Here is a 137,904-nt window from a genome sequence, read left to right on the forward strand (position 1 = left end):
CAGCTCAACTGGGTTGAGGTCGGGTGATTTTGGAGGCCAGGTCATCTGATGCAGCACTCCATCACTCTACTTCTTGGTTAAATAGCCCTTACACAGACTGGAAGTGTGTTGGGTCATTGTCCTGTTGAGAAACAAATGATAGTCCCAAAACAGATGGGATGGGGTATCGCTGCAGAATGCTTTGGTAGCCATGCGGATTAAGTGTGCCTTGAATTCTAAATAAATTACTGACAGTGTCATCAACAAAGGACCCCCACACCATCACTCCTCCTCCTCCATGCTTCACGGTGGGAACCACACAACGATGTTTCTAGAGACAATATCTCTCTCTTCATCACTCAATACCTAGGTTTACCTCCACTGTATTCACATCCTGCCATACATTTGTCTGTACATTATACCTTGATGCTATTTTATCGCCCCCAGAAACCTCCTTTTACTCTATGTTCCAGACGTTCTAGACGACCAATTCTCATAGCTTTTAGCCGTACCCTTATTCTACTCCTCCTATGTTCCTCTGGCGATGTAGAGGTGAATCCAGGCCCTGCAGTGCCTAGCTCCACTCCTATTCCCCAGGCGCTCTCTTTTGACGACTTCTGTAACCGTAATAGCCTTGGTTTCATGCATGTTAACATTAGAAGCCTCCTCCCTAAGTTTGTTCTATTCACTGCTTTAGCACACTCTGCCAACCCGGATGTTCTAGCTGTGTCTGAATCCTGGCTTAGGAAGACCACCAAAAATTCTGAAGTTTTAATTCCAAACTACAACATTTTCAGACAAGATAGAACTGCCAAAGGGGGCGGTGTTGCAATCTACTGCAAAGATAGCCTGCAGAGTTCTGTCCTACTATCCAGGTCTGTACCCAAACAATTTGAACTTCTACTTTTAAAAATCCACCTCTCTAAAAACAAGTCTCTCACCGTTGCCGCCTGCTATAGACCACCCTCTGCCCCCAGCTGTGCTCTGGACACCATATGTGAACTGATTGCCCCCCATCTATCTTCAGAGTTCGTGCTGCTAGGCGACCTAAACTGGAACATGCTTAACACCCCAGCCATCCTACAATCTAAACTTGATGCCCTCAATCTCACACAAATAATCAATGAACCTACCAGGTACCTCCCCAAAACCTTAAACACGGGCACCCTCATAGATATCATCCTAACCAACTTCCCCTCTAAATACACCTCTGCTGTCTTCAACCAAGATCTCAGCGATCACTGCCTCATTGCCTGCATCCGTAATGGGTCAGCGGTCAAACGACCTCCACTCATCACTGTAAAACGCTCCCTGAAACACTTCTGCGAGCAGGCCTTTCTAATCGACCTGGCCGGGGTATCCTGGAAGGATATTGATCTCATCCCGTCAGTAGAGGATGCCTGGATATTTTTTAAAAATGCCTTCCTAACCATCTTAAATAAACATGCCCCATTCAAGAAATTTAGAACCAGGAACAGATATAGCCCTTGGTTCTCCCCAGACCTGACTGCCCTTAACCAACACAAAAACATCCTATGGCGTTCTGCATTAGCATCGAACAGCCCCCGTGATATGCAGCTGTTCAGGGAAGCTAGAAATCATTATACACAGGCAGTTAGAAAAGCCAAGGCTAGCTTTTTCAAGCAGAAATTTGCTTCCTGCAACACTAACTCAAAAAAGTTCTGGGACACTGTAAAGTCCATGGAGAATAAGAACACCTCCTCCCAGCTGCCCACTGCACTGAAGATAGGAAACACTGTCACCACTGATAAATCCACCATAATTGAGAATTTCAATAAGCATTTTTCTACGGCTGGCCATGCTTTCCACCTGGCTACTCCTACCCCGGACAACAGCACTGCACCCCCAACAGCAACTCGCCCAAGCCTTCCCCATTTCTCCTTCTCCCAAATCCATTCAGCTGATGTTCTGAAAGAGCTGCAAAATCTGGACCCCTACAAATCAGCCGGGCTAGACAATCTGGACCCTTTCTTTCTAAAATTATCTGCCGAAATTGTTGCCACCCCTATTACTAGCCTGTTCAACCTCTCTTTCGTGTCGTCTGAGATTCCCAAAGATTGGAAAGCAGCTGCGGTCATCCCCCTCTTCAAAGGGGGGGACACTCTTGACCCAAACTGCTACAGACCTATATCTATCCTACCGTGCCTTTCTAAGGTCTTCGAAAGCCAAGTCAACAAACAGATTACCGACCATTTCGAATCTCACCATACCTTCTCTGCTATGCAATCTGGTTTCAGAGCTGGTCATGGGTGCACCTCAGCCACGCTCAAGGTCCTAAACGATATCTTAACCGCCATCGATAAGAAACATTACTGTGCAGCCGTATTCATTGATCTGGCCAAGGCTTTCGACTCTGTCAATCACCACATCCTCATCGGCAGACTCGACAGCCTTGGTTTCTCAAATGATTGCCTCGCCTGGTTCACCAACTACTTCTCTGATAGAGTTCAGTGTGTCAAGTCGGAGGGTCTGCTGTCCGGACCTCTGGCAGTCTCTATGGGGGTGCCACAGGGTTCAATTCTTGGACCGACTCTCTTCTCTGTATACATCAATGAGGTCGCTCTTGCTGCTGGTGAGTCCCTGATCCACCTCTACGCAGACGACACCATTCTGTATACTTCCGGCCCTTCTTTGGACACTGTGTTAACAACCCTCCAGGCAAGCTTCAATGCCATACAACTCTCCTTCCGTGGCCTCCAATTGCTCTTAAATACAAGTAAAACTAAATGCATGCTCTTCAACCGATCGCTACCTGCACCTACCCGCCTGTCCAACATCACTACTCTGGACGGCTCTGACTTAGAATACGTGGACAACTACAAATACTTAGGTGTCTGGTTAGACTGTAAACTCTCCTTCCAGACCCATATCAAACATCTCCAATCCAAAGTTAAATCTAGAATTGGCTTCCTATTTCGCAACAAAGCATCCTTCACTCATGCTGCCAAACATACCCTTGTAAAACTGACCATCCTACCAATCCTCGACTTTGGCGATGTCATTTACAAAATAGCCTCCAATACCCTACTCAACAAATTGGATGCAGTCTATCACAGTGCAATCCGTTTTATCACCAAAGCCCCATATACTACCCACCATTGCGACCTGTACGCTCTCGTTGGCTGGCCCTCGCTTCATACTCGTCGCCAAACCCACTGGCTCCATGTCATCTACAAGACCCTGCTAGGTAAAGTCCCCCCTTATCTCAGCTCGCTGGTCACCATAGCATCTCCCACCTGTAGCACACGCTCCAGCAGGTATATCTCTCTAGTCACCCCCAAGACCAATTCTTTCTTTGGCCGCCTCTCCTTCCAGTTCTCTGCTGCCAATGACTGGAACGAACTACAAAAATCTCTGAAACTGGAAACACTTATCTCCCTCACTAGCTTTAAGCACCAACTGTCAGAGCAGCTCACAGATTACTGCACCTGTACATAGCCCACCTAAAATTTAGCCCAAACAACTACCTCTTTCCCAACTGTATTTAATTTTTATTTATTTATTTATTTTGCTCCTTTGCACCCCATTATTTTTTTATTTCTACTTTGCACATTCTTCCATTGCAAAACTACCATTCCAGTATTTTACTTGCTATATTGTATTTACTTTGCCATCATGGCCTTTTTTTGCCTTTACCTCCCTTCTCACCTCATTTGCTCACATTGTATATAGACTTGTTTATACTGCATTATTGACTGTATGTTTGTTTTTACTCCATGTGTAACTCTGTGTCGTTTTATCTGTCGAACTGCTTTGCTTTATCTTGGCCAGGTCGCAATTGTAAATGAGAACTTGTTCTCAACTTGCCTACCTGGTTAAATAAAGGTAAAATAAAAATAAATAAATAAACACATGCAGAGATCATCCATTCACCTACTCTGCGTCTCACAAAGACACGGCAGTTGGAACCAAACATCTCAAATTCAAACTCATCAGACCAAAGGACAGATTTCCACTGGTCTATTGTCCATTGCTCATGTTTCTTGGCCTAAGCATGTCTCTTCTTCTTATTGGTGTCCTTTAGTAGTGGTTTCTTTGCAGCAATTAGACCGTGAAGGCCTGATTCATGCAGGCTCCTCTGAACAGTTCATGTTGAGATGTATCTGTTACTTGAACTCTATGAAGCATTTATTTGGGCTGGAATTTCTGAGACTGGTAACTCTAATGAACTTATCCCCTGCAGCAGAAGTAACTCTGGGTCTTCCTTTCCTGTGGCGGTCCTCATGAGAGCTAGTTTCATCATAGCGCTTGATGGTTTTTGTGACTGCACTCAAAATTCTTGAAATTTTCCAGAATGACTAACCCACGTCTTAAATTAATGATGGACTGTCTTTTTTTCTTTGGTTATTTGAGCTGTTCTTGACATAATATTGATTTGGTCTTTTACCTATACCAAACCTACCTACTGATTGGCTCAAACGCATGAAGAAGGAAAGAAATTACACAAACTAACTTTTAACAAGGCACACCTGTTAATTGAAATGCATTCCAGGTGACTACCTCATGAAACTGGTTGAGAGAATGCCAAATGTTTGCAAAGCTGTCATCAAGGCAAAAGGTGGCTACCTTGAAGGATCTCAAATATAAAATATATTTTGATTATTAGTAGGTGTCCAAACTTTTGACTGGTACTGTATACAACAACCCAACTCTTGTTTCAAAACCTAGAACTTTGACGCTGATTCAGTCAATTGAACAGTCAGGATAAGTGAGGATTACCTTCACACCTGCCAATGTGACTCTCTCTGCCACATACAGTGACTTCAAACACTTACCTGTTGCTAATGTCAGGAAATGAGCTAAAATTCATGAGGAAATTAGCACGTTTGGCTCAGATTATCTGACACTCAATACTTATTAATCCATACTCCGGCATACCATAAAACAGATACCCTTGTATGTGTGCGTGCATGCTCTTGCATATATACGAACATGTATGAATGCAATAGTGCACATAACTGAACCTTAGGGCTCCTGAGTGGCGCAGCTGTCCAAGGCACTTCATCTCAGTGCTAGCGGCATCACTACAGAAACCCTGGTTCGAATCCAGGCTGTATCACAACCAGCCGTGATTGGGCGGAACACAATTGGCCCGGGTTTGGCCGGTGTAGACGGGTCATTGTAAATAAGAATTTGTTCTTAATTGACTTGTTAAATAAAGGTTAAATGATATATAAAAAAGACAATAAAATAACCGACCAATCATTCACTCAAACGTGTAATAACTATGGCTAGGGGTTTCTGCGGACCTTGTGACCAGACCGGGAAAAACTTTGGGCCCTAACAAGAAGTAATGCAGACCCGCCAAAGACTCCATATGTTTCCTCGTAACGCAAACCACCCGACTCTTATTTAAAGCTACCAATTTTTCCAGGAGGTAGTCATTTCCAACCCTGACGTGCAACCAGACACCCTGAAAGGCTCACGGTAAAAGTCCAGAAACAACACACTCACAGCCACAGCCTCTTACCTTCCCAAAACCCATTTTTCTCCTGTGACTTCTCAGAGGAAGGTAAACACCCTTTCACAGTGTCAGAAATGCGATTTCATTCTGCTGCGATGGCAAGTACTGGCGTCTGGCTCTTTTTTTCACCCCCCTTCTTCTTCTTCTTCTTCTTCTTCTTCTCCCCCTCCCTCTGTTCCCACATCTTCTTCTTCTTCTCCCCCTCCCTCTGTTCCCACATCTGGATCCCAGTTCCTCATTTATTTATGTGGTCTCCCTTGTTTTTGTGGGACTTTAAAAGTCCTCTACCTTGTTCACTTGGCAGTTTCTCCACAAATCTGATGAGGTCTACAATTACATTTCGCCATAACTGGTCAACTCAGCAATTACATGCTTGACCACAAATTCTCTCCAAAATACAGTGCTGCGGCTCATATGGCAGACAGAAATAGAATAGTTTTCATGTCTGTTTGGACGGCCGCCCAGCTGAAACTATGCTCCGCTGCTTGACTGACAGAGGGATGTGGGCTTTTTCTCCCCAAGAAAAACCTTAAGGTCACAAATCCTTACGAAAGACCGAGGGAGCTCCTTCCAGTTGAGCTACCAGTACCTCAGTTAAGCTGCGAGGAGAGAGGAGCTCGCAGGGCACTGGTAGAGGCTTGCTCCTCGACAATGAAAACTCCTGGGGACACTTAACCTTTACGACGCTGACCTGAGGCTGGGGTAAGTCTGGCAAACACTCCCCTCGTGTGGGGGGGGGGGGGGAGAGAGAGATAAATGACATCACAATGGGATAAACTTGAGAATTGTCTATTACTACCTGGTGTCTGACTAAGTCCTGGGTGGCATAATTTGCCTCTTTCTCACTCACCTCGAAGCTCATAGAGAGCTCAGGGCATCTTTGAGACCGTTTCTCACTGTTTATCGCTGTTACTGTGTTAGTTGATTCATTGACTCTGTAAGCCACATTACAATAGTGTCTCCCATGGCAATGCTATCTTCATCTGCAGGTCAGGATATTTAACTGGAGATGAAGTTAGTGTCCGTCAGGGGCGCACGGTGGTAGCGCCAAAACTGATATTTTAATGGAGTAACTTTTTGCCTAAATCACAGACAGGCATCGCAGTTGTAAATACTACATAACAGCATTGTAACATAGTGTACCGACGTTGATTAGGTTGCAAGAACAAAAGTAATAACATTGTTATTACAAGGGTAAAAGGTTGTGCATTACAAAGCAGAACAGATTATTGTTGAAAGTGGGACTATCACTTAAATGTTGTTCTGCCATTATTACCAGGCAACCCATCCCATCGCTACAATATCTATAATGGTGTTGTCATTCAAATGTACCGTACCACTCAAAAGTTTGGACACACCCACTCATTCAAGGGTTTTTCTTTATTTTGACTATTTTCTACACTGTAGAATAAATCAAAACTATGAAATAACACATTTGGAATAATTTAGTAACGAAAAAAGTGTTAAATAATTCAAAATACATTTTATATTTGAGTTCTTTAAAGTAGCCACCCTATGCCTTGATGACAGCTTTGCAAACTCTTGGAATTCTCTCAACCAGCTTCACGAGGTATTCACCTGGAATGCATTTCAGTTTACAGGTGTGCCTTGTTAACAGTTCATCTGTGGAATTTCTTTCCTTCTTAATGCGTTTGAGCCAATCAATTGTGTTGTGACAAGGTAGGGGTCATATACAGAAGATAGCCCTATTTTGTAAAATACCAAGTCCATATTATGGCACGAACAGGCTCAAATAAGCAAAGAGAAACGACAGTCTATTATTACTTTAAGACATGAAGGTCAGTCAATCTGGAAAATGTCAAGAACTTTTAATGTTTCTACAAATGCAGTTACAAAAACCATCAAGCGCTATGATGAAACTGGCCCTCATGAGGACCACCACAGGAAAGGAAGATCCAAAGGATGGCAAAGGATAAGTTACCAGCTTCAGAAATTGCAGCCAAAATATATGCTTCACAGAGTTCAAGTAACAGACTCATCTCAACTTGAACTTTTCAGAGGAGACTATGTGAATCAGGCCTTCATGGTTGAATTGCTCCAAAGAAACCACTACTAAAGGACACCAATTGCTTGGGCCAAGAAACACAAGCAATGGACATTAGACCAGTGGAATTCTGTCCTTTGGTCTGATGAGTCGAAATTTTAGATTTTTGGTTCCAAATTCCGTGTCTTTGTGAGACGCAGAGTGGGTGAACGGATTATCTCCGCATGTGTGGTTCCCACCGTGAAGCATGGAGGAGGAGGTGTGTTGGTGTCACTGTCAGTAATTTATTTAGAATTCAAGGCACACTTAACCAACATGTCTATAACAGCATTCTGCAGCGATACACCATCCCATCTGGTTTGCTCTTAGTGGGACTGTCATTTGTTTTTCAACAGGACAGTGACCCAACACACTTCCAGGCTGTGTAAGGGCTATTTCACCAAGAAGGAGAGTGATGGAGTGCTGCATCAGATCACCTGGCCTCCACAATCGCCTAACCTCACAACCCAATTGAGATGGTTTGGGATGAGTTGGACCGCAGAGTGAAGGAAAAGCAGCCAACAAGTGCTCAGCATATGTGGGAACTCCTTCAAGACTGTAGGAAAAGCATTCCAGGTGAAGCTGGTTGAGAGAATGCCAATAGTGTGCAAAGCTGTCATCAAGGCAAAGGGTGGCTACTTTGAAGAATCTCAAATAGAAAATATATTTTGATTTGTTTAAGACTTTTTTGGTTACTACTTGATTCCATATGTGTCATTTCTTAGTTTTGGTGTCGTCACTATTACTCTACAAAAAAATTCGTCGGTGTGTCCAAACTTTTGACTGGTACTGTATTTGAGAAGTGTTTGGGTATAGTAAGTGCTATTCTCTGCACAGTCAAACTGAGAGACAAAGATTCACACCACTCGTAACAGTACAGGGAATCATGTGCCCTAACAGAGATACTGCCAACTGCGCCCCCACCTCGCCCATACATCCCCCAACTTGCCAAATGCTGCCAACAAGACAACATCATGGCCTACCCTTCCTCTCATAGAGCAATATGTGCCAGGCCAAACCACTCAGTGGATCCAGTTCTCTCTCTCTGTTTCCCTCCATAGAAAATATGCTTTGTGTGTGCTTTTCCAGAGTCATGCCCGGGCTGTAAACCACTGAGAGGCCACGGCTGGCTGGAGTCTGTAAATCTGTGGAGTGGGTGTGGGTGGATGTGGACGCCAGCTTTGTTTGCTGTGGAAGATGACAGTGATTATAGTGATGCTAATGATACTGATGAGTAGGCAACAATGATAGGTCTGTGTGTGTGTGTGTGTGTATGTGTGTGTGTGTGTGTGTGTGTGTATGTGTGTGTGTGTGTGTGTGTGTGTGTGTGTGTATGCCACGTGCATGCATACGTTCATGGCTGTGTGTTATTTGGATCCACTGGCTGCTTGCCTGCCACATTAGAAGAGAGTCTCTCTCATTCTTCTCAGGCCTGTTGAACAGCTGGGAAGGGGAGTGGCCTGCCTAACTAACTAACGTGACCCAACCGTGTAGGTGTGGCCCCTAGGTCTGGCTCCTGACTCTACTACCATACTGTTTAATTAGCTTCTCTCTATGGGTGGGGTAATTGGTAGCTTCAACGTTTTGAAGAAAACTCCTCTCTCCTCTATCATGACCCTAGTAACTACTCATCATTAGAGAGCTATGATGGGATAATGTGTTGTCGTCGCCTTTGTCAGATCATGGGTATAGCACGATTGTTGTGGGTGTGGCTGAGTCCAGTGACGAATACTATAATTGGAACCCATTATGTTTCAGTTTACTTAAATGTGTTTCATTACAGTGGTGGAAAAAGTACCCAAGTGTCCTACTTGAGTAAAAGTAAAGATACCTTAATAGAAAATGACTCAAGTAAAAGTGAAAGTCACCCAGTAAAATACTACTTGAGTAAAATTCTAAAAGTATTTGGTTTCAAAATATACTTAAGTATCAAAAGTAAATGGAATTGCTAAAATATACTTATGTATTGAAAGTAAAAGTTAAAGTATAAATCATTTCGAAGCATTAAACAAACGGCAACATTTGATTTGTATTATTTTGTATTTATTTATTTATTTATTTTATTCACACCAACACTCAGACATCATTTACAAACTAAGCATTTGTGTTTAGTGAGTCCACGAGATCAGAGGCAGGGAAAGGGATGACCAGGGATGTTCTCTTGATAAGTGCGTGAATTAGACCCTTTTCCTGTCCTGCTAAGCATTCAAAATGTAACGAGTACTTTTGGGTGTCAGGGAAAATGTATGGAGTAAAAAGTACATTATTTTCTTTAGGAATGCAGTGTAAAAGTAAAAGTAGTTCAAAATGTGAATAGTGAAGTAAAGATACTCCAAAACACTACTTAAGTAAAAATACTTTAAAGTACTACTTGAGTACTTTACTTTACTTTAATTGTACTGTTTAATATAGCTGGAAACGTGGTGCTTCTTGTAGCTAAGCTACCAGAGTAGGTTCCTCCAGGTAATAAATGGAGTTTGAAGCTTTACAGAAACATTTCAAATAATAAAAGCGTTCAAATATCCTTGTCAAAAAAAGTATACTAAATATACCATGAAAGGGCGGGATTAAAAGGACACAGATTTAACCTAATCCAGGACAAAAAAAGATTTCTCAATGGAGAATTATTATTTTTTGACCAGGGAAAAGGCTTCATCTGTGACTGGGAAACTGGCCCATAGAGTTAATGTTCTATGGTTATCTTCTTAGATTGGCGAGCTGTTGCTTTCTATCACCATGAATTCAATGATAAGAGATTGGCCTCCAGTTAGCATTTTGCCATGCCCATGACTCACGTTTTTAGCTGTGTCTGGACGTGGCAAGTATCTTTTTCCACAAGTGGCTACTTTCCATCCTTCCCGGTTGTTATTCTCTGTCTCTCCTCTTCTGTCTTGCATCTGTGTGGCCGAAGCGTGAGTCAAGGCGAGGTCAGTTCGGGTTTCGCTCCGTGCTGTCTGGCGTCCCTTGGCTTTATCCATCGCTCACATGGTGTCGGCCTGCTCTCGTCTTCACATTTCCAACCCAAGCTAATACTGTGTTTTTTCTCAGGGCCCGTATTCATAAAGCATCTCAGTCTCAGAGGATCTAGGATCAGTTTTTCCTTTTAGGTCATGATAAATAAGATTATATGGACAGGAAGGGACCTGATCCTAGATCAGCACTCCTACTCTGAGGTTTCACAGATTTCTCCTTCAAGCCTGACTCAAAGTCAGAATACGCTCTGAAACTTTGTCAGACCTCTTTTCTCTTCTTTTGACATGTTTTTATGGAATCGTCCACTGCCAAAAGAGTAAGTTAGTGCAATCCCTGATGAATTGCAAATGTTTCAAAAGTTGGCAACAACTGAAGCGGTTAGCTGTGTTTAAAGACACAGTCATGCTGCTATTAGTCATGACAATACTTTGCCAGGTTAGCAGAACGTCCCTACATGAAACTCCATACGCAAAATACAAACTTGGTCTTCTGTTCGGTTTCATCAAGCTTCTCGACGGACCAATTGAAAGCAGAGACGAGAGCCGGAAACATTCCAGACAGGCATTGCCATGACAACAAGCCGGTTTACTCCCAGCTGTTGACTTTTAACCCCGGGAAGGAGTTCAATGTATTGCCCTCCACATGGAGCCAGATGCCTGTGTCTGTCACTAATAATAAACGAGTAGGCTAGCATTACACGAGCTAGCCTCCGCTTACATGCTAACTGCTAACCAGCTAAAGACAAGACACCTAATCAATTGCAGACAAACGTTACCTAATGGGCCTGCCAAGGTTAAGCATGAGATTCTGCTGTCATTTTTGTTTGGAAGACAGGCATTAACCGTTGGACATCTCTGGTTTCTTTATTGTGGACAGTTGGGCTGTTGATGCATCGGTGAGAGAAAGGGAGCTTGTGACTCAGTGGAGGCTCTCCCCATTGTGGGGCTCAATTAAGAGAGTGCACGTCTACTTTTCCGCGTAGTGGTGCGCACACTGGTTGAATCAGCATTGTTTCAATGTAATTTGTCAACGTATTGTGACGTGGAATCAACGTGGAAAATACATTGGATTACATTTTTTTATTTAAAATGAATTTTCTACCAGCATTGTAAACATTGAAATTCATTGGGTGGTTGAAATCATGTAGAATGTTATATTTTATTAGACATATTTTATTTGACCTTCAATGTCGATAGCAAGATGGTATGTTTGAATCAATGTCATGCTGTCTACTGAAATAAAGAGGTATATTGAAATACAGTATATTGTGAAGCTACAGTAAAGCAATTTCTGCCTGAATAGGGATTCCTACTGGTATATGAGGGGTATTGCACTTCAGTGAGAACAAGTCTAGCATCCAGATGACTACCTCTGTCCCCTGCTTAGCTTTGGAAGCAAACTGTGTTACTTTCTGCTGAGCTGTCACGTGGACCAGTGGAGACTGCTGAGAGGAGGACGGCTCATAATAATGTCTGGAACGGACTCAACGGAACGGGATCGAACACATCAAACACATGGGGTTTCATGTGGTTGACACCATTCCATTGACGCCATTCCAACCATTATTATGAGACGTCCTCCCCTCAGCAGTCTCCACTGATGTCAACCCATTTAGACAGTGATCATCTTCCACACTCATTTGAGTAGACTACTTAAATGACATTGAATATATAGTTCAATGTAACTCCTATCCGTTTTCTCACACAAGCTGTATGTGAATGTAAATTTGGAGTGATGTTGGGTTAATGTAGGCTACTTTGACATCTGATTTTCCCAACAAAGGACACCATCATTTCAACGCGGAGCTAGGTATACTATCATTCATCCATGGTTGATTGGATTGGATGTTTAGAAGTTTAGAAGTAGTTACCATTAGCCCTATAAATAGGATGCCAAATGCATGATATTAATAATACACCCTAACCTTTGCATATTGTCTTGTGTATATGAAGGACGGCTGGTTGTTATTAACATGTTGGTTTCATGTCTCCATCTCAACCCCAAAAAATCTAAGTTGAAAAAAAGGACTAAATCAAATCAAACATTATTTGAAGTGCATTTAAAGTTTGATAGATTTTTGGTCGAGATGGAGACGTGAATCCTACATATCAATAACTAATTTATATACAAACAGGATATTGTGAACGCAACCAAATATCAACACTTGGAGGAGATGTATCTTCTGCTTGGACAGTACAGTGCCTTCAGAAAGTATTCATACCCCTTGACTTATTCCATATTTTGTTGTGTTACAGCCGAAATTCATAATGGATTAAATCTTTTTTATTTTCTTACCCATCTATACACAATACCCCATAATGACATCACAATACCCCATAATGACATCACAATACCCCATAATGACATCACAATACCCCATAATGACATCACAATACCCCATAATGACATCACAATACCCCATAATGACAACACAATACCCCATAATGACAGCACAATACCCCATAATGACATCACAATACCCCATAATGACATCATCAAATTTATTGGAAATGAAATACAGAAATATCTAATTGACATAAGTATTCACACCAATTTGCTATGACACTCCAAATGGAGCTCAGGTGCATCTAATTTCCTTTGATCATCCTTAAGATGATTAGAGTCCACCTGTGGTCAAGTAATGATTTAGAAAGAAACACAGCTGTCTATATAAGGTCCAACAGTTGACGGTGCATGTCAGAGCAGAAACTAAACCATGAAGTCCAAGGAGGTAGAAATGTGATGAGGCATATATCTGGGAAGGATATAAAATCATTTCAAGAGTGTTGAAAGTTTCCAAGAGCACAGTGGTCTCCAAAAATATGGAATAAACCAAACTCTGCCTAGAGCTGGAGTTTGCAGAAAGACAGAGCATTAGGCAAAAGACAAAAATGTAACTATTTCACCTGAATACGAAGGGCTATTTCTGTAGAAAACCAGGCACAGCTCATCACCCGTCTAACACCATCCCTACCATGAAGCATGGTGGTGGCAGCATCATACTATGGGGATGCTTTTCAGCGGCAGCGAGTGGGAGACTGGTAGGAATAGAGGGAACAATAAATGGAGCCAAACGCAGGCATATCCTTGATGAGAACCTGCTTCAGAGTACCACCAGCTGTGGCGAAGATTTATGTTCCAACAGGACAACGAGCCCATGCATACAGTCCTTGAGTAGCCCAGCCAAAGCCCAGACTTGAATCCCATTGAAAATCCACAGCTAACAGAGCTTGAGAAATCCCCCCCCCCCCCTCTCTGTAACTATTCCCCAGGTTGTTGCTGTAAATGATAATGTGTTCTCAGTCAACTTACCTGGTAAAATAAGCGTTAAATAAAATAAAGAATGGTATAAAATCCCCAAATCCAGATGTGCAAACGTAGCATTTTTCTATTAACATTGAAACAAGGAATACACAACGAGGTCCTTGTTTTTGAAAGAAAACCACATTTTTTGTCCATTAAAATAACACCAAATTGATCAGAAATAGTGTAGACATTGTTAATGTTGTAAATGACTATTGTTGCTGGAAACGGCAGATTTTGTTATGGAATATCTATATAGGCGCACAGAAGCCCATTATCAGCAACCATCACTTCTGTGTTCCAATGGCACATTGTGTTAGCTAATCCAAGGCTAATTGATCATTAGAAAACCCTTTTGCAATTATGTTAGCACAGCTGAAAACTGTCCTTCTGATTAAAGAAGCAATAAAACTGTTATTCTTTAGACCAGTTGTGTATCTGGAGCATCAGCATTTGTGGGTTCAATTACAGGCTCAAAATGGCCAGAAACAAAGACCTTTCTTCTGAAACTTGTGTCTATTCTTGTTCAAAGAATTGAAGGCTATTCCATGCGAGAAATTGCCAAGAAACTGAAGATCTGATACAACGCTGTGTACTACTCCCTTCACAGAACAGCGCAAACTGGTTCTAACCAGAATATAAAGAGGATTGGGAGGCCCAGGTGCACAACTGAGCAAGAGGAAAAGTATATTAGAGTGTCTAGTTTCAGAAACAGACACCTCACAAGTCCTCAACTGGCAGCTTCAATAAATAGTACCCGCAAATCACCGGTCTCAACGCCAACAGTGAAGAGGCGTCTCCGGGATGCTGGCCTTCTAGGCAGAGTTGCAAAGAAAAAGCCACATCTCAGACTGGCCAATAAAAATAAAAGATTAAGATGAGCAAAAGAACACAGACACTGGACAGAGGAACTCTGTCTAGAAGGCCAGCATCCCGGAGTCGCCTCTTCACTGTTGATGATGAGACTGGTGTGGGTCTGGCCATAGCACCTCATCAACGTCACAAGCAATGTTCTCTCTGGCTAAACAGCGGGGGAAGTAGCGTCTGGAGTGGCGTATCCAGCCCTGGCACGCCCCCTTGTCTATGTCACCACAGGCCTCCTCCATCGCCTGGAGAAGGGGTATGCGTTGGTGGGGTTGGCGATCGTATACCTTCCAACGCCACGACTAAAATAACTCTTCTATTGGGTTTAGAAATGGAGAATATGGTGGCAGGTTGAGCATCAAAACTTGCGTATGGTCAATGAACCAGTTACAGACCAGAGTGGCCCGGTGGAAACTTACACTGTCCCAGATGACACCAAACCAGGACTGCTCTGGCCCATTCCTCTGATCATTGGGAATGAGGATATTATGCAGGGTGTCAAGGAAGGTGATAATGTGGGCAGTATTGTAAGGACCAAGACTGGCATGATGATGAAGGACACCGTTCCGACTAATGGCTGCACACAATGTGATGTTGCCACCACGGGACATTGACGATGGCGCGGTGTCCAATGAGGTTTCTTCCCCTGCGTCTTGTTTTGGCTAGGTTAAAACTGACCTCATCAACCTAAACTAAATCATAATGCGCTGCAGCAGCATCTAGTTCCATAGCTCTCTGAAACAGATAAAACATTATTGTATGACAGTATGAATAGACAGAGCAGTCAATATGTAGCACAATACACTGGAATACAATACCAATGACAGGATAGTATAGCTTTCTTGTACGTATTTATAGCGCAGTTGTTTCACTCTGTCAGAATTCCGCTCAAATGGTACTCTGTAGAGCTGTTTCATACGAATCTGATGGCGTTTCAGGATACTCACCCTATTTATGTTACTGAATGTTGTGTTGTCAGTGATGTGGTGTTGCGGTTGTCGTAAACGTGTGCTGTTGTTTGAAATGACCATATTCCCGTAAGTTTACTTACGTGCTCTCATTTCGAAATGTCCGGATGACACTTTCTGCAGTGTAACGGCTCAAGTTAGGCTGGACCCTCTGCCCAACCTCCCTGAAACTCAAACCACGGTTGACCACATGGTCTAACCCTCTCTCCAAAATTGGCCTCCATTGTTGTCCAAACCAAGAAAGCCATCTTGAAGCCTATTTATAGTGCTCAAGCTCTGATTTCTAAGTGAAGAAATTGGCTATAAGTGTTTTCACACGTGAGCGAGCACTGGGTGTAGGTAATCGATAAAAGAGTGTGGCATTTTGAATGGAAGTGTTTCCCAAACAAAACACAAGACCTGTTAGTTTTGAATGCTATGTCTAATGAACTGTGTTTAGTGTTTTGCAAAAAGTGTGTTTTACAATTGCAAACTGAGTGTAAAGCCGATAATGTGCTTGCAGTTTTGCGGACTTGGTCTGAAGATTAGATAATTAGTTAATGGTTTCACTGAGTGTGCCTCAAGTACCACTTTTAGTGTCTGAGCGATTGTAATTTTTTTTATTATTTAGTTAATAAATAAATAAATAAATTGGTGTAGTACTGAATATTCAAAAGGGCTTCTTGTGGATCCAGGGATATTGCAACAATCAGAATGAGACTGATGAGGTAATAATAAATAATTGACTGTCACTGATGTAAGAGATATTTATGAATCTTTAGAGTTTAAGTCAGGAGATAGTAACTCTGGAAATATCTTTTCCCATGGTGCCCCAAATTCCAAATGAGTTAATTGTTACATGACCAATTGAATCGAGTAATAATTACATGTAGTAGTTCATTATTCGATAAAAACAGTACTACTGTAGTTGGTGACTTTAAAAACAGTACTACTGTAGCTGGTGACTTTAAAAACAGTACTACTGTAGTTGGTGACTTTAAAAACAGTACTACTGTAGTTTGTGACTTTAAAAACAGTACTACTGTAGTTGGTGACTTTAAAAACAGTACTACTGTAGTTTGTGACTTTAAAAACAGTACTACTGTAGTTGGTGACTTTAAAAACAGTACTACTGTAGTTGGTGACTTAAAAAAAAAAAAAAAATGTATTTTCCATGTTGATTCCATGTCACAATACTTTGTCAAATTAAGTTGAAACAACATTGATTCAACCAGTGTTTGCCGTGTGGGGAGTTTCCTCCTACAGTATGTTACTCCTCTGCCCACCTCCCTCTCTAGCTACCTCGCCTGCCTCTTTCTGTACCTCTTGTCTTTCCCCCTCTGTCTCCCCTTCTCTCTCTACCTCCTCTGTCTCCCCTTCTCTCCCTACCTCCTTTGTTTCCCCCTCTCTCCCTTTCTACCTCCACTGCCTGTCTCTAAACCCCCCCTCTCTCTGGAAGCTGGAAGGTCTTTTGTATTGGACTATTGGGAGATGGAGTAGGGGAACTTTTCAGTTGAGTGAGTGGGTGAACATAGAAATCCATTGTGTGTGTGCAGTACATATAAGGGTCATGTCTATCTATCTCCTCCTTACAGCGAGTGTTGATGCAGTGGAGGGTTCCTCAGGGAGTCTTGAGAAGAGACTTCTCACCTGCATCGCAAATGGAACACTATTCCCTATATAGTGCACTACTTTGGAACAGGGACCATAGGGCTCTATTCAAAAGTAGTTCACCATAACGGGAATAGGGTGACATATGGGATGCAGCCCTCCTCATTCTCTCCTCTAGTTTCAATGGTAGTGAATGAAGAAGTGTGTTTCCCATGATCTCCACCCGTACCTTACCTTCTGGGAATGTGCCTGTTCACATCAAACGAGACAAGACTGAGTGTGTGACCTCTACACACACACGCACACGTTTCATTTGAAACACCAGAGGTGTTTTTGAAGTGGCGTGTGTGCTTAGCGGTTATGTGCCAAGGGTTTTGTACATGCCCAGACAAAATTTAGTTATCTCATTGACCCAATGCGTGTCCCATTTACCGTGGACTTTTGATTGTGTGGTGGAATAACCCCCCCCCCCCTCCGAAAAAAAACCTGAATTCTACCTTGGCTCTGAAGTGATGCCTGTGTTTATTGGCACGAGTAGGGACTGGGCATAGGACTTACCCCCCTCTCCACCTACACACACACAATTCACCTCTACACACACAATTCTCCTCTAATGTCAACCAGCTGGGCCCCGGAGAATCATTTCCGAGTTGCAAAGGATCGTACTGCCCCGCCCCTTTCCCCTCCCTCTCCTCCTCCCCTTCTTTCACTTTCATGCCCTCAAGCTTTCTGTGTGTCCCTTTAATGTAGGATTGATTCCATACCCAATGAGGAACCCAACACAGTATCCACACAGTACAAACGTGTGGTTTGGGCATGGGATATGAGGGGCATTATCTACATGGCAGGTGTCAGTGGGTGGGGATGGATGGATGGACAGCGGGTTGTACAGTAAATCTGGCCCATGGATTGATTGCTCTTGACTCCTGTGTTTTGTAGGTCTGCCGTTCTCACAGGCAGCAAACTGTGGCAAAGCTATTGCAAAGGCACTCAATCTACCCGGGGAGCGGTGTCGCGGCAAGAGATTTACAGTAGAAGATTGAACCAAAATTGTGTTCTCTGCGATGGATGACAATTTACTTCAAAGGACCTTTTGGTTTGATCTCTTTCTTGCCATGGGAGACGAACACACCAATCTCATAAAACCTTACCAGAAATATTACGCTGTGGCGTATTAGTGGCAGATTTTTTTTCTTTCGTGATGTGGCCATTGTTTCATCAATGCCTGTGAATTCAGGCGGTCTCAAATGGTGTCGGTACCGTTACCTGGCTAAATGTTCAGTACAAATGTGTCAATGCTGTTACCTGGCCACATTTTCAGTTCAAAGCCATCTTATCTTATTCATCAGGTGATGTCTTCATGCCCAAAGGCCTTAATACCAGCATGTGTCAAGTTGACTATACACTCTTAGTAAAAAAAGGTGCCATCTACAACCTAAAAGGGTTCTTTGGCTGTCCCTATAGGAGAAACTTTTGGAGGACCATTTTTGGTTCCAGGTAGAATTTTTGTGTGTTCCATGTCGAATCCTTTCCACAGAGGGTTTTCCTCAAAACCCAAAAAGGTTTCTCCTAATGGGGACAACCCAAAAACTATTTTGGAACCAGTGGAGGCTGCAGAAGGGAGGATGGCTCATAATAATTGCTTAAACCCTTTTTTCTAATAGTGCACTACCCCACTACCTGACCATGTGATAACTGGTCTGCAATAATGACCGTATAACAGGACTCTGTCACCTATGTGCCATGTGTTATGTGGTCTCGTTCGATCTCTCTCATTATTAATAAGAAGCTCCTTGTGTTTTTCCTCCTCTCCGTTACTCGGTGTCAGGTACAGCAACAATCTCCTCCATTGGATCGAGGCTCAGGATTCATTTGCAGCTTAAGAGTGTGTCTCAAACGGCACACTATTGCCAACAATAGTGCTCTACTTTTGGACAGAGCCCAATGGGCCCTGGTCAAAAGTAGTGCACCATATAGCGAATAGGGTGCCATTTGGGAAGCAGATTTCGACTTTCGTAGTCTCCCTGCTGCTTAGAGCCATTCAGGGCCTCTGTTAGCTGTGTGTTAGGCTGTGGCGCGGCTGCTCTCTCACGTTATATGTATTTAGCTATATATATATATATATTTAACTATTTTTGATGGACGGGGGATCTTAGAATGCACTCGGATATTTCTCTTGGCTTGCCGGTCATCTTTCAGAAGGTATGGCAATTACATCATCCACTATTTTTTAAAGTCAACGATTTATCTATTCATTATTGACCGTTAGGTATTAAAATGACAGTGTGTTTGTTTGAGCAGCCTTGTGGTAAAGCTATTGGGATATTTACAGGCCCGAGTTGTATTTGGAAAAAAGGGTGAATCGTTGGCTCTTGGTGTCCAAGCAGATGAGATGGTTGGGAAACACTTTGCGCTGACACTCACTTTGAAGCAGAGGTTCCATCATCATATCTGTCTATGCTTGTTAGTGTGACGTTTAACAGAGCAGCTGACCTCAGAGCACACTTGTGTTTATGTGCCTTTGTATGGTTGGCTGTATGTGTGTGTGTGTGTGTGTGTGTGTGTGTGTGTGTGTGTGTGTGTGTGTGTGTGTGTGTGTGTGTGTGTGTGTGTGTGTGTGTGTGTGTGTGTGTGTGTGTGTGTGTGTGTGTATGCATTTGTGTCTGTGTCTATGTCTGTGTGTGTGTGTACAAGCGTGTCTATGTAACCTGACCCAGGCTGATCTCATTCTCCGAGTTACATAAGGAGAGCAGGTTGCTATGAGATCTTAGGGAGACCACTATAGGCAGCAGACCACTGGTCCTCTGATACGATGCCTTCGGAAATGATTCTCCGGGGGCCAAATACTTCACATGGTTTTTGGTAGACCACTGTCGGCCTGACTTGGCCATACAAGGATGTCCTCTTATTTAGTCAAATCAATCTCTGACTGGAGCGTTGAGTTGTCCTCTCCCAAACTGGTGACTAACAAGGCTCCAGAGGGCAATTAGGAATTATTGTGGCATACAAGAGAAAACCAAATCTGCAGGACTCTCTCCAAAGCCTCATTACGGTGTGTTTTTACAGATCTTTTGTGTGTAGCCAGAAGTGGAACTAGAACGGTGTGCGAAGGTTGTGTTTTCTATGTGTGTGTGTGACAGTTACAAAATTGTCACAATCGAAAAGAAAACCCTGATTTCCCTTTGTTGCAAAAGAGAAAGCTATTCAGGGCGAAAGGAAAGTGACCTGGCTGGTCTAGCAGTATGCTGCAGCCTCTGTCACGTCTACAGTGTCGGCATAGGTTCAAATCCGGCCTATTGCCGTTTGACACAACTTCTCGCTATCTGTCAACCTCTCTACCTGTTCAATACAATCTGAAAATTCCATAAAATACATATATATATATTTTTTAAATATGGAGAGACAGGATTATGCAGGTAAAGAGAGACTGTTCCAGAGTGAGACAAACATGGGACATCAGATGCATCCATGTCAAGTCAGACAAGGAATGCATGTATTCACTAGGAAACAATAAATGTAGCTAACTCGGATACCTCCTGCGCCTCAACCTGTTTTTCCTACGTTTTATTTTGTTTTATTTCCATTTTGTTCATAAGTGTTTGTCAACACCTGCTACCAACTAGCCAGCTAGCTAGGTTTCAATGGAGCCCCCTTCGCCTGGAATAGCTAACAAACATTTCCAACGCTGTAGAAGTTGTGTTTATTACGCTCTTGTCTGGGACAATATTGACAATCCGGAGTTCCAATGTGGAAATTGTCTGCTAGCGGAGAATTACAGGAATGAGGTGGCTATGCTCAGCAAGCAAATCTCAGTTTTGTGCGAACTTATGGGGGAAACACAAACTTTCCCGTTCTCAACTCCTGTGGCTGGACGCCGCTCGGGCCTGATGGATGTTTCCCCGCCTCGCCATCTGTCCCTCCCCGAACGGCCTCCCTGGAACTTGCCTACCAAGGAAGTCACCTCCATCTGCTTCTCCTCCTCCATCTTGTAGAGGAGTAGATGGAGAACAGCAAGAAGACTGTTCCAATCAGCACTGGTCCCATGTCACAAGTCGTGGAGACCGAAGGCAGCGTAATGCTGCTAAGCGGACTGGATTGGCTGCAAGAGGTTCGGATCAGATTGACATAAGGAATAGCTTCGCTGCCCTGGTGCCTGATCTACCTGTGCCTGCTGGGACTGCCTGTGTCTGCGACAGCTGTGATGACTCCTACTACACTGACTCCAGCAGTGGCTTCGTCATCGAGTTTGGCTCCTCTTCCTCTTTCTGGATCTGGCGGGGCACTGTTTGCTGTGGGAGGTCTGGACCTATTGCCAGAAGCAGCGGTTGTATGCTATCCTACTTCTCATGGGCCCGTGAAAGGTTCAACGAATTGTGTGAGGGGTAGGAATGGGCGGATTTCTTCATCCCCTTCTTGTTGTTATTGGACAGTTCTATGGTGAGAAATGTCTCAGTCCCTGGAGCAAAAACCTTGTGATATCCAGGAGCACGAGTATAAGCCATCAATAAGCTGCACCCAAACATTTTAAACCTGCATCGGGAAATTGAGTCTGTCATATTGCATGTGGGATTCAATGACATTATAAAGAGCAGCTCAGAACAGCTGAAGATGGATTTGTAAGAACTGATTGGGTCTCTGCTTGACACCAACAAATGGCGCATAATATCTGGCCCTCTGCCCTCCCTAAATCATGGCATTGAAGGTTTCAGCAGACTTTTATCCCTCCTACCAGACTGTTGCAGCTCTGTGGGTATAAAATATATTGACAATTTTGATACATTCTGGAACCAAAGCGATTCACCCAAAACACCAGATAATGACTGTTACTTTTGAATTGGACACATTATTTGGTTCAGGGACACATTATTCAATTTCTGGAACTTGTTCAGTTTATGTCTCAGTTGTTGAATCTGGTTATGTTCATACAAATATTTACACATTTTAAGTATGCTGAAAATAAACTCAGTTGACAGTGAGAGGACAATTCTTTTTATATTCTTAGACTTCAGTGGGGCTTTTGACATTATTGATCATAGTCTGCTGATGGAAAGAAGGATATGTTATGGGCTTACACCCTCTGCTATATTGTGGATAAAGAGTTACTTGTCTAACAGAACATAAAGGGTGTTATTTAATGGAAGCCACTCCAACATAATCCAGGTAGAATCAGAAATTTCCCAGGGAAGCTGTCTGGGCCCCTTACATTTTTCAATCTTTACTAATGACATGCCATTGGCCTTGAGTAGAGCCAGTGTGGCTACGTATGCGGATGACTCAACACTATAGGCGTCAGTGTCACGGTCGTCCTCCTCTTCATCTGAAGAGGAGAGGCGAGAAGGATCGGACCAAAATGCGGCGTCGTAAGTGTCCATGGTAAATCTTTAATACCGAAAGTACTGACACTGTATACAAAACAATAAACAAATGACGACCGTGAAGCTACAACATAGACAATCACCCACAAACAAACAGTGCAACCCAGGCTACCTAAGTATGATTCTCAATCAGAGACAACTAATGACACCTGCCTCTGATTGAGAACCATACTAGGCCGAAACATAGAAATACCCAAATCATAGAAAAACAAACATAGACTGCCCACCCAACTCATGCCCTGACCATACTAAATAAATACAAAACAAAGGAAATAAAGGTCAGAACGTGACAGTCAGCTACTTCAGAAAGTAAAATCACTGCAAGACTTAACAAAGAGCTACAGTTAGTTTTAGAATGGGTGGCAAGGAATATTTTAGTCCTAAATATATAAAAATAAAAAATAAAAGCATTGTATTTGGGACAAATAATTCACTGAACCCTAATCCTCAACTACATCTTATAATAAATAATGTGTCAATTTAGCAAGTTGAGGTGACTACTACTTGGATTATTTCTGGATTGTATAAACTGTCATGGTCAGAACATGTTGATACAACAGTAACAAAGATGGGGAGATGTCTGTCATAATAAAGTGCTAATATGCCTTTTTAACAACACTATCAACAAGACAGGTCCTACAGGCCCTAGTTTCTACCTTCTTAACAACACTATCAACAAGGCAGGTCCTACAGGCCCTAGTTTCTACCTTCTTAACAACACTATCAACAAGACAGGTCCTAGTTTCTACCTTCTTAACAACACTATCAACAAGACAGGTCCTACAGGCCCTAGTTTCTACCTTCTTAACAGCACTATCAACAAGACAGGTCCTACAGGCCCTAGTTTCTACCTTCTTAACAACACTATCAACAAGACAGGTCCTACAGGCCCTAGTTTCTACCTTCTTAACAGCACTATCAACAAGACAGGTCCTACAGGCTTTATTTTCTGCCTTTTTAACAGCACTATCAACAAGACAGGTCCTACAGGCCCTAGTTTCTACCTTTTTAACAGCACTATCAACAAGGCAGGTCCTACAGGCCCTAGTTTCTACCTTTTTAACAGCACTATCAACAAGGCAGGTCCTACAGGCCCTAGTTTCTACCTTTTTAACAGCACTATCAACAAGGCAGGTCCTACAGGCCCTAGTTTCTACCTTTTTAACAGCACTATCAACAAGGCAGGTCCTATAGGCCTTAGTTTCTACCTTCTTAACAGCACTATCAACAAGGCAGGTCCTACAGGCCCTAGTTTCTACCTTCTTAACAACACTATCAACAAGACAGGTCCTACAGGCTTTATTTTCTGTTCACTTGTGTGGTCAGGTTCCACAAAGAGGGACCTTGGAAAATTACAATTGGCTCAGAATAAGTCAGCACGGCTGTCCCTTAAATGTACACGGAGAGCTAACATTAATAATATGCATGTCAACCTCTCATGGCCCAAAGTGGAGGAGAGAATGAATTCACCACTACTTGTTTTTGTAAGAAGTATTGACATGCTGAAAGCACAGAGCTGTCTGTTTAAACTGCTAGCACACAGCTCAGACACCCATGCATACCCCACAAGACATGTCACCGGAGGTCTCTTCACAATCTCCAAGTCAAGAACAGACTGTGGGAGGCGCACAGTACTACATAGAGCCATTACTACATGGATCTCTATTCCATATCAAGTAACTGCAGCAGTAGAATTAGATTTTTTAAAAACAGATGAAGATACACCTTATGGAACAGCGGGTACTGTGAAGAGAAACACAGGCACAGACACATTCACATAAGACACGCTCTCTACACACATGTACAGATGGATGTTGTATTGTAAATATGTGATAGTGGATTAGTGACCTGAGGGAATACACTAAATGTATTGGGTAAAGTGTTAGGAAATGTAATATCATGTAATAGTTTAAACTCTATATACTGTAACTGTCTTAATGTTTGTTGCTGGACCCCAGGGGGAATGGGGATCCTTAATAAATACAAATGAGACCAAGTTGATGAAACAATCGTGATACGTACAATACATGTGAGTTGAGCGATGCGTGAGAGAGGAGAGGGATATGAAAAGAGTGATAGGAGTCAAGTTCATACTTAGTGCCACCTGTCAGCTGGGGATAACACGCACACTTAATATGTCAGACATCCATCTTTCTCTTCTCTGATAGCAGGCTCCTTTTCTCTCTTTCATTCCGTAATGGGCCACTTAAGTTAGGCAGAAAGGGGCTCATATACCTCATAAAATACATCCCAATATGCTTCATCTCTCTCTCCCCTGTTTCCCTCACTTTGCATCCCTTATTCCCCTTATTCACACACTTGTGTTCTTGCAGTCTCACCAATGAAACTTGGTTTCCCTATATAGATGATTCTATAGAAGTGATGCAAATTGCCCAATAAAATAACAATTAAAAAGAATATGTCTCCAAACTTAGGAAATCTATTTACATCATGATATGTTTTAATTCATTAGTCAAGTTTGATCAAACACACATCATCTCGTGCGGTGATGAAAAAAGTAGTAGAGCCTAATGAGCTCCACCGCGTACCTTTATCTAATAAACAAACAGAGATTCGATCCTACAAGGATCTTTGTCAGGTTATTTCACCGGAAGTGTACCACACCCATGTTTATAGACCTAAAACAAGCACCAATTCGGCCGAGAGGCCGGTGTTTTGAGGATATATTGGCACGGGTGTTAGGCCCGAGACGAAGTCGTTCGGCCGGCAAACCCTGCCAATGTATCCTCAAAACGTCAGCTTTGAGGGCATTATCACTTTTAAATGGGTTACCAACATATTCAAATAATGATTGACAGATTTTCACTAAAAACGTTACTTTGATGAATTTATTCATACTAGTTCATCTTTCCACAATACATAGTCCCGGCACAAATCTAGGGTTGCTACCCAAGCCGGCTGGTCGTTCATCCTATCGGTTCGGTTGCCAGAGACCCGACCCAATCGTTCAGTCTTTTTGTTCTCTATCTATTGACGCGATCCTGTCGTTCGTTCTTTATTGTTCTGTATCTATGGACCCGACCCAGTCGTTCAGTCTTTGTTCTGTATCTATGGACACGACCCAGTCGTTCTTTCTAAATGTTCCATTGCCATACTGGCTGGCAACGTTCTTATCCCTTGCTTGCTAGCTAGCCAACTACGGCTAACTTACAGTCAGCCAGAATAACAGCAAAGTAGCTGCATTTGCATTTGTTTGCGCTGTTTTCTAGTGACATTTATTTGGATGCATCCATAACAATGAACTAATGAGGTGTGATTTCGCCTGGCATAGAAAATGTGCTCACTTGTCAGGACACTGTTGTTCAGAGGAGCTAGCCAACAAGACAGCTAACACAATCACTTCTAACAGAAGATGGAAAGACTGCAAACTAGCTGTACTTAGTTTTGTTTGACCTTTCTTCAATTAATTTTTTTGTTGTGTATATCCATAAAATTGCCAGCTGATTCATGATTTGGCTGGCTGAGAAACGCTGCCTGTCTGTCTGTCTGTCTCGTCCCGACTCGTTCATTACTATGGGACAGCTGGAGACCGAATTTGAATATTGAAACAATGTTGCAAATGTCGGTGAGAAAAACAAGGTTTATGCAAATCTCCTTTGTTGAAAACTGAATGTTAGTCTAAAAGAATTGTGAAATAATGTCTAGATGCTTTTTATAGTGGAGATCTAGTTTATAAATTGCTTGGCTGGGCTAATGAAACAGTGGATTGTGCAGTCAGATGGAACAGAATAAATAGTAATTTTAACATCATAGATATAGGTGGTGGTAACTTGTGGAATAGACACGGGCTGGAATTCAGTTTTAATTAATCAACATTTAGGATTAGACACACCCGTTGTATAAACATATTTAAGTTAAAAGGGGCAGCACAAAAACAATAATTTATACAGTGCCTTCGGAAAGTATTCAGAAAACCTTGACTTTTTCCACATTTTGTTACGTTACAGCCTTATTCTAAAATATATATTTTTAAATGATCCTCAGCAATCTACACACAATACCCCATAATGACAAAGCGAAAAACAGTTTATTTTTTTTTAGCAAATGTATAAAAAATAATAAACAGAAATACCTTATTTAGATAAGTATTCAGACCCTTTGCTATTAGACTCGCAATTGAGCTCAGGTGCATCCTATTTCCATTGATCATCCTTTAGATGTTTCTACAACTTGATTGGAGTCCATTAAATTGATTGAACCCGATGGAACATCGAAAATAGCTGTGCAGCAACGCTCCCCATCCAACCTGACAGCACTTGAGAGGATCTGCAGAGAAGAAAGGTAGAAACTTCCCAAATACAGGTGTGCCAAGCTTGTAGCATCATACCCAAGAAGACTCGATGCTGTAATCGCTGCCAAAGGTGCTTCAACATAGTACTGAGTAAAGGGTCAGAATACCTATGTATATGTAATATTTCAGTTTTTATTTGTAATAAATTAGCAAAAATGTGCTTTGTCATTATGGGGTATTATGTGTAGATTGCTGAGGAGAATAATTTATTTAATCAATTTTAGAATAAGTCCTCATTTTGTCCTTTTGGCGACATGGTTTCCAATCGGAATATCTATTGATGTCCCCCTCCTCGCCTCGGGACTTTGATATGCTCGATACCCATGTACTTTAATGAGGCAACATTATGTCTGGCAGTCATTTAAAAAAAACAAAAAGTGATTTAACCTTTATTTAACTAGGCAAGTCAGTTAAGAACAAATACAAGAACAATGACGGCCTAGTAACAGTGCTTTGTACAGGTGCAGAACAACAGATTTTTACCTTGTCAGCTCGGGGATTCAATCTAGCAACCTTTCGGTTACTGGCTCAACACTCTAACCACTAGGCTATCTGCCACCTCATAAAGTGCATAGTGACTAGACTTTTGGGATCTTGGTTTCTGATACTACTCCTATGTTCGGATATGCGTGTCTTGAGTGCCCGGCACATTTTGCCCACATAGGCCAGGCCTCAAGGGTGTTTAAAAAGGTAGACTGTGTTCTTTGTAGCACCTGTTATGATAACCTTTTCAAATGTATCAAAGGTTTCCTGTCATAGGATGGTTGAATGTGTGGATGGTTGAATGTGTGGATGGTTGAATGTGTGGATGGTTGAATGTGTGGATGGTTGAATGTGTGGATGGTTGAATGTGTGGATGGTTGAATGTGTGGATAAGCGGTGACATGGGAGAACTCATGAAGGTTGAACATCAGGCGGGCTGCCGCATTCTCGGTAAATTGCAGGGATTTGATGGCATAAGCGGGGAGCCCAGCCAACAGAGAGTTGCAGTAGTCTAGATGGGGGATGACAAGAGCCTGGATTAGGACCTGCGCTGCTTCCTGTTTATTATAGTAGACTCCAGACACCCAAGTCATGGACTGTTCTCTCTGGTACTGCACGGCAAGCGGTACCCGAAGCACCACTTCTGGAACCAACAGGATCCTGGACAGCTTTTATCCCCAAGCCATAAGATTGCTAAATAGTTAGCCCGGGTAGCTATCTGTTAACTACTTAACTATCTGCATTGACTGTTTTTGCAACAACAACAAAAATGACTCATCACATAATCTGCTACTACCGTTTATTATCTATCCTGTTGCCTAGTCACTTTATCCATACCTATATGTACAGTGCATTCGGAAAGTATTCAGACACCTTGACCTCCCACATTTTGTTACGTTACAGCTTTACTCTAAAATGGATCAAATGACCTACTGGATATTCCAATTACCATACCCAAGAAGACAAGGCTGTAATCGCTGCCAAAGGTGCTTCAACAAAGTACTGAGTAAAGGGTCTGAACACTTATGTAAATGTGTTATTTTATTTATTTATTTATTTCTAAAAATCTGTTTTTGCTTTGTAATTATGGGGTATTGTGTGTAGATCGATCAGGAAAAAGAACAATTGAATCAATTTAATAATAAGGCTGTAACGTAACAAAATGTAGAAAAAGTCAAGGGGACTGAATACTTTCCGAATGCACCGTAGGTCTAAGAGATTAAAGGGCAACAGGGATTTTTCCGAATGCACTGTAGGTCTAAGAGGTTAAAGGGCAACAGGGATTTTTCCGAATGCACTGTAGGTCTAAGAGGTTAAAGGGCAACAGGGATTTTTCCGAATGCACTGTAGGTCTAAGAGGTTAAAGGGCAACAGGGATTTTTCCGAATGCACTGTAGGTCTAAGAGGTTAAAGGGCAACAGGGATTTTTCCGAATGCACTGTAGGTCTAAGAGGTTAAAGGGCAACAGGGATTTTTCCGAATGCACTGTAGGTCTAAGAGGTTAAAGGGCAACAGGGATTTTTCCGAATGCACTGTAGGTCTAAGAGGTTAAAGGGCAACAGGGATTTTTCCGAATGCACTGTAGGTCTAAGAGGTTAAAGGGCAACAGGGATTTTTCCGAATGCACTGTAGGTCTAAGAGGTTAAAGGGCAACAGGGATTTTTCCGAATGCACTGTAGGTCTGAGAGGTTAAAGGGCAACAGGGATTTTTCCGAATGCACTGTAGGTCTAAGAGGTTAAAGGGCAACAGGGATTTTTCCGAATGCACTGTAGGTCTAAGAGGTTAAAGGGCAACAGGGATTTTTCCGAATGCACTGTAGGTCTAAGAGGTTAAAGGGCAACAGGGATTTTTCCGAATGCACTGTAGGTCTAAGAGGTTAAAGGGCAACAGGGATTTTTCCGAATGCACTGTAGGTCTAAGAGGTTAAAGGGCAACAGGGATTTTTCCGAATGCACTGTAGGTCTAAGAGGTTAAAGGGCAACAGGGATTTTTCCGAATGCACTGTAGGTCTAAGAGGTTAAAGGGCAACAGGGATTTTTCCGAATGCACTTTAGGTCTAAGAGGTTAAAGGGCAACAGGGATTTTTCCGAATGCACTGTAGGTCTAAGAGGTTAAAGGGCAACAGGGATTTTTCCGAATGCACTGTAGGTCTAAGAGGTTAAAGGGCAACAGGGATTTTTCCGAATGCACTGTAGGTCTAAGAGGTTAAAGGGCAACAGGGATTTTTCCGAATGCACTTTAGGTCTAAGAGGTTAAAGGGCAACAGGGATTTTTCCGAATGCACTTTAGGTCTAAGAGGTTAAAGGGCAACAGGGATTTTTCCGAATGCACTGTAGGTCTAAGAGGTTAAAGGGCAACAGGGATTTTTCCGAATGCACTGTAGGTCTAAGAGGTTAAAGGGCAACAGGGATTTTTCCGAATGCACTGTAGGTCTAAGAGGTTAAAGGGCAACAGGGATTTTTCCGAATGCACTGTAGGTCTAAGAGGTTAAAGGGCAACAGGGATTTTTCCGAATGCACTGTAGGTCTGAGAGGTTAAAGGGCAACAGGGATTTTTCCGAATGCACTGTAGGTCTAAGAGGTTAAAGGGCAACAGGGATTTGTTGTGTTGTTGCTCTGCACTACTACATGTAAACGTAACTTTGAGGGTGGTTCTCAAACACACCAAACAACAAATATTTAAACATCACTCTTTCCAAACAACAGGAAGTACTTTTACCTTCCTGTCCAAAGACTACCGTTCAAATTTGACAGCTGGCTAACCTTGGCACATTTACGCAAATGTTGATTAATGAGCATTGTCCCTGTCAAATAAACCTGCCAAAGAACAGTAAAGTGTTGATTAATGAGCATTGTCCCTGTCAAATAAACCTGCTAAAGAACAGTAAAGTGTTGATTAATGATCATTGTCCCTGTCAAATAAACCTGCCAAAGAACAGTAAAGTGTTGATTAACGAGCATTGTCCCTGTCAAATAAACCTGCTAAAGAACAGTAAAGTGTTGATTAATGAGCATTGTCCCTGTCAAATAAACCTGCTAAAGAACAGTAAAGTGTTGATTAATGAGCATTGTCCCTGTCAAATAAACCTGCTAAAGAACAGTAAAGTGTTGATTAATGAGCATTGTCCCTGTCAAATAAACCTGCCAAAGAACAGTAAAGTGTTGATTAATGAGCATTGTCCGTGTCAAATAAACCTGCTAAAGAACAGTAAAGTGTTGATTAATGAGCATTGTCCCTGTCAAATAAACCTGCTAAAGAACAGTAAAGTAAATAAAGTTGTATTTTGAAAAGTTCTCTGACACTTCATTTCTCAGTTTTCTATTAAAATGGTGTGCAATGTGAAATCCAGGAAGTGAACAATCCACTGTGTGCATGCAACATGTCTCCCTATTTATATTACAGTTGGTCTAAACTTGGCTTTTGTTGAAATAGCAACACTGCCATGTTTTATTAATTCTCCCATCGCCCACATGAGGCCTTTAAGTTGGCCTGTCAAAATAATATAGCCTTCAAAGTGCCACTCAATCATTTCAGACAGAGCAGTCAAACAGAGTAAGGGACCTTCCACGGAAAGCACTGACAGCTCCCGCAGTCAGCTTAGCTTCACGTAATCAGAGCTTTTCCGGTGCACGAGGAGATACACTCCATTCAATTGAAAACTTTACCTGACAACTAAGGGTTTCTGATAATATTCAAATATGGTCTACTTGAAAAGAATTTAGAACTAGAGAAGTACATTTCCTGAAGATGTGGTGTGCTTGCTAGCTTGTTTTAAAATATTTCCAGATTTGAAATAAGAAATAGTAGTGATAGTGTCTGCCGTAGTAATGGTGGTGACTAATTATAGTTGAAAAAAGTAGGTCGAGGGAAAGGTTGATTGATTGATTGGATACGAACAGGTAGCTTAAACATGTGAAAATTGGTGTATCGAGCTCGAACAGTTCAAGAGTTGTTATAGTGGGCTAGTAGTGGAAGTAGTGGGGACTGTGACAGTAGTGGTGGTGGTAGTAGTGGTAGTTAATGTAATAGTATTGGTATTACTAGTGACTGCGGCACAGCCGCGAGGCTGCTGATGGTGGTGGTGTTAGTGGTAGTTAATGTAATAGTATTGGTATTATTAGTGTGACTGCGGCACAGCCGCGAGGCTGCTGATGGTGAATTTTTCTTCTTCTTCTGAATAAATCAAATTATAATAATACAAAATAATTTGCCTTCAGCAAGCACACCTAATTCATGTAAAGGGTTGGCACAGCGTTCCTGGGGACCCCAAAGGGTGCACATTTAGTTTTTTTACCCTAGCACTAAACAGCTGATTCAAATAATTAAAGCTTAATGGTGAGTTGATCATTTGAATCTGCTGTGTAGTGCTTGGGGTCCCCATGACCAATTGGGGAAACGCTGGGTTAGAACCTCATTATCTCATGTGCACTGTATTTTCACCAAGTGCCTATTATATGGTCTTGCAAGTGCACTTTAAAAAATCCCCTTATCGCTATCAAATAATAACTTGATACTATAGTTAGTATAGTTTAGGATCTAACCATTTCCACAGGCGGTCTCACTGTGCAGCTAATGACACAAAAAGGTGTAGAACGTTTGACGTCTTCCTGAGAGATGCCTCTGCCTGCCTGGGGATGCTGACGGATAGAGTTCAGGAGCGTTGTAGATGTAGGAGGCTGAGACGCACGGAGCGATGCTGGGAAGGAGTGGGCGGGAGAATGCATTGGGGGAGGTGATTGGGGGGGGGGTCCAGGTTTTTTGTTGAAGTTGCTGTTATCGAAAGTCGCTGCTTCCTGTTTTGTAGGTTGAAAGAGCTGTGGAGCTAAGGGGACATGCGAGGGAGGAGGGGAGGGGAAGGGAGGGAGGAAGGATGCGTCCTGTGCAAAGTGAGTCACTATACAGGAGTGTCAGGGCTAATTAGACTCTCCTACTCGGAGAGTTCCATCTCCATGGCAGAGAAGGGAGGGGAGGGGAAGGTCGGCGAGGGGGGTCATCCAGAGCCAGGTAGAGGCCAACTCTCAGTGTGCTCTCTCTCTCTGTCTCCGAGGGAGACTTGTGGATAAAGGGATGTGGGAAAGAGGGAAAGAGAGAGGAGGGGATGACATGGGGGAGGAGAGATAGAAGTAGGGAGGAAATAAACAGAGCAGAAGAGAAAGGGAGGACAGAAGAGGGAAAATAAAGAGGGGGATAGAGAGAAAGAGGGGTAGGAGAGAATAGGAGGAGGAAGATAAGAATGTCAGGACAGGGCACAGAATTGTAGTATATGGGTGATTCAACAGAAGTGGTGCAAATTGGGGTTTGAACATATTTTAAGTATTTTTCATCAAGGATCTCTGTGTACTTTGCTCCATTCATCTTTCCCTCGATCCTGACTAGTCTCCCAGACCCTACCTCTGAAAAACATCCCCAGATTATGATGCTGCCACCATCATGCCTCACCGTAGTCGATGGTACCAGGTTTCCTCCAGACATGACACTTTGCATTCAGGCCAAATAGTTAAATCTTGGTTCCATCAGAAAATCTTGTTTCTCATGGTCTGAGAGTCCATAGGTGCCTTTTGGCAAACTCCAAGCGGGCTGTCATGTGCCTTTTGCTGAGGAGTGGCTTCTGTCTGGCCACTCTACCATAAAGGCCTGATTGGTCAAGTTCTGCAGAGATGGTTGTCCTTCTAGAATGTTCTCCTATCTCCACAGAGGAACTCTGGAGAGTGACCATCAGGTTCTTGGTCACCTCCCTGACCAATGCCCTTCTCCCCCGATTGCTCAGTTTGGCCCAGTTAGCTCTAGGAAGAGTCTTGGTGGTTCCAAACTTCTTCCATTTAAGAATGATGGAGGCCACTTGGTTCTTGGGGACCTGCAGAAATGAAATCAAGGATGATCAATGGAAACAGGATGCAGCTGAACTCAATTTCGAGTCTCATAGCAAAGGGTCTGAATACTTATGTAAATAAGGTATCTGTTTTTTGTTTTGAATACATTTGCAAACATTTCTGAAAACCTCTTTTTTGCTTTGTCATTATGGTGTATTGTGTGTAGATTGATGAGCGAAAAAAATGATGTAATCCATTTTAGAATAAGGCTGTAACGTAACCAAATGTGGAAAAGGAAAGGGGTCTGAATACTTTCTGAATGCAGTGTATGTTCTCTGCTTGTGTCAATGGGCTGCCACCCCAGCTCTACCAGCGTTGAGCTCCGACAACATCAAAGCTTTTCTTTTCTTAATATGAAGCTTCACAGTTCTCCCTTGCTCGACGAATGGAGAAGGATTTCAACAAAACAAGTGAAACTTGTCCTCAGTGAATCAGACTTCTGATATATTGTGGTACTTTCTCTTTAAAGTTAAGATGGCGGACAGGAAAAAAGGAGAAACGTGGAACATTTTAGAAGTAAATATGGAATGGGGGAATCCACAAGCCTTCTGGAAGATCTGATGAAGAAGAAGATGGTTGATTTCAACAAAACAAGTGAAACTTGTCCTCAGTGAATCAGACTTCTGATATATTGTGGTACTTTCTCTTTAAAGTTAAGATGGCGGACAGGAAAAAAGGAGAAAAGTGGAACATGTTTTGAGTAAATATGGAATGGTGGATGACACAGCACCTTTATAAGAGCAACAGAAGGAAATTGAATGTAAACGAGAGTGAGGATCAATTAACTGCGGTGGCAGGTGCGGTGAAGACCGCTGAGTTTGAGCCTCTTCCTGATGATGACAAAGATGATTCTGGCCCAGTAGAATTTCATTTTTTTTTTGGAGAGAATGGATCCTTGTCTTCTGGCAGATCCATATGTGGTGTCAGGTTGAGTGGAAAGCAGGTTGGGGAATGTTGGGTTGGTGAAAGTGACTCGAAGTGGAATCGTGTAGATTTTTTGCGTTTCTGCTGTCCAGAGGGAGTGTGCACCACACCACGTGACTGGGGACAAGAACTGTGACTTGCTTTCCTCTCCGGAGCAGGGCGCCGTTAAAAGGAGTGATAACTGGGGTGGCGTTAAGTGTTGAGGAGGATCAACTGAAGTTGAAGATTCCCTGTGTCTGTGACGCCCGCCAATTGGTGCGACGCAGACCCAGTGGGGAGCGTGGTGAAACAGAAAAGACACTGTCTGTACTACTGAGTTTTGATGCAGAGTCTTTAACAGATAAAGTCAGTTATCACAGTGTGTTTGTCCTGAATCCATTACAGTGTTTTAGGTGTCAAGCTTATGGTCATGTGGCAGCAGTGTGTAGGATGGAGATTCCTAGATGTGATAAATGTGCAGGAGAACATGAGTGCCTAGAACCTGTAGTTTGAATAGATGTTAGATAGCTAAATAGATGTTAGATAGCTAAATAGATGTTAGATAGCTAAATTGATGTTAGATAGCTAAATTGATGTTAGATAGCTGAATAGATGTTAGATAGCTAAATAGATGTTAGATAGCTAAATAGAAGTTAGATAGCTAAATAGATGTTAGATAGCTAAATTGATGTTATATAGCTAAATTGATGTTAGATAGCTGAATAGATGTTAGATAGCTAAATAGATGTTAGATAGCTAAATAGATGTTAGATAGCTAAATAGAAGTTAGATAGCTAAATAGATGTTAGATAGCTAAATAGATGTTAGATAGCTAAATAGATGTTAGATAGCTAAATAGATGTTAGATAGCTGAATAGTTATGCTCAGTGATTTCATACACACGTGTTTAAAACTTACCAGCAGTTACCACAGTCCATTGGCCTAAAGTAAGTAACTAGCTATTTCCCCCCTCTGTTAGCATTGGCAAGCCATACGCTAACTCAGGGGGTTCCCAAACGTTTTGGCCCGTGACCCCAATTTGATAAACAATTTTTCATGACCCCACCATGTAAAAAAAAATGGTGATGTAATCAATGGCCAATGGACTATGACAGTCTATTACAAATCAGTCTGACAGAACTTTTAACAGTAATTCAATCTGAAGGTTTGAAGTGACTGAAATCAATCAGAAAGGTTTCGGGAAGTTCAGAAGATCATCAGGCAATAATTATGTATGATCTTCTGTGTAGAAAATAAAGTTATCATTGATGATGTTCTTTTTTCCCCCAGTCTGATTTAGTGCCTGGTTTTGTCCACTCCTATGCGGCTTGTGGGCATTGTAGAGCAAAACAGTTTAATCTTCCAGTGATGGGGTTATCATATTTTGTAGCTGAAACTGTTCAAAAGGTACATTTGTAGGAAGGAAACAGAACTGCTCTGTTTATCATATCCCCGGGTTCTATGAACCAAGCACAATTTCTTTACATTTGATGTCAGTTTCTCTCGTGACCCCATTTTCAAATAAGGCGACCGCTAGTTTGGGAAAAAGCTAACTCAAACCAAAAATACCACTGTTATCTGGGGAATGCTCTACTTTTAGACTCTCTTGAGATATCAGCTAGAGGGGATTTTGGATTCTGGAAAGAACCTGTTGATCTTTGCAATATTCTTAAACCTAGGGCAGATTGTTCAGTGTACCAGCTAGCCCACTGATTATTTGGTCGTTGACTATTTGGTGTCAATCTGCTTAGCCATGGTGTAGCTAGCAGCATTTTTGATATACCGGTTTGTTTCTTTTAACACCGTCTCCTTCCGTGCCCACCATGCTGGTGTTTATATCACTATGGGTTCCATAGTGCTACCGTAGTCTGTTCCAGCATAACTATCTTTTGTTGCGAGCATGCCTATAGCTTTTGTTAGCTGCTTCAGTCGCTGTGAACAGGCTCTGTTAGTGCTGCCCTGTGGGTCTGAGAGGACAGGGCCCACATTGAGACAGCCCACTGTGTGTGGGACTGGAATGCCAGAGCAGAGCAAAGTGCCGTCATGTTCCCACCACCCACCCAGCCATCCTACCCATCCTTCCCAGGCCTTCCTCTCCCGATGGCAGCCTCGTAGCTGAGGTTGTGACCACAGTCTCCTCCTGTGAACCTCCTCTCATAGCTCAATTAGAGGACTGGTAGGACACTATGCCGTCTAGTCGCCCATACGGGGCATATCATGTCTATTTAAAGACCCGGGAGGTCAGATGGCTGCGCTAGTTAGTTACTTCCTGGGAACCCACTCTCCCAAGGGAAAACACAGCTGTGGGATTGGTTTGAGGAATTGGTCTAGCACCACTCTGAACTTAAAGCTTTTTCTTAGATGGTAAGTGGGCTTCCTTATTCCCTCTTAAACTGCATAGTATCCCGTTTCTTCTTTTGAAATATGCTATTTGACTTCCTCTGGCAAACTACTGAGGAGCTCTATAGGGCTGTATTTTTCTTCATGTTTTTGGCTTGTGGACCCAATTGCTGAATCCAGGCAGTGGTTTCACGTAAAGACGGAAACGGGCTTAATGTTCCCCCACAAAGCATTAAAAAGTCCTGAAAATGTATTGCTAACTGTGACTCTGCAATTATTAAGACCACAGACATTGAGGCCTGCAGACAATGACATGTTTGTCTGGAACTGTTTACAGTATCTTACACCAAATAAAGGGAAATAGCAACGACTGTGTGGTGTCTCAGTGACTCTGTCAATTGTACGGTAGCTCAGTTTTGAAATGGCCGACATTCAGGACTTTCATAGTAATCAGTATAAACCTTTTGTGCAATGTATGTCACATGGTTTGCTACCCCATACTGTTAAGGAATTGAATATTTTGTGGTGAATTAGCGAGATGGATCTCATGCACAATGCAGGGGCTGACAATACATGCTGGAGATGGATACCACATAAGACATCACACACACACGCACGCGCACCCACACACACAAACTGCAAGTGCCGCAATAAATGAAAGTGCACACCTGAGTGATTTCCCTCAGCAGCCCTTAGACACACAAACCGCTAGGCGGTTGTTATTCTACCCCACATGTGACACGGCTAAAACAGAAGTGTCCTTTGTTTCTGCGCCTGAGCCGACCACATTCTCCATGGCAACGGGCAGGAAGCCATTTGGACACTCAGATTTCCTTTTAGACTTGAAAATAACACTGAAAACATGGTTTCTGAGGAACGTTAGGAAAATACCTCAGCAGCACTATAATTTCAAGTCAGTAAAATACCTAGATGTCAGAGCTTTGACGTGTTCTAATAGTACCATGTTGTGCAAGTCACAAATCAAATCACAGTTTATTGGTCGTGTACAGTACACGTTTTTTTAAATTTTTTATCTCAGGTGTAGCGAAATGCTTATGTTTCTAGCTCCAACAGGGCAGCAATATCTAGCAACACAATAACAATACAGACATAATCCACAATAATTTTTTTTTTTAAAGAACAAGAAAGTAAGACATATCATAACGAGCAATGTCAGTTCGGATTATAAATATGTATTTGTGTGAATGGTGTGTGTATAGACAGTATGGACAGTATACGAATAGAAAAGGTGTGTACAGCAATAGTTATGTAGGATGAGTCATGAATAAAATACAGTATGTACAGTACATAGGCCAGCAATCTCTAAGGTTCAGGGCAGGGTACTGTACTGTCTCTGCCTTCTAGATGGTAGCGGAGCAACTACAGTGCCTTCAGAATGTATTCACATCCCTTGCTTGACTTTTTCCTCATGTTGTTGTGTTACAGACTGAATTTTAAATTGATTACATTGAGATTCCGTGTCACTGGTCTACACACAATACCCCATAATGTCAAAGTGGAATTATGTTTTTTTAAATTTGTACAGATTAATTCAAAATGAAAAGCTGAAATGTCTCGAGTCAAGTATTCAATCCCTTTATTATGGCAAGCCTAAATAGGTTCAGGAGTAAGAATGTGCTTAACTTACCCGAGAAGCCTGAACTGTCAGCGCCTCATGAGGCCTGAACTGTCAGAGCCCATATAGGGAATCAGAACCTGCTGCAACTCTGCTATGCGCACTGACAGTCCATAGACCTCATGGTTCCAAAAACAATACTTACCTTGCGAGCCTGACATGTCAGAACACCTTGTCGTGACTTGGTGAAGAACACACGCTCGGCTGCATATTATCGACCAATCGATGAACAAGGCAGGCCGAGGCTCGAACCCACAGGAACCTACAGTAACCTGGAAACGGTGTACTCAGGCACTCCCAGGCAGCCCAAGGCTCAAACCCACAGGAACCTACAGGAACCTGGAAACGGTGTACTCAGGCACTCCCAGGCAGCCCAAGGCTCAAACCCACAGGAACCTACAGTAACCTGGAAACGGTGTACTCAGGCACTCCCAGGCAGCCCAAGGCTCAAACCCACAGGAACCTACAGTAACCTGGAAATGGTGTACTCAGGCACTCCCAGGCAGCCCAAGGCTCAAACCCACAGGAACCTACAGTAACCTGGAAACGGTGTACTCAGGCACTCCCAGGCAGCCCAAGGCTCAAACCCACAGGAACCTACAGGAACCTGGAAACGGTGTACTCAGGCACTCCCAGGCAGCCCAAGGCTCAAACCCACAGGAACCTACAGTAACCTGGAAACGGTGTACTCAGGCACTCACAGGCAGCCCAAGGCTCAAACCCACAGGAACCTACAGTAACCTGGAAACGGTGTACTCAGGCACTCCCAGGCAGCCCGAGGCTCAAACCCACAGCAAACTGTGGTAACCTGGAAACGGTGTACTCAGGCACTCCCAGGCAGCCCAAGGCTCAAACCCACAGCAAACTGTGGTAACCCTGATAATGCACACTTCATGCGCTGCCACACCCCAAGACAGCCCAAGGCTCAAATCCACAGGGAACTCTGCTAACCCGAATAAATGCTCAACCTGCACACTGCCATAAGAACACTATGAGCCTCACCTGGAGCAGTTACATCCAAGCGATAAAACCTCACAAAGGTATGTGAGGAACCCCAACTCGCTGCATCACACATATCACCAATCATCATGCCCCTGAACTATGTCGAAGAAGCAGCCACACCCCTAGTGGATTAAGGTTTACCACACAGCGCTAGGCAACCCTTGTCATTTGCTGTCATATGCCAGGGAGATATACTCCACAATCCAATAAGAAAGACGCTGCTTAGAAAGCACCCTACCCCATGTGAGAACTCCAAACAGGAAGGGTGTACTGATAGCTCGTGGAGATCCCCAACACGCTTGGCCGACGCCAAGGCCATTAGCGTAGCACTGAGGTCAGTGCCATAGGCTTAGACACTGGTCTGAGCCGACGCAACATTTCAGGAACCGCACCACCAGGGGATGAGACCCCAGGGTAGAGCCGTCAGTCTCTTCATGACACGCCGAGGTGGCTGCCATATAAATCTTTAATGTGGGAAAAGAAAGGCCCTACTCAAAAAGTTAATGCAAGAACATCAAAATGTCCACCAAAGAACCTCAAACACGCGCCACTTATGCACATAACCTTCTCGTAGAGGGCGCACAAGCCCGACTGCATAGTCGATATGTGGTTGTGGGTGGCAAACTCTCCCATGCGCCGATGACATGGAACCCTTCAAGGGTCCCCGTCCAACAGGTGGATAATCTCTGGGAACCAGGGTTGTCTGGGGCAACAAGGAGCCACAAGATTCAATAACAGACTCTCCTGACGGACCTTCTCCACGGTGGCTTGAATCAGGTCCACCGGAGGAAAATCATAGCGCAGGGTCCGAGGCCACTAATGCTCCAAAATATCGGTTCCCAACAGAGAGCCAGATCGCTCGTTGAGAAAAACAGACGACAATGCAAGTTTTCTCGTGATACTTAAAGATCCACGTCGGCTCTGCTGAAACGGTCCTATGTCTGGGCAACCACCGAGGGGTGCAGTTTCCACTCCGTAGAGCTAGGATCCCCCTGGAAGGTAGATCCGCACCCACGTTGAGAGATCAGGGAAGATACGTTAGACATAAGCACTGCTCCATATGAGCCACCACCATCCTATTGTAGTACCTTACCAACATATGCTGGCCATCCAACATCAGAAGGAAAAGCATCAGCTCAAAAAAAACACATTTATTAGCTCTAGATCATTTAAATGCAGCGCCCTAGAAACTGAAAGCGCTGAGCCGGAGTCAAACAACTTTTCTTTGGATTCATTATGAACCCCAGAGACTGAAAATGGGAAACCAGCTTGGCAGTATGGAGCTGAACCTGTTCCCTCAACTCTGCTACTGCTACGTTCAGCTAATCATCCAGATAGGCCAATATGCTGATCCCCATCGCACTGCACAGGTGCCAAAGCCGTCTCCACAACCATAGAAAAGGTGCAGGGCAGTAGGGTGAGCCTTAAAGGCAGAACCAGGAAGTCATATGCCACACCCTCAAACTTAAACCTCAAACTTTCTGTGGGGAGGAAGTATAGCCACATAAAAAAATGCATCCTTCAGATCTATGGACGTAAACTAATTGCTGGGACGCACCGACTGCAATAGCCTGCGAAGTGTGAGCATTTTGAAGTCCAGGATGGGACGCAACATTCCTTTGCTCTTGGGAATTAAGAAGTACTGGCTGTACCAACCGCTCTGTACTTTTGACATGAGGGACCACCTGAATCTCCTCTCTCATGACAGGCGCTAATGACCTCGGGGATCATTGACGTAATAACGCCACAAAAAAAGAGGAGCACAGTGATCTGCAGACTGTACTCCTCACTGTCCTCATCAGCCATGGTGAAATGCCACTGGACGAAGCGCGCTGCCAGTCTCCCATACATTATATCCTGAAGGGGCAGAATGCTGCTCTGAGGACTGGGATCCTTTGTTTTTTTAAATATCCACCACTATTGACAAATGTGGGGAAGAAACTGTTTATTATGCCCACATCTGGACGATACCACACTTTTGATACCCCTGAACAGAGAGGAACCTTGGGTAGAAACAATGTTTCGTGGTACAGCCGCTCTGATACCCGGCCCACACGGCAAATTGGCAACTTTCCCCCATTGACGAGCCACTTGGGAGCACTGCTGTCACTCTAAATGCTTGGGGAGGAGGCCCCCAAGAACAAGCCCCCAGCCTCCACCTATGGTCGCGAGGTCTGCTTCTTCCCCTGCACTGCGGAGGAATCTGCTTTCACCCTACACTCCTTCGACCCAGAACGGTGTCTGTGCCAAGACGTCCACCGCTGCCCAGAAGCACCAAGGTAAAAAACCGACCTCTAATTCCTGGAGGAATTCCACTGCGGGGGAGAAGACAGCCAATCCACCCCCAGGTGATCTGCCGTCCTACGACACAGCTCCATCAAAGGCGTATTATCCACAAATGCTTCACTCACCCCTTATAAATACAAAGCCGGGGATTTAGGCTGCCACGGACTGATGTCATTTGACTCACACTCTGAAAACCCTCCAGAGCCAACCAGTTATAATCCGGACTCTGAACACTGCCAAAGAAAACCGGAATGAGTCTCGTTCGGCTCTCCCGGCCTCAGACAACCCCATCCCCGACGTCGCTTCACAGGAAGTCCCTTTGCCTGCAGCCCCAATCTTTCTCACAATGTCCCAAATGGCATTTTTTAAAATAAGGAATAAGTTCAGGAAATATTTATATTTTTACATATTTATCCCCTTATTTTTGTTGCCACAAAACTGCTTCCATGCTCCCATTCATTTGTCTGGGTTACCTTCAGGCGAGTTAGTATGCCAAACCGTTTGGACACTACAGACAATTTTGTGAGAAGACTAATTTTCGGGACGTCTCCAGGTTTGACAAACAGCGCCATAGCTATGCCACTTTCCACCACAGATGCGGAATGACGCCAGGCGGATGCGGTGGATTCGCAACCCATGCAAAAAAACGGATGTCTAGCTTAAACTGACGGATTTTGATGGGTATTTTTTTCATCATGTTCATTAGATTGACTCTTAAGGATTTTAATCTAGTAATTTTGAAACTCGACGTTGAAACCGGATAAGAAATGTGACTTTTTCCTATCAACAAAGTCTAGCTAGCCAGCTGATTTGTTTTCTTTTGAATTCCTTCAATGAATACCTACATTGAAGTTATTCACCTTGTCTCTTGGAGGACTACAAAGGACCACGAATTACAGGAATTGGAGACACTCACATATTTTACTCAAGTGGATTCCATCTTAGTCTCAAAAGGATAGAACAAACCCTTAGTAAGGAGCTCAAAAAATTTACTTCTTCCACTTTGGAATCCTTGCGGAAAAAACTCAAACATCCAAGATGATGAGGCGTTTAGAAATCCATTAATAAGCCAATTGAGTCCACACAGAACTGTATGCCTCCCTCTCTTGCCCCTCTCGCGGCTGAATGTTCTGGTGTTGACCGCAACAATTTAAGAACATTGCCCAAAAGCTCAGCCATCCCAGCCCACTCCACTCGCCAGTCACCTGGCAATTTGGCCCTTTTTAATACTCATCCCTGAACAACAAAGCCCTACTCGTCAGTGGCATTATTGTGGACGAATGTGTTGATGTTCTGTGCCCAACAGAGACATGGCAACAACCTAATGACTATTACCTGCTTAACCAAGCAACACCACCTGGCTATGTTTACCTTGTCAAACCTTGTTCTCTGGGTCGTGGAGGTCGGCTTGCTGTCCTTCATTGGTCTGACTCGAAGATCAAAGTCACACATGTGACACATGTGCAGGTAACCTCTTTTGAACATATAGCCTGTATAATATCTGTCCCTCAACCACTGCTTATAGTCCTCATCTACCGGCCACCTAAAACCTCTCCAGTCTTTCTTTCTGAATTAGCTGGGCTCCCTGTGTCCTGCCAAACTATTGTTAGGGGACTGTAACATTCACGTGGACTCTGAAGGATGTGCTTTGCCGGAGACTGTACTGCCCTTTTGGATTGCTTCAACTCTACATAGCATGTAAACTTCCCCACCCGTGACAGAGGCCATGTACTTGACCTTGTGTGCACAACAGGCTCGGCTCCCTCCAACCTGTCAGGTCTGGACAAATCCATATCTGACCATGAGGCCATACTGTTCAGTGTGCCCGCCCCCATGCCCAAGCCAGCAAGTGCACCAACACCTCGAGAAATATAAAAAGGATTAACACAGCTTGGATATGATATCACATGACACCCCTGAACCTCATGTATCCTCAGTGACTGACCTGGTGGCTCATTATAACATTGAGCTCTCCTCCCACCTGGATGCTCTGGCTCCCCTTAAAACAAGGGTGGTCTCCATCAACATCCCAGCGCCATTGTACCCTCCTGAGCTGCGTGCCATGAAAGCCATAGGACAACGACTAGAATGGCTCTACACACGGACAGGGCTTATTGTCCATAAGGAGGCCTACCAAGACCACAAGGACTTGCCACAACCAAATCTGCCTATTTCTCCAACATCATAAGGAATGAACAAGGAAACCCAAGACTGCTCTTCTCAATCATCAACAAACCTCTCCGCCCATTGGACAACCCCTCTCTCACAATCACCTCTGACCTCTGTGACAGTTTTCTGGCCTCCTTTCAAAACAAAGGGGATGATATCTACCAATCTCACCCTTCTCACCCTGTATTAAAATGTGCTTAAAAACAGTATGTGCATTTTTCCACCAGAGGTGTTTCCATCAAACTGACTTGTTGTGGATAAAAGGCTATGCGTGATGACATAGTGCAGATAAAAATAACTTTGATACATTTTTTATCTGACATGTACTTTACTCACATAAAATGTTGGATAAAATCCTGGCTGGTGATGATATCAGATTTGCCCTCTCTAAGCAGAGTACTGTACTTGCGGTGCCAAGACTGCAGTGAAACAGTACTCACTTCCCTCTCTCTCTCTCTCTCTCTCTCTCTCTCTCTCTCTCTCTCTCTCTCTCTCTCTCTCTCTCTCTCTCTCTCTCTCTCATAGTAGATTTCTCTAATTGACTTCGTCGTTATTTTTCTCACCAACAATAATAAAATGGGTAATAAAATGTTTTGTTGATGAATGCCAGCAAAGCCACTATACAACACTAAACAATACATTAATCGCACTATAACGGTGACAAACGGTGCTGACAAACTGTTAGGGCCTACATTAATCTGTCCCAACAGTAGAGTCCCAACAGCAGTCCCAACACCTTACCACTGCTACACCTGGCTGTCAGCTGAGCCTTGTCTGTCAGCGAAACAGTTCATTCACAGCCTTTAATAAAAATATAGCTGATATGGCTGACTTGTTTGAACAAATGTGGTTTCTACTGACAATTGAGATTTACAAACTTTGGCATAAGGGGACAAAGAGCGGATAAGAGGCAATCCGGAATTTCGATTAAGACATTAATGAGCGAGCTAGGACGGACGTAGTCAATATAACTAGTTGTTCAGCACTTTTGAAATGTACTTGTAGGCTCTAGAAAGAGGCCCAAATCCCGGCTTGGAATTCAGAGTTGGATGACAATTCAAAAAAAAATCTGTATTTTCCCAGTCAGAGCTAATTTTATCTGAGTTCCCAGTTGTATTGAACTCACTGTAGTATTTTCTGGCCCATTGCATTACCCCCTTTTTTGTGATATCCAATAGGTAGTTACGATCTTGTCTCATTGCTGCAATTCGCCTACGGACTCTGCGAAGGTCAAGAGCCAAGCCACACTGCTTCTTGACACACTGCTCGCTGAACCTGGAAGCCAGCCGCACCAATGTGTCGGAGGAAACACTGTCAAACTGACGATAGACCGGCCCGTCACAAGGAGTCACTAGAGCAAGATGAGACAAGGACATCCCGGCCAGCCAAACCCTCCCGTAACCCGGACGACGCTAGGCCAATTGCTCGCTGTCCCATGGGTCTCTCGGTCATGGGCGGCTGGGATCGAACCTTGGGCTGCAGTGGCGCCCTAGCACTCATTGTTGAATTTGCGATTTCCAACTTGTTGTGTAATGTTTATGTCCAATGGCCGATGAGCACCAATATGTTTTATCTATTATTTATCTTCATATGACAAGGATTGAAAAGGATTTGCCAGTAGATTGCTGACTTGATGCATGATGATGACTCCTTGTTTAGCTTGCTACCTAAGACTTTGAAAGTAGGATGTTGACATAATCAGTCCAATCAAAGCTAAGGTAGATATAACGTGATTTGACGTAATTTTATCTGTGATCAATGACCTTGAGCCTTGTTGGATGGGCCTAATGTAAGTCTATGGCAGCACCCAAGAGGCTTGAATATTTTAGCTCTACCTGTACATTTTGCGGTGACGTAGTGTCTCTATGAGTGACAGAACACTGAGCCAATCACGACGCAACTAGAGAACATTACCAACCCCTACGCTTCGTATTTTCCGCTGGCTGCCCTACCACTACAGAAAGCACTGAGCTAGGCTGAAACACCTGCATTTTGGAGCTGCCCCACCACAGAAAGCACTGAGCTAGGCTGAAACACCTGCTTGTTGGAGCTGCCCCACCACAGAAAGCACTGAGCTAGGCTGAAACACCTGCTTGTTGGAGCTGCCTTAACCAAGAAATAAACTGTACCTTCCTCACAGTGATGCCGAAACGTTGGTAAATACATGGAGTGTGCGACTTGGCTAGTCCTTTATTTTGCTAGTTTACGCAAACTGATATGTGACACGTATTAATGCCAAAATAACATGCAAACAGGTGGGGCTCTGCATAATGGCAACAATTGTTCAACAACCCCTATTCAAATTGGACACATTTATGCACAAATTTTCTGTTTGCCATTTCACACACTTTTAAAGAATACCAGGGGAGCTGTGCATGTTCATTTGTGACTGTCGGGAATTAAATAAGTGGTATAAAAGGGGTTATTCACATCTATTGATTCAACAACACTCACCATTTCATAAGCCAAACTACAGTGGCTAAACCTGTTCCAAGTCACTGGGCCAGAGATGTTGACTATGAGTCTCATATGTAGCTATGTGCTGATCATAGTCCTACAGTAAACATGAAATCTGTAATCTGTAATCATTCCACAGCAGGATGCCATTAACTAAATGGATTATAATATGGGACCCCCCCCCCCCCTCATGCCACAGCGGGTTTTAAAAATGGACTAATCTAAATGGGATACATCAATAAAAATGCAGAATAAAATTGCAGGCACTTAAGAACTTCAGCTCCCTTGCCTGGGTTCAAAGTGGAGAGTTACTGGCTGGCAGCCAGCCAATAAAATAGAAGATAAGAAATGTTATTCCACTGGCACACCGGGGCCTATAGCTATTTAAAACGGGGGCTTTATTGATAATTGAATTACTCTGGTTAAAAAAAAAGAATAGTAGGCTTGGATGCAGATCAATAAGGAGAGATTGTAGTGGATACGGTGCCGTGGAAACGACACAGCCAAAGAGGCCGTGTGTGTATGTGTGTGTGCGTCAGCGCGTGTGTGCATCTGTCTGTGTATGATTATGTAAAATGTTCAGGTCCTACTTTTAAAATGTTCGATTTAGGATTCTAATAAAGTATCAATTTGTGTTCAAGTGGATAGGTGATGCAATAAATTGTGTATTACTTACTCTACATTACCAAATGGTGAAATTGATAGAAAATAGCAATGTGTGACTTTGGATGGTCTAATAATAATCTAATGTTGTTTATTGCAGGTGCTGTGCTGAAGTGATATGGACACAGGTAGAATGGCTAGTCCTCAGAGCTCCAGAATGGCTAGTCCTCAGAGCTCCAGAATGGCTGGTCCTCAGAGCTCCAGAATGGCTAGTCCTCAGAGCTCCAGAATGGCTAGTCCTCAGAGCTCCAGAATGGCTAGTCCTCAGAGCTCCAAAATGGCTAGTCCTCAGAGCTCCAGAATGGCCACTCCTCAGAGCTCCAGAATTGCCACTCCTCAGAGCTCCAGAATGGCCACTCCTCAGAGCTCCAGACACAGTAGCTCTGTTTCATCATCTCCAATGAGGTAAGTGCACACGACTCGCATGGTGCACATATGACATAATATGCTTTGTCTGTATCTATGGGACTGTCAGCCTCGCATCAGTCTCTTGAGACACACACCAACACACACACGGCTGCACACACATTCAACAGCGCAAGAACCTACGCATGCGTACACAAATACAAACACACACATGCACAATAACACACACATATAGGCTACACAAGGGCACAATAATGTTGTGTACACTGTTGCTACTAATAGTAGTAATACTGGTAATAAAATAACCTCAGATTCAGATCTGTAAATGGGTCTAAAAACACATGGGATATATGGTGTCATTATGCAGTCTTTGCCTGGGTTTGAGAGCGAACGCATCACCACCCTGCAACTGTTAGAGTGGGATGTGTCTCTGAGTTGCCAAAGCACACACACACACACACACACACACACACACACACACACACACACACACACACACACACACACACACACACACACACACACACACACACACACACACACACACACACACACACACACACACACACACACTGTCTAGGATTAGACCTCCATGCACGCAAATACATTCAAATGCACTGCGAGGACTGTTTCGTATACTGAAGATTCCAACATATGGCACTCACATACAGACAGTCAGGAATGCACGGGACATGTTCTCACACACTCACTTTTCAATCAGATTCAAATGAATCGCGTACACATGAATCACATACACATAGGAATAAAAAAAGAACATACACATATGCAGATATCACAAAAACATCTGCATCTACATAGACATACACTGAAATAGACCCTATAAGGTAACAGAGGACACTATCCCTGCATGCAAACTGTTTGGTTGGTCACCTTCTGCCTCAGGTTCAAGCCTGAAAGAGGCCATGTCATGCACTGCAGCCAGGAGACCAGCAGTTTCATAATCAGCCAGATGTGTGTGTGTGTGTGTGTGTGTGTGTGTGTGTGTGTGTGTGTGTGTGTGTGTGTGTGTGTGTGTGTGTGTGTGTGTGTGTGTGTGTGTGTGTGTGTGTGTGTGGAGCCCATTCCTGGACTGCACTTTAGAGCTGTCAGTCTGCTTTGCGCTGATGGAAACATCTGGAAGTCAGATGTCTGCCTCATACCTCAGATCCCAATCACCGTCTCTTAGTCTAGGGCAGGGCATTTTTATCCCATGTGCTACTTCAGGAGGAGTGTATGCGACAACCTCGATCATCAAAGCACAGCAGGCTAATTAATTGGTATATACAGCCTAGGGTTGCAAAGCTACCAGTAGTTTACCAAAGTTACCGTAATCTTCAGGACTGTTGGTAATTAAAGGAAAATCTATTGCAATCTATCGTAACTTTAATAATTTATTCTTGAAAAACTCACTTTTTTTCAAAGTCATAAATGGTATCCATATTGTCCATGAGTTTCTAGTAGACCATATGGTTCAAGAGAAAATGGCCTAATTAATGAACAAATCTATTACTATTATTATTTTCAACTATTGACGTTTTCTTTACAAACTGCCACCAGCACATTGACAACAAACAAGTCAAATAAATGTGTGTAAAAAAAATGATATTTCATGCTGAAACCTTCATATTAAACACCAATGGTATTCACTAAGTTGATGGTTATAATTAGGATAATGTTTTACAGCTTTGTCATTGTATTTTTTACATTATAATCATCTTATTTTATTATTTAATATTTGACAAAAGTCCTTGCAGGCAAGATTTTAATAAATGGTTCCAAGTAGATGTTTGCGGTGCTAATTCTAAAAAGAGTCCATGTCAAAATATATATCCAAAGGGAAAAACTTTGAAAGTTCCCAGTAATACCCTCCCTTTGCAACCCTAATACAGCCTGAAACATTTGTATGCAAAATCGTGAAAATGTTCCTTACAAGCCAGACTGTTAACTAAAATTACCTTTGAACTTACTCTAGCGCTTGTCTGTGCAGTTTATCCTTCAGCTGCTCTAACGTTTTGACAAAATATCCACAGGAAAGTATTGTTTTCCCGACTATTTAGAGAGTCGGTATGGTTCGGCTCTGCACCGAGATAAAGTTGGTTAGTATGACCATCTGTAGAGCATCTATCAACAAACTACACTACATGATCAAAAGTATCTGGGGACCTGCTTGTCGAACATCTCACTCCAAAATCATGGGCTATGGAGTTGGTCCCCCCTTTGCTGCTTTAACAGCCTCCACTCTTCTGGGATGGCTTTCCACTAGATGTTGGAACATTGCTGCGGGGACTTACACTGATGTTGGGCGATTAGGTCTGGCTTGCGGTCGGCATTCCAATTCATCCCAAAGGTGTTCGATGGGCTTGGGTTCAGGGCTTTGTGCGTGACAGTTCTGTTCATCCACACTGATTTCGAAAAACCATTTCTGTATGGACCTCTCTTTGTGCACGGGAGCATTGTCATGCTGAAACAGGAAAGGGCCTTCCCCAAACTGTTGCCACAAAGTTGTAAGCACAGAATCGCCTAGAATGTCATTGTATGCTGTAGCATTAAGATTTCCCTTCACTGGGCATAGCCCGAACCATGAAAACATCCCCAGATCATTATTCCCAGATTCGTCTGTTGGACTGCCAGATGGTGAAGGTTGATTCATCACTCCTAAGAAAGCATTTCCATTGCTTCAGAGACCAATGGTGACAAGCTTTACACCACTCCAGCCGACGCTTGGCATTGCGCATGGTGATCTTAGGCTTGTGTGCAACTGCTTGCCATGGAAACACATTTAATGAAGCTCGCAACAAACAATTATTATGCTGACGTTGCTTCCAGAGGTGGCTTGGAAGTCGGTAGTGAGTGCTGAAGCCGATTTGAACGTGCTTCAGCACTCGGCGGTCCCGTTCTGTGAGCTTGTGTGGCCGACCACTTCACGGCTGAGCTGTTCAGTAAGGCCATTCAACTGCCAATGTTTGTCTATGGAGAGTGCATGGCTGTGTGCTCGATTTTATACACCTGCCAATCATTTGAAGGGGTGTCCACATACTTTGTATATATATCATGTATCTGTTGAAAAGCAATTGTTGCTAATGTAATTACATTTTTCAAATGTAACCTTTATTTAACTAGGCAAGTCAGTTAAGAACAAATTCTTATTTACAATGACGGCCTACCGGGGAACAGTGGGTTAACTGCCTTGTTCATGGGCAAAACGACAGATTTTTACCTTGTCAGCTCTGGGATTCAATCCAGCAACCTTTTGATTACTGGCCCAACGCTCTAACCACTGGGCTACCTGCCAATGTAGTGCACGATTTTCCATTCATGTGTATTTAATGTTCAGAACCCAATAAGAATACTTTAGCATTCTTGCTTACTACATTTTGTATACATGTTTATTTCTTTGTGTGGGACAAGAGTCTCCTTGTTTCCGTTTCCTCTGCTTCTCCAAAGCCTCAATGACCTGCTCTTCAAAATCTCACAGCTCATTCAGCCTACATTTTCCCTCGGACTGTCTGAATGTGGTTCTCTTGTGGTATCTGCATAATATTCATATGTGGTGCCATTCATGCAAACCAGACATTGAAGCACATGTGGGTTCACATGCTACAATAGAGGTTTTCTTATTGGAGACCTAAGTAGAAAACTTTTGCTGAGAAGTCTAAGAGCGTTTGACTCTGGCTCCGGTCAATTACTTGGGGTTGGAACCTTCCAATTGCCATACCTTCGCTGCCCCGGTTGTGATTCCCACAGCACAGCCAAACTAGCCGCTTATAAATTGAATTCCGTCTCCAAAGACATTTGAAGAGTTACACAGCCCAATGCATCACTGAGTTACTGTAAAGTACCAGGCGGAGGTGTCACAATTGGGGATTGTATTTGTATAGTCCCATGTGGCTCCCATAGAGCATGGTGCTTGCAATGTTCCTCCTACCCGATAACTCGCGCCGCGCTTGATCGAAGACAGGTGGTCCTCCCAACACCGCTGGGCTTTACTCGTCTGTTTACCATACAGCGCTTATCGACGAAAGCACCCAAGCACCGAAATATAGTGATACATACACATAGTCGCAACTATAAATAGCGTAGCACTGGCGTTGACAGTTGAACGTGTTTTTCTCTCTGTGCCTGCCTGAAAGTTTGTCTCTGTGATGCAATTGTGTGACACACCAACAGCGCATCAGTCACACCAGAGAGAATGCTAGCAACATGCTAATGCTATGCTAGCACCGGGCAGTGCTATATTTAGCTCTCAAAACACGGACTCACTGTGCAATGAAAAAAGTTTAGACTCGGCCCCGGTTGGTTGGCCTCCTTCACTAGAGGTTGATCTCTCTCTCTCTCTCTCTCTCTCTCTCTCTCTCTCTCTCTCTCTCTCTCTCTGCATCTGATGGGTTGTCCTGAGACATTGATATGCATCCCTGTCACCGTATATGTGCCTCAGCGCAAGTTAAGCTTGTGACGATTGCCAATTAGCACTGCTTTTAGCGAGGAAGCTGAAAGAAGAACCCGCTTTGCCTATTTTAAGGATTCCACTTTGGAGAAATCTGACACTTTACACAGAGTGGTGAGAGATAGTTAACATCTCAAACACAAGGAAAATGGTTCGATTATTGACGTGGCTGCTGTAATACTGTATATTCCTTGTTTTATGCATTGAACATTTAGTAGGTTCGCTATCAAGAGGAAGGCTAGTAGGCTACACTATCCCAAAGAGCAGCCCCACTAAGCATTTTCCGGCGGAGACGTCTTTTTTGTGTGTTTGGTTCAGATTTGGTCCGGTCTGGTCTTGATTTAGCCCAAACAGTCCAGTCTGGACCAAATCTGAACCAATCATACATAGACATCTATATTTCAAGTTTGGACAGCACAGCACCTCACATTACGGTACACTGTACAGTAAATGAAAGTAGAGTATAGTGCAGTAGAGTATAGTACAGTAGAGTATAGTACAGTAGAGTAGAGTACAGTAGAGTATAGTGCAGTAGAGTATAGTACAGTAGAGTATAGTGCAGTAGAGTAGAGTACAGTAGAGTATAGTACAGTAGAGTATAGTGCAGTAGAGTATAGTACAGTAGAGTATAGTACAGTAGAGTATAGTGCAGTAGAGTATAGTACAGTAGAGTATAGTGCAGTAGAGTATAGTACAGTAGAGTATAGTACAGTAGAGTATAGTACAGTAGAGTATAGTACAGTAGAGTATAGTGCAGTAGAGTATAGTACAGTAGAGTAGAGTACAGTAGAGTATAGTGCAGTAGAGTATAGTACAGTAGAGTATAGTGCAGTAGAGTATAGTACAGTAGAGTAGAGTACAGTAGAGTATAGTACAGTAGAGTATAGTACAGTAGAGTATAGTGCAGTACAATACAGTAGAGTATAGTGCAGTAGAGTATAGTGCAGTAGAGTAGAGTACAGCAGAGTATAGTACAGTACAGTATAGTGCAGTAGAGTATAGTACAGTAGAGTATAGTACAGTAGAGTATAGTGCAGTAGAGTATAGTGCAGTAGAGTATAGCGCAGTAGAGTATAGTACAGTAGAGTATAGTACAGTAGAGTATAGTGCAGTAGAGTATAGTACAGTAGAGTATAGTACAGTAGAGTATAGTGCAGTACAATACAGTAGAGTATAGTGCAGTAGAGTATAGTGCAGTAGAGTAGAGTACAGTAGAGTATAGTATAGTATAGTACAGTAGAGTATAGTACAGTAGAGTATAGTGCAGTAGAGTATAGTACAGTAGAGTATAGTACAGTAGAGTATAGTGCAGTACAATACAGTAGAGTATAGTGCAGTAGAGTATAGTACAGTAGAGTATAGTGCAGTACAATACAGTAGAGTATAGTGCAGTAGAGTATAGTGCAGTAGAGTATAGTACAGTAGAGTATAGTACAGTAGAGTATAGTACAGTAGAGTATAGTGCATTAGAGTATAGTACAGTAGAGTATAGTACAGTAGAGTAGAGTATAGTGCAGTACAATACAGTAGAGCATAGTAAAATAAAGCAAAGCAAAGTATAGTGTACTGTATTTATTACTTTACTCTAATGCACTCTACTGTACTGTACTCTACTTAATTAAACTCTACTGTACTGTAGTGTACTCTTCTCCACTGAAACTATTCTGTACTGTACCATACTGTGCTTTACTGTACTAAACTGTGCCGTATTGTAATGTGATGTTCAAACTTGTGAAACATGGCCTAGACATCTATCGTTCGTTCAGATTTGTAACCGTTACTGAGAATGTTATTGTAGTTGATGTGGCCTGTTGGTTTATTCTGTAAATTGGAATACATTGAACATTATGACTGACCGCCTTGATTCAGTCTCATGTAGCAACATTTGAAATTGTTTTTTTTTTTTACATTGGATAAAAGCAGAGACACAAATCTACAAAAAAGTATGTCATACACTGAATGTGAGGAACAATGGGAAAGTAATTCTGCTTTGAAAGTTGCTACATTTGTAACCTCACTTTTGAGAAAATGGCCTCCGAATGTTTTGGTACCAACTGGAGAGCTCTTCCTTGTCTACACCCATTCAGTATTGTTCACACCCTCTTAATCTTTAGCCCCACCCATCTCTTTAAGGGTTGATCCAATCGTTCTGTACCAACAGCAGCAGTCAAGCACCCAAGCTAACTGACTAACTTGCTTTCTACTTCCAAACACAAATGAGAGAACATCTCACTGAACATTACTCGTCCTAGAAGAGCTGGTTAGACTGTTTTTATGTTATCCAGAGCGTTGGTGACTGTAACTGTGTTGTCAGATTGTCCGTTTGTAAATTCAGAGTATTTCGCCTTCGGGGCGTTCAGAGCGTAACACTGGATACTCTGGCCAAGAGTAGGGTTGATTCGAGCGTTGTGAAATGGCAGTCAAGCACCCAAGCTAACTGGCTAATTCACTAGCTTGCTAGCTACTTCCAGACACAAATTAGAGAACATCCCATTCTGACCATTTTACTCACCCTAACAGCTGGTTAGGCTGTTTTATGTTACCCAGAGCGTTGGTGACTGTACCTGTGCTGCTGGCAACAATTTAATTATGCTTTTTCGCCGAAGTTTACTGACACCGGCCATATTCAATGGACGTTCATTCGTTCATCAGTTATTCTGCGCTCTGGCACACTCAGATGAGAGTGCTCTGAAATCGGAGTAGATGGCCAGACTGAATATACGAACACACCGAAATGGTTACTTGCATAGTGGAGTCTTTTGTTAAGACATGTAGCTAGCTAGCTAGCTAAACAATGAACCATAATCCCAACTCATGACATTACTACCCTGCATGAATCTGCAGGTAGCTAACCAACCAGGTTCAATGTTAGCTAAATAACATTAGGCCATATCTAACCAAGCAAATGGCTCTGAGATACAAATAATAAGATCATACATGTAAAGTTAGCTAGAAAGCCAGCTAATGTTAGCTAGCTAGCTAACAGTACACTTTAACTTGAAAGGAAAAGACTACGTCAAAATTAGAAATGTGTAATATCTGAAAATATAGCAAGCTAGACTATCTTACCCACATACATCATGGTTGGACGCTTGCCATAGTTGCCCTTAGATTGAAGATGTAATCCAGAGACAAGTGTTTTAGCTATCATACTCTGATTTCAAAACTCGGTCCTCCAGAAAGTGGAGCGCAACACTTTTCACCTTTTAATCCAGCACCTAAAATGCACCTGTCGTCAACGTAATTTTTCTTACTGGGGCACATACATCATGGTTGGACGCTTGCCATAGTTGCCCTTAGATTGAAGATGTAATCCAGAATCCTTAATTTTTCTTACTGGGGCCCTAGATAGATAGACTCCGCCTACAAACTACACTGGAAATGACTGTATGAAATGACTAGACTATCTTACCCACATACATCATGGTTGGACGCTTGCCATAGTTGCCCTTAGATTGAAGATGTAATCCAGAATCCTTAATTTTTCTTACTGGGGCCCTAGATAGATAGACTCCGCCTACAAACTACACTGGAAATGACTGTTGTCCTCTATTTGTAACTGCCGAGACATGCTCTGTGTGCAGAATCCGAATGATATAATATTACACTGTTATTTCTGTCTATCACAGTCATAAAGATTAGGAATAAAGCTCACAGTCAAGGCCTATTCTACTGTGAAATGGTCTATGTAAATTTTTTGGGCTTTGTGTATCTTAATGGCGCTACTCTAATGTACAGTATGTTGTGATTGTGTTGTCAGACGCAATGGACACATTAACATCAATTATAGCGCAAATGGAACCAGGGAGGAATGATGGAGCTTATTTACTATCCGCGATTCATTTGGGCCCTATTAGCCGGTACTATGCTCTGTGGCATCATTCTCAGAGGCTCATACAGGGCATTGACACACACACACAGACAGGGCCGGTCCTAGCCTTTTGAGGGCCCTAAATGCATTTCTCATTTTAACATTTCAATTTAGCATTTAAAAATGTCATTTTCAAAGTAGCACTGATAATCCTCCATACATTTAACCGTTAAACATTTGAATGTTTATGTACAGTGCCTTCAGAAAGTATTCGTACTTCTTGACCTATTCCACATTTTGTTGTGTTACAGCCTGAATTCAAAATGGATTAAACAGATTTCTTACCCACCCATCTACACACAATACCCCATAATGACAAAGTGAAAACATGTTTTTAGAAATGTTTAAACATTTATTTAAAATTAAATACAGGAATATCTCATAAATATACATAAGTATTCACACCCCTGAGTCAATACATGCTAGAATCCCCATTTCTTTACCAATTTCTTTTGCAGTTTTACTTTAGTGTCTCATTGCAAACAGGATGCATGTTTTGGAATATATTTATTCTGTACAGGCTTCCTTCTTTTCACTCTGTCATCAAAGTTAGTATTGTGGAGTAACTACAATGTTGTTGATCCATCCTCAGTTTTCTCCTATCACAGCCATTAAACTCTGTAACTGTTTTAAAGTCACCATTAGCCTCATGGTGAAATCCCTGAGTGGTTTCCTTCCTCTCCGGCAATTGAGTTAGGAAGGACGCCTATATCTTTGCAGAGACTGGGTGTATTGATACCCTATCCATAGTGTAATTACTTACCTCACCATGCTCAAAGTGATATGTTTCTTCCATCTACCAATAGGTGCCCTTCTTTGTGAGGCATTGGAAAACCTCCCTGGTCTTTGTAGTTGAATCAGTTTTTGAAATTCACTGCTTGACTGAGGTTCCTTACAGATAATTGTATGTGTGGGGTACAGAGATGAGGGACCTTCCAGATAATTGTATGTGTGGGGTACAGAGATGAGGGACCTTACAGATAATTGTATGTGTGTGGTACAGAGATGAGGGACCTTACAGATAATTGTATGTGTGGGGTACAGAGATGAGGGACCTTACAGATAATTGTATGTGTGGGGTACAGAGATGTGGGACCTTACAGATAATTGTATGTGTGGGGTACAGAGATGAGGGACCTTACAGATAATTGTATGTGTGGGGTAGAGAGATGAGGTAGTCATTCAAAAATCATGATAAACACTATTAATGCACACAGAGTCCTTGCAACATATTACGTGACTTGTTAAGCACATCTTTACTCCTGAACTTATTTAGCCATAACAAAGAGATTATAACAAAGGGGGGTTGAATACACTTGTTAAGCACATCTTTACTCCTGAACTTATTTAGCCATAACAAAGAGATTATAACAAAGGGGTTGAATACACTTGTTAAGCACATCTTTACTCCTGACCTTATTTAGCCATAACAAAGAGATTATAACAAAGGGGTTGAATACACTTGTTAAGCACATCTTTACTCCTGAACCTATTTAGCCATAACAAAGAGATTATAACAAAGGGGTTGAATACACTTGTTAAGCACATCTTTACTCCTGAACTTATTTAGCCATAACAAAGAGATTATAACAAAGGGGTTGAATACACTTGTTAAGCACATCTTTACTCCTGAACTTATTTAGCCATAACAAAGAGATTATAACAAAGGGGTTGAATACACTTGTTAAGCACATCTTTACTCCTGAACCTATTTAGCCATAACAAAGAGATTATAACAAAGGGGTTGAATACACTTGTTAAGCACATCTTTACTCCTGAACTTATTTAGCCATAACAAAGAGATTATAACAAAGGGGTTGAATACATTTCAGCCTTTCCTTTTTTTATGAACTAAAAACACTTTAAATTAAATTAAATTATTATTATTATTATTATTATTTAAATTATGGGGTATTGTGTGTAGGCCAGTGACACAAAATCTCAATTTAATCCATTTTAAATTCAGGCTGTAACATAACCCCACCTCCTCACTGCCCAATCCCACTAACATACATCATGTCTCCATGTATCTCAGCCCATAGTTTTCCAGGCTCCGGGAGCCGGCTGACACCGGGGCCCCATCTCTCTGTCTCTGTATTTCTGTCACTGCGCCTCGAGTGTGTTTACACTCCAACCACTGTGTAAACGACTCTCCCTTGTCCCCCCAGCCTCCAGAGGCGGAGAGGGACGCCTCATCTTCACAGTCCCCGGTCTGTGATAACACAGCCGCTGGCATGGCCGACCCCATCCCTGGCCCCCTATGTAAATATTTGTCATCTCCCGCAAACTGGAGTGTGCTTTTTCACTCCCTTTTGGAAAACACACCTATTATTACTATGATTTGCTTCAGCGAAGGTAGGGTCATTTTACTGGAGGTTTTGTGTGTATACATTCATGTAATTCTGGAACCTCTAGTTTTTTAAATTCCGAAATGATCTGGACTTGTACTGTGTCTATGTGCGCCAAGTGGGTTTTAAAAGCAAATTCCCAGACTGTTCATTTTCTGGCTGAACCTTAGAACAACTCGCTTCAGATCATGATGATAATCACAATATTGTAGAGGGAATAATAGCTCCTTGCTATTTGTTTTTTACAATGTTCGAAGGTGGCAATTATTTAAATGCAGATTTAAATACATCAGCTGGAAAATGTGTTGCATGTGACACAATCACCAGCTTTTGTACTCCAATCCATTTTTAGATTCAGTGATTTATTTCAAATGCTATGTTGAAAGGACCTTTTTACAGATAGAAAAATGTCCCTCATAGTGTTTAATGAAAACAGCGATTTCTGTCAGTAAACTTTTAAGATGATCATTGCCAGCATAAGATGTAAGCATGGCATGATATTGCGGGAGAAATCTAAACGTGGCCATTTTCCTGTTTTAGTCATTTGTTTGAAACACCATTGAGTCATGTTCACCTGGTAAAATGTTGCTAGGGCATCTCTGCAGGGCTTGTGAAACAAATGGTAGGCAATTAAATCCCCTGACCCTTCCAATCTCCCCGTCACCCGTGACACATTACTAATTAGCGTCCACTCTGTCGAGAGGGGGGTCCAGGGGGGCTGCAGGAGTGCTGCCCGTCTGATTGCCGGGGTGACCTGGTGGGGTGCAGTTTTCAGCAACCATGGCTGTGTCGTGTCTCTGCAGCATGAAGGTGGGGGCACCATCAAACCATTAGAATGTGGACGCACACACACACACAGCTCTCCGGGGCTAATTGCCTAGGGACACTATCGGCATCAGCAGCTCTATCTGGGCCTTCAAAGGAAGCATTTTATTTTTCACTTTTACATGTCCAAGAGACAAGGCCCAGCTCTTGAGTTGAGAGAGTTAGAGCTGCTCCTCTTTTCCTCAAGAGCTGGGCCTATTTTCGACATGTCTCTCCCAATTGAGGAAATCAATCGCATGGCACCTTTTGAGAGGGTGACCTTTGACCTTGAGAGTAGCACCCCTCTTCATTAGGAAGCAAATGAGAGCATATCTCCTCTCCAAAGTGAGTGGGTTTGTGGGATAGCTATTTGAACCGGTGAACCTCGTCATTATGGATGATGTCGGAAATCTCTGCCTACAGCTTCCCATAATGCATCCCCACGTCACCCCACCGAGGAGAAGAGTGACAGGGCGGAGGACGATGTCAATTCCCAAAGTGCAAGAGTAGAGATTTGATTTGGTTTTATGTGTGTGTGTGTGTGTGTGTGTGTGTGTGTGTGTGTGTGAGAGAGAGAGAGAGAGAGAGAGAGAGAGAGAGAGAGAGAGAGAGAGACAGAGAGAGAGAGAGAAAAAGAGAGAAACATTTAGAAAAAGGGAGAATGCCTACACTTGTATTTACAACAAAGTTGCCATTCTGTAGTGATAATGAAAACATGACACTCGTTTATAGTTGAGTATAGTTATTTTAACCATTAACTCAATCGAACTGTAGATATTCTAATAGCTATATTCCAAAAGGGGGTATATTCAATTATGTGTCAGTGGATGATGACTCATTTCCGTCTGCCTCAGACAATAGTTTGGTGGAATCAGATACCACACCACTGCTGACCTCATAAAACTAATGGATCGTTTTCTTTAGTAAACAGGCACACTCATAGTGACTGGTATTGAAAATACTCTCGATTGGAAACGTGCCGTCTCAATGGCACGACAATGTTTACCCAGCTCTGTGTTAAAAGCTGAAAACCGATACGTGTGGAAAGACAGAATACAGGCAGTGTTTGTTCCTATGGGTCAATAAAATTCATGATACCAGACAATAGACATACATCATCATCATCCATCATCACCATGGTCCCACAGTGACTCATCTCTACATTTGCCTCAAAGGCAGGCGTTGACTATTCAAATTGGATTTTTGTTTGTTTAAAGTTCGCACACAATGACGCTTCCTTTTAGCACCCAAACACCCAATGAGCTTGGGGTATTATTAGAGATCTTTGTCAACACAAGATGCAAAGCTTCCGGTATTTTACCAAAGTGACCAAATCTTCCGTAATTTTGGTAATTAAAAGAAAATCTAAGGCACTCTCTGAACTTGTTTAATTAATTAGGCTATTTTCTCTTGAACCATATGGTCTATCTACTAGAAACTCATGGACAATATGGACATAGATATAAAACGCTACAATGACTTTTGTTTGAGCCTCATCACATATATGAATATATGAATATATGAATAATATTATTTCAACATAAAAGAAAACAATTGAATGACAAAGCTGTAAAACATTTTCTCTTGAACCATATGGTCTATCTACTAGAAACTCATGGACAATATGGACATAGATATAAAACGCTACAATGACTTTTGTTTGAGCCTCATCACATATATGAATATATGAATATATGAATAATATTATTTCAACATAAAAGAAAACAATTGAATGACAAAGCTGTAAAACATTTTCTCTTGAACCATATGGTCTATCTACTAGAAACTCATGGACAATATGGACATAGATATAAAACGCTACAATGACTTTTGTTTGAGCCTCATCACATATATGAATATATGAATATATGAATAATATTATTTCAACATAAAAGAAAACAATTGAATGACAAAGCTGTAAAACATTTTCTCTTGAACCATATGGTCTATCTACTAGAAACTCATGGACAATATGGACATAGATATAAAACGCTACAATGACTTTTGTTTGAGCCTCATCACATATATGAATATATGAATATATGAATAATATTATTTCAACATAAAAGAAAACAATTGAATGACAAAGCTGTAAAACATTTTCTCTTGAACCATATGGTCTATCTACTAGAAACTCATGGACAATATGGACATAGATATAAAACGCTACAATGACTTTTGTTTGAGCCTCATCACATATATGAATATATGAATATATGAATAATATTATTTCAACATAAAAGAAAACAATTGAATGACAAAGCTGTAAAACATTTTCTCTTGAACCATATGGTCTATCTACTAGAAACTCATGGACAATATGGACATAGATATAAAACGCTACAATGACTTTTGTTTGAGCCTCATCACATATATGAATATATGAATATATGAATAATATTATTTAAACATAAAAGAAAACAATTGAATGACAAAGCTGTAAAACATTTTCTCTTGAACCATATGGTCTATCTACTAGAAACTCATGGACAATATGGACATAGATATAAAACGCTACAATGACTTTTGTTTGAGCCTCATCACAAATATGAATATATGAATATATGAATAATATAATAATATATACATATACAATATGTAATAAGGCCACAGAGGGCCAGAGATAATTAGACACTTGTAAAAATCTGAGGTACCCAAAAGGGCCACTATAGATGTGTTGTGATAGATTACATAAAATCCTTGAAATATACGTAAGCTTCGAAAGTTTCCAGTAATATACCCTCCCTTTGCAACCCTAATCCTGATGCAATATCCAGATTAACTCATAGACTCAGTATTTGCCATGAATGCCAGATAGTCTAGAGTTTAGTGTAGAACTGCATTTCCTAAACTCAGTCCTGGGGACCCCAAGAGCTGCACGTTTTGGTTTTTCACCTAGCTGATTCAATCATCAAGCTGAGGACCGAGTTTGGGAAAGCTTGGCGTAGAATACAGATCGGTGAACCTCCACCCTCTTGTTTATACAAAGCAGAGGAGGGTGTTGTAGCGATTAACCTCTCAGCCTCCTTAACGCTGGGTTGATTTCACTCATCCGGAGAAACCCCTCTGAAAGCCTCCAGTAAGCCCACGTTCATTAGGTTCAATAAGCCTGAAGAGAAAGAACCCACTGGGCACAGACGTCAATTCAACGTCTATTCCACATTGGTTCAACGTAATTTCATCGATTCAACCAGTGTGTGCCCAGTGGGAAGTGTTTGGTCTGTTCGACCCAGTGGATAATGCAGTCTCTCCACCGAGGTGAAATAATAGGTTTGACTAACGAGTCCTAACACCACCAGTTATTGGTGGGTATTTGACCTCGCTCCCACACTATTGATTCTGAGATCCCTGGGTATTTGATTTGAAAACTTGGCTGCTCTTGGGGATTTCAACTAAAGGCTAGGGCAGCATTGACGAGATCTCATTTCATGGGCAATCAGACTATATGTTTTGTATGGATATGGAAGAATCAACTCCGTCTCACAAGAAACATAAATATTGTCTGATTCCGATTCGTAACAGCCTTTTTGTCACGTTCGTTGTACGGAGGAGACCAAGGCGCAGCGTGAATACATCCTCTATTTATTAATGAAGACGAACACTAAACAAACTATACAAAAACAACAAAACGAACGTGAAGCTAAATATAGTGCTGACACAGGCAACTAACACATAGACATAGGCAATAACCCACAAAATACCGAAAGAATATGGCTGCCTAAATATGGTTCCCAATCAGAGACATCGACAAACAGCTGCCTCTAATTGAGAACCAATCTAGGCAACCACAGACATACATAACACCTAGACTAGTTAACACCCATAGACATACAAAACCCCTAGACAGGAACAAAAATACATACATCACCCATTTTGACCTAACCAAAATAATAAAGAAAACAAAGAATACTAAGGTCAGGGCGTGACAGTACCCCCCCAAAGGTGAGGACTCCCGTCCGCACACCTAAGCCTATATGGGAGGGTCTGGGTGGGCATAACTCCGAGGTGGTGGTTCTGGCTCGGGACGTGGACCCCGCTCCACTTCTGACTCGTCACACTTACTTAATGTCTCTGGAGCGGGAACCCTCACCGCCGACCACGGACTAGAGGACGCCACTGGACTGATGGTCGAGTCTGGAGTGAGTGGCGCCTCTGGAGGGAGACTCTGGCGGATCCGGACTGGAGGGAGACTCTGGCGGATCCGGACAGGAGGGAGACTCTGGCGGATCCGGACTTGAGGGAGACTCTGGCGGATCTGGACTGGAGGGAGACTCTGGCGGATCCGGACTGGAGGGAGACTTTGGCGGATCCGGACTGTGACCCGTCGTGGTAGGTTCCGGACTGCGACCCGTCGTGGTAGGTTCCGGACTGCGACCCGTAGTGGTAGGTTCCGGTCTGCGGCCCGTCGTGGTAGGTTCCGGTCTGCGGCCCGTCATAGGAGGTTCCGGTCTGCGGCCCGTCGTGGTAGGTTCCGGTCTGCGGCCCGTCATAGGAGGTTCCGGTCTGCGGCCCGTCGTAGGATGTTCCGGTCTGTAGACTGTCGCTGGACTCTCTTGGCTGGGTACTCTTGCCGGACGCTCTGGACTGGCGAGGCGCACTATAGGCCATGGTGCCGGCACTGGTGGTACTGGGCTGGCACCATGCGAGTGAGAGGAGCAGGAACAGGGAGTACTGGACCCTGGAGACGCACTGGAGGCCTGGTGCGTGGTGCCGGCATTGGTGGTACCGGGCTGAGGACACACACCTCAGGGCGAGTGCAGGGAGGAGGAATAGGGCGTACAGGGCTCTGGAGATGAACTGGAGGCCTGGTGCGTGGTGTTGGCACTGGTGGTACCGGGCTGGGGACACGCACCTCAGTGTGAGTGCGGGGAGCAGGCACAGGACGTACTGGGCTGTGGAGGCGTACTGGAGGTCTGGAGTGTAGAGCTGACACAACCCGTCCTGGCTGGATGTTTATACACAGGACGCACAGGGCTGTGCAGACTCACAGTACGCTGAGCCGGCACCCTCCTTCCTGGCTGGATGCCCTTACTGGAGACACCGTGCGCATCTCTGCATAACACAGTGCCTGACCAGTTACACGCCCCCCCACGGTAAGCACGAGGAGTTGGCTCAGGTCTCCTACCTGACTTAGCCAATCTCCTCATGTGCCCCCCCCCAAAATTATTGGGGCTGCCTTTCGGGCTTCCGTGCTAGCCGTGTACCCATATATCGTCGCCGTTCCTCCTGTGCTCTCTCCACCTGCTTCCATGGCAGGGTCTTGTCCCCTGCCATTACCTCCTCCCAGGTCCAGAATGTTTTACCGTCCAGTATTTCATCCCGAGTCCATGATTCCACAAAGCGCTGTTCCTCCTTATCCCGCTGCTTGGTCCTTTTATGGTTATTCTGTCACGCTCGTTGTATGGAGGAGACCAAGGCGCAGCATGATATGAATACATCTTCTCTTTATGTTAGAGGAATTAAATTCCTATATGTTTAATACCCAATTAAATTAATACACTCAGCCCATTTCTAAGGATTTGTAAGAAACTTATTTGCATAAAATGGGCGGAGACCAGTTTCAAAATCACTAGTGTTTATTCTCAAGAGTACTGACCATGATACAATTTACAACAGGTTATAAACTGAAAATGACGTCATTAGGTTTCAAACTGTCCCGTCTCTCCTCCACTCCGGTACAATGGCAGTATAGTTCACAAGCCTTCCTACATCTACCCCCACAGTATAGATCATTTATGACCAGGCCAAAGCCTCCCTGTGTAGATAAGCATTCTAGCCAGTCTGATAATAAGTTCATTCGTTTCTACCAAGGAACAGACAGTCATTGTTCTAACTCTTGATTATAATTACACACATTATATTCAGTACTAGGATTAAAAGAAAATTCAGACATCTATAAAGTAACATAATAGTATTCTGATTAGTCAGTCCTGATTGAAAAGTATACATAATTAGTCATTATTGATAAAAAATCCCTTAACAATTTATTAATGAAGACGAACAGTAAACAAACTATACAAAACAACAAAATGAGCGTGAAGCTAAATATAGTGCTGACACAGGCAACTAACACATAGACATAGACAATAACCCACGAAATACCCAAAGAATATGGCTGCCTAAATATGGTTCCCAATCAGAGACCACGATAAACAGCTGCCTCTATTTGAGAACCAATCTAGGCAACCATAGACATACATAACACTTCGACTAGTAAACACCCATAGACATACAAAACCCCTAGACAGGTACAAAAACACATACATCACCCATGTCACACCCTGACCTAACCAAAACAATAAAGAAAACAAAGAATACTAAGGTCAGGGCGTGACACCTTTTTTTTTTTACAGTAAATGCAAGCGCACCAGGTTAAGTTTAGGCATGTTAGGGAAAGGTTAGGTTTAGGCATGCTAGCAAGTGGTTATAAGGTTATGGCTAGGCTAAAGTTTAGAAAACGAAAACACACCTAGATTTGAACCGCCTCGGCCCGTACCTGTGTGAGGATATCCGAGTATGCTTGTTTCATTGGAGTAGCAATATTGGGACAAGTTACAAATATGTGATACTATCTCTATCATGACTACCCAAAGTAGATGTGCATGCTTTAAACCACTGGTCACCAACCAAGGCATTCCTAGTCGATCACCAATTTTTTTTGTAAAAAACCCAATAAAGCCTATTTTTTTTGTATTCGTCTGTTGGAGGTAGGTGCACTTGATCCAGCAGCCCTAGAGTCGGGAAAACCAAATGTTCGCATTTCAAACCATTTCATGTGTCTGGAGGTGGAACTCCGCCTACCCGGCAGGCCCAGGGAGCAAATCAAATGCACCTAAAGGCCTACCGCTGGCCAGTCAGATAGCTTAGATCGCTGTGTCTGCACAGTTTCCTGGAGCCGTAGACTGTAAAAAGAACCCTCGAACGCACAGCAAAGTTGATACTGTGAGATTTCAAAACATGTAAAACCACGACTAGAGAGAGACTCAGCGAATACAGCAAAGAGCAGCTGTTTTTATGTGTAACTTCTTCTTTATAGACCATAAAATGCGCATTCTCCCTACTTCCACACGCTACAACCAGCACTGCAGCTGCAATGAATGAGTAGAGCAAAGTGTTCCGATAAGCTTGCTATGTTATTATTCGTGGCTTGTGTCCTTTTTAATAGCGAGGAATATCTCACTTTCTCTGGTCATTGGAGTAACAACATGAATTGGTGCACGAGGCAGAGCTATTTTAATTTTGCAATCAGCTGGAAGACCGCGTCCCCTTTTCTCAGCGGAGGGACGGAGGGCGGAGGGGCGGCGAGTCGGGTGAGAGGCAGCCCTACTGCCCTCCTCCGTCAGATGCCATCAGCCCATAAACAAAAAGCCAATTCTTATGCTCACTTAGCTGTGTTACACAAGAAATATAACAAATGATCTATTACCAGTGCGATCATATACCTACATTTTTTTTACATTTAATTTCTAAATGGTCGGAGAATAACAACATTGGCAGGGCAATTCAAGCATAGTCAATATAAAGTGATAATGTATTGGGCCTATAGCCTACTGCACAAACCTCATTGACACAGAACAGTTTTTAATTGGTTAATGTTGTATAGGCTTACATTTTTTTAAGTCATGTAAAAAAAAATCAAAGAGGTAGATCTCGACTTGCATTTTGACTCAGAAAGAGATCTTGACTCAGAAAAGGTTGGTGACCACTGCTCTATACTCACATTACTTCTGTGTGCTTGTGTGTGCCTGTGTGTGCATGCAGCAGGATGCACTCGCTCCAGGTGGACTCGGTGCAGCGCTGGATGGAGGACCTGCGTCACATGACGGAGGTGGAGTGCATGTGCGTGCTGCAGGCCAAGCCCATCGGCGTGGAGGAGGACACCCAGGGCGAACTCATCGTGGCCACAGGGGACCACGTGGCCCGCAACAACCTGCAGACGCTGCTGCGGCGGGCGCTGGTGGTCAGCACCGAGCTGGGCAAGATGTTCCAGCGGCTGGAGAAGGGCCGCTGGCAGCGGGTCCACAGCACCGCCGTCCGGGCAAACTGCCACGTGCGCTCGCTGGTGCATGAGTATAGCACCGCTCGCAACACCCCCGCAGAGATGCAGAAGGTGAGGATGGAGGAGGGGTGGACTGGGCTGGTTGGGCAAGTGGAGGATGGAGGGGTGGTCTAAAACTCTAGAGAGAAGGTTCTGTGTTGTGGCACTGCCCATTGTCTATTCCACGTTGGTTCAATTTCATTTAATTGCAATGACGTGGAAACAACATTGATTCATCCAGTGTGTGCCCAGTGGGTGGCCTTCTTCTGGGGGGGATGAGAACCGGCTTTTTTAAAAAGGAGTTTAGCTTCCTTCAGCTTACTTCCTTCACTCACTCGTTTAACACCAAAGGAGTATTGTTGACTCATAACTACGCGCTTCCAGTAATCTTCTGTCTGTGTGATTCTACTGTATTTGCATTTGCTTGGCTCTTAGTCAGTAACACCAGAGGGACAAATGAATAAAGACTTCCGGAATACTCTCTTGTACACTTGCCGCATGTAAATAGTCCCTATTATAGGTCCCGTACGCTATTCATGCCCAGAGCGAAATTAAGACAAAAATGATATTAAAATGAGTCTCTGAGAGCCACCCGTCTGGTTCCATCTTTGACGGGCTGCTGAAGACACGAATTAGCCGCCACTGATGGCCCTTTCCCTAAAGCAGTTCATGCAGGTTTCCCGTCGAGTGGAATCACACCGTATGATACGGAGTACACTCACTTCATCCATTTTAAAATGATGATGTGAAGGTTCTGCTTCTGTTACATATAGCTGATCATCCGCCGTGACTGGAGAATTGCATTAGCTTCGGCTTTGTGTGTGTATGTTTGTACTGTCTGTGTGTGGGTGTTTTACTGTCTGTGTGTGTGTGGGTGTTTTACTGTCTGTGTGTGGGTGTTTTACTGTCTGTGTGTGTGTATGTTTGTACTGTCTGTGTGTGGGTGTTTTACTGTCTGTGTGTGCGTGTGTGTATACTGTCTGTGTGTGGGTGTTTTACTGTCTGTGTGTGTGTGTGTGTATGTTTGTACTGTCTGTGTGTGGGTGTTTTACTGTCTGTGTGTGCGTGTGTGTGTACTGTCTGTGTGTGGGTGTTTTACTGTCTGTGTGTGGGTGTTTTACTGTCTGTGTGTGTATATGTTTGTACTGTCTGTGTGTGGGTGTTTTACTGTCTGTGTGTGCGTGTGTGTGTACTGTCTGTGTGTTCTACTGTCTGTGTGTGCGTGTGTGTGTACTGTCTGTGTGTGCGTGTGTGTGTTCTACTGTCTGTGTGTGCGTGTGTGTGTACTGTCTGTGTGTGCGTGTGTGTGTTCTACTGTCTGTGTGTGCGTGTGTGTGTTCTACTGTCTGTGTGTGTGTACTGTCTGTGTGTGCGTGTGTGTGTGTACTGTCTGTGTGTGCGTGTGTTTGTACTGTATGTGTGTGCGTGTGTGTGTACTGTCTGTGTGTGCGGGTGTGTGTACTGTCTGTGTGTGCGTGTGTGTGTACTGTCTGTGTGTGCGTGTGAGTGTACTGTCTGTGTGTGCGTGTGTGTGTACTGTCTGTGCGTGTGTGTGTACTGTCTGTGTGTGCGTGTGAGTGTTCTACTGTCTGTGTGTGTGTGTGAGTGTTCTACTGTCTGTGCGTGCGTGTGAGTGTTCTACTGTCTGTGTGTGTGTACTGTCTGTGTGTGTGTGAGTTTTCTACTGTCTGTGCGTGCGTGTGAGTGTTCTACTGTCTGTGTGTGTGTACTGTCTGTGTGTGTGTGTGTGTGTACTGTCTGTGTGTGGGTGTTTTACTGTCTGTGTGTGCGTGTGTGCTGTCTGTGTGTGCGTGTGAGTGTTCTACTGTCTGTGTCTAATGTGTGTTTGTCTTATTGGAACTTGAAATGTGTCTCTCCTCTTTGAGTGCAGTATGAGAAGTCTTTGCTTGAGAAGTGCATGGAGCTGACCACCATAACAGAGAGGTAAAACATTCACACAAAATCTCTTAATGACCTCTGAATATTGTCGTACACATTTAAACACAGTAGCTAAATAAGGGTTTATGTTCAAGGTTTACCCAAACCATTGCCCTCTCTTCTCCAGATGCCTTCATACCGAGGATGAATTCTTCCTGAAGTCCATGAGGGAGGCCATTCACGAGATCCTCACTGATGTCAGCGATTCGTTCAGCCACATGATTGACATGGCCCTGGCCAATGAGATCCAGGTATGAGGCTTTGACTACACCCAGAATTCTCTTTTGACCTACTTAGGCCATTGGCACACTGGGATTTAGATTCCTAGAATTTCGAATGGAGCCATTGCTTACTCAATAGAAATCATCCGTTGCCGGATGAATGACAACGAACGACTGTCCGACAAAAAAAACCATAAACTGTCAACTTTTGATGGGCAAATTCGTCAGAGAATAGTTGACTTGACTTGTACCGTTGCCGGACAGAAAAGGACAATGATGTGTTCATGCCTTACTCATTCTTGACGTGGTTGATAGATAGCCACTCACACAAACACTCCACAATCAGACCCATTCCTGGCTAGCCCGTTAGTCTCCCTGATGTATTGTTATAGAGACTAAAAACAAACCAGAACAGTTCAGGAAGGGTGAATACAAAGGTAAACATTTACCAAGTCTAATACAGCCGCCATTATAATGTGGGATTACATCATTCCTGCATCGCTGGTTTAGACTTTCGCCTCTATTTGAATGATCACAATAGTGTGGAGTATGAACTGGTGATAAGGAATTGCGTACTGAGTTCAATAGAAAATGAAACCTGCATTCAGATAATGAAATGACGCTGAGTTTGTTGTATATAATATAGCATATAAACTTAACCACAGTGCGATCCACAATACAGTCATTAATTAGTGCTACTATTGATCTTCCAAAACGTCCTCCTTTCATTGAAATTGAACTTGCTGCTTCCCACTTGCTGAAAAGAGATGTCAATCTCAGTGACTTCCGTGTGTGTGTGTGTGTGTGTGTGTGTGTGTCGGTCCCGGGGTCCTCTCCAGATCCTGATCAGGCAGATTGAGTCATCAGACAGTGTGTACACCATCGGCAGTGCCATCAGCAACCTGCTTTCCCTCACCCAGGACGGCCCGCAGCTCTGCAGAATCATCGCCAAGGTAAGACACACCCCTCAGGCAGACACACCCTTGTGTCTGCATACACACAGGAGGACCATTATGTGAGGGGATGATGGTCTAGGTCAAGTAGTCCCTCCCTGTCTCAGTCTGTTTTCTTCTGTTTGGTGCCAAATGAACATGGCCCTGCTACATCCCCATGTTAACACAGTCCCACCTCTCTCTGCCATCAACTTCCCCATCCTTCCACATGAACCCGTGACCCAATCCAAAACAGATCCCTGGGCCCCTGTATATGTCCCTGTTCACTCTTCCTTGCAGGTCGTAAAGGGGCTAGGGATTGATTTGGGATTGGGCACCCACCCACCATAATAAGCTCTATAGCTAAAGAGTCATTTGCTCCAGGAGATAAGAGGGGACAGGCCAGACACTATGTCCATGTGGCCATTAGCCAACCAGACGCTTCCAGGATGCTCTCGCTTCCAGGATGCTCCCCCCCCACACACACACACACACACACTCATACACACACACCTCCCTCATTGCCAGATAAGATCAATAGTGTCAGTTACCATTAGGACTGGGCATTGATCACACCACCTTCCTGCCACTGTTTTACCTATCACTCCGCTCTACCTTCCCCCATACAGCATCTCTCTCTCCACTCTGAGAACCCTCAGAGGGCTGGTTAAGAAATCATGGCTGCCAATGGGGCTAATGAATAAAAACATCTGTTGGCATCTGAATGTAATTACTCGGCTTTCTTTCGAAAGCCTTTGTCTCTCGGGTGGATGGCCAAGCTCCTCTGTCATCTTTGTGCTTTGGTAGCGCTGACATCCCCCTTCTTTTTAGCTGTTGAATATCTGCCATTTGCCATCTATTTCCGCTCCCCTCCGTCCCTCTGCTTTCCTGAAACTGTTGATAGATGTGCTTTTAGTCTACGATGTGCTGTATAACGGTCTGCGATAAAGTCTGGCAGTGGCGAGATGAGAAGCTCGATGCAGCAGGTCCGGTGAGTGTACTGGAACCCAATCAGGTGTCCAGGGAGCTAACTTGACTCCATGAGATGAGGGTGTGTGCAAAGCCCTGCCTGTCTGTTTTTAGCCTGGAGAATGTTACTGTATAATTAATTGTCTGTTGGTGTTTCAATCACCGTTGTTTAAATCCTCCCACCAATCCATTATGTATTCTAGGTCTGCTCATTCTGCACAGTATATACAGGCAGCGCTCACTCATGTCAATGCACACCCTGCTTCCTTGCCAGACTCACGCATGAGTCTGGCCCTTAGCCTAAATATGAATTGAGCCATGAAAGAAAGACATTTGATTTAGTATGAGGAGAATAGAGAGAGCTGTGTTTTGGTGCATATAAAGTACCAGTCAGTTTGGACACATTTAGTCATTCCAGGGTTTTTCTTTATTTGTACTATTTTCTACATTGTAGAATAATAGTGAAGACATCAAAACTATGAAATAACACAGATGGAATCATGTAGTAACCAAAAGAGTGTTAAACAAATCAAAATATATTTTATATTTGCATTTCTTCAAAGTAGATACTCTTTGCCTTGATGACAGCTTTGCACACTCTTGGCATTCTCTCAACCAACTTCATGAGGTAGTCACCTGGAATTCATTTCAATTAACAGGTGTGATTTGTTAAAAGTTAGTTTGTGGAATTTCTTTCCTTTTTAATGGGTTTGAGCCAAGCAGTTGTTGTGACAAGGTAGGGGTGGTATACAGAAGATAGCCCTATTTCGTAAAATAGAGCTTAAATAAGAAAAGAGAAATGACAGTCCATCATTACTTTAAGACATGAAGGTCAGTCAATACGGAAAATGTCCAGAACTTTGAAAGTTTCTTCAAGTGCAGTTGCAAAAATCATCAAGCTCTATGATGAAACTGGGTCTCATGAGGACCGCCACAGGAAAAGAAGACCCAGAGTTACCTCTGCTGCAGAGGATAAGTTCATTAGAGTTACCATTATTGGAAAATTATTTCAAGTGAAGCTGGTTGAGAGAATGCCAAGAGTGTGCAAAGCTGTCATCAAGGCAAAGGGTGGCTACTTTGAAAAATCTCAAATCTCAAATATATTTTGATTACTACATGATTCCATTTGTGTTATTTCATAGTCTTGATGTCTTCACTATTATTCTACAATGTAGAACATTTTAAAAATAAAGAAAACCCCTTGATTGAATAGCTGTGTCCAAACTTTTGACTGGTACTGTACATTGGAGTGCTACAGGAAGAAGAAGTAAGACCACGTCATGATTTAATGGGAGTTCACTGTCTTGCTGTTTACCTCCTGTGATTATGTACAGTATATGGATCTAAATGTCGGCCATGTCTGCAGATTCCACAAATCTACATCTTGGCTCTCCTGCAGCCGTTTGAAACAAAGAAAAAGCTGGGGCGTGAAAGCATAATGTAGTTATAATTGTAGCACGCAATCGTCTCGTGAGTCCTGTTCGAACCATGCGGGGGTTCCCACGGAGTTTTCAGATCCATTACTAAGATTACACCATGTAAGGACAGAGGCTGTGTTCTCTCTCTCGCTTTCTGACTCTCTATCTATCTATCTCTCTCTCTTTCTGTCTCTATTCGCTAAAATGAATCATTAGGCTTCCCAGAGACAAACCATATGTTAACATGTCAAAGACAGCTTCATGGATAAATCGTAGATGAATCATGGATTCATTCAAACCTTGTGTTGGAGAGGCACCATTTCCTTGATTGTCTTTTTCAACTCCTTCACAGGCGACGGCCATGCAGGCTTTACATCATAAATGTAGATCAGCTGTTTCATGAGTTAGTCTCGTGCTATACTTCATACACTAAGTCTACTGTGATGCCTTTTTTTTCTGAATCCACTCTCACAAACACACGTCAGAACGCCATTGAGTTGTATAATGTGATATTTAAATATATAATATTCAATATTTAAATATACACATATAAAGCAATGGGTAAACTCTTTCCTCAAAACTGTTTTTATTTATCACATGGGACTACCTGATTTTATTTATCACATGGGACAACCTGTTTTTATTTATCACATGGGACAACCTGTTTTTATTTATCACATGGGACTACCTGTTTTTATTTATCACATGGGACTACCTGTTTTTATTTATCACATGGGATTACCTGATTTTATTTATCACATGGGACTACCTGATTTTATTTATCACATGGGACTACCTGATTTTATTTATCACATGGGATTACCTGATTTTATTTATCACATGGGACTACCTGATTTTATTTATCACATGGGATTACCTGATTTTATTTATCACATGGGACTACCTGATTTTATTTATCACATGGGACTACCTGATTTTATTTATCACATGGGACTACCTGATTTTATTTATCACATGGGACTACCTGGTCAACTAAAGGTTCAATTAAATTGAAAAAATGCATTAAACCTCTGAGGGCTAACATCAACAACTGCGTCACAGAAAAGTGATGAAACGATTACAGGCCTCCTCCATTAGATTGACAAATAATAACTTGTTTTGGAGTTTCGCTCTTTAGAATGGGTGAAAGATTGAATGAAGAATGCTGCTCGGGGATTGGCTAAAATGTTTGGTTTTCTAGGGAATATATTGCGTGGGCAGAGAAGGTAAGAGTGTTTAGGGTGTAGGGGCAGGACGATTAGCCACTCCAGGCTTGGCTGTGTGGCCCTATCTGTGCATGAGACATACCACCACCTCCTATAATGGGCCTTATTAGGATAATGGTGGTAGTTACAGGGCCTTGTCTTGCAGGTAATTCTATCAATCTCCATGGTGAATAGAATTCTGCCAGCAAGTGTTTTTGTGAGAGGAAATGGCAGCATGTGGAAATGACCGGACTGTGTGCTTACCCTAATCTGCAATGCAAACGACATAAACAAACATTATAGGAAGCATGTCAAAACCTTGTGCTCGGACCCTTGAACATATCAAACCCTTGTTTGACATAAGCTCAGGCTAGCTTGTTTAGCACTGAGCGTTGTTTGCGATGCTAATGATGCTAATGGTGTTGTTTTTGTCTGTCCACAGGAGGGCGCTGTGGTGGCCCTGTTTAAGATCTGCCGGCAGGACTGCTTCAGTGACCTCTACGCACATGCCCTGAGGACGGTGGCCTCCATATGTTGCGTGGAGGAGGGCATCAACCAGCTAGAGAAGGTACTGTAGTGCAGCGTTTAAACATGTAGACACTAGCGCACACATACATTCAGAGGTTGGTACTCACCGATGTGGGCAGCGGAATATGTCCTGCATGCACTCCAGAAAGCTGCCCAGGTGCTGGGTGGGGGTGTGGTTGGACACCACTACTGGTGTCTGATAAACAAACAAAAGGATTTACACAGAAACGTATGCATGCAGATACAAACTGACACACATACAGTACCAGTCATAAGTCTGGACACACCTAGGCCTCCCGAGTGGTGCAGTGGTCTAAGGCAATGCTAGCTGTGCCACGAGAGTTTCTGGGTTCAAGTCCAGGCTCTGTCCGGGAGACCCATGGGGCGGCACAATATTGGCCCAGCGCCGCCTGGGTTAGGGGAGGGTTTGGCTGGCAGGGATATCCTTGTCCCTTCGCACACTAGTGACTCCTGTGGCGGGCCGGGCGCAGTGCACGCTGACACGGTTGCCATGCACAGTGTTTCCTCCGACGCATTGGTGTGGCTGGCTTCTAGGTTAAGTGGGCATTGTGTCAAGAAGCAGTGCAGCTTGGTTGGGTTGTGTTTCGGAGGATGCACGGCTCTCTACCTTTGCCTCTCCTGAGTCCGTACGGGAGTTGCAGCGATGAGACAAGACTGTAACTACGAAATTGGGGAGGAAAAGGGGTAAAAGTAACAAAATAAATCAATATTTAAAAAATTTATAGTTTGGACACACCTACTCCAGAGTTTTTCTTTATTTTTACTATTTTCTACATTGTTGAATAATAGTGAAGAAATCAACACTGTGAAATAACACATATGGAATCAAAACAGTGTTAAACAAATCAAAATATACTTTATATTTATATTCTTGAACGTAGCCACCCTTTGCCTTGATGACAGCTTTGCACACTCTTTGCATTCTCTCAACCAGCTTCACCCGGAATGCTTTTCCAACAGTCTTGAAGGAGTTCCCACAAATGCTGAGCACTTGTTGTCTGCTTTTCCTTGACTCTGCGGTCCAACTCATCCCAAACCATCTCACTCCATCACTCTAAAATAGTAAAAAATAAAGAAAAACCCTTGAATAAGGTTTGACTGGTACTGTACATCCATACACTAAAATGTTTGTACTAATAAGCAGCAGAGGATAGGCAGACAGGCATATCAGACAGACAGGCTGAGAGACAGACAGACACAGACTTCTTTCCATTGGTCTGCTGGAGTGAGAGCTTTGGTGGGAGATGTTTAGTCTCCCTGTGGGCAGGTATAATGCTCCACTAATACACACTGGGACTGTAGGCCTCACACAGGCATGGCTTATTTTCACAGGGGCGCAAGTTTATTTTCACAGGTGAAAACATGCTAACAATGATAGTAGTGGGAGACTTGGCCACTGATCGGGAGCTCACAGACACCGTACAAAGGAGCGTTTATTTCACTGCTCACCCTGGGCTCTTTGCAGATTGATTTATGTAACGTTGCGTTTCAATTTGCTCTGCAAGTAAGAATTTTAGGTTGGTAAGAGACCACTGGACTGAGACACAGTTGATGTGCATGTGCGTGTGGTGTGTGTGTGTGTGTGTTTGAATGCGTAGTGTGCACGCCTGCAAGTTCTCGCACTTTTCGACCTATATAAACAGTATTTTCTGTGTTCCCCCCCCCCCCCCCTTTTGAGAATAAACAAAAAACACAAAGTATCTCAACCCAGTGGCAGCCATGAACAACAAATACAATCCCATTCCCTGATTAATGATGCCACACCGGCGTCTGTGTTTGCTCAAAGAGCAGCTTGGAGAACGGAGGCAGTCAAGTGTAGAAACGCCAGACAGAACAAGAACGACAATGGGCCCCAGATTAGATCCAATGCCTCCAGGGGGGAACTGTTGCTGAAGTTGATGCTACGAACCGAACGCAAGCCATCGCTCAGCCGCGACAACCACACCTGTCGCAGTTGCCGGGTGATGGAGGAAAGAGACTGATTCCCACCTTTTTATCTCATTGGTTGGAAACTGTTTGTTTACGTCTGTTGGGGCATGTGGTTAAAACAGTAAGGGCTCTATTCAATTCGTGGAAGTTCAGCGTTACAGCGTGATTGAAATTTAAAGGCAACGTTTCCGCGTCAGAGGAGACTGCATTCCTTTGGTAAACGCTGCATATGTGGCTCAGTCGGAAATTACCTTATCATTTCTGTTGCGCAATCTTCAATGCTTCAGCGATTACATATTGAATAGAGCCCTAAAATATCACAAATGATCACGATGAAGTGTAACCTCCATGGTCGTGGAGCTTGGTTGAGTGTCTACTGCACTCAGAGACAAAATCCACACTGACAAAAAGTACATAGTTTTTGGGCAGCTTAACTTCAGAACAAAGTTATTATATATGCCCCTTTCAAAAAGTAGGTAGTAGACATTTGTTATTAGGCTACAAAACTGCCATAAATCAAGCCATGTGAGTGTCTTCTTCCATACGATGAGAAACAATTTTAGGAAAAGACCCGGAGTAGACCCGGGGGCAAAATATGAGAAGTTCATCTCAGTGCAGAATATTGCTGAGGAAGACGGGAGTTAGAGGTGGATTGTTCTGCGTCAATGGGCTGTGTTGGCACACTGGTGACGGATTAGGAGCCAGAAATATGGAGTTGCCCTATCGTGAAGCTCATAGTGATGGTCTTCAGGAAAGGACTGACAGGTGAATCTATGAGGGATAGATTGTATGAGCTCCCTCAAACGATTCTACTCAAGCTAAGACATAAAGCAAAAAGTGCCAATTACATCAATGTTTTTCTGTTTGCGTGCTCTGTGTTGTCATTTGCTCGCTACTCTTACAGACTAGACTTTCAAATCCTTCAAAAGGCTGAGTTGTACAGGTTATTTGTTTTAAGGTAACATCTTGTGCTAATATGAATAAAAAAATAAATGTTTCTTCCACAGTATATTTGGGCACGAATTAATATATGCTAGGTCACTGGCACCACTGCTCAAAGACACAAGGTCAAAATGGTTTAGTGTAGCAGTGGGAAGTGTACCAGAGTTTTGTCTGTACAACATTGCCACCATGTGGATAAAGATTTTATTTCCAAACCTGGATGACAAAGTTCACTGTATAGACAGACACTCCTCATTTGACTCAACTTCCTTGCGTTTACGCGCACTCTCTCACACACACACAAACATGTTATGTATGTCTTTTAGTTTCCCCCACCACACAACACACACGCATACATACACATACCCACCCACAACCCTTGGCCATCTTAAACAACGTCCAATCAGAATTAAGATAAAAGCAGGGCAAAAACATCAAGACATTTTGGGGAGGAACTTACGGCACCTGGTATTCCCAGGCGGTCTCCCTTCCAGCAGTGGTGGAAAAAGTAACTCATACTTACACATACTTGAGTAAAAGTAAAGATACCTTTATAGAAAATGACTGAAGCGAAAGTCATCCAGTAAAATACTACTTGAGTAAAAGTCTAGAAGTATTTGGTTTGAAATATACTTAAGTATCAAAAGTAAATGTAATTGATCAAATATACTTAAGTATCAAAAGTAAAAGTACAAATAATTTCAAATTGCTTATACTAAGCAAACTAGACGGCACCGTTTTTATAATTTTTTATTACAGATAGCCGGGGGCACACTCCAACACTTAGACACCATTTACAAATTAAGCATTTTGTATTTAGTGAATCCGCCAGATCAGAGGCAGTAGGTATGACCAAGGGTTTTTCCTTGATAAGTGTGTGAATTGGACGATTACTCTGTTCTGCTAAGCATTCAAAATGTAACAAGTACTTTCAGGTGTCAGGAATTTAAGGAAGTAAAAGTTGGCAAAAAAATATAAATAGTAAATTGAAGTACAGATACCAATAACAAAAAAACGTACGTAGTACTTTAAAGTATTTTTACACCACTGCGTCCCAGTACTAACCATGCCCGACTCTGAACAGGCGTGTTCAGGGTAGTATGGCCACCAGCTTATTTTTGTTTCACCCCCCTTTCTCCCCAAATTAGGTTCCTTGGCTCGGGAAGAGGAGAAGGGCGAGTCACGCCTCATCCAAAACATGATCTGCCTGGCCGCCTACTTCTTATCACACCGCTCACTTAACCCGGATTTCAGCCACACCAATGTGTTGGAGGAAACACCTTTCGACTGACAACCGGAGTCAGCTTGGAGTGGTGTCGTTTAATTGTGATGGCTTTATAGGCAGAGCTACTAAGTCTCACCCAGGTTGACCCCGACACTTAACTATCTGTCTGGACCGCCTAAAAATATAACTACTATAAAGGGATTCTTTGATTAATCAAAGGCGCCTGCTCAGGGCTTGTTACATCATATGTGGCTCTGTACATGGCCAGAGACGGGCAGTATTTATGTTACATATATTTGAAATATGTCAATACTTTAGTATTTGACCGGAATGAACTAGAATCCAATGTATGTTGTGACAAGATACTTGTGAAACTTTTTGAGACCTGTAATTTGTATGTTCAAAATATTTTTTTTCCCCCCTGCACTTCCCCTTTTCACCCTACGTTGGTATCAGAAGTCTGATGGCACTATGTTGTGACAAGAGTGTCAGCTAAATGACCAAAATGGAAACATGAATACTTTCAAAGCATGCTGGATATTATTCAAACAAGGCCAAATGCATGTACAGTCCATTCAGAAAGTATTCAGACCCCTTGACTTTTTCCAAATTTTGTTACGTTACAGCCTTATTCTAAAAATAAATATAGTTTTTTCCTCAATCTACACACAATAATACAATAACTGCAAAGAAAAACTGGTTTTTAGACAAACATTTGTTTGCACATGTATATAAAACAAAAAACGATCACATTTACATTCAGTATTCAGACCTTTTAATTAGTACTTCCTTGACGTACCTGTGGCAGCGATTACAGCCTTGAGTCTTCTTGGATATGATGCTATAAGCTTGGCACATCTGTAATTGGGGAGTTTCGCCTGTTCTTCTCTGCAAATCCCCTCAAGCTCTGTCAGGTTGGATGGGGAGTGTCGCTGCACAGCTATTTTCCAGTCTCTCCAGAGGTGTTCGATCTGGTTCAAGTCCGGGCTCTAGATGGGCCACTCAAGGACATTCAGAGACTTGTCTCGAAACAACTCGTGCGTTGTCTTGGCTGTGTGCTTAGGGTCATTGTCCTGTTGGAAGGTGAACCTTCGCCCCAGTCTGAGGTCCTGAGCGCTCTGGAGCAGGTTTTCATGAAGGATCTCTCTGTACTTTGCTTCGTTCATCTTTCCCTCGATTATGACTAGTCTACCAGTCCTTAATGCTGAAAAACATCCCCACAGCATGAAACTGCCACCACCATGCTTCACCATAGGGATGGTGCCAGGTTTCATCCAGACGTGACACTTTGCATAAAAGCCAAAGAGTTCAATCTTGGTTTCATCAGACCAGATTATCTTGTTTCTCATTGTCGGAGAGTCCTTTAGGTGCCTTTTGGCAAACTCCAAGCAGGCTGTCATGTGCCTTTTACTGAGGAGTGGCTTCAGTCTGGCCAATCTACCATAAAGACCTGATTGGTGGAGTGCTGCAGAGATTGTTGTCCTTCTGGAAGGTTCTCCATCTCCACAGAGGAACTCTGGAGCTCTGCCAGAATGACCATTGGGTTCGTGGTCACCTCCCTGACCAACACCCTTCTCCCCCGATTGCTCAGTTTGGCTGGGCGGCCAGATCTAGGAAGAGTCTTGGTGGTTCCAAACTTCTTCCATATAAGAATGATGAAGGCCACTGTGTTCTTGGCGACCTTCAATGCTGCAGACATTTTTTGGTACCTTTCCCCAGATCTGGGCCTCAACACAATCCTGTCTCTGAGCTCTATGGACAATTCCTTCAACCTCATGGCTTTGTTTTGCTCTGTCAACTGAAGTAACTTTTACTTCACTAAATTCCTAAAGAAAATCATATACTTTTTACTCCATACATTTTCCTTGACTGCCAAAAATGTTGAATGCTTAGCAGGACCGGAAAATGGTGCAATTCACGCGCTTATCAAGAGAACTTCCCTGGTCATCCCTACTGCCATCTGGCGGACTCACTAAACACACATGCTTCATTTGTAAATTATGTCTGAGTGTTGGAGTGTGCCTCTGTGTATCCATAAAAAAAAACAATAAACAAAAACAATGGCGCCGCCTGGTTTGCTTAATATAAGGAATTTGAAATGATTTATATTTGTACTTTTGATACTTAAGTATATTTTAGCAATTACATGTAATTTGATACTTAAGTAGTATTTTACCAGGTGACTTTCACTTTTACGCAAGTTATTTTCTATTACTTTTACTCAAGTATGACAATTGGGTACTTTTCCCACCCCTGGTTGGATGTCATTGAACCAGTTGCCACGTTGTCTACCATGAGATGATTTGACATAACAGAATGTGCTTGTTGTCTCGTGCAACGTGTCAATCCTTCTATACTCTAGGTGGATGGGATCCTGTGCCTGGCGGACATCCTGACCGACGGGAACAGTGCTGAGGCGGCGAGGGCAGAGGCAGCGGCCGTGGTGGCCCAGATCACCTCGCCCCACCACACCTCCACCCAGCACCTGGGCAGCTTCTTAGAGAGCATGCAGGACATCGTCACCGCCCTCATCAGTGAGTGCATGGCTGCTGTACTTCAGGGCTTTGATATAAAAAGGTCAAAGGTCCTTGAGCTGGATCATTATTCGTTCGGAAACACTTTAAAGGCCCACTCTTTAATATGAAAAACAGAGAGAACGGCAGCTAACTTTGTCCTGGGGCGGGGCTGCAGAAAGGTGACCACTCTCAAATTCATCGACGGAGCTATGAATGTAAGGTCAAGATGAGGTCGAGGTGATTTCCGGAGATAAACGCGTGTATGCGTTTCTTCCAGAGTTGTGCGAGAGTGCCTCCTGTGGCGAGGTCTTCCTCCTGGCGTCTGCTGCCCTTGCCAACATCACTTTCTTCGACAGCATGGCCTGTGAGATCCTTCTCCAGCTCAACGCCATCCACATCCTCCTCCAGTCCTGCAAAGACCGCCAAAGAGTGGATACTCCCTACTCTAAAGACCAGGTAGAGGACACACTGATCCATAGCTAAAATGTGTTGAGCGTGGTCAAATCTCTGGTATTACATGCCCTGTTGACTGTGGTCCTTTTTTAGGTGGTGACCATCTTGGCAAACCTCTCTGTTTTGGAGCAGTCTTCATCTGAAGTCCTACAAGAGAAGGGTATGCAAAAACACACACATTTTAAACAGTATTTGATATCTCAAGTTTCAAGATTTATTAGTAATATGTCCAGGATACACATGGTATATACAGTTCAGTGGAATGTTTACTCGCAGGTTCCTTCTCAACAATGCTACAACAATAAGAAATAATCAAATACAAGAATATGAACATAAAGTAAATGGCCCAGTAGAGTAAAATAAACATTTGAGCATTAGTATAATACAGGAAGGCACTGAATGAGGAGGACTTCACAATTGACATCTCCACACGTGTGTTCACTGGTCATGATGGAGAAATGGATTAATAAGAATAAAGAATGCTATCAAAAGTATTGCAGAAAAATGACAGCATCCCACAGGACAGCTAAAGGGGAAAGAACCCCTCCATTGTATTGCAGTTATAATCCTCAAGATGGCAACGTAAACCCACATTTTTGTCATGTCGACTGCTTCTTCAACCCTATTAGTTTTGTTGTCGAACCTGTTGTTGTTTATGTTTTCTATTGAGCCCTTGCCTCTGCGTTTGTCTATTTTTTCATATTCTGTGTGTTCTGTGTCTACGTCCTCTTACTGCAGGGCCTGCCCGCCCATGAGGCAGGATTAGGCGGCCGCCTAGGGTGGCAGATTGACGAGGGCGGTATTTTCCAAGTTAATTGACAACGACGCACCTCTAACAACACATAAAACTCTCACATAATTCTGCCCCAAAACAATTTCTCTCAACCAGTGGCATTTGGTCTTTTTTGGTGAGCGCTGATGCTGCCCTGTGATAAGCAGTGCACACTTTTTTATTTCGTGCCCGTTTCTCCGATCAAATAACCTAAATAGTGCACAAACAGGTCAAAGTAAAATGGACAATAAAGATACTCACAACTGCTGTCTAGGAGTTTCAACTCGTGGGCTAAATTGTCATGAATCAGTGTTTTCAAGTTTGTATCCATCAATTTTTTTACGAGCTGATCATAGCGAAAAAATAGAATACTTCTGCATTTCCCTGTAGGCTACACGCCAGTAAACACAGGCTGACACTGTAGGCTACACTCCAGTAAACACAGGCTGACACTGTAGGCTACACCCCAGTAAACACAGGCTGACACTGTAGGCTACACTCCAGTAAACACAGGCTGACACTGTAGGCTACACCCCAGTAAACACAGGCTGACACTGTAGGCTACACTCCAGTAAACACAGGCTGACACTGTAGGCTACACCCCAGTAAACACAGGCTGACACTGTAGGCTACACCCCAGTAAACACAGGCTGATGGCGACATCTTTTTTTGGTCCTGTCCAGACATCTTTTTTTTGGCCAAACATACACGTCAATGTTTGGTTCAGATTTGGTCCGGTCTGGACCGATCTTGATTTGGTCCAAAAAAGACATCTAGAAATGACATATTTTCAACTTTCATTCAGAACTGAAAAATGAACCTGTTTTCAACATCCGGAAAATACGTATTTTCAATGTCTGGAAAATATGTGTTTTCACCTTTTGTTTAGAACTTAAAATGAACCCAACTTCAACGTCTGGAAAATATACTGAACAACAATATAAACGCAACATGTAAAGGGTTGGTTCCTTGTTTCATGAGCTGAAATAAAAGATCCCAGAAATGTTCTATATGCACAAAAAACTTATTTTTCTCAAATTTTGTCCACAAATTTGTTTACATCCCTGTTAGTGAGCATTTCTCCTTTGCCAAGAAAATCCATCCACCTGACAGGTGTGGCATATCAAGCAGCTGATTAAACAGCATGATCATTACACAGGTGAACCTTGTGCTGGGGGCAAAAGGCCATTCTAAAATGTGCATTTTTGTTACACAACCCAATGCCAGTTATTTTTTTAATTTTACCTTTATTTAACTAGGCAAGTCAGCTAAGAACAAATTCTTATTTACCCCGGCCAAACCCTAACCCGGATGACGCTGGGCCAATTGTGTGCCACCCTACGGGACTCCCAATCACGGCCGGTTGTGATACAGCCTGGAATCAAACCAGAGTCTGTAGTGACCCCTCTAGAACTGAGATGCAGTGCCTTAGACCGCTGTGCCACTCTCAATTTTTGAGGGAGCTTGCAATTGTCACGCTGACTGCAGGAATGTCCACCAGAGCTGTTGCCAGAGAATTGCATGTTCATTTCTCTACCATAAGCCGCCTCTAACGTCGTTTGAGAATTTGGCAATATGACCAACCGGCTTCACAACCGCAGACCATGTGTAACCACGTCAGCCCAGGACCTCCACACCTTTTTCACCTGCGGGACCATCTGAGAGCAGCCACTCGGACAGTTGATGAAACTGAGGAGTATTTCTGTCTGTAATAAAACCCTTTTGTAGGGAAAAACTCATTCCTCCCCCAAAAAAGTCAAACATTATATCTGTTTGGGCTTCTTGCGGTCAATTTGCAGTCTACAAATAATTTGTAATTATGTTCATGACCCCCGACCATCCGCTCAAGGAAAAAATCTGCCCGCGGTTGAATTTAGTTGATGATCCCTGGTCTACGGCCTCTGACTGTCTGTGTTGTGTGTCTACGTCCTCTGACTGCGTGCCTGTTGTTTGCTAGGTATTGAGAGACTGCTCCAGCTGCTGGGAGAGAAGCCATCCTCCTCCAGTCCATCGGAGGGCGCGGCGTGCGAGCGGGTCCAGCAGAAAGCCGCTGTCACACTGGCCCGTCTGAGCAGAGACCCGGACGTGGCCCAAACAGCCATCCAGCTGCAAGGTATAGGCCATTGCTCTGGCGTCAAGTTTCCCCTAGGTACAGATCTAGGATTAGCCTCCCCTCCCCCAATAGTAAATTTCACAATTAGTGGGGAAAATGGTAAACTGATTCAAGATTAGTGTCTAGAGGCAGCTTCCCCCTACTTCATAGCCTCTTGGCTTCTCTGCTACCTATAGCATTTAGATCTCGACTGGGATGACCCCACTTTTGAGACATTTTGGTGTGATGAACGCATATATGTCCAACTCGCAACAGAAGTTCCGTCTAGGGGGATATCTATTTATAGGGACTGATTTTACTAGAGGAAATTCTTACCTTTCAAGCCTTTTTTGGCTCTCTTAGGGCTCGATTCAATCCATATCGTGGAAGATCTGCAGTATAGCATGATTGAAATTTAAAATCAAAGCAAATCAAATCACATTTTATTGGTCACATACACATGGTTAGCAGATGTTAATGCGAGTGTAGCGAAATGGTTGTGTTTCTAGTTCCGACAGTGCAGCAGTATCTAACAAGTAATCTAACAATTCCACAACAACTACACAAATCTAAAGAGATTAAATAAGAATATGTACATATGTATATATGGATGAGCGATGACCGAGCGGCATAGGCAAGATGCAATAGATGTTATAAGATACAGTATATACATATGAGATAAGTAATGTAAGATATTGTGGCAGACGGCAGGGAGAGGTAAGGGGAGTGGTGATTGAAGGGAGATACCTTGCAGCCCGCTGGCTCCACCCCCGAGCCGTATATGGACTTCCTGCCCGACGAGGCGAGCCTGTGGTTCATTAAGCCAGGGACTGCTTGGGGATAAAAGAGGTAGCTGCCTGCACAAAAGGGCAGAGAATGGAGAGGGTCAAGTATGTTATGAAGAGTGTGAGAAGAGTGTGAGAAGAGTGTGAGAAGAGTGTGAGAAGAGTGTGAGAAGAGTGTGAGAAGAGTGTGAGAAGAGTGTGAGAAGAGGCGCAGCAGTCTCTCGTCCCAAACCCAGTAGGTTTATACTAAAGCTGATGACATTGAGGCGTACCTCCAAGCCTTCGAGAGGACGGCGGATAGGGAGAAATGGCCCCGTGAGCAACGGGCCAGTCTGCTAGCACCCTTCCAGTCAGGCGTGGAACAGAAGACCTATCAGGATCGGACAGCTGACCTGGAGACACATTACGTGGGGCTGAAAAAGGAAATCCTGCGCCGGTATTGTTACACCCTGATTAGCAGTGCACAAAGATTCCATGATTGGGCATATGATGCTACAGAATTCCCCCGATCGTAAATGCATGATCTAATTAGACTGGCCAAGAGCTGGCTAACTGCTGAACCACTGATGCTCATGCCCATTGAGAAAGTGGTCATAGATACATTTCTATGCTTTCTCCTGTTCGAAGCTAAAAAGTTATTAAGCCAAGCTAACCCGCAGAGCCCAGATCAGCTGGTGGAACTGTTGAAAGGACAACAGGTGGCTTTGGAGTTCCTGCACAGCAGACAATCACGGAAGGCGGAACCCTCCACTCCCCTGAAGGAGTGGAGGACCACGCCGGGACCCCAGCCAAGGATGGGGGGGTCAACAACAGCCAGCTCCCCGAGACAACGCCCTTCCTGGACAGCAGGAAATGTCCTTAGGCCTCAGGGACAATGACAAAGGGACAACACACGGGGCCAGTGGGAGTCGTCCCGAACCTGCCTGTACCGGGCCTTACTGAGAGGGATTTCCCAATGTTCCACCAACCGTGGACCTGTCATGTCTGGAGACGTGAGGAACTGAGGGTACCAGAAGCCGGAGAGGTGGGAGGGATGCCCAGATGTGTGGATTCCAGGAAGTGGACCCCCAGGCTTCAACAGAACCCCTCTCAGAGGGCAACTCGGGTGAAGCCAGACTGGAGGGTGAGGTGGCGAGTCTAGAAGACATGTTCCCGATGGACCATGAGGTGGTGCCAGAGCCCACTTCTCTAGCGGTTCGGCACGGCCCAACTGGAGGATCCCAACTTGGCCAGCGCTCTTTAGCAGGTGACCATGGTGGATGGAAAGCACATGGAGGGGGTAATTCAAATCACCTACCCCAATTTTTCTATAAAGGAGAAGTTGCTATATCAGGTTGTGAAGAAGAATGACGAATGTATGGCGTTGTTGTTGGTACCCTGTCCCTTTGTACCATCTGTCCTGCAGTTGGCGCTCTCCCACCTCCCACTTTCTTGGGGCTCACCTAGGGGTGGAGAACCTTAAACAGGATCAATGCCGATTTTACTGGCTGGGGGTGAAGAGAGCAATGGAATATTACTGCCGCAGTTGCCCAGAGTTCCAGACGGTGGCGCCTAAACCCCATTTGACGCCCCTTAATCCCCCTACCCATTATTTCAGTCCGTTTTCAGCAGGATCGCAATGGATCTCGTGGGACCTCTACCCAAGAGCAACCGAAGGCACCAATACATCCTAGTGATTCTGGAATATGCCACCAGGTACCCGGAAGCCATTCCCCTGCGCACCATGGCCACCAAGGGAATCACATGTAAGTTGGTTATGCTGTTCTCCTGAGGAGGCATCCCCGATGAGATATTGACTGACCAGGGCACCATGTTCATGTCGCGAATCATGAAGGTTCCATGCAAACTAATGAAAGTAACCCAGTTGCTCACCTCAGGGTATCACCAGCAGACCGATGGGTTGGTGGAACAATTCAATCGAACCCTGAAGCAGATGCAAAACAAGGTGATGGAGGCAAACATAAAGAATTGGGACCAGCTGCTACCCTACCTGATGTTCTTGAGCCAAGAAGTGCTCCAAGCTTCAACAGGATTCTCTCCCTTCGAACTCCTGTACGGGAGACGAGCCCGAGGACTGCCGGACGTGACTAAAGAAGCCTGGGAACAGCAACCGTCGCCCCACCGAACCATGATGGAGCACGTGGAGGACATGAGAGACCGGATGGCAACCCTGTGGCCCCTGGTATAGGAACACACGCTGCAGGGCCCAGGAGGCCCAAGTGCGGGTGTACAACAGAGGGGCACAATGAAGGGACTTCCAGCCAGGAGACAGAGTTGGTGTTGATCCCCACCTCAGAATGTAAGTTTATGGCCCAATGGAACAGGCCATACGAAGTCCTTGAGAAGGTGGGTGAAGTTAACTATAGGGTCAGACAGCAGGGACGTAGACATCTGACCCAGATTTACCATGTGAATTTGCTAAAGAAATGGAATGCATGTGATGTACTCTATTTCCCCGAAGAAGGCTACCACATAGACCAAGCCGGGGGAGGTGCCACTGTGTGAGCAGCTGAACCAAGCACAGAAGCACGAGCTGAGGGAGTTGGTCGGCCGGAACCAGGATGTGTTCTCCAGTGAACCAGAACACACCAATCTGGTAAAGCACAGCATCATCCCCGAACCCGGGAAAAAGGTGAAGTTGAGACCCTACCGCATACCGGAAGCAAGGAGAGAGGCTGTCAAGACCGAGGTAAAAACAATGTTGAAAGCTGATATAATCGAATAGTGAGTGGTGCAGCCCCATAGTGTTGGTGCTGAAACCAGACGGCACCATTTGCTTCTGTAATGATTTTAGAAAGGTAAATGAACTCTCAAAGTTCGACGCCTATGCCATGCCCCGAATTTATGAATTAATCGAATGGCTAGGGATCGTCTGCTTTATCAGGGTTATTGGTAGGTGCCCTTAGCTCCCGAGGCACGGGAGAAAACCGCTTTCGCCACCCCTGACGGGCTGTTCCATTACCAGAAGCTGCCCTTTGGGCTGCACAGGGCCCCAGCCACCTTCCAGAGGTTGTTGGACCGGATTCTCCGTCCCCATCGTGAGTATGCCGCAGCCTACAACAATGATATTGTGATCCATGGGAGCGAGTGGGAGACACATCTAAACCAGGCGAGCGCGGTACTGCAGGCCTTACGGGAGGCGAGGCTAACAGCGAACCCAAAGAAATGTCAGTTATGCCTGCGGGAGGCTGAGTACCTGGGGTACACAAAATCGTGAGGAGATGTCAAACCCCAGGTGAAGAAAGTATAGGCTATTCGGGACTGGCCCCGCCCCCTCACCAAGAAGCAGGTACGCACATTTGTGGGGTTGACTAGTTACTACCGGAGATTTATTCCCCACTTTGCCTCCCTAGCCAGCCCCCTGACAGATCTGACCAGGAGTCGTCTGCCCGCCCAGGTGACGTGGACAGAGGAGAGCACTGTGTTCTGGACCTGTGCTGGTGACCCCGAACTTCTCCAAACCACTGGAGGTACAGACCGATGCGTCCGAAACAAGGGTGGGTGCCGTCCTATCACAGCTACAAGAAGGTGAGGAACAAACAGTCATGTACATTAGCTGGAAGTTGTTGCCGTGGGAACAAAGATATTCCACTGTGGAGAAAGAATGTCTAGCGATCAAGTGGGCACTTGGTGACGCTGAAATATTACTTATTGGGACGGCACTTCACCCTAGTTTGGATGTTACGGAATAAGAACACCCTCTTGTTCCTAACCTTACAGCCATTTGCTTTCTCTGTCGTACACTGATCAGCCGCAGCCCATGAAAATGCCGATGCCCTCTCCAGAAGGGATGCTCTAGGGAGTTGGACCGCCCCTCCATCCCGGAGCTGGGGGGGAGGAGTGGTGATTGAAAGGAGATACCTTGCTTGCTTGCTCCACCCCCGAGCCTTAAATGGACTTCATTAACCCAGGGAGTGCTTGGGGATAAAGGACGGAGCGGCCTGCACAAAGGGGCAGAGAATGGGAGAGGGTGTGAGAAGAGACAACTATCTGTCTGATTACCCCCACTGTGTACCCAACCAGTTTGGCTGAGGACCCGAGTTTTAGGATTACCCCTGGAGAATGGAACGGACAACGAAAACGGATTGTGGACTGTGAAATGGTTGGTGAATTCCCCCCTTTTCCCCACTGTGCCAAACACCAAATTTTGCCTTCTAGTTGTGCTCCTTGGGCGTGTTTGGTTATTGAAATTGGTGATGTGGACACCCCACACCCTTGAACCTGCTACAATATGTAAACATTGTTAACGTGTCATTATTTAAAGTGACTAGTGATCCATTTATTAAAGTGGCCAATGATTTGAGTCTGTATGTAGGCAGCAGCCACTCAATGTTAGTGATTGCTGTTTAACAGTCTGATGACCTTAAGATAAAAGCTGTTTTTCCAGTCTCTCGGTCCCAGCTTTGATGCACCTGTACTGATCTAGCCTTCGAGATCGTAGCGGGGTGAACAGGCAGTGACTCGGGTGGTTGTTGTCCTTGATGATCTTTATGGCCTTCCTGTGACATATAGTGCTGTAGGTGTCCTGGAGGGCAGGTAGTTTGCCCCCTGTGATGCGTTGTGCAGACCACACCGCCCTCTGGAGAGCCTTGTGGTTGAGGGCGGTGCAGTTGCCGTACCAGGCGGTGATGCAGCCCGACAGGATGCTCTCAATTGTGCACATGTAAAAGTTTCAGGTTTTTAGATGACAAGCCAAATTTCTTCAGCCTCCTGAGGTTGAAGTAGTGCTGTTGCACCTTCTTCACCACACTGTCTGTGTAGGTGGACCATTTCAGTTTGTCTGATGTGTATACCAAGAAGCTTTTCACCTTCTCCACTACAGTCCTGTCGATGTGGATAGGGGGGTGCTCCCTCTGCTGTTTCCTGAAGTCTACAAACATCTCCTTTGTTTTGTTGAGTGAGTGGTTGCTTTCCTGACACTACACTCCGAGTGCCCTCACCACCTCCCTGTAGGCTCGTGGTTGTTGGTAATCAAGCCCACTACTGTTGTGTGTTGTCTGCAAATTTGATGATTGAGTTGGAGGCGTGCATGGCCACACAGTCATGGGTGAACAGGGAGTACAGGAGGGGACTGAGTACGCACCCTTGTGGGGCCCCAAGCAATGTTTGTGGAGACTGCATTAAGGATAAACGCTCAATCGGAAATGACCTTAAATTTGAATCGCGCTATACTGCAGATCTTCGGTGATATGGATTGAATCCTAAATCACAGTAATCAAAGGAACTTTATGTGGATCAATCAGCAACACAAACTAACCAAGCTAGCTAGCTAACTAGCTAAACTAACCATGGTCTTCCATTTCTCCAGCTGTTCCTCGACTAATCGAACTGTGTCGCTCACCAGCAGAGAGGAACAACAGCGACTCTGTACTGGTTGCATGTCTGGTATGTACTAGATCTTTGAGTATGTGTTAGTATGATTGTCTGTGTACAATAGTGATATTCCTGAGAATGTGTATTGTATGTACATTTTTAAAGCATCTGCTATGTATATTTCCCATATACCTGTACTGCACTCTGAAGTAATATCTTTCCAGGGCATAGTGCATAAGTGTAGCTAATTACTTAGATGTAAGTAATGAGAGGTTGATGTCAATGGGGCAAAGTTGAAAGACACTGCAGTACTTGCATCTGAACCAGTCTACTCATTATAAGGAGATCCCACTATGTAGCCGGGTATGCTTAAATAGGCACATATCATACATATTCCTGTTCATCCTTTATCATTCAGTCAGCCTGCTCATAATTGATAAGGCCAGATCACAGGCTAGATAAAGAACTCTTTAGATCTGTGTATAAGACTCATAGGCTTAATTAAGACTGCTGGATGGTTCTTGTACATAAGGGCTCTCTCCATCACTGTATTACAGTGTTTGCTATAATCAAGTCAATTTAATAGGATAATTTTTTTATCGTTATCACCAGGTGTAAAATTGAGATATTGTAGGTCTTGAACCAGCCTTCAAAGAGGGTTGGCTTTCAGAGATAATGTTGTTAACTGATGTGGTACTCCCCTGCTGCAGAACTGTAATTTTGTTTCATACTGCCATGCTCCCTCTGTTTTAATGCAGAATACTGAAGCAGTCATGCACTGCAGAGTCAGTCAATCCTCAGCCCATCAGCAAGTAGCTGAAGTATTTACAGTGTCTTCGGAAAGTATTCAGACCCCTTGACATTTTCCACATTTTGTTAGGTTACAGCCTTTTCCCTCATCAATCTACACACAATACCCCATAATGACAAAGCAAAAAAAAGGGTTTGCTAATATCACATTTACACAGGTATTCAGACCCTTTACTCAGTATGATGGTAAAAGCTTGGCACACCTGTATTTCGGGAGTCTCTCCCATCTCTGCAGATGCTCTCAAGCTCTGTCAGTTTGGATGGGGAGCGTTGCTACACAGCTATTTTCAGGTCTGTCCAGAGATGTTAGATCGGGGGCAAGTCCGGGCTCTGGCTGGGCTACTCAAGGACATTCAGAGACTTGTCCTGAAGCCACTCCTGCGTTGTCTTGGCTGTGTGCTTAGGGTCATTGTCCTGTTGGAAGGTGAACCTTCACCCTAGTCTGAGGTCCTGAGCGCACTGGAGCAGATTTTCATCAAGGATCTCTCTGTACTTTGCTCCGTTCATCTTTGCCTCAATCCCAACTAGTCTCCCAGTCCCTGCCGCTGAAAAACATCCCCACAGCATGATGCAGGAATGGTGTCAGGTTTCCTCCAGACGTGACACTTGGCATTCAGGCCAAAGAGTTCAATCTTGGGATTATGAGAGAAACTTGTTTCTCATGGTCTGAGAGTCTTTACACGAAACCCAAACCGGCTGCGCGTGTGCGCCAACGTGCATAAATATATTTTGTCCCCCCACACCAAACGCGATCACGACATGCAGGTTAAAATATCAAAACAAACTCTGAACCAATTACATTAATTTGGGGACAGGTCGAAAAGCATTTAACATGTATGGCAATTTAGCTAGTTAGCTTGCTGTTGGTAGCTAATTTGTCCTGGGATATAAACATTGAGTTGTTATTTTACCTGAAATGCCCAAGGTTTTCTACTCCTACAATTAGTCCACACATAAAATAGCAAATAGTTTCTAGTCATCTCTCCTCCTTCCAGGCTTTTTCTTCTCTTGACTTTATATTGCGATTGGCAACTTTCATAAATTAGGTGCATTACCGCCACTGACCTCATTCGTCTTCAGTCACCCACGTGGGTATAACCAATGAGGAGATGGCACGTGGGTACCTGCTTCTACAAACCAATGAGATGGGAGAGGCAGGACTTGCAGCGCGATCTGCGTCAGAAATAGAACCCATTTCTATTTTAGCCCTTGGCATCGCAGACACTTGTTGGCGCGAGCAAGCAGTGTGGATGCAATAATTGAATAACATGGATTTCTAAATGTATTTTGCAGCGCTCGCGGTGTGGTCAGCCTATTAGGTGCCTTTTGGCAAACTCCAATCAGGCTGTCATGTGCCTTTTTACTAAGGAATGGCTTCCGTTTGGCCACTCTACCATAAAGACCTGATTGGTTGAGTGCTCCCATCTCAACATAGGAACTCTGGAGCTCTGTCAGAATGACCATCGGGTTCTTGGTCACCTCCCTGACCAAAACCCTTCTTCACTGATTGCTCAGTTTTGGTACCCTCTGTGCCTCAACACAATCCTGTCTCGGATCACTAAGGACAATTCCTTCGACCTTTTGGCTTGGTTTTTGCTCTGACATGACTTTATATAGACAGGTGTGTGCGTGCCTTTCCAAATAATGTCCAATCAATTTAATTTACCACAGGTGGACTTCAATTAAGTTGTAGAAACATCAAGGATGATCAATAGAAACGGGATGTGCTCAATTTCGACTGTGCTTCCACACAGGTGTGGTTCCTGAGCTAATTGAGCAATTAAAACAACCCATCATGCCTAGGGCCATGTATAAATATGTATTATTTTGGCTACCATAGAAGAAGAGATCTGTGACTTTGAAAGAGGGGTCTTAAAAGAGCACAGTGGCTTCAAAGGTTGTGTGTCTCAGTCACCAGATCTCAACCCAATTGAACACTTACTCGAGGTTCTGGAGAAGTGCCTGAGACAGCGTTTTCTACCACCATCAACAAAACAACAAATTATGGAATTTCTCATGGAAGAATGGTGTCGCATCCCTCATGGAAGAATGGTGTCGCATCCCTCCAATAGAGTTCCAGACACTTGTAAAATCTATGCGGTGTGGTGGCCCAACGCTCATTTTGTCAGTTACCTGTGTATTTATAGTGATCAATCTTATTTTATGCTATGTCATGTGCTATAGTGCAGTCATTGGAATAGGTGTTGAGTGTCTTCACTGATCCATTCCTCTCCTTGTGCTTTGCAGGCTGCCTTGAGGAGGCTGGCGGCGGGGTGTCCAGACAGCATCGAAGCCGCCGACCACCAGCAGCTGATCAAGCCCAGACTGGTGGACTCTTTCCTGCTGTGCTCCAACATGGAAGAGAGCTTTGTATAGGAAGATCCAGAGCAGAGGGGTTGGGTGCTCAGCAGTGGAGGCTGCTGCGGGGAGGTCGCCTCATTTTAATGTCTGGATTGGAGTAAATGGAATGGTATCAAACACGTGTTTGACTCCGTTCTGGACATTATTATGAGTCGTCATCCCTTCAGCAGCCTCCACTGGTGCACAGGTACTGGGGTAGTCGCAGTGAGCTTTTGCTTCAGCCTGAGACTTAAACACAGACAAAATCAGTCCCTATATCCCAAAGCACGCCTTGACTGTTTACCAAAAAATCTGAGCATGAACGGAATTTCCGTTAGTCATTTCAGAACTTCCATTCTCAGTACAAAACACCAAAATTCGAGGACAAGCTGGTAAGCTAAAAGAATGTACATGATGGAAGCATTGATGAATTAGTACCAAAATCTCCTTAGTGTTTTTAACACCCACAGTGTACATATGGGACCATCATTCAACCAAGTGTTAAAAAGTCAGTGGGTGTTGGTACTTTACAAAGTTACCCATAATGAATCAAGAGCTGTTTTTAAAGTGTTAGGCTCCTAACACTGTGGGTGCTAGAAATGAAATTCAGAGTGACAGATAATGAACCAAGAACACTTTAAAGGTAGACTCAGCGATATGACGTAGAAGCAGAACGTAAACAGCGTTGAAGCGTGAGGCTCAACTTCTCCACTGTTCTGGTGCCCTTGCTACCACACTGTGAACAACCTGAAGCGAACCTGTGCACATGTGCAAAAACTGTGTGACTGTATAGTCCAGCATCTTGCTCATCTCAATATCTGAGGTGCTGCTCATTGCAACATCGTTTCACCGAGTCTACCTTCTAAAATGTCAGGCTCCCAACACACTGTAGGTGTTGCAAATGAACAGTTCCTTCATCATTTTAAATCAGTCAGTTTGTCAAAGATTTCACTGACGGTCTATTTTACATCTTGTCAGCTGCCAATTTAATCAGTTGTTAATATATTATAAATGACTATTGTGCTCTGTTACTTTCAGATAAGAATTTGTATAATGAGTTTGTGGCACAAACAGTATATTGTCAAGGTATTTGATTACATGATCTAATTAAACCTCCCTAGTTCAGAGGAGTTACTAAAATAGGTTACTGTTTGGAGCGGAAGACGACTCCGGTTTATCTGGCAACAAGGTTCTTTGAAATTGGTCACATTGTATTTTACAATCTCGCCTTGGATCTCAAACATTGTATTTGCTACTAAGAAACGTAAATGGAATGTAAAACACAATATCTGCAGTGAAACTGTTTAAAAAAAAGATATATATTTAAAAATAAATGACATTGTATAGCATGCATATACTGTAATAAAGGGAGCACATCTTATAATGGAATGTTGTTTTTGTTTGTCACTGTCAAGACACGTATCCATTCAGAAACTGACTCCATTGAAACTCGGCTTCACTACTGTGCTAATGTGACCAGAAAAAACTATGAAGAACAAGTGTAACATGCCAAAGGTAGAACTTTGCTCATCAAAGCGAGACCATGTCATAGGAGATGACTGTTCAATTATTAATGATGCATTATATCCATTCATAAGGCCTAATGAGGGCCCAAGGCATGGAGCCACGCCTCTCTCACGAGAGCTGCTACACCGCCAGACATACAAGATCGAATCGTACTACAGCGGCTCTGATGCTTGTCAGATGTGGCAGGGCTTGGGAACTATTACAGACTACAAAGGGAAGCACAGCTGAGAGCTGCCCAGTGACACGAGCCTACCCGACGAGCTAAATTACTTTTATGCTCGTTTCGAGGAAAATAACACTGAAAATGGCATGAGAGCACCAACTGTTCCGGAAGACTGTGTGATCATGCTCTCCGCAGCCGATGTGAGTAAGACCTTAAAACTGGTCAACATTCACAAGGCCGCCGGGCCAGAAGGATTACCAGAACGTGTACTGTGAGCAAGCACTGACCAACTGGCAAGTGTTTTCACTGACATTTTCAACGTCTCCCTGTCCGAGTCTGTAATGCCAACATGTTTTAATCAGACCACCATAGTCCCTGTGCCCAAGAACACTAAGGTAACCTGCTTAAATGACTACCGACCCGCAGCACTCACGTCTGTAGCCATGAAGTGCTTTGATCATGGCTCACATCAACACTATCATATTTTACTGCTCTTTAATTACTTTTTACTTTTATTTCTTATTCTTATCTGTATTTTTTTTAAACTGCGTTTTTGGTTAGGGGCTCATAAGTAAGCATTTCACTGTAAGGTCTACTACACCTGTTGTATTCAGCATTTCACTGTAAGGTCTACTACACCTGTTGTATTCAGCATTTCACTGTAAGGTCTACTACACCTGTTGTACTCAACATTTCACTGTAAGGTCTACCTACACCTGTTGTATTCAACATTTCACTGTAAGGTAACCTGTTGTATTCGGTGCATGTGGTTAATAACATTTGATTAGATTACATGTCTCCAAATCAGCAGTTAGCCACTGATTCCTACCAAACCACTCATTGTTGAATTTGCGATTTCCAACTTGTTGTTTTTTATTTATTTTTTATTTTACCTTTATTTAACCAGGCAAGTCAGTTAAGAACACATTCTTATTTTCAATGACGGCCTGGGAACAGTGGGTTAACTGCCTGTTCAGGGGCAGAACGACAGATTTGTACCTTGTCAGCTCGGGGGTTTGAACTCGCAACCTTCCGGTTACTAGTCCAACGCTCTAACCACTAGGCTACGTAATGTCCAATGGGTGATGAGCACCGATACGTTTTATCTATAATTTCTCTTCATATGACAAGGTTTGAAAAGGATTTGCCAGTAGATTGATGACTTCATTCTCGATTATTATTGTCTAGATTTTGAAAGTATGATGTTGACATGATCAGTACAATCAAAGCTACAGCAGATGTAACGCGATTTGATGTCATTTTATCCATGGCCAATGACCTTGAGCCTTCTTTGATCGGCACTACTAATGTAACTCTATGGCAGCAGCCAAGATGCTTGCATTTTCGAGCTCTCCCCGTAGAATTTGCGGTGACGTAGTGTCCCCATGACTGACAGAACACTGAGCCAATCACAGCACAACTAGAGAACATTACCAACCCCTACGCTCTGTGTTTTCCATTGGCTGCCCCATCACCACAGAGAGCAATGAGCTAGGCTGAAACACCTGCATTTTGGAGCTGCCTTACTCAAGAAAGCACTGAGCTAGGCTGAAACACCTACATTTTGGAGCTGCCTTACTCAAGAAAGCACTGAGCTAGGCTGAAACACCTGCATTTTGGAGCTGCCTTACTCAAGAAAGCAAACAAGTGACCATATTTGTATGGTTATAGAAGTACATCGGGCCGTTTCTTTCTGCCGATGCAAATTTAAATAAATGTATACAAAATTACCCGATTTAGTCATTTTAAATATTACTATTATACATTTTATACGTACAAATTATACCCATCCACAAAGTTTTTAATGCTGATCAATTGCCTTGCGCAAAGTATTAAAATACTAAAATACTACTTAAACAGGAAAGACTCTTGGGTCTATAATCCCCATTAGTTTGATATCAAAGTCGATCAGTTAGCAAACAATGACGTTTCTCATTTCACCCTTTCAATTGTCTTCTTGTGTACATATAATTAATTTCATTACATATTAACCATATCGATTGCATAATTGGCCTATGAGGATCCGTAGGGCCGTGATCATTGACAATTCACATTACACAATATGTTTGAAGCGTGCGCTCCAAGCCACGCTCCGCGGTAATAACGATAAGCAATAACTGATGGCCCATCCCCCGATTGCCACAGATAGTTCAGATGAAAGGTAACAGAGTCGGTGGATTTACGCGAATTCATGGACGCACAGAACTTCTGGATCAGACGGAGTTAAGGAAGAGAAAGCAGCGAGGTCAGGCGATGGCAATTTCCTCCTTTTATGGAGTTGAGATCTGTCGGACATTTCCACCTGACCTAATTAAAGCGCCCCTGGCCCAGCTGAGTAAATGGCAATGAATTAAAGGATTATTCCACCAACTCCATGGGCCTTTTCGACACTGATCATACATAAGTCACAAACTAGCATGGTAAAGTAAATCATGTCTAGAACCATGACACGAATACACAATCTAGTGGGCTAAATGTGGGACATTCAGAGTCAGTGAGGGTCAGCGGTTACAATCAACACCACAGCCCACGTTTAGCTGGTTAGCAGAGCTAGTCCTCTTATGAGAGTCTCACTTTCAATACTATACATTTAGCATATTCATTCTCAATTTACACAGCATGTTTCAAGTTGTGGATTTAATATCTGTGGAGAAGAAGGAGACCGAAGTTGTGCCTTCATCATGGGTCCAGGAGGGCATGAGCTACTGGCCCCCTTATATAGCCACAGAACACAAGGGCAGTGAAACGTCAAGCACCTGGGTCTGTTTGATATGAACGTCAGGTACACTAGAGGTGAGTTAATGTTATATTTGCAGTCAACTATTTATAACTGACATCAACCTCCTGAGACAACAACATGTATCTGCAATCTAAACACAATACATTAATATTCCCTTACAGACACATATGAAGAGGCTCACTGTAGGCTTCCTATGGCTGTGGTCCGATCTGATCTTCAGACTGAGGAGGAGGATGACCGCCCCGTATATATGAAGAGAAAATACATTAATATTCCCTTACAGACACATATGAAGAGGCTCGCCGTAGGCTTCCTGTGGCTGTGGTCCGATCTGATCTTCAGACTGAGGAGGAGGATGACCGCCCCGTATATATGAAGAGAAAAGGAAGCTATAACAACTATATATACTTTTCTCAGTGGATGGCCTAAATATCCAACATCGGACCACAGCCATAGGAAGCCTACTTCACTGGTCATTCTGGTCATTCTTATGAGTTCAATAACCTTATATTTTTACCAGGGGATAGTTACAGGGGATGAATGAGCCAATTGTAAACTAGGGATTATTATGTGACCGTGATGGTTTGAGGGCCAGATTGGGAATTTAGTGAGGACACCAGGGTTAACACCCCTACTCTTACAATAAGTGCCATGGGATCAGGACACCCATTTAACCTCCCATCTGAAAGACAGCACCAAGACAGTGTCACTGCCCTGTAGCATTGGGATATTTTTTAGACCAGAGGAAAGAGTGCCTCCTACTGGTCCTCCAACACCACTTCCAGCAGCATCTGGTCTCCCATCCAGGGACTAACCAGGACCAACGCTGCTTAGCTTCAGAAGCAAGCCAGCGGTGGTATGCTGCTGCCAATACACCTGGAATTTCAGATAGGCCAACAGAGGAAAGAGTGCCTCCTACTGGCCCTCCAACACCACTTCCAGCAGCATCTGGTCTCCCATCCAGGGACTAACCAGGACCAACGCTGCTTAGCTTCAGAAGCAAGCCAGCGGTGGTATGCTGCTGCCAATACACCTGGAATTTCATATAGGCCAACAAGGATGGAGCTCAACATTCATAAACAACAGCAGCCAGTGTGATTGTAAGTGTTACATGTGAAGTACATATTGTGGCCTCCACCAACATCAAAGTTACCCTGATCTACTGTATAATGTGATTGCGTTGATTATGTTGTTTATATTTATCTTGATAACTTTAACTACTGAAATAATGTGAGGGGTTAAACACAACAGTGTTCTGTTGTGTATTTTTGCAGCAATTTTTCGTGAGATCTTAAACTTCATAGAAATGATTAAGCAGCTGCAAAAGCTCCAGGCAAACAGATCAACCCTGGATGAGGTTCCAGATTTGACAGACCTTCGACTTCCAATGTCCTCGCTGGAAGACTTGAGGAGAGTTGAGGGCCAACTTTCAGATCAAGACTTAAAAAAGAACCTGGTATGACAAGATATCATTATGTATTGCTGAAAAGTAATCAACCAATCCACAATCTGACCCAAGGTACCATTTCAGCTTTCTTCAAATTAGTATTACATTCATCATATACAAGTTTAGTTTTTTTAGTCCATGTATTTGGTACTGTCTGGAGGGATGACCACTAAGGAGAATCTTTGGAGAATCCTCTCAAATCTCCTTTCAAATGGCCTGGCCATGAAAATGGCCAATGGGAAACAGGCTTTTGAACTTCTTGCCTAAAAAAGTGTTGTTATCGGTAAGTTTGCATGGGGCAGAGAGGCATAATGTCACAGAAGTGATTAATTAAATAAAACAGGCAAGCATGTCAATTTGATTGTCAGCAGGGAAGTTCATTATTACAACACAGTTTTCAAGGCAGGAAGAATATAATGAAATGGAAATATTTCACAAAAACCCGTTGATAAAACAATTTGGTAGGGCTAGGGGAGTTGCATAAACTATGAGTCATATTTCAGGCTGTATCTCAATAAGTGTTTTATTTTCTCTCTAGCTGATATTTACAAAGGTGATGTGCGTCGCAGACATTCTGAAGTTCCTGATGTGGAGATAGAAAAATCCATCGACTGACAGACATGGATGGAGAAAAAGGAGAGCGAGTGAGAAGTGACCAGACCTTGGAGGAGTGATGGAGAAAACTGAATGCCTACCAGAGCTTAAATAGAAAGAAAGCTTAAATAGAAAGAAAGCTTAAATAGACTAAATCAAACAACTTCTCATTGTTTCTGTGATCAAAAAATGTAATTAACATTTAAATATAATTCTTTAATGTAACAAAAATGACAACTCACTTTTCGACCAAATGAGCAGTTACTGCCTTTTTGCTTGGGAGGGCAGTATGTACAGTGCCTTGCGAAAGTATTCGGCCCCCTTGAACTTTGCGACCTTTTGCCACATTTCAGGCTTCAAACATAAAGATATAAAACTGTATTTTTTTGTGAAGAATCAACAACAAGTGGGACACAATCATGAAGTGGAACGACATTTATTGGATATTTCAAACTTTTTTAACAAATCAAAAACTGAAAAATTGGGCTTGCAAAATTATTCAGCCCCTTTACTTTCAGTGCAGCAAAGGTGCAGAAGTTCAGTGAGGATCTCTGAATGATCCAATGTTGACCTAAATGACTAATGATGATAAATACAATCCACCTGTGTGTAATCAAGTATAAATGCACCTGCACTGTGATAGTCTCAGAGGTCCGTTAAAAGCGCAGAGAGCATCATGAAGAACAAGGAACACACCAGGCAGGTCCGAGATACTGTTGTGAAGAAGTTTAAAGCCGGATTTGGATACAAAAAGATTTCCCAAGCTTTAAACATCCCAAGGAGCACTGTCAAGCGATAATATTGAAATGGAAGGAGTATCAGACCACTGCAAATCTACCAAGACCTGGCCGTCCCTCTAAACTTTCAGCTCATGCAAGGAGAAGACTGATCAGAGATGCAGCCAAGAGGCCCATGATCACTCTGGATGAACTGCAGAGATCTACAGCTGAGGTGGGAGACTCTGTCCATAGGACAACAATCAGTCGTATATTGCACAAATCTGGCCTTTATGGAAGAGTGGCAAGAAGAAAGCCATTTCTTAAAGATATCCATAAAAAGTGTCGTTTAAAGTTAGCCACAAGCCACCTGGGAGACATACCAAACATGTGGAAGAAGGTGCTCTGGTCAGATGAAACCAAAATTGAACTTTTTGGCAACAATGCAAAACGTTATGTTTGGTGTAAAAGCAACACAGCTCATCACCCTGAACATACCATCCCCACTGTCAAACATGGTGGTCATTTAGGTCAACATTGGATCATTCAGAGATCCTCACTGAACTTCTGGAGAGAGTTTGCTGCACTGAAAGTAAAGGGGCTGAATAATTTTGCACGCCCAATTTTTCCGTTTTTGATTTGTTAAAAAAGTTTGAAATATCCAATAAATGTCGTTCCACTTCATGATTGTGTCCCACTTGTTGTTGATTCTTCACAAAAAAATACAGTTTTATATCTTTATGTTTGAAGCCTGAAATGTGGCAAAAGGTCGCAAAGTTCAAGGGGGCCGAATACTTTCGCAAGGCACTGTATAAGGACATGCACATTGTATACCAAATTCTTATCCCCATAGAGCTGGCAAAGTGCTCTGCAAAAGACACCAGCAAAGTCTTTAGCAGTCACACATCTGAACACATAGGGAATGACAAGCTAGATTTGATACTGCAACTGAAAGGAGCACGAAATGATTGTACACCGGTGCACTCAAAACATTGTAAAGCACAACTGGCCCAGTGTATAACAAAAATTGTCTGAATTCTGTAGCCTTCCACCTGTGTCTTTCAGCAACAGCCCTAGGCTTTCTCAGAGGGAGTATAGCTTTTTAGAGAAAGTCGATTCTGAGACTTTACCTTGAAAATGCAAACCATATGCTGTACATTTATCACACCCAGCGTAGCCCATGTGTGACTTGATGCCTTTGATGAAAGTCTGTGCAGGGGCATCACCCATTACTGAACTAATTGTAGTGAAGAGTTGTTTCCCTTTAAACATGAAGCCAGAGTGTAACTGTTTAGCTTCTTCCACTAAATCTTTTAGATACACTGCCAATGAATTTGGTTTCTTAATGTTAAATCCTTGCATTAGTCCCAATATGGGCCACAGCTGCATAGAATAACTTTTGAAAAGAGGAAGCCCATCAAAATTGAGTTGTAATTTCAACATGTACCTATTTGGGAGTTTCTGCCAAAGTTTGACAAGTGTGCCAAGATAGAGAATACCAAAGTTTTAAAAAAGTGCCACCAGCAACCCTGTTAACACTTTAGCCTGTTGGTATTGAGGAGGGTCCTTGCATCTTTTGGTTGGATGATGGAACCTCAGAATCGAAAAGCAGGGCTGTTAACACTTTAGCCTGTTGGTATTGAGGAGGGTCCTTGCATCTTTTGGTTGGATGATGGAACCTCAGAATCGAAAAGCAGGGCTGTTAACACTTTAGCCTGTTGGTATTGAGGAGGGTCCTTGCATCTTTTGGTTGGATGATGGAACCTCAGAATCGAAAAGCAGGGCTGTTAACACTTTAGCCTGTTGGTATTGAGGAGGGTCCTTGCATCTTTTGGTTGGATGATGGAACCTCAGAATCGAAAAGCAGGGCTGTTAACACTTTAGCCTGTTGGTATTGAGGAGGGTCCTTGCATCTTTTGGTTGGATGATGGAACCTCAGAATCGAAAAGCAGGGCTGTTAACACTTTAGCCTGTTGGTATTGAGGAGGGTCCTTGCATCTTTTGGTTGGATGATGGAACCTCAGAATCGAAAAGCAGGGCTGTTAACACTTTAGCCTGTTGGTATTGAGGAGGGTCCTTGCATCTTTTGGTTGGATGATGGAACCTCAGAATTCGAAAAGCAGGGCTGTTAACGCAACTAATGTTATTCCATATTCAAGTAGCCTTTGAAACGGTCCGGTGGACTTTCAACCTTATCGTCAACCATCTCCTCAGCATCATCAACCTCACCCTGACCTCCACCTTCTACACCTGCAGTGTCCATCAACGCATCCACAAACAGTTCATCCTCAAAATCCTGACCACTGAACAACGTTTCCTCAGCGGCCTCATTGGACATATAAAATGTCTGAGGAACAGCATTATTTTCAACATGAAGTGTAGACTGCTCTTGTTGGATAGAGGTCAGAAATCTTGATACGTTTGCAGTATACCTTCACCGGATGTTTGTATTCTGAAAACATCTCAGTCATTTCTGACAAACGTCAGCTCTAAAACACACATAGCTGAACTGAATTACTAAAGGAAAGTGACTTGCATTCATTCTTAGGAACCTTAATCACCTTTGTTGGCCGAATAGCTGGCTGGCTGCAGGAGGAAGAGCTGGGGCTACTGCTGGAATTAGCTGGCAGGTTAGCGAGACAGAGCAGAGATTTTTAGGTGTCAAGGTGACTGCATTTACTTCTTATGGCTGCAGAGTCAGTATTGAGTAGCTTGGATGAAAGGTGCCCATATCAAATGGCCTGCTCCTCAGTCATAGTTGCTAATATTTGCATATTATTAGTAGTATTGGATAGAAAACACTGAAGATTCTAAAACTGTTTGAATGATGTCTGTGAGTATAACAAAACTCATAATGGCAGGCAAAATCCTGAGTTGAAATCAAAACAGGAAGTCAGAAATCTGAGCTTGTATGTATTCACCAGAGTCCCCAATGAAACCCCCTTGATATATGAATGATGTTGCACTGCCTAGGGGTTCCACTAGATGTCAACCATCAATATAAATTATAATGAGGCTTCTATGTTGTTGTGGGAGTGAATGAGAGCAGAATATATCAGATGTCCATCAAGCTGCCATTTTGTGATGCACCTTTTCCTCATGGTAGTCACTTGTGTTCCATTGCTCACGAAGAGAAGAAAGAATTCTCCGGTTGGAACTTTATTGAAGCTATATGTTAAAAACCTCCTAATGATTGATTCTGTACTTAGTTGAAATGTTTCTTCGACCGGTAATATAACTTTTTGAAGTTTTTGTCCGTTATAACGCTGACCAGAATTAGCGTTTGGATATGTATACCAAACGCCTAACAAAAGAAGGTATTTGGACATAAATAATGGACATTTTCTAACAAAACAAACATTTATTGTTGACCTGGGATTCCTGGAGTGCTTTCTGATGTAGACCATCAAAGGTAAGGGAATATTTATCATGTCATTTTTTGTTTATGTGGATGCCATCTTTGCGGCTGTGGTATTTTTACTTTTGAGCGCCGTCTCAGATCATTGCATGCGTTTCTTTTCCCGTAAAGTTTTTTGGAAATCTGACACAGCGGTTGCATTAAGGAGAGGTATATCTATAATTCCATGTGTATAACAGTATTTCTGTTGAATGATGGGGCTATGCAAAATCACTTGATGTTTCTGGAACTAGTGAATCTAACACGCCAATGTAAATTTGTCTATTTTTAAAATAGAAATATGAACTTTATCAAACAAAACAAGTCCTATGAGTGTCATCTGATGAAGATAATTCAAGGTTAGTGATTCATTTTATCTTTATTTCTGGTTTCTATGAATGCTATATTTTGCTGGAAAATGGCTGTGCTTATTTTGGTTTTGCGGAGACCTAACATAATCATTTGTGGTGTTTCGCTGAAAAGCCTATTTGAAATCGGACACTTTGGTGGGATTAACAACAAGAAAAGCTTTAAAATGATATAAGACGTGTTTTAGGAATTGTAACTTTGAGATTTCTGTGGTTTGAATTTGGCGCCCTCTATTTTCACTGGTAGTTTAATTTACTTTTCTATTATATTAACATTTAATATTACAAAAATGATCCAGTTACTTAATGACCAAATTGGATAAGAAATATTATTTTCCATTGGAAGTTTAACGTTATATTGTAAACACAATCACACAACCACAGAAACACATAACATGAACGCACCCTGATTTCCCAATCATTTTACCAGATCATTTAGCAAACGATACCACAAAATATCATAAATAGATTACCTTTAACGTTAGAACTGTCACAAAATAACAATAATTAGATGGCCTGCTATTTTGTTTCCATCTTAACAAAAGGGGCGTCTAATTATTCTTATTTTGTGACAGTTCTAACATCACAATACATCCGCACATACCCACATACTGTGCTTTCTATGTTCTCTGTGCGCTGTGTTTTTATCCCGATCATGTTCCAGTTCCTTATATTTGAAGATTTTTTTATTTAGCTAATTATCCTTTATTCTAATGCTTTATCTATTTATAAAATACTATAAATAGAAAGTTGAATACTCATTATTTTACCACATTCCCTATCTGGAATAGTATAGTGTTGTTGCAGTTTATTTAATTAGTTTATTGTTTTCCTATATATTTTTTCTATTACAATTCCTACCATGGATGGTTTTCCATTATTCAATTCCTCTGTGGAATATTTAGAATAGTCATGGAGTAGTCTTGTAACATTTGGTTATTAATATATAGTTTATCGACTACAAGAGCTACACGTTTCACTTTTAATCTATTCTCCATGACGAGTGGGTACAAAACTTTGTACGGTACTGCAATTTCCTTCGGGAACAGATCACTCATGCCTATTTTCGTGCCAGCGAGTCTTTTACCCAGGCTTTTAACCATTATTTTTATCTATAAAGAATGCAAATTTGGCAACGATTGGGTGCTCATCTCTGTCCTATACGGTGTACACGTTCAATTTGGATTTTGTCTAAAACATCGCCTGGGATCTGAGCACTGTAAGAAATAATTCTTTCAGGATTTTCGCCATTTTCTTTGATACCAGCAAGTACCAGATTTTCTCTCATAGATCTATTCTGTATGTCAAGTAAGGCTTGTCTTAAAAACATGTTCTCCTTTTTAAGTTCATTAAAGTCCATTTCCATCTTATTGACTGTACCTTTTAGCTTGTTTCTTTCTTCACCTTTACTGACTAATTCAAGTATGCCCAGTTTCTCATCTATTGACTTTAACAGATCGGTGTCCACCCTTACCATTCCGGGTGGTGGAAAGCATAATTCAAGTATGCCCAGTCTGTCATTTATTGGCTTTAACAGATCGGTTTCCACCCTTACCATTCCAGGTGGTGGAAAGCATAATTCTACTGTGTCCGTCGAGGAGTCCCTTTTTGGGGGGGATTGGATCTCTATGTTTAGTCTCAGTCATGGTTTGATAATATTGGTTGATACATTTCTCTAGCCGTATAATTTGTTATGTGTTGTTAACAACTTCCAGTGAAACTGGAGGGCGCGCGATTCAAATAAATAATCATAACAATTATGGATATTAAACATTTAGGTACATTCAAGTGGTCTATCGGTTGAAAGCTTAAATTCTTGTTAATCTAACTGCAATGTCCGATTTACAGTAGCTATTACAGGGAAAGCATGCCATGCGATTTGAGGACGGCACCCCACATCAAAATATATTACCACCGGCATAGATTTCATAAATTCACAAATAGCGATTAAATATTCACTTACTTTTAAAAAATCTTCCTCTGATTTGTCATCCAAAGGGTCCCAGCTATAACGTGTCGTTTTGTTACATAAAATACTTCTTTATATATACAATATGTCTTACGGAAACAAGTGTGTTCAATAGGAAACCGATTTTAGCAGGTGCGTCTTGTCTTCATGGCGAGCGCAAACACAAATTTCCAAGACTGTGTCCCTGTACTAAAACTGGTATCTCTTATTCATTATGGAAGTTACAAGCCTGAAACCTTGATCATAGACTGCTGACACCCTGTGGAAGCCATATGAATTGCATCCTGGGAGCTAGAATTGAGTATGCCCTTATACTTGCCATTGTAAGAGCTTGGTCTTTCTCAAACAATTTCAGGTTGTTTTTTCTATGGATTTACTCCTACCATATCTATTGTGTTATATTCTCCTACATTATTTTAACACATATACAAACATCAAAGTGTTTTCTTTCCAATGGTACCAATTAAATGCTTATCCAGGCTTCAGGGCCTGAGCAACAGGCAGTTTACTTTGGGCACGTCATTCAGGCAGAAATTGAGGAAAAAAGGGGCCTAGCCCTAAGAAGTTATAATTTGTTTCGTGTTGTTATCCAGATTGAAGGTTATTACCCACGAATGTGGAGTGAAGTGCTAATATTTAGTCAAACTTACAGATATTGAATATTACGTTTTTATCTTGAGGCGATCTGCTCCGGTTTGTTCAGTCCGCCATCTGGCCTACTTTGCAATACTTCCTATTATGCAATTGTTTCTAGTCACAACCAGAGAGCAGTATATCGCCACAACCTCATGAAAAAAGAACTAACTTACTATGAATCACTACGTTATAAGTTCTACTCAAATACGTGTTTCACCAGTTATTTAATACATGAGTGGTAAGTCATTACTGATGATGTTGGCTGATTTCCTTACGTGAACTGAACTCAATAAAATCGTTTAAATGGTTGCGTTTATATTTTTGTTCAGTATACATGATAATATTAAATTGTCTTTATATTTCACAAAAAATGTAGGTCCCAACACATAATATGAAAGTTAATTCTGACAGTGTAAAAGGCCCTTAGTTGACTCTAAAATGTTGTGTTCTATACCCATTTCAAGAGAAACAAGTTATTAATGTGTTTGATAAGATGAAAGAATCTCTCAGGGAACCCTATGTACTACGAACCCTCCCTGCTTGCAACAATGCTTCCTCTCTCTGTATCTCCTTTGTCTCCCTCATTATAGCTTGACTCAATACTCACTGTAAAGAAAATGTATTTTGAGCTACCTAGCTAGACATCTGATTGAAATATCAGCACCTATTTACCAGTTGTAAATGAATTCTCAGAGAGTCATGTTTTATTGGGGGGGAGGGGGGTGTCTGACACAGAAGGCATAGAGGGATGTTTATAAAATGTTTTCCATTGGACAGAGGGGCGAGTGAATGGCCGTTAACTAGGCAAATCCGGGGGAGCAGGCGAACATAATCATTTATGATTCCACTCGTTCGCAGAGGTAGGCGCAATTACAACTCAGATCAAGAAGCCTTCTGACCATTAATCAACGCTGGGAACGCAATAATAAGTGGGTTAACGATAAATAAATAAATAAAAAGGTGAGTAAACAGCATTTACCCTCTACTACATCCCTGGATAGGTCTGACAAAACCATTCATAAACATTAATATCCTGCCAGGCAGGCTAGAATCTACATTTGCCCTGTATTTGAGCTATCAGTCAGTTCTGTACCTGCCTGGCTGAGTGGCAGTGTGGGTGGAATGAGCGAGCTTGCCAGACAACCAGAGCGCAAAACACTAGTCTGCCTGGATAGGATCTGCTCATGCAAGTGAACTAGCAACAATGCTTAATCTCCCTTTATACACTTTGGACATGCCGTGGTAGTACCCAACTCACTAAAAACAAAGGTCATGTGATGGAAAATGTTATGTTGGTGGTTTTCTATTTACCAATTTCTATGTTCTATGTTTGTGCTTTTCTATAAAAAAGATTCAGTGTTCATGCAAGTGCCTGATTGAATGAATCCTCACACCCAGAACCTTGTTTAGAGAAAGGGATATCTCAGTTTCAAGGTCTCAGCTTAGAGAGAAGAAGTCTCCTGAGGTATTGGTCTGTAACATGCATGACCCAGTATTGGTCGGTCACATGAATGAAGCAAACGTTAATGATTAATCAATTATGAATAAGCTATATCATGCAAATATGATTTGTCTGCAGTATATAAGAGAACTAACGGGACTGCCCCGTTAGAGCTTCTGACAGATGTTCACTATAGTGCATTAAGGCTTCTTCTTTGGACTTTATATGGGGGTTGGCAACCAACTTTATGGTGCATTACCACCACCAACTGTACTGGAGTGTGGACCTCAGTTAAAAAGAGGCCTTTCTACTGACTCTGAAAAACACCAAAAGAAAGATGCCTTAGGCATGCTGCAGAAGAAGGAGGCATGAGGACTGCAGATGTGGCCAATGTCCGTACTGTGAAACGCCTACGACAACGCTACAGGGAGACAGGGCGGACAGCTGATTGTCCTTTCAGTGGCAGACCACGTGTAACAACACATGCAGTCCATGAGGAGGAGATGCACTGCAGTACTTAATGCAGCTGGTAGCCACACCAGATACTTATTGATTTTGACCCCCCCTTTGTTCAGGGACACATTATTCCATTTCTGTTAGTCACATGTCTGTGGAACTTGTTCAGTTTATGTCTCAGTTGTTGAATCTTGTTATGTTCATACAAATATTTACACATGTTAAGTTTGCTGAAAATAAATGCAGTTGACAGTGAGAGGATGTTTCTTTTTTTTGCTGAGTTTATATATATATGCCCAGCCCGGGAAAAAAAATGTATTCAAATAATAATTGTGCCATTATACAATTCAGTGCGTAAAACCTACCGCATAGACCTATTACGCACGGCAGAAAAGCATTTTAATAAGCAGTTTTGAGATGTCTTTACTTAAATCAAACAAATTCGAGTAATTGCCTATTTTTGAGTGTTGACTGTGTTATTATGCATACTGGATGGACTGGTTACCTCATGCTACGCTCCAAACATTCTATCCATGAGTCTGGGAAAGAATGTATAGGCCTAGGCAATGCTGTTGGTGCATTGATTGTGCTTACAGAGTTACAATTCTAGTGCATTTGTATGAATTTGTATTTGATTTTGAATAGCCAAGTAATAGGGCATATTTTACCTTTTTATAATTAATAGGCTGCCAAATTAGCTAGAATATCTCACCACCGTGCGTTTTCATCTCCTCGCTCTCCTCTGGAGTGTGCAGCAAGCGGGGCTGTCAACAGTTTAATGACATATGTTTCATTGTGAAAACATGCTACTATCGATGTTCCCTAACAGATTTCACTTGGTTTCACAAATTAAGCACTGGGTAGCTGCAGGACCAGGGTTGGAAAGCCCATGCCATACAGAGTTTGGGTGAAATATCACCTGTGCGGAATATCACCTGTCGCGCAGCTAGAGGCTGCATGATCCTCAAAAAGTGGTTGATGCATGTTGTGAAATAAGTGTGTTCTTATAAGCCCAGACATTTCTATATGCCAGACATTTCTTTATGCCGTGTGAAAGCAGAGTTTTGATGGCTGCAATTAAAAAGAGTAGGATGGCAGCTGCTACTATATTTATTTATCAGCTGCTAACATAAAGCACATGCTCTGCTATAAAACCGTATTAAAAAATGAACCACAGAAAGAAGCCTCGAGTGCATACGGATGCCATCATTTTTCCCCAGCTCCTGTTCCTGCCTATTTAATAAGTGTAAAGACGAGATTAAATTGAGAATAACATGAAATAATGGCATGGGACTTATAATCATATCTTGTCTGCTAAATTAACTAGCCTACATCCTATGGCATGGAGCATAGCCAGTTTATTTATATTCTCTTCTTCTGAAATACATTTTGTTCATATGTGACCCGTTACAGGAAACTAGGCGTATACCATTACTTCACAGGAGAGCCGTTTGAATGTAAACTCTTTCTTTTAAATCAAAATACATTTTTTGGGAACATGTGAACTTTCACCTTGATAACAAACTTGTATGTCATCTGTAAATACGAATAAAATTGTTAAATTACGAGTCAAGTTGGTTTAGCCACAGAAAAAGTCAGCAACCTTACCGCTAGCCATGATTGTCTGAGATAATTAGTGGGCTGGACATGCTGAGAGATGAGTTTGGATTGGCCTGCCATACAGCACGCTTCTGTCTAGTTGAGGCGGTCAGTATGTGTAGGTAATCATGTCTAACGATGCTTTAAAAAAAATTGTAAAACAAAAAAACTGCATAAGTGTTGCTCTCCACTTTCTGGAGGACCAAGTTTTGAAATCAGTGGAATTTGAGTATGACAGCTAAAGAGATGGAGAAAACATCTGTCTCAGGATTACATCTTCAAACTAAAGGCAACCATGGCATCTGACAGGAGACGAGTCCATCCATGCTATATATGGTTAAGATGGTCTAGCTAGCTACATTTTCATATTACACATTTCTAATTGACAATGCTAGCTAAATTTACGTGTATTATCTTATTATTTGTATCTCAGCCATTTGAGATACCCCAAATTTAACCTGGTTGGTTAGCTACCTGCAGATTCATGCAGGGTAGTCACGTCATGAGTTGGAATTATGGTTCATTGTTTACCTAGCTAGCTACATGTCTTAACAAAAGACTCATCTGAGTGTGCCAGAGCGCAGAATAACTGATGAATTTACGAACATTCAACACCCGTTGAATATGGCCGGTGTCAGTAAACGTCGGCAAAAATACGTAATTAAATTGTTGCCAGCAGCAGTTACAGTCACCAACGCTCTGGATAACATGAAAATAGCCTAACCAACTCTGTTAGGGCGAGTAAAATGGACCGAGTGGGGTGTTCTCTCATTTCTGTCTGGAAGTAAGCTAGCCAATGTTAACCAGTTAGCTTGGGTGCTTGACTGCCATTGTGAGGTCAGCACGTTCTGTTCAACCCTACTCATCAGCCAGAGCGTCCCAGTGTGCGAAACGCTCTGAATTTAACGGTCAAAAGTTTTAGAACACCTCATCATTCTAGGGTTTTTCTTTATTTGTACTATTTTCTACATTGTAGAATGATAGTGAAGACAAACTATGAAATAACACGTAGTAACCAAACAAAGTGTTAAACAAATCAAATTATTTTATATTTGAGATTCTTCAAATAGCCACCCTTTGCCTTGACAGCTTTGCACACCCTTGGTATTCTCTTAACCAGCTTCACCTGGAATGCTTTTCCAACAGTCTTAAAGGAGTTCCCACATGTCCGCTTCATTCCAAACCATATCAATTTGGTTGAGGTCTGGGGATTGTGGAGGCCAGGTCATCTGATGCAGCACTTCATCACTCTCCTTCATGGTCAAATATCCCTTACACAGCCTGGACATGCGTTGGATCATTGTCTTGTTGAAAAACAAATGGTAGTCCCACTACCCCAAACCAGATGGGATGGCGTATCGCTGCATTATGTTGTGGTAGCCATGCTGGTTAAGTGTGCCTTGAATTCTAAATAAATCACTGACAGTGTCACCAGCAAAGCACCCCCACACAATAACACCTCCTCCTCCATGCTTTATGGTGGAAAAAACACATGCAGAGATCATCCGTTCACCCACACCATGTCTCACAAAGTCACGGTGGTTGGAACCAAACATCTCCAATTTGGACTCCAGACCAAAGGGCAAATTTCCACCGGTCTAATGTCCATTGCTCATGTTTCTTGGCCCAAGCAAGAATTTTCTTCTCATTGGTGTGCTTTAGTAGTGGTTTCTTTGCAGCAATTTGACCATGAAGGTCTGATTCACACAGTCTCCGATGAACAGCTGATGTTGATGTGTCTGTTACTTGAACTCTGAAGCATTTGTTTGGGCTGCAATGTCTGAGGCTGGTAACTCTAATGAACTTATCCTCTGCAGCAGAGGTAACTCTGATCTTCCTCTGTTTGCAATCCCAATGCTCATTGTTACACAATGAATGGTCTTTTGTTTGATAAAATACATTTTTATAGCCTAACACGAAACATTTTGAACCGCTTGTGTCGTGAATTCCGTCTCATTCAAATTTCGACGTCACATTCGATGTAAATACACACACTAAACGTGACTTTCAGTCATGTTTGGTTTCATTGCAATCAACTGGTTTGTTTGTAACACAACCTAACTTGATGGGTCATTTCGCGGGACTTACTGACTGAAAGAAACCGATTTGAAGACAACAAGTAATAACATTGTGCACCAATGATATGACCGCTGTTTTGTTGGTTGACTGTATTTTAACCCAATGACCACTGATCGTCTTGAAATCTAGCTGGGTAGATAGCCAATGAGCTGAGGTAAACGGCAATATGCAACCCATGTAGTAAACTCCTGCGTAAAGACGGTCATTCGCCATTGAAGATTCATACTGGAAGGAGCCAAGCTCCTTCCAGTATGAATAGCAGCACTATTTCGGTAATGCGCATCTTCACCTCTGTCATTGCCAACAAAGGGTATATAACAAGGTATTGAGAAACTTTTGTTATTGACCAAATACTTATTTTCCACCATAATTTGCAAATAAATTCATAAAAAATCCTACAATGTGATTTTTATGGATGTTTTTTCTTCTCATTTTGTCTGTCATAGTTGAAGTGTACCTATGATAAATTACAGGCCTCGTCTTTTTAAGTGGGAGAACTTGCACAATTGGTGGCTGACTAAATACTTTTTTGCCCCACTGTTTGTGTGTGTGTGTGTGTGTGTATATGCATGTACATGTGTGTGTGTGTATATATATATATATATATGGAATGGAGTAGAATGTAACAGCAAACCCACATCGCAACACAGCGACCATGCTTCCTCCACGCAGTCTACATATTATGAATTAGTGTGAGCATGGTCGAGATTCATGTCTGCCGCTCCACCCCACCCCCACATGAAATAGCCTATTTGAGGCAGGCCCACAACAATGGCCAAAGTGAAATGGAACAGCACTTTATGTTCCCTGTACTCTATATGTGTTTTATTAAACCCGTGTAGCTACAGGGCTCATATGTGAAACTATTCTAACTGAACATTTTATTTCACAGTGACACTGACTCCGAATGGGAGCCCCCAGTGCCACGGTGTCCATCCCCCACTGAAGCTGGTTCATCCACCCGGACACCTGCTGTCTCCGGCTCCACACCTCCCGGGCATCTAGCGGTGTGAAGGCACTGACAATGAAGCGGAGGAGGGGAAGTGTGCCACCAGCTAACGAAGGGACAGAAGGGCGTTGGCACACCGTCCTAGAAGATGATGTGGAGCCACCTCAACCAACATTTAGGCCGAAAAGGAAGCCAGGACCTCAGGTGAACATGACCGCAACTTACAGCCCCCTTCAGCTTTTTCAGCTGTTTTTCACCCAATCCGTTGTCAATTCACTCCTGTCTAACATGAAGAAGAATGGGGAGAAGAAGCAAGCAGGCAAAAAGGTAGCATGGAAGCCCATATCCATGTCAGACTTTTTCTGTAACCTTTCACTGGTCGTCTAAATGGGGCTGGTGAGGCTGAAAAGCCTGAGGGACTACTGGAAAACATCATCTCTCTACCAACTGCCTTTCCCCATGACTGTTATGTCCTGCAAAAGGTTTCTGGTTCTCTCACAGGCGCTTTATACAACAGTGACCCAAAGGTTGATGAAGCGAATGACAAGAAGAGAGGCACAGCAACGTTTGACTGTGCAAAATAAAACCTCTCTACTACAACACTGTTGAGGCCTGCAAAACCTACTTTCAGCCAGCCCAGAATGTGTCAATAGATGAGCGGATGGTAGCCTCAAAGGCCAGAATTGGCCTCAAACAATACATGAGGAACAACCAACCAAGCGGGGTTACAAGCTGTTTGTGTTGGCTGATTCTGTGTGTGCCTACACATGGAATTTTTTTGTCTATGAGGGGAAGAACAGTTTTGCTACCGGTAAGGGACTTAGCTATGACTCTGTAATGGAGTTATTGGATTTTCAACTGCTAGGGAAGGGCTACAAACTGTTTGTGGATAACTTCTACACAAGCCCTACCCTGTTTGCAGACCTTAGGAAGCGGGACGTGTGGGCCAACAGGGTGGGCTTTCCGAAGACTAAGGTGAACAACATGCCTAAGCTGGCTGAGCGGGGGACCATGCGATGGATCCGTGAAGATGGCCTGCTGTTTGTAAAGTGGATGGATACCAGAGAGGTGGTGATGTGCACAACAATCCACAAGTCCTTCAATGGGGATCATGTTGTCAGGCGTGTGAAGGACGGTGCCGGGGTATGGACCACCAAAAATGTCCCCATTCCAACTGCAGTAAAGGACTACAACAAGAGCATGGGAGGTGTGGACCTATCAGATGCGCTGATAGGCTATTACAATGTTCTCCATAAGACGATGAAATGGTACAAGAGCTTCTATCATTTCATCTACATTGCTGTGGTGAATGCATTCATCCTACACAAGGAAATGGCTAAGAGCTGTGGAAAGCCCTTCCTCTCACAGAAAACCTACAGAGTTGCTCATCAAGGAGCTTGCTGACTACAGCACCACAGCACCAAGCCCTGTCCCTTCTGCTCCTGCCACAAGTGTTCATCTGCCCAAATTTAGTTATGCAGGCAGGGATGTACCTAAGGGCCAAAAGGGCACAGAATGGAGGCGTTGCTGTGTTTGCAAGATGAAGTCCCCCATCACCTGCACCACATGCTTGGTGACCCTCTGCTTTACAGCAGAAAGAGACTGCTATGCCACCTGGCATCAGCAGCACCATATTGTGTAGAGCTTAGGCAAATGGGGGGGGGGTTACATCCTTCCTGTTTGGCCCTGTCTGGGGGTCTCATCGGATGGGGCCACAGTGTCTCCTGACCCCTCCTGTCTCAGCCTCCAGTATTTATGCTGCAGTAGTTTGTGTCGGGGGCTAGGGTCAGTTTGTTATATCTGGAGTACTTCTCCTGTCTTATCTGGTGTCCTGTGTGAATTTAAGTATGCTCTCTCTAATTCTCTCCTTCTTTCTCTCTCTTGGAGGACCTGAGCCCTAGGACCATGCGTCAGGACTACCTGGCATGATGACTCATTGCTGTCCCCAGTCCACCTGGCCTTGCTGCTGTTCCAGTTTCAACTGTTCTGCCTGCGGCTATGGAACCCTAAACTGTTCATATTTACTCTTGAGGTGTTGTCCTGTTGCACCTTCTACAACCACTATAATTATTAGTGTCTGACCCTGCTGGTCATCTATGAACGTTTGAAAATCTCTGCCATGTTCTGTTATCTCCACCCGGCACAGCCAGAAGAGGACTGGCCACCCCTCATAGCCTGGTTCCTCTCTAGGTTTCTTCCTAGGTTTTGGCCTTTCTAGGGAGTTTTTCCTAGCCACCGTGCTTCTACACCTGCATTGCTTGCTGATTGGGGTTTTAGGTTGGGTTTCTGGACAGCACTTTGAGATATTAGCTGATGTATGAAGGGCTATATAAATACATTTGATTTGATAGAGGACTGAGGGTCTTCCAAATATTGAACGTGTGTAAATAGTTACCCATGTTATTTTGTAAATGTATACATTTTATTTGGTGGGGTGCGTTAGAATACCAATTTGGTATTTAGTATATAGTTTCAAAATGTATACCTTCACCAATTTGGCCACTTGGGTACATTTGGGCTACTTGTGGGGGACACCTGGGTGACTTCACGATAAATGTCATGTAGCACACTCATTTTGGAAGTTATCGTTCTGAAACTTTGCACAAGTACTGTTGCTCTCTTATGTTTTTCACTGAAATTGTCCCCATCATCCTATCTGAATGTTTGTTTTGTCTTGTTCATTTTAAAGATAATGATACAACAATAAAAAGAAAAAACGTATGTTTTTTTTCATTGTATTATCTAAACCAGATCTATGGTGTTATATTCTCCTACATTCCATTTACACAAACTTCAGAGTGTTTCCTTTCAAATGGTACCAAGAATATGCATATCCTTGCTTCTGGTCCTGAGCTACAGGCAGTTAGATTTGGGTATGTCTTCAGGTGGAAATTGAAATAAGGGGGGATGTAGCTGTAAGAGGTTGCATGCTTAATCATGTGGACAAGTATCCTGCCTCTACTGTTTTGTGTTTTGGAGACAATGGGGGTCGTATTAGCAGTAACTGCAAAAAGTTACTGTGAAACCAAGGTAAATGGCAGTAACTGAACTTCCTGCCTTTTAGCTTGGTTTCAACCTGCCCTTGGCTGCAGTTACTGCGTTTAACCTTTGTATCATATTCTATTCTGATAGTGATGCAATCGAACCTGTATGACACTGACTGACAGCTACACACACATATATTGCTAATCTAGGGATACAACACCATGGCACAGCATTCCCGGGGGGAAATGATGGTTGAACTTGCTCTGAAACGCCGACATCAGACACTGCTAAGAACTAGCTAGCTAAGTAGATCTGACATCAAAATGAATTAGCTAGCAAGCTAAGCTAGCTAACTAGCTAGCGAGCATAGACTAACAATCCTGCCTACTCTCGTAAGAGATCTGCAATTGATGCTAACGTCAATCTATTAGCCATATAATGAATTATATTCTGATATATCCTGCTGGTTTCTTTGAATCAGTACACCATACACACGATTTCTAGCCAGTGACAGCCACCTCGCTAAAACGGACGCGCCCCTACCAAAACGTCAAAACCTACCTAGCTAGCATTAGCATGAAGCAATATATTTGTGCTACATGTTCCCATAAGAAACGATCAACAGTTTATACTAGCTTCAATCTATCTATTATACCTAGAATTAATATAATCCTTTTAGTTGTATTCTGACATTCCATGGGTTATTTGAATCCGTAACGTTACACCACACACACGATCTCTAGCCAGCTGACCGTCTAGCCAGCTGGACGTGCACCCCAAACTGAATTGTCAAAAGCCACGTACACTCATTTTCCGGATGAGCGCACACACAGCATTGCTAGCTCAATAATATCTCTACTCACATGTTCAGGGTTTCTGGCATTCTTTTATATTCCAGTATTGCATGACTGTCCCGGTCAGGAAAGTTAAAATCTCAAATTGTATCCATCACCTTTGTTGGTGGCATATGTAATTAGTACAACAAGCTTTGACATGCCAAATGTGTGCTCAATGGGTCTGCTTCAGTGCCATCTTTACATGAATGCAGAAAAACAGTTTTTCATGACTTCCACCAATCCCTGCAGTGTAGATGATTAGCATCTATACCGATCAGAGTTGCCATGTGAGAGTGTATTAGGACAGTACAACCACGTCAATACTAGGTTTTATTCCTGTCAATGTGCATCCATGCAATTTATTTGAATTTGTAAATAAAGATGAAAATTTAAGAGCATTTTTGGGAGCAGGTATGACATTTATAGATGAACTGAGTTATGACAGTGAAAATGATTATGATAATGTTTGCACAAGATCAAATCAACATTGATTATATCCTATATTATATAATAACTGAAAGGGATATTATATTATGATCATATGTTTGCACACCAGAAAATGTCACTATTAATTATTATCATCCATGACAGATTAGAATCATTAGGATGCATGTCCCTGATTATTTACTCTTTTTATTTCAGTTGATTTGAGGGCTACATTCCAACAAAGATTCCTGATCTACCTGACTTTAACTGAAGTCACAGTGTCAACATTATTTGAATAAATAGAGAACCAGTGGGTGGTCTCTGACTCCTTAGACATCAGTCTATCAGATGAGAAATCAATTGCCAATGATGATGATGACCTTCAGAGTTGGATGTTCCAGTACAAGTGGCAGCTGAGCCCGTGGACACAACTCCAGACAACCTATCAAACCAGAAATCCAAGATTCCACCAATGGGTAAGTCATGTGGTCCCAAATGCAAGAGGCAATGTACTCAGAATATTTCAGAGGTTAGGCGAAAGGAAATATGGGAAAAGTATCGGGAGATGAAGTATAAGGAAGTATAAGGAGAAGAGGACATGAAAATGGAGGACATCACCATCAGGTTCTTCGAGCCAGGACGCACCTTCATAAGTGCAAACAGTTTCCACCATTGCAAGCAAGGTGGAGGTGGTCGAAATGAAAAAGGAACACATCCTGGCATGGAAAGCTGGCCATTCCATCGTCAAGCTGAATAAGGCAGCAGCACCAAAGCTTTTTTTTTTTTCAATTGTAGCTAAATGTCATTTGTGTCCTCTTGTGAATAGGAACATGTAAATATGTTTAAAATGTATTAATAATTAATTAATAATAATAATATATATTAATTATGATGTTATTTATTTATTAATTTAAAAAAATACAAATAAATGTTTTTATTAGCCATCTCATGGTCATTTTATATAATTGTATTACCCTACATCATACTTCTGTCATGTTCCATCATTATATATTACAAGACAGGTAATCATTTCATGTAATTCAAACAATTGCAGTGCTGCTTTTCACATTTATTCTTATAACAATACATGGGCTACTTGTCAAATCAAACACAGTATGTAATGTGACTGACGCAGGACATACATCTCTATGTAAATGCAACTGGTATCTTAGTGGAAGACACACAAAGGATGCAGTTTCAACTCTGTTACACTGTCAGACATTGCACTGCTCTTGTATTAATAGCATACATGAGAGGTATAGTAAACTAACAAATGAAAATGGCCGATACTGCTCTTTGCTTTGGTATTACCCTGCAACTTATAACATATTATGCCAAGGAAGAAGGCAGTAACTTCTGTTTAAGGGTCAAAGGTCATGTCAGAGGTCAGGGACAACATGAATAAAACATGTACTCATAGTAAGGCAACAGATAATTACATCTCCAATGATCTACCTAGAATGCATTTGGCTCGACAATTAAAACACTCTGAAGACATTTTTCTCAGTTTCACTCTACAAGCAGTTACTGCCTTTTTGCTTGGAGGGGGGCAGCATAAGGCCTTATACATCTAAGTGATGATGTGAAACAGCACGGTCACCTTGATACTATCTTCGGTTTTCCTTTTGTAAACTTCTTAGGTCAATTTTTTTATTTTTAAAAAAGTCCACACTTTCCTGTGGCACGGATATCAGAGTTGGAACATATGACCTCTGATGGTTGTAGTGACATTTCTTAACCTAAAGTGATTATTTTTTTCACATTGATGGTCCTATTCCACAACATGTTACCTGTCCAGTAAGTAAATACAAGGAAATATATGTAGCCAAATTCTGCATCAAGGTTGTCACTGGTGACAATTGCATCCAAAGCAAAGACAGTATAGGTTTAGTTAGAAATATAATTATATATATATTATAGGTTTAGTTTCGCTACACTCGCATTAACATCTGCTAACCATGTGTATGTGACAAATAAAATTTGATTTAGAAATATAATTTTGATTAAAGGGGATCTCTATGTTGTACAGTGGGGGAAAAAAGTATTTAGTCAGCCACCAATTGTGCAAGTTCTCCCACTTAAAAAGATGAGAGAGGTCTGTAATTTTCATCATAGGTACACTTCAACTATGTCAGATAGTGATCAACTATACTGATAACAAGTTCAAACAGGTGCCATTAATACAGGTAATGAGTGGAGGACAGAGGAGCCTCTTAAAGAAGAGGCTGTGAGAGCCAGAAATCTTGCTTGTTTGTAGGTGACCAAATACTTATTTTCCACCATAATTTGCAAATAAATTCATAAATCCTACAATGTGATTTTCTGGATTTTTTTCATTTTCATTTTGTCTGTCATAGTTGAAGTGTACCTATGATGAAAATTACAGGCCTCTCTCATCTTTTTAAGTGGGAGAACTTGCACAATTGGTGGCTGGTTGCACATCTGGTTTCTGTTATTGTTAAGTTTGAGTTCTAACAAAAAACAGTCTGTGGTTTGCTACACTACGTTCTGTATGTGTCCGTTTTTATGTCATTCTGTATTTTTCCATCATGAGAAAGGCCCATGGCCCTGAAACTGTTTCAGGGCCATCAATGTTTCAAGTCAGCAATGTTGCATAACACATACATACATCCACACAAGCCAACAGCAGATAATATTCAATCACATATATGGTAACAGGCTATAGTGCATAACACAGAATCCTCATAGTGTCTGAGGAAACACCATACACCTGGCGACCTGATCAGCATGCACTGCGCCCAGCCTGCCACAGGAGTCGGGAGTGTGGGACGAGACGGGGATATCCCTGCCGGCCAAACCCTCCCTAACCTGGATGACGCTGGGCCAATTGTGCGCTGCCCCATGGACCTCCCGGTCGCGGCCTGCTGCGACAGAGCCTGGGCTCGAACCCAGAGTCTCTGGTGGCACAACTAGCACTGCATCTTAGACCAATGCGCCACCTGGGAGGCCCCTTGGTTGCACACATTTGTATGGAATGGGGTTAGCTTACGTTACTGCAAATTTTATGTACAATTGTGTAAGCTTGCCTTGCAATGCAGCTGAAGTAACATAGCTAGCTAACTATTCACTTTCTTATTGTGTACTGGAGGATAAAAGTAACTGTATGCCTATGGATGAACACCATACCTACTGTGAAGCATGGGGGTGGAAACATCATGTATGGACTGTGTATGGACCCTAAAACGTCAGATTGGTATGAATATTAGTTCAGAACCTATGAACCTCAGCTATCGTAGTTGTATCAACTTCCAAGTCTGAATGGAATTAATGAAGCCTGTTGAAAGAGTAGAATATAATAACTTTATTGTGCCAAGGATGCAAGTCCTATATACACATGTACTGTAGTTATTACCACGCATGAGATTCCCACATTGTAACCTGTACATTGATTATATTCACTGATCATGTAATCTTCCCTGGCAAGTAAACATGCGGTTCAGATATGAGAGTCTGAGACATTATTTTTCAGTGATATCAAACTCCATTATTTGAATGATGCTGTGTCTGCATGTATGTATTACAAATATACACTTTAACAGTGTTTACTGCTCCTGGGACATCAATGATTACACATTGTAGCTATGCAATAGACTAGAAACTTGATTGATTTGTAATTCATATATACAGAAAAAAACGATGCATATCTAACTCCCTTCATCTGCATTAATCTGAGGACACAGGATAGTATTTCAATGAGATACTTAATTTCAACCAGTGGAGAATGTGAAACGCTTTAATGAAAGAATTTCATTATCCAGGTGTTATAAATACATATGCATTATAATTATGGTAATTGTAATATATTATAAATACAAGTTCAATCTGTACTTCAATGCACATATGGTGTGCATGATAAAATGAGGAAGAAAGACGAGGTGGGGAGAGAGGTGTAGAAGACAGAAAGGGAAAGAGGTAAGAACAGCGGCAGACAGCATATGATTCATGAATTACAGTGCTACACTAATATTTTCTCAGTTCATCACAATTGCGGTGTCGCCTAACCAGCCTTGGGTCCCTAGTTTGCCCGAAGGTTCTTTTAAGAGCGGGTGAGGTGGCGATGACAGGACTGGCTTCCTCTCACATCAAAACATACCTGCAGATGAGTGACAGATGGATAGAGAGAGAGCCTTGTTTTTTTATTCTATCATGGCCAGTCATCTTAAATCAGGAGGTGAAATGCAAAACTGACCGTGGATCATTAACTCTGGGACTACTACATCTCTGTCTGTATTTCAATGTAAAGCATCTCTTTAATAATACTTCCTGTTGACCCGACCAAGTGACCTCTCACCTATGATCATGCTGTGCCTTCTGTCAGCCAGTTCTGATGCGGGATGGGTTCACCAGAACAGCTGATATAACCTAGAGGATTTAGGGAGAAGAGGGAGAGGGATGAAGTGAAGAAGAGAGACTGTTAATGTGTGTGTGTGGTCTCACCTGGTGTCCACACTAAAGTGGCTACAGAGTACTTTATACTGAAAAACAGAAACAATAGAAGATACTGTATGTGACGCAGACACCTATTGGAGTGTACCTGAAACATTTAAATATAGAGGGCTTGTAAAGGCTGTTGGTGGAAGAAGGTGAGGACCAAAGCGCAGCGTGGTTCGTCATTTATTAAATTGAACTGAACACTAAATACAAAGTAACAAAAAGAACAACAGAAACAACTCCGTCAGGTACAAAACAGAAAGCAACTACCCACAAAACCCATGTGGGCAAGAGCTACCTAAGTATGGTTCTCAATCAGAGACAACAATAGACAGCTGCTCCTGATTGAGAACCATACCCGGCCAAAAACAAAGAAATACAAAAACATAGAAAAAGGAACATAGAATGCCCACCCTAGTCACACCCTGGCCTAACCAAAATAGAGAATAAAAGCCTCTCTATGGCCAGGACGTGACAGGGCTATGTGTCTGGTTATTGCAAGGCTAACCTCCAGGGAAATCATGACTTGGCAGCAACAGATAGTCCAGTGAAAATGACTGTGTTTATGTGATATAAATCTGAAAATTAGCAGCTGACATCTTAAGGGTTTAAGGGTTTTCATTTTTTTTCCCATGTACAACAAGACAGGCAGAGATGGAGAAAAAGAACACAGAACAGTTTAATTACCTCTGGTTATGGACACAATAAAGCCAGCAATAAAGCTTCCACGGCCTGTTCCTCACACAGTGAACATCTGGCAATATCTACATTTTTTGACCCCTTGATCAGCTCGCTCTCTGAAAGTAAAGAAAACAGCTTATTTTTTTTATTGATATGAAAACAATAACGGTTATATTACTGTTCAATCTAAAGCAGCAGATGTCATTTTTAGGATATGTAAATACAGCCCAGTGCTGCTTACCTGAGAGGCCATCTTCTTAGGATACGTCAATACAGCCCAGTGCTGCTTACCTGAGAGGCCATCTTCTTAGGATACGTCAATACAGCCCAGTGCTGCTTACCTGAGAGGCCATCTTCTTAGGATACGTCAATACAGCCCAGTGCTGCTTACCTGAGAGGCCATCTTCTTAGGATACGTCAATACAGCCCCCAGTGCTGCTTACCTGAGAGGCCATCTTCTTAGGATACGTCAATACAGCCCAGTGCTGCTTACCTGAGAGGCCATCTTCTTAGGATACGTCAATACAGCCCAGTGCTGCTTACCTGAGAGGCCATCTTCTTAGGATACGTCAATACAGCCCAGTGCTGCTTACCTGAGAGGCCATCTTCTTAGGATACGTCAATACAGCCCAGTGCTGCTTACCTGAGAGGCCATCTTCTTAGGATACGTCAATACAGCCCAGTGCTGCTTACCTGAGAGGCCATCTTCTTAGGATACGTCAATACAGCCCAGTGCTGCTTACCTGAGAGGCCATCTTCGTAGGTGTCCGCTTTGACTTCCTTTGTGATGGAAAAAAGTTGCTTCCAGAACAATTCTTTTTGATTGAAAATAATAAAGGTTTTGCTCTCGACAAAAAGACACAAACGCACCTCCATAGCATATAACAATTTGCCTGTGAATAACCACACCTTCATACAAATGTGCTACTGTATGCAGAATTCTTGAGCCACAACCAAAGATGCTGCCATATCCTGCCAGCATGCCCACAAGCGAGCCACTGAGAATGATGACGCATGGAAGAGGGAAAGGAATGAGCTGGGAACAGCAATTTGTTGCAAGTTGGAGAGGAGGGCTAATAGCTGAACAATAGACTATTCAACCTTTACTAAAGAATAGTCTAATAGCCAAGCTAGATATAAACCCCCCTATCACAGACCAGATTTGTCCTAATGACCAAAGGGTAGCTTGCTACTCAATGTAATAAAGTAATGACTTTTCAAATAAGTTACATTACACGTTATATTGGCTTATAATTTGTTAGTTACGCTGTCCTTACGAACCACATAGCATATCATTACAGCAGTATGTACCGGTATGTTAGCTAGCTACCTAACATTAGTAGTTATACATCAAACTTGCCAGTATATTAACTATAGGCTATCTAACTCCCCAACGTTTATTGACTTGAGTATTCTCGTCATTCTTAGCTTAGCTAACTGGTATAGTTGTTGTGCTTTCTCATTGGACATTCGAGTGTTTTCGTAAATTCGCTCTGGCTATCTATTGGCTGGACAATAGAATGAGTCAAAATTCACCGAAGGCTGAAAAACGGCTTGTGTTGGTGAACACATATAGGAGAGGGAGAGCAAAACAATGACGCTGGACAGAGTGGAATCAGGTGTAGCAAAAAGGCAGTTTATTTCAAGTCAGAGATATCTTTGTTCTACATCGTGCACATACCTAAGCAATATGACTCTGTGAGGAGTCAAAAAAATTAGGCTGCCCAGCCAGAGTTTACAGCAGAATGTATACACAGAATAATGTAGGTGGAGTCTCGTCGTGTTGGTCTTCTGACTGGTCCTGAAGAGTTGGAGGCGGGCCTGCTCTAGCCAGAGCAGGAGCCCCATTGGTGCTCAGCAAAGTCCTCTGCTCTTGGCACCCGACCAGTAGGGGGGGGGGGGTAGAGTGTGAGTGTACAGTGCCCATGAAATGTATGTGTGTCAAGGAAGCGTGGATTTAGGGACTGGTAATGTCTGCTTTAGGCTCAGGTGTTTCCTGTCTTTGCAGGAGTGCATGCAAGGGTCAATGTCAGTGAGATAGTTTGGCACTCTAAGCTTGTTAGTGTTGCAGGATGTTCTTTGTAGTTTACAGGGGAGTATATTTGCGTGATGGCAGCTGTGTGTCCTTCGGATAATCATGTTATTGCACGTAGGCTCTAAACTTGACTGAGGACACTGGGCCCAGAGTTATCTGAGGACATCCGGTTTAACCAGAGCGTTGGCCTGCTAGTAATGCTCGATATTAGATTATTATATAACACTTGGAATGTTGGTTAAACTGGAACACTAGCGCGAGCCCATAGCAAATTAGTGGAATCGAACGTTCACAGAGCCTGTTTTGACTGGAGTGATGCTTAGAATACCATTAAAAAATGTATCTCGTACGACAATCTGTTCGTCGGACGAAAATGTAAAAAAAAAAACTTGTGTAGAAAGTAAACATCCGCACCTCAACGGTGGCAACTGTGCTAATGTCTGCGTAATAAAAAAATAAAAACGTATATTTATGGTCTAGCAATCGATGACAAACGAGCTCGCTGCCCAGAATTACAAAGAGGAGATTCCCCTGATTAAAACGGTGCCCGTGTTAGTTTTGCTTCTGTCCCTCTCCTCACCCCTACCTGGGCTCGAACCAGGGACCCTCTGTACACATCAACAATTGCCACCCTTGATGCATTGTTGCCCATCGTCCCACAAAAGCCTACTTCAAGGTCTCAGAGCGAGTGACGTCACCTATTGAAACGCTATTAGCGCGCACCCTGCTAACTAGCTAGCCATTTCACACCGGTTACACCCGACTTGAAAAAAATCTAAATATACACATTGCGAAATGGACAGACATGCCTATATTTCCCCCATAGGAAACAATGGGAAGACCACAGAGTTCCAATATTAGTTTTGTTGTTTACATTTTAACTATAAAACAATGTGAGCAGGTCTCAATGCCAACAATAGCGAAGCAGGCATTGTGACATTGAACAATAAGCTGGGAATTGAACGTTCGGAAGGCGAGTTGGTGCTCAATAGATCTAATAGGAAGGAGCTGGCAGGGTGAAAAATGCATTAAAACAAGGCCTGTCTTTTTGTGATTACTTCAAAACGACGGTAAGCAGCTGGCAAATATGGTCATATTATGAAACTGGGCCCCACGGCGGATACAATGAACTAGTTTTTATCAAAAAATTATGTTTTAAAAATGTCAAATGTCCAGCCTACTATCTACATGGATTTCAGAGCCATCTCGTCAGAGTGTACCAGAGCGCAGAATAATTCCTTTACGAGTGCTCAACATCCATTAAATATGGCTCTGGTTAACATGAAAACTGCCTTACCAGCTCTGCAAGGGCGAGTAAAATGGTCAGTGGTATCATTTGCGTCTCGAAGTAGCTAGCCAATGTTAGCTTGGATGCTTGACTGCCGTTGTAAGGCCAGAACGCTCAAATCAACCCTACTCCTCGGCCCGAACGTCCAGTGTGCGCTCCGAGAGCAAAACGGTCTGAATTTACAAACGGACAATTTTCTTTTAATGTAAACATAATATGAATCAAATTAATCCCATATATATATACATACATATAGTCTGTAATTAAATGATCTGGTAATGCCAATACGGAATACTATCAAATGCTTCTCAAAGATGCCCTCTGGTGGTCAAACTAGCAATAACTTGCAGTAACAGAAGAAATGGCTGAGAATTAAATTACGTGCCACAGAATGCTGCAGAAACATGCAGGGTGAGCCGCAGTATGACGCAACTTTTAAAGGAAGGACCACTGTACTTCTCCTCTCCCTACCACTGCTACTGCTGCTCCTATTCTCCCTGCCGCTGCTACTACTTCTCTTACTTGTCCTCTTCCTTGCGCTCCAAGGCTGTCCCGTTGCTCCCCTAACCCCTCCAGCCATGTTGGATGTCCCTTCATGGAAGGGGTTGAGGAAACTCATGACAGAAGCGCCATGACCGGTGTTGCACTGCCCTGGCCACACTCCTCCTCAACTCCCACTCCTTGTTTCTTTCCTTGACAAAAGTGTCCCTGAGGTTCTTCCACTTTCTCCTGCAAAGTTCCTCTAATGAAAACAGGTGAAAAACAAGATGTATTAAATGAAAGTATAACATTATCAAATGTAATGCAATGTATTTTTAACCACATGTATTATATGATCTAAATGATTCTTATTACGGTAACAGATTGAGCATAAATTCTCACAGAAGAATGAAATGTAAACGCAAGGTGATATCTGAAACTCATTAATGGCATGTAACACAGAATAGACTACATGATCAGTGAATATATTCCATGTATGGGCTACAATGTGGGGAACTCGTGCATGTAACACAGAATAGACTACATGATGAATATATTCCATGTATGGGCTACAATGTGGGGAACTCGTGCTTGGTAACAACTACATGTAGTTATATACGACTTGCGTCCTTGGCACCATAAAGTTACATTATATTCTACTTAATCCATAGGCTTCATTGATGCCATTCACAGTGTCTTGAAGTCAATAAAGCTGGCTATGCTAGCTGAGATTTATAGCAAGGCAGCCAGCTAGCTAATATTAATATTATATTTAATATTGACATAAACATTATGAAACCCACCAGGGACACCAACGACTTCTGCCACAGTCCTCCACGGTGCATGTTGTTTGTTTGTGTCTTTATACATAAAAAGGGTGAAATTATAGAGTTCTGGGAACTCCATCACATCAATTTCTCCTCCATTGCTCTTCTTATAGCTAGCAAAAGACACACGTGGAAACAACGGAACATTGATTGATGGAACTAAACTTTGTATTTTTGACAGAACAGAATATATTCTAGCAGGACGCCTACACCAATCCCTGTGGTTGGTCAACGCCCAGCGTTAGCTAGATTATTTACATCCACAATTTCACAACAAGACAGCCTGGTTTGCTGGTTTTCTCATAGGGTCCCTAAAACATTATTAAATAACATTAATTCAAATGTCTTAACTTATGTCAAAACGCCCACAAAGCTACCTAGCTAGCTGGCTAATGTTAGCTAGTCAGCTAGCTTGTTAAATAGTGATTTTTGTAAATGTACTTCATGACCAAAAAATGAATAATCATTTGACCCTACATTAACTAAAATATTCCTCTCACTGTACAGTTTTTGCATGACTCGTTATGACCTTACAATAACTTACATTTGCTTCAATCCCAGTATTTTTGTCAGCCATCTTTGCTGAAGAAAGTCTCCGGCATTGGGTCCCATCGTGTCAAATTTGTCATGGGAACCACTCGATATGATTGCAGCGGTCACTGCTGGTGATTTGCATAAAGTTTGGGAAAGTCTTAACTTTTTCACCGCCTCCTTCGCGCAGGCCAAAGGTCCCCCGCCGTTCCATTGAAAATGAATGGGAAGCGGTGTTTCAAGAGATGCCAATGGAGCTGGATTGGACACATTCTGAGAAAGTATAGACTCTACCCTAAGAAAAGCTATCTATTGGACTCCAGAGGGCAGATGTAAGATGGAGATGCCCAAAACAACGTGGCGGAGTACAATCGAGACGAGCTTCATCAACATCAGCAGGGCTGGAGAAGATGGCCAGAGACAGACAGAAATGGAGTGCCTTTGTAGCTGCCCTATGCACCAGGCGGCTCGACGGGGATGAATGAGTGTGTGAACTGAGTTGACCAAAGTTACCTCGCTAAGTCCTAAAACTACATTTGTAGTGTAGGGCTCAGGAGTCATCTATGAATTTTTTTTGTTATTCTTTATCATTTTTTCTCATTGAATTGTTTCTACAATAAAAACTATTTTTCAAGAAAAATTTCTTATTTGCGTAAATTACCTGTGTTCTCCTGAAATTTCTGATACAAGATACCTCTAAAACAAGTTGAGTGTGGGTCCAAGCTTTCAATCCAACCAGTCCGTCACACACCAGATTCACCTAGACTTTAAGTTGTTGAATCAGAGATGTGAGTTGCTGATTGGAATGAAAGCTTGTACCCACCCAGAGATGTGAGTTGCTGGTTGGAATGAAAGCTTGTACCCACCCAGAGATGTGAGTTGCTGGTTGGAATGAAAGCTTGTACCCACCCAGAGATGTGAGTTGCTGGTTGGAATGAAAGCTTGTACCCACCCAGAGATGTGAGTTGCTGGTTGGAATGAAAGCTTGTACCCACCCAGAGATGTGAGTTGCTGGTTGGAATGAAAGCTTGTACCCACCCAGAGATGTGTGTTGCTGGTTGGAATGAAAGCTTGTACCCACCCAGAGATGTGAGTTGCTGGGTGGAATGAAAGCTTGTACCCACCCAGAGATGTGAGTTGCTGGTTGGAATGAAAGCTTGTACCCACCCAGAGATGTGAGTTGCTGGGTGGAATGAAAGCTTGTACCCACCCAGAGATGTGAGTTGCTGGTTGGAATGAAAGCTTGTACCCACCCAGAGATGTGAGTTGCTGGTTGGAATGAAAGCTTGTACCCACCCAGGCCCCCCAGATCCAACTGGAAACCACTGCCTCTTACGTCGACCCGAGACGCAATCGTCTCATCTAGCCATCAGCAAATGCAAATGCGCTACGCCAAATGCTAATAGCACTCGTTAAAACTCAAACGTTCATTAAAACACACATGAAGGGTAGTGAATCAAAGCTACACTCGTTGTGAATCTAGCCAACAAGTCAGATTATTAAAATGCTTTTCGGCAAAAGCATGAGAAGCTATTATCTGATAGCATGCAACACCCCGAAATACCTGAATGCGACGTAAACAAAAGATTTCGCGTAGCCGGCTCTACACAAATAGCAGAAATAAAATATAAAACTTTCATTACCTTTGACGAGCTTCTTTGTTGGCACTCCTATATGTCCCATAAACATCACTATTGGGTCTTTTTTTTCGATTAAATCGGTCCATATATACCCAAAATAGCCATCTATGGAAACTGTGTGATTCAGAAAAAAACACCGTTTGAAAACGCTACATCATTTTTTAAATTTAAAAAAGTCGATGATAAACTTTCACAAAACACTTCGAAATACTTTTGTAATCCAACTTTAGGTATCAGTAAACGTTAATAATCTATCAAATTGATCACGGGGCGATGTGTATTCAATAGCTCCACGATTTCAAATCATCTTCCAAAATCTCTCTTCCAAACCTTCCTGTCGGAGACCGGATGGAAAGTGATCTCTCTAGTACGTTTGACCAAGAAACAAAGTCACCGGAAATGACGAGACTGGCGACATCGTATGGAAGCTGTAGGAATTGCAATCTCGGCCCCATTTAATTTAGTTTCCATTCAACAATACATGCAAGTGGCGCATTGATACTTTTTTCAGTTTTCAGTGACCAGATTTTCTTGCGCTTTTCGATGAAACACACGCTCTGTTATAGTCACAGCCGTGATTTAACCAGTTTTAGAAACGGCAGAGTGTTTTCTATCCACACATACTAATCATATGCATATACTATATTCCTGGCATGAGTAGCAGGACGCCGAAATGTTGCGCGATTTTTAACAGAATGTTCGAAAAAGTAGGGGGTCGACTTGTTTTCAGAAGTTACCAGCTGTAGTTTTTGCTTTACCATGGAGCCTCATTCTGTAAGGTGGAAAAAATGTTTTACTCTAAATTAATTTCCATAACCTACAATTGTTTATTCAGTGGTATCGAGTCTTCTCCATGGGTAACACTTTTGGGCACTTTTGCAAAACATGAATTCATAGAAAGTATAAAGAAACTAGCCTAAATGTTTAAACATGTAAAACAATTACACAGACAGACACTTTAATTTGAGTTATTAACAATTGTATGAAATCTATTTTGTTATAATATTTCATATGTATGCAGGCAGTTGTGTGTGTGTGTGTGTGTGTGTGTGTGTGTGTGTGTGTGTGTGTGTGTGTGTGTGTGTGTGTGTGTGTGTGTGCTTGCTTACAGGACTGTAAACAGAACATAATGACATTAAACTACATTGCTTTTCACTTTATCTGAAATGTTGTCAAGGACACCATGGAGCCTCTCTGTGTGGGATTCTAGGCGTGGCCTCATCCCTTTCACTCTCCCTAACCTTAAGGGTGTACATTCTGTCGGCTCCATGCGTGCGCTTGGCGGTTGAGGTGCTGGGGCTGTCTGCATCAGCTGATGCTTCGTTGTGCTGCACTGTGGTAGATGGAGTGACATGGGGAGGGTTTGCTGGGATCTGCCTGGGGTGGAGAGCCGGGAGGGGGCTGGTATACCTCTTTTGCTGCTGAGGTGGGGGACTACATTGCACGAGGCAATCAGGACAGGTGGTGAAATAGAGGCCCTTTCTCCAATTGCCTCGTGCATTTGTTTTAACCAGGTCTCAGCATTGGCCTCTCCCTGTTTTGTCCCTGTTACAGTAGGGGTGGTTTTCAAGCCCCATCATGAGGGTCAATAACAAGACAATATCAATATGATATTGTTTGAGCATTTTTTCAAGTTGGCATGCATAACATTTTCAGTTTTAACATTGTAACTTTCTGTGGAAACCATAGTTAGTTTCCGTATTTTATTAATTGAACCAATATTAGAGAACAAAAGTTTAGAAGATAAAAAACAATGACGTTACAATTACATTAAACATTTCCATGACCCATTTAATGCTTATTACTTTGTTCTTCTTTAAACTCTCCCACTTCTTTGAGGCCTGCCCACCTGTGAGCTTTCTCCAGACCCATTTTCAGAGATATTATCCTTCAAATAATTACAAAGCATTTGCACATAATTAGTAATCATACATATGAACAAACAACTGACGGCAAATATATTACCCTCCCTAATTCAAACTTGATGTAAAGGAGTGTGCAACTGGCTGCGGGGAAGTCAGGCGCAGGAGAGCAGAAATGGGTAGCAAACAGAGCCCTTTATTGAGGTGAACAAAACACGGTACTAAGAAAACTAAACACACACAGGTTACAATAACCCGGCACAAACCAGCCTGGAGTACACATATGTTTACATATAACAATTCCACACACAGACATGGGGGGAAACATAGGGTTATATGCAAGATGAGTAATGAGGGAATGCAAACCAGGTGTGCGAGAAAACAAGACAAAACAAATGGAAAATGAAAGGTGGAACAGTGATGGCTAGAAGACCGGTGACGTCGTCCACCGAACGCCACCCGAACAAGGAGAGGGACCGACCTCGGCGGAAGTTGTAACACTTGATGTCACAAATACATGGTAGATAGGTGTGAGTCAAAAACCCATTTCCTTACACGCCAGATTGTTGACCAATATCATACATTTACTATAGTACTAATCCATTATTTATTAGTTATTCCATTAAAAGTTTCATTTGTTGTGGTTAGGATAGACTCCCATACCGTTCCACCACTTACTCCCAGCCCAGCTCTGCAGCATTCCCCTTCTCTGTAAACAACTCCTCATTTGCTGTTGAAGCGTAATGAGGGTTTTGGTCTCGTCGTCTGACTCTGTTGTATACATCAACCTTGGGTGATAATTTGACAGTCAAGTATCAAGATAGATATCTAATTAGAATAAATGATTATATGTCATTTCAACCCTTGAGACCCCAATAGAATTCCAGAATGCTTCTGTAGATTACTGAGGATTTTCAAGATAAAGCTCATTGTCTCACACATAGCTCAAAAACAAATGAGAATGACAATTACGTTTACAGAACACAACCTCTTATTTAACAACACCACTTTCATGTTAATAGGAATAACACCGATGTTGTCTTCAGTTGTGTAGACACTCACTATTGAAAACGTTTAACACAACAACAACAACAAACGTAGAGTATTTCAATTGTAGTAAATTTGACTAAAAGACTCACTCAAAATGTACCAAGTATAATATATTATACTATAAATATTATTTACATATAAATAAATATAATTATAAATAAATATAATTATTCAAAATGTTTTATTCAGAAAGTATTTCCAAAACCCACACAACGTAAGCTATTTGATTGACAACAATTCTCACCTCTGTAACAATGTAAAAATGAAAACAACTATTCAGAGACTTTCCAAATGTAGGTAACTTCTCTCAATAAGATTTAGTATAGACCATGCCTGACACAAAATGTAGAAATATTAGCCTAATTTTGGCAACAATTCAGTGAATGCAACAAGTATTAGATAGAATCAGATGAAGATACAAAACACAACTGATCAGAGACAATACAATATTTGTATGACAAATGCATATTTCACACGCTCACTTTAGTGTTTGCATTTAGCCTACAACATGTCATGGATCTTTTGGAACCACGGCTCCATTCTGCAGAGCACCCAAAGGAGGTTTCTACACATCTCCCACTCTTTGCCGTGCATCTACTCCGGAGGCAAGTCACACACCCTCTCTTGGCTATATGCATTCGGAAAGTATTCAGATCATCCTTTTTCCACATTCGTTACGTCTTATTTTAAAATGTATTGAATTGTTTTTTCATCAATCTACACAACATTATCCCATAATGAAGAAGCAAAAACAGGTTTTTTGAAATTTTTGCAAATGTATAAAAAATAATTAACAGAAATATAACATTTACATAAGTATTCAGACCCTTTACTCAGGACTTTGTTGAAGCACCTTTGGCAGCGATTACAGCCTCAAATCTTCTTGGGTATGACGCTACAAGCTTGGCACACCTGTATTTGGTGAGTGTCTCCCATTCTTCTCTGCAGATCCTCTCAAACTCTATCAGGTTGAATGGGGAGCGTCACTGCACAGCTATTTTCAGGTCTTTCCAGAGATGTTCGATCGGGTTTATGTCCGGGGCTCTGGCTGGGCCACTCAAGGACTTATCTTGGCTCTGTGCTTAGGGTCGTTGTTCTGTTGGAAGGTGAACCTTCACCCTAGTCTGAGGTCCTGAGCGCTCTGGTGCAGGTTTTCATCAACAATCTCTCTGTACTTTGCTTCGTTCATCTTTCCCTCGATCCTGACTAGTCTCCCAGTTCTGCCGCAGAAAAACATCCCCACAGCATGATGCTGCCACCACCATGCTTCACCGTAGGGATGTTACCAGGTTTCTGTGGCGTGACACTTGGCATTCAAGCCAAACAGTTCAATATTGGTTTCATCAGACCAGAGAATCTTGTTTCTCATGGTCTGAGTCCTTGTGGTCTGAGTCCTTTGTGTGCCTTTTGGCAAACTCCAAGCGGGCTGTCATGTGCCTTTTACTGAGGAGTGGCTTCAGTCTGGCCACTACCATTAAGGTCTGATTGGTGGAGTGCTGCAGGAGATGGTTGTCCTTCTGGAAGGTTCTCCCATCTCCACAGAGGAACTCTGGAGCTCTGTCAGAGTGACCATCGGGTTCTTGGTCACCTCCCTGACCATGGCCCTTCTCCCCCGATTGCTCAGTTTGGCTGGGCGGCTCTAGGGAGAGTCTTGGTGTTTCCAAACATCTTCCATTTAAGAATGATGGAGGCCACTGTGTTCTTGGGGACCTTCAATGCTGCAGATATTTTTTGGTACCCTTCCCCAGATCTATTTCTTGACACAATCCTGACTCGGAGCTCTACAGACAATTCCTTCGACATCATGTCTTGGTTTTTGCTCTGACATGCACCGTCAACTGTGAGACCTTATATAGACAGGTGTGTGCCTTTCCAAATCATGTCCAATCAATTGAATTTACCACAGATGGACTCCAATCAAGTTGTAGAAACATCTCAAGGATGATCAATGGAAAACAGGATGCACCTGAGCTCAATTTCAAGTCCCAACCCATTTTCTTGTTGTATTCCATTACAAGCTCTGGGACAGATAAAAGTTCCTACCACTTTTAAAAGGTTCCTACCACACTCCTAAACCTTTCCCTGACTGCGTGCTTAAGCACCTCTCACATGGCTCTTTGATGCAAAACTCATGATATTTTACAGAGAAAATGTTGCTGTTTTAGAGCTCAGGGATTTTTTGAAAGGCGGACAAGTATTTGTCTAAATATTAACAATATTTGTCACATTTTGAGAGACCAAAGTATCAGCTGTCACACCGTGTAAAGGGACAACCTCTATTTTATCATAAAATGCAACTAACTGGATTTAGGTCAACTCCATCAGACACCATAAGGCATTTACATTTGACAATTATCGTCCATCAAGTTGTCTAATTCAACATTTGATTATTCAGATATGTGATACTAATCTCCAAACATATTTTTGTTTTGTTTTATAACACTATTGAATGCTCCAGGGGAAATGTTGTTAGCATTTTGGCATGTTTTCCTAGATGTAGAACATCAAATGAAATAGCAATACAAAACAGTAGCAATTCAGTTTGTCCTCAGTTGCTTTATGACTCTAAAACCTAAGTAAAGGTAACATATTTGAACCTAAATGCATATTCTATGTTAATCTATCAGGCAGATGGAGTTGACGGTTAATGGTTGTTAGCGTGGTGATTCTAATATTGTTTGTTTGAATCAAAAGTAGAGAACCTTACAGACCATGAGTTGTCTTGTTGCAGTAAATGTAATGAGGACATGAATAAGGGGTCCGTATGGTATAGTTGAGCCTGCTCATTCTTGATTATTTTAGGATTTTTGACAAATCTGCTGACCAAACCTCCAGATACATCTTTTAGGAATCACAGTTTTCAGAGAAAAATTATTCAAAGTCACAGAGGGCTATTGCAAGAAACGACATAACATAATTTTCCAGTCAGTACCCATTATTGCCAGTTTTTAGATTTCTAAACACTTTTTTGGAGAGTTTGAAATTGGGATCCTGCTCAAATATTGCAACAAAAATTAATATATAATTTTTCAACAAAACACGCAGTGGAACTGGCTTCGAGGTCCAGAGTTGAGTTTGGTGGCTCAAAGGTGATTTATAGAGCCCCCATAAGGGCATTGAAACCTTTACACTCTGACAAAGGCCTATACCAAGCCAAAACGCATGGCCGTTTGTTTTTAAATCAATTAGTTCTCCAAGAGTTCCTTGATGGTAAAAGTAAGTTCCACTGTAAAAGTTTTCTAAATGTTTTGTCTGCTGAGTGGTGTCCATCATTTCCTTTGTTTTTCATTTCCAGTACATTATCAAACTGTTAAGAAATGAAGGTACACTTTTTTTTACAGAAGTCCAGTCATTTCAATTAGAGGAGCGAGGCATAACAGTGTTAATGTTTCAAGAACACACATATACTGCCATTGCTATGTAAAGTATTTTTCAAAAGGGACTTGCAGTGATTTTCTTCAGTCACCCTTTTCAATACAAAACTTTTAAAGAGATAAAAACATCAACACAACAATTAAAGAGTTTGCTGTCCATTTTTTTTAGCTACGTTTTACTCTCTACTGACCCTGACCAAACACTGTGACCACAGAAATGTTCATATTAATGCAGTGTTGATGTTTAAGTGTATATTAGCAATTAAAATCCCTCTGGGTCCAAATATGGCGACCATACCACCATGGACCCTAGTAGTACTAAATAAATATACATATTTTAATTGGCTGTCAAACCAATGGTGAAATGTGCACTAATTAGTCTCAGGTTTGAGACTGGACATAAACGCTCTAATAACTTATTTAGGGGGCAATACCCCCCAATATTTAGGCTAATGACTTTCTAAGGATGTTACGCTCGACATTCCCACTTGAAACTGTAGCGCTAGTGTTTTGACATCCGCCTCGAAATGCTGTTTTGACCATTCAAAACTCTTTTGGAAACAGCATTTCGAGCCAGATGTCAAAACACTAGCGCTACGTTAGCAATGACTATGGACACAGGTTTCTATTTAAATGTAACTATAAAATTCCAATATACATAGAATGCAAATTTTAAATAAAAATCACATGGCCATATAGTTTCACAAACAAATAAAAATTATGATGAGCAAATAAATTCAAGACAGGTTTTTTCTGATGAATAAACATTTCTGATCATGCAAACTACTTTGCAGTGGTCATATGTTTTTGTGAATGTGACAACATTTGTGACTCCACAGATTACCTTTGTGATTTACATTTTCCGTATTTGTGAATTGAATTGCGTTTGTGACTTGCGTTGCATTTGTGAGTTGTGTTTTATGGATCAGTATGTGCAGATCAAAGATACACAATCCATATTAGGACATCCTCAGCTCTCAGGTCAAACTCCCTCAGTTGTACTTTTTCCTCCTCGTACCAAACTTCTACAACTTCTACTGCTTCAGTCCTACAGCTACTACATGAACTATTAATACTAAGACTACTACAGTAGTGACTTTGGGCATTCTACACTGCTACTACTATAGTCATAATAACAGTAGCAGCGAATCAGTGGCCATGTGGTTGTCACGCCCTGATCTGTTTCACCTGTATTTGTGATTGTCTCCACCCACCTCCAGGTGTCACCCGTTTTCCCCATTAGTCCCTGGGTATTTATTGCGGTGTTCCCTGTTTGTCAGTTGCCAGTTCGTCTTGTCAAGTCAACCAGCGTGGTTTTCCGTGCTCCTGGTTTTTCTTAGCTGACCATTGACTCAATGACAGGCCTCAATTCAACGCTCACTCCTTCGATGATAAATGTGAATCCGAACATCAGTGTTCTGCCATGCCCAGCGAAGAGCACTGATCTCAATCCCATTGAGCACATCTGGGACCTGTTGGATCGGAGGGTGAAATGTCTGGGGACTCGCAGGTGCCTTAGTGGAAGAGTGGGGTAACATCTCACAGCAAGAACTTGCAAATCTGGTGCAGTCCATGAGGAGGAGATGCACTGCAGTACTTAATGTAGCTTTGTTCAGGGACACATTATTCCATGTCTGTGGAACTTGTTCAGTTTATGTCTCAGTTGTTGAATCTTTGTTATGTTCATACAAATATTTTTACACATGTTAAATTTGTTGAAAATAAATGCAGTTGACAGTGAGGGGACATTTCTTTTTTTGCTGAGTTTATAAGCAACTCCTATTTTAGCACCTGGCAACGCAGATGCTCATTGTCACACGCACAATGATTGAATAACATGTACAGATGAAGTCGGAAGTTTACATACATACACTGGACGATGACCCCAAACATACTTCCAAAGTTGTCGCAAAATGGCTTAAGGACAACAAAGTCAAGGTATTGGAGTGGCCATCACAAAGCCCTGACCTCAATCCTGTAGAAAATGTGTGGGCAGAACTGAAAAAGCGTGTGCGAGCAAGGAGGCCTACAAACCTGACTCAGTTACACCAGCTCTGTCAGGAGGAATGAGCCAATATTCACCCAACTTATTGTGGGAAGCTTGTGGAAGGCTACCCGAAACGTTTGAGCCAAGTTGAACAATTTAAAGGCAATGCTACCAAATACTAATTGAGTGTATGTAAACTTCTGACCCACTGGGAATGTGATGAAAGAAATTAAAGCTGAAATAAATCACCCTCTACTATTATAATGACGTTTCACATAATTAAAATAAAGTGGTGATCCTAACTGACCTAAGACAGGGAATATTTACTATGATTAAATGTCAGGAATTGTGAAACACTGAATTTAAATGTAGTTGGCTAAGGTTTA

At 42.6% G+C, this 137,904-nt stretch overlaps 2 protein-coding genes across 2 annotated transcripts; both read left to right on the plus strand.

The window, feature by feature from the left end:
- The first annotated feature begins 5,771 nt into the window (after positions 1–5,771).
- LOC109867811 (INSC spindle orientation adaptor protein) lies at positions 5,772–94,364 on the plus strand. Its single transcript, XM_020457121.2, has 13 exons — positions 5,772–6,166; positions 46,804–47,108; positions 66,298–66,646; positions 68,466–68,518; positions 68,640–68,763; positions 69,573–69,686; positions 73,700–73,825; positions 80,265–80,436; positions 80,696–80,874; positions 80,965–81,031; positions 83,601–83,756; positions 89,829–89,905; positions 92,891–94,364. The coding sequence occupies exons 2-13, from the start codon at positions 46,822–46,824 to the stop codon at positions 93,017–93,019; spliced, it is 1,833 nt and encodes a 610-aa protein (XP_020312710.2). The 5' UTR covers positions 5,772–6,166; positions 46,804–46,821; the 3' UTR covers positions 93,020–94,364.
- Positions 94,365–107,323: 12,959 nt separating this feature from the next.
- Positions 107,324–114,728, plus strand: LOC116356334 (piggyBac transposable element-derived protein 4-like). The gene is made up of 2 exons (XM_031801683.1): positions 107,324–107,500; positions 113,008–114,728. Exon 2 carries the CDS (start codon positions 113,902–113,904, stop codon positions 114,466–114,468), a length of 567 nt encoding a protein of 188 aa, XP_031657543.1. The 5' UTR covers positions 107,324–107,500; positions 113,008–113,901; the 3' UTR covers positions 114,469–114,728.
- The last annotated feature ends 23,176 nt before the right edge of the window (positions 114,729–137,904 follow it).

Source organism: Oncorhynchus kisutch, linkage group LG22 (genome assembly GCF_002021735.2).
Source record: "Oncorhynchus kisutch isolate 150728-3 linkage group LG22, Okis_V2, whole genome shotgun sequence".
In the NCBI taxonomy this organism is placed as follows: Eukaryota; Metazoa; Chordata; class Actinopteri; order Salmoniformes; family Salmonidae; genus Oncorhynchus; species Oncorhynchus kisutch.

Coding starts and splice junctions, on each gene's coding strand:
- LOC116356334 (XM_031801683.1), top strand. CDS start 113,902: ATGGAGTTATTGGATTTTCAACTGCTAGGGAAGGGCTACAAACTGTTT.
- LOC109867811 (XM_020457121.2), top strand. CDS start 46,822: ATGGACACAGGTAGAATGGCTAGTCCTCAGAGCTCCAGAATGGCTAGT. Junction 80,875..80,964: donor CTCCCTACTCTAAAGACCAG/GTAGAGGACACA, acceptor GTCCTTTTTTAG/GTGGTGACCATCTTGGCAAA. Junction 83,757..89,828: donor AACAGCCATCCAGCTGCAAG/GTATAGGCCATT, acceptor CCATTTCTCCAG/CTGTTCCTCGACTAATCGAA.